General features: G+C 39.5%; 3 protein-coding genes across 11 annotated transcripts; 1 reads left to right on the forward strand and 2 right to left on the reverse strand.

Annotated features, from left to right (window-relative positions):
- Positions 1-8960: 8960 nt before the first annotated feature.
- On the reverse strand, positions 8961-33352 carry GPI (glucose-6-phosphate isomerase). The gene is made up of 18 exons (XM_075040037.1): positions 33113-33352; positions 27893-27983; positions 26941-27009; positions 23927-24046; positions 21783-21866; positions 21545-21691; positions 19708-19779; positions 18592-18636; positions 17704-17757; positions 16701-16761; positions 14958-15001; positions 14588-14740; positions 14103-14232; positions 13655-13731; positions 12363-12491; positions 11751-11826; positions 11606-11672; positions 8961-10046 (listed from the first exon to the last, which is right to left on the reverse strand). The coding sequence occupies exons 1-18, from the start codon at positions 33229-33231 to the stop codon at positions 9923-9925; spliced, it is 1662 nt and encodes a 553-aa protein (XP_074896138.1). The 5' UTR covers positions 33232-33352; the 3' UTR covers positions 8961-9922.
- A 22949-nt stretch (positions 33353-56301) lies between these two features.
- Positions 56302-118937, forward strand: GARRE1 (granule associated Rac and RHOG effector 1). Of its 9 annotated transcripts, none has more exons than XM_075040040.1 (16): positions 56303-56370; positions 85999-86204; positions 86822-88156; positions 90732-90872; positions 96595-96801; positions 99275-99415; positions 99701-99796; positions 99932-100093; positions 101061-101219; positions 105738-105835; positions 107356-107481; positions 107987-108978; positions 112267-112432; positions 113326-113460; positions 115558-115636; positions 116222-118937. In XM_075040040.1, exons 3-16 carry the CDS (start codon positions 87662-87664, stop codon positions 116540-116542), a joined length of 3318 nt encoding a protein of 1105 aa, XP_074896141.1. In that variant the 5' UTR covers positions 56303-56370; positions 85999-86204; positions 86822-87661; the 3' UTR covers positions 116543-118937. The 9 variants fall into 9 exon arrangements, with proteins under 9 accessions (XP_074896145.1, XP_074896141.1, XP_074896146.1 ...); XM_075040045.1 differs by lacking the exon at positions 85999-86204 and adding an exon at positions 62121-62277 and having other exon boundaries at positions 56356-56370; XM_075040041.1 differs by lacking the exon at positions 56303-56370 and adding an exon at positions 62145-62277.
- Positions 118938-119283: 346 nt separating this feature from the next.
- Positions 119284-121429, reverse strand: SS18L2 (SS18 like 2). The gene is made up of 3 exons (XM_075040048.1): positions 121292-121429; positions 121063-121139; positions 119284-120144 (listed from the first exon to the last, which is right to left on the reverse strand). The coding sequence occupies exons 1-3, from the start codon at positions 121358-121360 to the stop codon at positions 120057-120059; spliced, it is 234 nt and encodes a 77-aa protein (XP_074896149.1). The 5' UTR covers positions 121361-121429; the 3' UTR covers positions 119284-120056.
- Positions 121430-121896: the final 467 nt, after the last annotated feature.

Consider the following 121896-nt stretch of genomic DNA (forward strand, 5'->3'; position numbering starts at 1 on the left):
AACCTAAAGGGAAGAGAAAAGTCCAAAGTAAAGCATCTGGGACTAGACTGCAAAGCTATTTAGGTACCAGACTCCTGCTGATTTAGGAACCAACATACCTTGTAGACTAAAGCTGATTTATGATTCCCTCAGGGAATTCTGTGTTTCATCACTGAATTTTCTGTTACCATAACACTTTGTCAACATCCTCATTCCCCCCTTTGCACCTCTCTCTGAATTGTTAATCTTCACTCTGCAAAGTCCATTAAAGGACTCTCTTTTTCTTCCATTTCCTTTCATACTGTTTGACCGCTTTGAGTACCTTGAATTTCTGCTACATTCCAGTCCTATCAGACTCCTGCAATGCCTGTAGGTTTATGGTGTTGTACACATTAAAAGATTACACAAATTTAACTAAATCAATTTACAACTCCAGATTTTCCTATTTTGGATGTGGCCTATTTTTTCCTGCACTTCTATAATCCAGGAACCTCTGTCCAGCTAGACTCATTACTATCCTTCACAACTTCAGCAGGACTTAGCAACGTTTTTGTTCACTATTGAGATCTCCAAGATCCCTGTTTTTCTGCTACCCAATCACTACTCATTTTTCCAATCAGCATCTGCCCTTCTCCAATGACTGTATTTTATTGCAGAAGAACAGCTCCATGCAATATCTAAAATCTAGGTAAAATTCCAGTGTTTTAACTGGACAGATATATCTCAAATGAATGACCTGCCACTTCTAAATCTGAAAGCTTAGAAAAGCATATCTGGGCATATTCGCCAACTGAAGCCAAGTCTAGCAAGGGAGCCAACAGGGACTAAGTGGTTACAGAGGTGTATGTCTCCAGGAGATGTGCTGTTACAATGGCTACACAGAAGCACTGAGTATTCGGAGTCTTCAGTCTTTTTTCTGTCTGAATGCTGCACATTTCTGACTTGGAAGAGATTTTAATTAGAGCCTACCAATCATGAAAATTAACAGACTGGCAGCCCAGGAGGTTCCATGGAACATGACCAAATAGAGAAAATGAGACAATGTTCAAAATCAAACCAGGTTGTCTTCTTTCCATATGCCATTCTCAGTTGTTGGCTTAATAGCACTGCACCCCTAGGGTCATCTCTCCTGAAACTGAATCCTGACTGCATCATGAAGTGACCCTGACTGTATCCAGAACAGTAGCCCTTCATACAATCTGCTGTGTAGCTTTTAATCAGGAACCCTAGATAAGGCATGTGTACAAGCAGCAAACAACAGTACAGTATGTGAAGTTTTGGCTTAGAGCCATGTGCACCAGGAGAGAGCAGCTCTGCTCAGCCACAGCACAGGCAGTGAAAAAGAACGCTTTTCCTACTGGTGCATATTAGTCAAACCCAGTGCTGTTTCTAACATCCATTTGAGGTTCACAAACTTTCCTCAGTTTCCTAAATACAAACTAACCTCTCCCCATTTGTTTTACTTTGCCTCAATAAGTTTGGGTAACATTATTTTATGGAATACTTTCCTTTGGCTTTGTAGAGTGATCGCTCATTTACATAACTGTCTGCAAGACAAAAATAACAAAATACAATAAAAATACATTTCTCTAAGTATGATTATTACCTATATTGTCATAATATGCAAGGGGCTGAGCACAGCTCTTTCTGTTAAGGCCATACCTACACCTGCTATTTTGATTTAACATGACTGGATAAAAAAAAAAAGAATTATTGCTTGCACCATGTCCAATAACATACCTAACTATTGGAGTGCCATTCTGCATTAGGGCAGCAGAAACCCCAGTGCTGAAGGAGGAACTGCATGTGTACTTGTGTAGAGCAAAAAGCTAGTGCTACTAGCCCTTTTGTTGGTGGAACAATATAAGTATTGTTTCTTTGGGTCCAATCCTGCACACCTTTGCCTGAAAACATCCTTTCAGGCAGAGGAAGTTTCCTGCTGATGGAGACAAAGTCACACAAACCTCTCAAGTATTTGTTTTCTTCACCTGTGCAGATACATGGGGAGAACAAGGTCTGTGCAACTACAAAATCACCTATCATACAGTAAACAAATTGGCTTGTTTTCCTGTAACAGTCTTCAAATTAGCTTCCAGCTACATCAAGCAGAAGGGTGATTTATTATTAGAAGAAAGGGGTATTTTGTAAAGCACCTTACTTCTGATATACGTATGCCAGGATGCCAAAGACTACCATGCATCCACCACAATCTACATGCTGAAGATCGCAAGAAGGTCAGGGAGCCCATTCCAGGTAGTGCTGTCACTCTAATATCTGAGGGAAATAAATTCTACCCAATTAGCAGCTCTATACCAATAAAACTGCATCCATACTGAAGGGGATATATTAATTTCATTGTACTGGTCTAATTCCAGTGGTACAACCTGTGAGCTCCAGTATATATAAAGAAAACACACTTCCTCTTAAGACTGTGGGGTAAGAGTTAATTCCCTTAAAGTCAGTGAAACGACACTGGGGTTGCTTGAAGCCCAGTGCCTCTGATAACAAATATTCCTGTAGCTGAATCCTCTTGCAGGCCAATTAATTACCTCCATACCCCACTGGTGCGTTCCAAATTTTATTTTTATTTCAAAATCAAAGCTAAATAACTAGAAAAATCATGTGGCTGAGCCAAACTGTGACTTTATGGGTTTTAATTTTCGAGATTAAAGCAAAGTACAAAGACACACCCAGTCAGCAAAGTCTGGAGACAATAAGATGTAAAGCAATCCTCCTTCTGACCTCACATTAACACAGAAATCACCCTACAGCATGCAAGTGTCAGCCAACAACGGCACCTACTTATTTCCTGTCAGCTTGTCCCTTTGATCTAACCTGATCCTTCTTCACTTTATTAAAAACGTTCTAATCTTTTGTCTTTGATCTCCCTGTAGGATTCTTCAAAGAGCTTCAAATTAGCAAACATGCAAACAACAAAAAAATGTATTCTGTATCTGCAAGAAACAATGATGTGGGGAGCTGTTTCCTTCCTCAACACACAAGTTTAATGAGGGGCAGCATTTTAAAGCCAAAAGATGCCATAGTTATCTGTTGTTTATTGGCATTAGGGTGGATGACAGAGTCCAAGCTTTTTTACTGGGGGGTGGTTTGCTCTGAAGGTGTAACAAGGCAGCCCAGCAGGGGTAGCAAAAAAGCCATGTGCATACTTCATTCAGAATGCCAGATGAAAGGATTATGTCACATTCAAGAGCAACAAAGAGCTCTGTTTAAGTTTGTACCAGGCTGGAACTGTGGGGCAGCCGTTAAAGACCACCAAGGTTTTAAATAAAACCGGACACTTTTAAGTTTCCTCTAGTTTTCCTTGCGGTAAATCCACCCAATATGGAGAGAATGTCAGTATCTCCCAGGAGGAAGATCTCTGAGGCTTTAAAGAAGAAAACAAGTTTAATGTATTTTTATATATGTAAAACCCATATGTATATTTTAAATATATATCTATATATGCATTTTTTTTCTTATTAAAGGTACCACCAAATTCAAGGACATCATCATATTAATTTGCTCCAACTTAGGCTTATTTGATGGCAAAATGTTTTTAGCAAGGAAGAGCACTGCTTTAGGACCTCTTTTACCACATCAAATAGCTAGCATCATTCCTCTCCTATCACTTGCATTTAGCCCCAAAATAAAACTGGTGCTTTTTATGGTTGAATACTGCTCACCTCCGAAAAGTGTTATGAAGCCAGGTTAGAAAGACTCTATGGGCTACACTGTAAGTCCTTGCATGTGCACCTGCCTCAGCACAGAGACATGTTTTTAACTCTCACTCCATGGAGAAGTAGATCTGTAGTCAGGCTGAAACAGTTCAAAATACCTTTACCAAATAATCCAGGTCACCTGAATCCCCTCATGATTGCAGTTAGTAATCCAAGGCCCAGACCAATGTCTACTGGTGCCAATGAGACATTTTCACTGGTCCATGAAATTCTAGTTATGAATTGTGGGACAAGTCTTCTAAGTAAAATCTCAAGGAAATATAACTAAGCAGGATTTGACCCAAGCTGGTACACATGTACCTTGACCAGCAGTCCTTATACTGTACTCCATACTTCTAAGATTAGAATGGATGAAGTCCCCAGAGCCATTCTTTTTTCACTTCTTTGTCATCTTAAAATCTACTCTGATTACAGGTAGCAGTACATACCCTGAGAATTAAACGTGACTTAGGCAATAAATAGATCATTATAACTCTTCCAACTCAAAATGATGTAATTTATATTCAAAGGCTGTTGAAGATCAACACTGATGGGAGAACTCCAGTGAGGCTCCAGATGATGCCCTGTACTGTCTCTTGTAATACTGGTTTTCTCAAGTGTCTCAGGAAACACTGCTGCTAGAACACAGACTACCCAGCCACGAAGCTAAGCCAACAACCCTTTTGTTGTCTATGTTAACATCTATAATGGATTTGGGAGAATAAAGCAAACATTAAAAAGACCTATTGGATAATGTATCAAGACCCAAAACACAAAACTGCACAGATTTATCTATATAGTTAAAAATGGTATGGTTATAGACACATTTCTTGAAAAGCCTGGAGAGACAGTCCTAAAATAAGCAGCTCTGCTAACACAGCAAAGCACTTCAGTTAATCTAGGAGTCCCTGCATAAAATTTAAGAGTAAGTTAGACCAACTGTAAATTGAAATCTTTATGAAAAGACATATTCAAGGTTTGAACTTGTCAAACTCATTAACTCCTTAGACATTGGTTACCCATTTTACTGACTTATAAAGACAGAAGTGGTGTTTTTAATTAGTCCAAAACCACACAGGAATATTCAACAAAAAACTACCGGAATTGTTGCTCAAGTTTGGTTTTTTGTTTGTTTGTTTTTTTTAATAGTTCACTAGCATTCAAAATCTATCCAACAACACACAATATGCTATGCTTTTATCCTGTGTAAGCAAGAGGGATCTTTCTACCAGGTATTGTCCCTTGTGGCTGTTGTTAATGATGAAAGGCAGAGCTCAGCCTTTCTAGAACTTGCTGCGTACTTGAGAGTGCTCCAGATGCATGGTCCCAGGCCAACTTCTTAGCAGGCTTCTTGACATTGAGCTCTTGCCTCAGTTAAATCCAGTGTGCAGCCTGCTTCCAGACTCTGCAAGGATTGTCCATTCCCCAGCTCCTTTCATTTCTCACAGCCTGGGACACCCCCATTTAGCAGGGACTGAATGGACAGCCATACTGGGTGTCTTCTCTACACAGGACTCATTGGTTCGCCAAGTCTGGGCTCAAATTATTTCCTTAGAGGAGACATCACATAAATCTTAAAAAATACAGTTTAGAGAAATACTGAGAAATGTGTCTACTTGCGAAACCATCAAGTAAAATCCAGATACTGTGACTCAGACAACCTGACTACAAATACTTTTGAGAGTATACTTTTCGAAATTTCAAGTCTATTCAGCAAGTTTGGGAACTGTTGTTTTGTTTTATGAGAACCTCAGAATTTTCTACTTTTTTCTGTCAGAAAACTCAAAATGAGAAAGAATACAGAAAGGAAAAATTGAGGGCACAATAAAGTTATCTGGATATTACCAGCCCTCTAGAAATATTTAGCTCCGGGACTATTTTTTATCTGATCTATTTTGACAATCCCCACGTGCTACAAAACTAACAAAAACTTGAAAAGCCTCTCTCAAAGAGAGTAGAGCAATATAGTTACTAGCATTCAAGTTAGACTGAGACAGCAGCTAAAAAGTGTGCTCTTCTCTGCTGAATTTTGATTAATAATCCAAGTTGCTTAACACTTAACTCTGGAACCAAACTGCTTTCTATTTGTCACACTCTGTAGTCCCTAAAATACTGTTATTAACATAGCCTGCAAGTCAGTTCACTTTTATCTACGTAAGAGTTGACAAGATGCACACCCTGTCAATATCCTACTGAAGCTTCACAAAACCAGATTTGTGCAAAAAACTTTTATGCTCTAGACTTCATTACTCTATTGTACACTATACTTACCTGCTTAACTCTCCAAAATCCATTTCCTTTTCACAAAAAATAACAGCAGGAATTACTAAAACAGAATATTTTTAAGAACATCTAAATATAAGTACTTTGCCTGGAAGAATGTAAAGATAAAAATGAATGAATGAGGTAAAACTATCTTATTTTTACTTGACTGATCTATACAGACTCATGGCCTGGCTGCTTCAGCACCAGCACTGCAGATCTGTAGAAGTGCTTTTTGCTCCTCCAGAACAGCAACAGGTTCAACCGAAGCTCTTGGTGTAGCTTAGGAAATGTTACTAATATCCTCCTTCAAGCAGTCTAAGCTCAAACCATTACCATCATACATGCTGGATCATTTGGAAATTAGAACAACCCCGGCAAATCAGATCACTGTGAATTGGGCCAAAGGAGGATCGCTTATTATTATTGCTGCCAAATTCTCTTTAAACAAAAGACCCAGAAGATACCTTCACCACAATCGTAGCTCTCGGAGACAGTCTTTTATCTATTACAATGCAAACATATTTCTCCTTTAATCTCAAAGCCAGAGTCTATATTAAGTACATGTCCAGTAGGAATACAATATAGATTTAAAATAATTTTCTTTAAAAAAATATTAAGTTTTCTCTTGAATACAGTAATTACCTTAAGAACTCTTAAAATATAATCATAGATGAATTTTGACTTTGAAAAGTTATGATTATATAGTCAAATTAGTATTGCAAGTGTAAAGATAGTGTTTTATATACATACATCATCAACTACTTACGTTGACTGAAGCATCCCCACACTGTATTTCCTCAGAGGCCTTCAAGAGGAACATACGTCTTGTGGCTAATGCACTACGCTGAGGATCAGGGATCTTGTTCCAGCTCGTGGGTCCGACAAGTTTCTGCTTACTTTAGGCACGTTACTACCTTTCATTCTCTCTTGTAGCATGACAATACAGTTTCATCAGGGAGCTCGGCCATGCCCATTACATGCTCCCAATTAGAATTGACCAAGTTGGACCTTCTCATTGCTACAGCACTCTTTATGAAGAAACCTAGTTTGTTCTTGGAGGATATTATTATACTTGCTGGCTTGATGTTATATAGAAGGATTTAAACTGATTCACTGGAGCTCAAGTACCAAAAACCATGTCAAAAGCTTCCTGTAGTTTTTTTATTCAAACAGGATGCATGTCACAGCGGAAGGCAGGAACAGCAGTACCAGGCCAGCCCGAGGACCCAGCCAGGTCGCTGCCCCCCTCCAACGCGGCTGTGAGGACATACCCAGGGAAGAGAGACCTGGGCAGGCGGGTCATTATTTTCTTGGGGCTCAGCCTCCACCTCTTCTCACTGAGGGCGACTTCCTGAACCATGTGTGGTTTTTACGCCATCTCACCTTCAAGACGTAGTCAGCCCCCACACGTTATTTGTGACCTGACCCATTGTGCCCTCTTCAACTGCTGCAGGGGAAAAAAAAAAAAAAAAAAATCTTCTTTTGAACCTTCTTTCCTGCTTTTATCCTACGTTTGACTACAGCCACGAGCCGTTATGCCACAGAGCAGTCATTTTTACACTCTGTAAACTGTAGGAGAATAATTTCGGCATCCAGGTTGTTGAACCAGCAAGCTGCCGCTAACACGGCGCTTCACTTATTCCGGTAATTTCACTGTCAATTAACAAATAACGCCCACAGCCGAGGGGCAGCCCCGAGAGCTCCTACACGAAGGACAGGCTGGAGCGAGGCAGAACCTGTGAAGACGAAGCCCCGAGGGCACCTCAGGCGAGGCCTCGGCCCCCCCGCCGGGGGCGGGAACGGGCCGTTACCCGGCGGAAGCCCTCGGCGGGCAGGCAGGACGGGCACCGCACGCTGGCGCCGCCAGGGGGCGCCCCGCCCGCGCCGCTGCCGGCTGGCCGCCCGCCCGCGGGGTCGCGCGCAGCTGGGCGTTGCTCGGTCGCGAGGCGGGGCGCGGGGAGGGGCCGGGACACGCCCGCCGTGCGGCACCTGCCGGCCGGTGCGTACAATGAGCCTGGGACTCGCCCGAGCGCCTCGTCCGTACGCGCTAGGGGGGAACGCTTCTGGGAAGTGGAGAGCCAGACCCTCGGGCGCCTGGGGACCCTGGAGGGCAAACAGCCATCCACAGCCTGCCCACCCTGCTTTTCGCCTCCTCGGGGCAACGGCGAAACGCTTCTAGCATGAGTTGGTTTTTTTGTTTGTTTTTAAAAAAGCCTAAGGACTGGGTCTGACACCACCACTGCCAGAATACTGCTTCGTTACACAGAAACAGTATCTCGCTCTTTCTGCATTGCTGTCCTGCTTTGAGTTAAAGGGGGGTAGGCAAGAACACCTGATGTGTTATAATCAGGCATGGTAAATAATCTGTAAAACCTCCACAAGAAAAAAAACAAACCACCACCCATAGGTTTTGGAAACAATACCAAGGTTAGAGAATAACCAAGGAGTTACAGAATACATAAGGCTTACTTTCTTCTCCAAGAAAAGTTGCTGAGGTCTAATTCCCAAGAGAAGAATAGACAAAAGGTGAAACAATAGCACCGAGACAAAACAATAGACTTTACCATTCAAATGAGATAGGCATCTACACAAAGAACTCGCTGCACACCCACCTCTACAGAAAGAGGATGAAGCTGTGCTTTAGCACATGCTTTCACAGAGGAAGACAAAAGGTTTAAAGCCTCCTAAGAAAACATGATGCCTCCCCCTAGTGGGTTCTTTTTTTGTGACCATGTTTTACATGGAGAAATTGCTTTATAAAGCTGATTGAAACCAAAGCATTTAAGCACTACATATACACTTAGTCCGAGTTTAACAACTCAGATCCATGCAGCCAGATTGTCAAGCACTATGGCTTTGTTAGCATGCCACAGTGAGACCAAGTCTTTGATCCTGCCAATGAATCTGTGCAGAGACATGCATTAAGGGTTATAAGCTCAGCCTGTGTAGCCACAGTAACATTCGTCACAAGTCAAGGGTATGAGAAGCACAGTTAACATCTTATTTTTCTGTTCAATGCTTGTGTCTTACCTTTATTAAAGGTGTTACAGAACAATAGCCACAGCATGCCAGTTTGCTATCAGAGAGGGGTTAACAGAGGTAGAGAATGAAAGAGGATATAAGCAACTTGTTTACAAATAGTTAAGTTGTTCTCTATTCTTTGTTGTGGAAGTGATGCTGATTTAAGAAGAGTGAGAGAAACTGCCATTGGAGGATACCAAAAACACATTTGTTCAAGTGATCCCAAGCTTTTGCTTCACAAACTCTTGAAAACTGTTTGGAAAAAACTAAGATACCACTGTCACTCCAGGAACTTTCTTCCTTTTCAGATAGCTGTCCACAGAGGGCTTCCACAGCTTATAGAAAAAAAATCAGAAGATCTTTTACCAAACATTAGTAAGCTTTCCTTTTCACATTATCACTGGAAAAAAAAAAGTATCTGTATCTTGCCCAAATGCATCAAATTATGCAATCTGAACAATCTACAGCTATAGATTTGATTTTTTTTAACACATTCTAGTTTCCAGCTTACAGCAGAACCAGTCCAAAAAGACAGAAATTAGTTTACTTGGCTTCAGAGGACCTTACAGTCAGTGAGGCAAATGTAACTAGGCCTGCACTTCAAAGATACAGAGTGAAGAAGTTTTACTCATCCATCATACCTTTTATTTTCTAATATCAGTATGTGATCATCTTTAAGGAAGTTGAGGGATAAGAACTGAGGAACATACCAGCTGCACTTTACAGTTTAACAGCCACAAAAATAGAAAGCAACTATACAAACTTGGGTTTCACAAAACTAGTTTTCATTTTTAACACTTGACGCAACAAGATTAACTGCAACAAGTGAAGAAGCTACATCTGTAAAGTGCTATTTTTGTTAGAATTGGCTAAAAAAGCACAACTACAACAGATTTGGGTATTCGGTGGTTAGATTGTCGATGTCCTCCAAATCTTTCATTTCAGGCTCTGTGTTTTTTGATGAAACTGATGAGCCCATTTGTTGAGCTATCATGAGATGTCACTGGAGCATCTGACTCCAGTTCAGGCTCAATTTTCTTGGCAAGTTGCTTTCCAAGTTCAACTCTGCATTTATAAAAGCAGGAGAAGAAAAAAAGAAAAACAACATTAGTGCTAACAACTTAGAGTAATTACTATAAGCCATTGACATCAAAAATAGGTGCCAGTAAAAAGTAACTTGACAGTGAACATTATGATGAATGTTTTTCTCTTCACAAATTACTGACAAAGTTAATATTATTCAACTCAGTGCCATTCATGAACAACTGGAATTCGCATAGCTGCTTAGCTGAATAGACAGCTCTCAAATTACAGGATGTCTAAATAAAGTAAGTTTTGTTTTAAAAGTTATGCAGAGTCTTTTCCCCTTCAGTACTCATTTGTGTTATGCAGCCTGCCTCAATGCAGAATACATTCAACTTGCTACTGTTCACTGTTGAACATGTCATCACTCAGACGACTGATTTGTAGCACCAAGACAGTAAACAACAGCTGAGTTGCAGGCCTGGAAGCCTTCCCCAACACTACAGCATGCTATCCAGGAGTTACAGCCACACAGGGTAAGAACTTGGGATATTCCAACAGCTGCAAGAAACCAGGCTGGTTCTACAGCATCCCCACATTCCGTAGTTAGGTTTAGATGTCATTCTAGATTTTGATGTGTTGCAGTAAAAGCTGTACTTACTCCTAGCCCGCTCCTGATTTCAGAGTTTATAGCAGGTATCAGCTTTTATTAAACATTCTTCCATTTTGAGTTTCTACTACAATATTTTAGTTAAAGAACTTGCTGTGGTAGCATAGCTCTAAGAAAACACATACAAAGACCTATCCTTCAGCCTTTAAGGAGAGCTTAGTGTAAACTGCTATTCTAGGCCCGCAGAGCAAACTTGCTCTTCAAAATAGCCCCTCACAGTATAGGCAGGTTTCACCTGAAAAAAAAAAAATCTCTTATTCACCACTCTTTCTCCTGCATAAGGCTTCATACAGTATGTGGTACAGTTAATATTACTACAGATTAAAAAGAATCTTGATTACCTCCTGATTAAGTATTCCCTTTCTAAAAATTACAAACTCCTTGTAAAGCTGCTTTTCTCCACATGGAACTCTACAATGAACCTTGGTCACAGATGCAGCCTGCATTAGATCTAGGGCTCCTACATATGAAGACATCTGCCAAGAACGTTCTTGTATCTCCAGGAAAATTAAGAGGTGGTCAGTCTTTTGCTTCACATATGCCATTCAAACTGCCTACTAAATGTTTCTAGAGGTAAAATAATCCTCTTTTCCCTTCTATAAGGGAAATTTACCCCTCCTAATTCTCAGAGCAAGTGTTCAGCCTGCTTCACTATTTTACTTACTATTACTGCCTCTTTTCTGCATTCACAGTTTTTTTTTTAAATCAAACTAAAAGGTCCTTAGCTAAAGTTATATCTACAAACTCATTATGCATGGCTGAACAAGGATACGTGGTGACTTATCCCCAGAAAGTCTGTTTTCATTTGGATCTATCCTATAATAATTTGCTCCACGTATAACAATTTTTTCACTGTCTTTTCTCTACATCATGACAGATCAAGGAATACCACAGTCAGTAAGTATACAAGAAACAGATCAAGGACACTTACCCCCACTGGTCATAACTGTTAATATCCCAGACAATTCCTTGAACAAAGATCTTGTGCTCATACATGGCTATAAGCAGAAAAAAGATTTATCAACAAACTTAATCAGAAAGTCTTAATAAGCATTCACAGAGAACTATTTACTTACCAATGATGGCTCCCAGAGTGAATGGGTTGAGTTTTGTAAACATGATGGAATTGGTTGGTCGATTTCCCTCAAAGACCTTTCAAAACAAGAGTTACACTATCATCTAATATGTTGTAAAACTTACATCAGAAACTTGCAGTTTATATTTTCCTTATAGCTCACACTGGACTACTTGAATTAGCAGCAAATACAAAATCCTGAAAGCTTTAAAGGCTAACAACTTCAACCATAGAATTGTATAATTGTTATGTTTTATTACAAATACAATGGCAAAATGTTACCTCCAAGCACCATTACTGACTATCGGCTACAGGAAGAAAAAATCCAAGTCAGTATCCCAGGGGCAGTGATGAGATAGCTCATCTTTTCTGAAATGCCTCAAAAGGCTTCCAGATCAGCATGCTTTAGCAAGAGTGCCGTTCACAGACTGCTCCATGAGACCTGACAAAATAGAACCTGTAGCACAACCTTCACATCTGTCAAGACAATAGCACTTGACAGCCACCGGAGGGCACTGCCCCATTAGCAAACTCCATGGAGCAGCAGGCCAACACAATGCCCTCACCACCACAGCAGCTAGAGGAAAGCTGACAAGTGCCAAAGCCCCCTTACCTTATGGGGAAGGAGCTTCTCCAGAGCATCCCCACTCAGTCCTGCCGCTTGAAGTTCCTTACGGGCTTCATCAGCAGTCTTTCCTTTCATCAAGGCCTCAGTCTGAGCAAGGAAGTTGGCCAAAAGGATCTAGTAGGTAGAAATAAAAACATCAACTCAAACTACTGTCTCCTTTAGCTGGAATAGTGATAAGTAGTGCCTTAATCTAGACCGAGACCTAGCCTAGAGTTAGAACTCTTGTTTTTAACACTACAGCAATAAGATGTGCAGTAGTTTTAGCTGCATAATGCCTGATAATGCTTTTTATCTCAGAGTGCCAAGAGACTTGATTACTATTTTAATAGTGCATTTATCCAAAGACAACCAGGACTGTTTTGCAGAATCCTGCCCCTGCTGAAACTGACAGCAAGCCTATATACCAGTCCCTACCAATACAGTAGAAGTTTTTAGTTTCTTATTCCCTGCCTAATGTTAGCTTGCAAATTCATGTGTGGTTTTGTCCTACCCATTACACTGAAGATGAACTCTTACTATACCTGCAGTCAAATGAAACCTTTTCTCCCCTTTTGCAAAGTCATGTTCTAAAACTTTCACCTGTACTTGGTGTTACTTAAAAAATTACTATGACACAATTCAAATAGCACTTGCAATCTGAAATCACTACAAGACTGAAATGCAGTGAGGAAACATCCTTTTTCTGAAGTATGCAGTAAGCAGTAGACCTGTACATGTTTTCACCTATGGAACTTAAAAAATGGTTAGACACTGTTCACTGAAAATCCTTAGTTGGATGATATAGTAAAAGAAAAGTTGGAGTGGTTAAAAAACCTTCTATGTATAGAAGGCTATCACCCTAGCCATGCTAGTATACTCACTAAATTTTGTCCTAGAGTTTAAGGCTTGCAACAGCATCTCTGAGGAAGTTTTCATCAGCTCTGAGAACCTGCTTCTTCCTACTCTGCAAGAATTACACTCCTTACAATTCCTACAAGGAGTTTTCTCTCCAAATACTTAGTTGCTCAGTTCTTTCCAGCCTCAGTAGGCCAACAGAGCACATCGTTGATCTGTCTCAAGAACTGTGGCTGCAGTTTCTTCAAGAACAAAAATACTGCTGTATTACATATAATATGTAATTATGATTTAGATATTTTCAAACCTATTGTGACTGTTCACAGAGCCTATGTGTATAGTTTCAAAGGGACATATGGAAATCTCACATACTGCAATACTGAATAAGCTTCAACACCTTAAGCCACAAGAAAAGATGGGTGCCCTGACAGAGAACTTATTACCTTGTGATGCAAGCCATTTCTGACTGGATGCTGGGTCTGGACTGGGATCAGAAAGTCACAGGGAATCATGCGAGTTCCTGTAAGAAAAGCCACATTAGTAACCCTGCAACAGGAAAGTCTTAGAAAATCTTCAATTCTCACCCCATTTTCAGAGTTACTGGAAGACTCAGCCATTTTAAAAAGCTTTTAAAAAAAACCCTTTTTTTTAAACAACAGCAGGGGGAAGTGACAATACAGCTCAGTAGTTTCAGCTTTAGCTGACCTTCCTTACTGTAGAGTTAAAACCTGCATCTTGTAGCCTTCAAAAGCCACTAATTAAGAGTACCACAGCAGTGTGATGCTAGGCTACATAAGAGTCCTACCTCTAAACCAGTGTCAATTTTGCAGTCTCTTACAGCTTTGTAGCTATTCAAAATTTAATTCCAAAACAAGGTATTGAATAGTTTACCTTGATGAATAAGCTGGTAAAAAGCATGCTGCCCATTGGTGCCAGGCTCTCCCCACACAATAGGGCCAGTACTGTAGTCCACACGAGAGCCTTTCTTGGTAATGTATTTGCCATTAGATTCCATATCACCCTGAAAGAAGGGAAGGCAGTATCACCTTTCTTGCAGAACCACACAGTATCTGTAGAAGTTTCCATACATACTTCAACTATAATGAATGCTGCTCATTTATAGAAATTTCCTAAGTATCAGGGATATAGCTGCTTACTTTATGGACATCAAGATAATAGCAGTCTGAGAAAAAAAATCTCTAAATTAACTGAGCAAATAAGCTGGTATCAATCTTGGCACCAGTCTCTAGGCCCTTGATTACATGAATTTAAGTGATCACAATTTTAACCTAGAAACATGCATTCAGGTTCTAGAACCAGCACAGAAGCATTCTATATATTTGCTTCCTGAAACCTTTACTCTGTCTGAGCCTTACCTGCTGGAAATATGCAGCAAAGCGGTGCATGTATTGGTCATAGGGTAAAAGGGCATGGGTTTCACATCCATAGCAGTTTATATACCAGACCCCCAGCATAGCCAACAGAACAGGCATGTTCTTATCCAGTGGTGCAGTGTGGAAGTGATTATCCTATGTGACACAACAGAAAATAACACTTTTATTAAAGCAGTTGTCATCCTTCCCAACTCTTAAACTGTTTTTATTGTTGTTTTAATCCAGGGAGAGCTTCCCAAGCACAGTTATTTTCAAAATAGAGAGGACATGGGCAGCTGAACTTTAGAAACCAACCTGCCTTATCTAACAACTCTTAAGAGGAGCAAATCTGAAATAAGCATCCCACACTCACCATCCAGTGGGCTCCTGCAAGCAGACTCTCAAAGTTGTCAAAACCTGACAATGGAAAAAGTCAGTTTGTATTTACTATTAGCACTCAAACTTGATTTTTCTTGTAAAGACAATCATAAAACAGTTAAGATTCCATGTATGCAGCAAGGCTCCCAACTACTAATTGAGTTTAAAGTTGCACTTTGACTTCTGAAGTTTGCATCCCATAAGCCAGATATATTTAGTTATGATTAAAGCCTGGACTTCAGAGCAAGTCCAGCTTCATGAAACATACTTCAAAAACCTTTGCCTAAAATCCCCATTCAGGCAGAATGAGCAACCAGAAGGAAAACACAGGCATTAAAACCAGGCTCTGTATTAAAGGCTACATAGTTTTCAGCAAGTTTGAACGCTTAGTCACTTCACAGCCACAATGGGAGAGACATCCAAAAGACATCCAAAAAAACAGGACAAGGCTAGCACAGCAGGGATTTCTGTGTTGGTCTGAGAAGAAGCAACTGTAATAAGGTTTTCTCAAAGAAAAAGATTCCCCCCCTTCCCCTGTTGTCTTAACAATTCACCTGACTTTTCTTTGCTCTCTCATTAGGGTATTTAAATGACCATTCATTCTCACCGACTAGTTTAACACCATCCCTTCCTGCAAAGCCAGAAATCCTGATTCTTATATGGAAAAACAGAGGTGAAGTGTTTAGCAATCAAAGCAGCAGCTCTACTGACAGTCAGAAGCCAGCTCTGGGAGATGGAGGTAAGAGCAAGAAGTGTAGTTAGGCTGGCACGTCAGCAGTCAGCACCAAATCTGTCTGACAGCAGAGATGAACAGTTTATCACAGACAAAAAAGAGCCTGACTGAAGTTTATTTTGCTGTCCACATAGGTTTTTCTACACATGACAAGTCCTATTCATATTGTTCCAAAACCCACCAAAACTAATGTTTTTCTTCTAACCTCAGTCTAAGGGAATTCTAGCTTTTGTTTAGAAAAATAAATGACATGATGGTTTCAGACTTTAAATATCTGAAAGAAGCAATGAGGGAACAAATGCAAGGCTGCTGAACAGCCTGCTCACCAGGAAACAGCAGTTCTTAGAGTTCTTCCACATTAACTGTGGACTCTATCTGTATTTGAGATCTGCATCAGAAATGCCAATACTACTCTGTTACAATACAAGTAGGTGGGGATCAAGTTCAAGGGTCTAGTTTGCCCCACAGTCAACTGCAGACAGAAGCAGCACTCCTGTGTCATCAGGCCCTATAACATAGAAGAACAAATACTGGGGGACAAAAGGAAGTAATAGGAGAAGGAAATAGTTAACAACACTAAACAAAGCTTGCATGCAGAACTGCAGACATAGGATTTTGATGTTTAGGGCATATATACACACAGAAACTAAATACCCTACTTATAAATAGTTTAGGAATGTCAGTTGCAAGTTCTGATTTTCAACACTGACATGGATTTACATAAAACAGGCACTTTTGGCTACGCAAGTGACTAAAGAGATGCAATTTGACTATTTGTACCCAAGTATGGGTAATTTCCAAAACTGCATTTACAGTACTAAAATCTCAACATTTCTATTGCATTGCAGATTGTTTTTTAGCACAAACATCCAGCCAGAATAGGTTGGGTAAAATAATATTGCCCCAAATCTTATCCAAAATCCAGTATTGCTAATACATTCCATAGTTATGTTCCTGAAGCAAACAGACTAATTCTTGACATTGTTACATCATAGGAATACCTACCAATGTGCAGGGCAATGGAGAGACCAATGGCAGACCACAGAGAGTAGCGGCCACCAACCCACTGAAAACAAGAGATTGGTTTAGACAGAAGAGCAAGGATTTTAAATTTAAACTTATTCAAACTATTAGGAAATAGCAGCATGTGTTTAGACTATTTTCAGCAAAATCAATTCTTTCTGGTGATAATTCATTACACATTATATGGCATGGTCAACAACCTGCACTTTACAGGAGCCCCCTAACAAATCCTTAAGTATGCATTTTTTGAGACTTTAAAAGTTATCCTACTTGTCCAATTTATATAATATCTGTTGAAGTAGATCCCTTGATGATACCAGTTCACTTCCAAATACTAAATTTGCAGCTCGTATTAACTGCTTTCCTAGTATCACTCCTCTATAGGTAAAGCCTGCTTCAGCAAGATTATCACACTATCTAGGGAAAGGTTATGCTCTAGATACTTTCTAAACAGCAGCTTTAAAATCTAGTTTGTCAGGCGCATATTCAATGAGACCTAAGCCAACCCACTTCTGGTTAATTGTAAGGGCCAAGACTAAGGGCAATATACTTAAAATATGCATCTGCTACAAAATATCAAATTAGGCTCCCATTTCTGATGTTTGACCTTTACAGGCCTAGATTACATACAGTAGACCCCAACAGTCAAATGTCACAGCTTATAATAACTACTTACACAGAGGAATAAGCTAAGACTTGTATCTCCTGTTACCCAACAGCTGATTAGACAGCCAAGAAAATAGAAGGCTCCTCTTCAGACCTTTGACTGCAGGATTTTAATGGAATGGTCAAAAGAAGACTTTTGCTTGCCTGACATGTTCTCAGTTTGCCTTTATTTACGAGTTTTCAGATGTTTCAGTACAGAGAATACAACTACTATAATCTAGGTGTTTTGGCAGTTCCCTGACATCCAGTTAGCATTTTCTGAAGCCAGTTAGATTATTCTAAGTTAACATCTATCACATAACGCTAGACATTTACTTACATCCCAAAACTCAAACATGTTCTCTGGGTCAATTCCAAAGTCTTTAACTTTAGGCTAGAATAAAAAAAAGCACGTAAGAACAGCAGAAGTAAAACCAACATTGTTAAAAAGCTTTGTGTCTAGCAAATAAAAAACACAAGTTGGGTACCTATTAAATACACCATTCCTCAATTACATCCTCGATTTAGAGGATACATAGCATCCATCAGAAAAAAGCATACCTTCATTTCCAGAGATCACTATCACTATTCAGTAGTCTCAAATAAAAATCAATTACATATACTCATTTTCTGATCAATCTAAGTGGCAATATAGTTAGGAGTTGGACTGACATTCAATTTACATTTAACAGAACCAGAAAGGAAGAAAGGAACTTCACACCACAGTACCTGACACCCTCACAATTATTGCAGTTTTTTTCTAATTGCTATTGGTCTTTCTACTTCATGCTTTTGCATGAAACACCACATCAGGGTACATTATGCTCATCATATGCTACAGATCATTCACACAAACTACCTGCATCACTTCAGCACTTACTCAAGGAGTCTAGGAGAGTAGTATTTGTTTACATAACTGCATTCACACACACTTGAGCAATCACTGGTAACACTAATAACAGTACAGTCATTTCAAGTCTAAGAGATCTTCATTTCAGATTTAAAGCTCTAGCAGAAAAAGCACAAATCTAATGAAGGTCCAATCTTCATACAGTTCATTACTCTTGAAGTTTCAGTTATTTTCAGTAGGAAAAAAGCTTCCTTTCAAGAGGAAGGCTAACTATTAGTATTCAAGTAATGTCTTAAAAAATAGGCTTCCTTACTGGATTTTAAAATCAGGCCATCTTAAAAGTACATAGAAAAAATAGAATCAATTTGTTATACTTACACCATTGGTAGACAAGGCAACAAAATGCTTGGCCACAGCTGAAGGCTTAATAAAAATAAACAGATTGTTAGATCTAGAATGCTAATTACTTTGATTTCTGGTCATAAAGCTGATCTGTACCATTTACATTTAAACAAAATACTGTTGACTATCATCAGTTATTTTTGCATTACCAACTTGAAATCATCTTATTCACATTCAGTGTGGGATTTCACAGCATGTCTGTCTGAAGATACATTCTGGTAATATTCTCATGAAGCCCTTTGGAAGCAGTCACTACTTAGAACAGCACACTATTTCCTTAACAGTATGTTATAAGTTTGGAACATCACTACCAACACTCTGGAGCATAAAAAGTTGTTGTACCTGCAATACCCTTTTGACTATGGTCAAAAGATTGAGACAACTGGAACTACTGATAAGTCTCAAGCTCCAGATTTAGACTTTGGTCTTTCATTAAGTGTTCTGGTGAACAAAGATGAGTTGTCTGCAACAGTACTGTAATGAGGAATTTCAAAGCCCAGCTTTCAAACTCAATACAGCTACCCTTACTGGAACAGGTTAAAGACTATTTAATTACCTGAGCAGGCAGTATCTGTTTTTTTCTTTTAAAGGTTAGAAATAGGAGAGAATGAGCCAAATACAAGGTTTCTATTCATAGCACAGCCATCTGCCATAGATATGTCAGTATATCACTCCAACCATAACTTAATTCCTAGTTTTTAAAGGTTCGCCAAGAATTGGAAGGTAATGCCACAGACACCATATTCTTGGTTTTCCATATCAGTGGTTCCACAAAATTATTAGCCAGCTATAAGGCAAATGCTACACTCTATTACTTAACAGGCAGGATTTGGGGGAACAATGCATGACAATAATTTATAATGAAAAACTAGTGATTTTATCACTTTGATTGGACATTAACAGTCTGTCACTAACCATGAAGCACTGAAATGATGTATGTACGTATCAAATGATACATGTACAGCATTTGCTGAGCTATACAGCTTGTTTGGGCAGCTACTGGCTCTGCTCCAAAGCAACTGAATGACCAGGGAGAAACTGCACAACGAAAAGCTGTTGCATTCTGTTACATAACCTAAACATTAAACTTACATCATTAGCAGCATGTAAGAACCACTCTTTGGCCGTTTCTGCATTGGTGATAGTTTCTTGGGTGGTGAAAGTCTGCACATTGGAAAACAAGGAAGTATGAAAAACACTGTACTTAAAATTGAAACAAGTTCAGGCTGCTATAACATCATATGTTCCAGATAGTCAGAGTGATTCTAGATGTTGATAACAGACAACTGCTGACAGATTTCAGCAAAAAAGCAAGATTATCAATCCAGTAAAGACTAGTGTGGCTAGATTTACCTATCTACTTTCAAAGTAGCATACATCTGGAATTGGAATAATTATTACCCATTTCCTACCTTCCCTCCCCCAAACTGTTATGCAAACCCTTGAAACTAAACTTTTTTACTTTAGTCTTTAACTAAATACAAAGTTTTACCTTTCAACTAAAAAGGAACTAATTGAGCATCAAAACAGGATAACCTAGCTGGATTGTCCTCTTATTCTTCAATTCCTACTTTTTCATGAAGGAACACTCATTTCTGCTCAGACTCTTGCCATAATTTTTTTTTTGCTGATTAGAGGAAAACATTTTCCTGCTTCATGAAGTGTGCACAGAAGTTCAGTCATGCAGTCTTGCAAATATCTACAACCATTCTGATTTACTCAACCATCAAAATTTAGCTTTAAGGGTGAACACTAGATTCAAGCTACTCTCATCCATCTCCAGAAATATTTCATTATGAAACACAAGCCTGTTATGGAAAGCAAAAAAATGCCATTCATCCTCTTCCAAATATATCCAATTATCTAACTACAGCCTGGCAAACAGAAATTGAAGCGTTACTCTTTCAATCTGGCAGTCTTCTAAGCCTTTGAACCGTGATCCTTGAACTCAATTATTCAAAATGACCATTAGTATTACTTTGTGAAGTTTCCTTATTATTCCATAAGTTGTTGCTCAACTGCAGTATTGCCAAGATAATGAGCGCCACTGTAGAGCACAGCCAGCATTACACACATGTTCATTTGTTGCAGATTGTCTTCAACAGCAAAAAGGTTCTACTGTGCTTTACAAATGAAGGCAACCCAAGTTAGTTACATAACTACGAAGTTTGTCTTCATCAGTTTCCTCTGCTAAGACAGAAGCACTCCTCAAAGGAAGACTGCAGCCAGCAATCACATTTACAAAATAAGTTATTACCAAGGCAAGACTTAAAGGCAGCTATTAAGCCTGTATTCAGAAGTGTCATCTTATAAACTACCAGCAGACTATCCTTACCTCTTCGTAAGTAAAGAAGCTTAGTATTTATAAATGCTGAGGTCCTTGAGCACTACATTATTTTGGTGAAGATATTTTGTTACTACCCTAAACCAGAATACAGATTCCCAAATTACATGCAATTCATTAACACAAAACGTTAATGCAAAAAACAGAACACTTAACAAATAACACTGTACTTAAGATAGAGGACCAAAAGTAGTCTTAAATAAAAGGAATGAGACAAGAAGATCTTGAATTTCAAAGAATAACTACATAGGATCCCACATTCCACCCACAGAGAAGTACACTACTATAAACTTTCATGAATAAAGCTTAAACTTGCATTGACTAAGAAATACACCCTAGACAACAAAATTGCTCATGTGTCTTACTTGTTCAGGTTAAGCCACTTTCAGCACTTGAATTCTGGATCCCCAAATATTTCAGTAGCAACACAAGCTTGTACTGCAAGTTTAGGATGAATCACAATGGGCCTGTTTAGAAGTAGTCCACACTACAAGTCTCTGATCTAGACCTTCCTGTGGACAGATCTCTATTCTGACTTAATCCTTTACAGTTAAAGTCACATCCCAGTGCTAGTATTAGACATACCTTTGATGCAATGATGAAGAGTGTAGTGTCTGGTTTAAGCTCAGCCAGGGTTTTGGCTATATGAGTACCATCAATGTTGGATACAAACCAAACACGAGGGCCTCCCTTGGAATATGGTTTCAGGGCTTCAGTCACCATCAGAGGGCCCTGGATAGAAGCAACAACTAGTTTTTATCCTCACTGAAAGCATGTACACACACAAAAAGATGTGGAAGATGCACAGAAGTCAGGAGCTTACCAAGTCAGAGCCACCAATGCCAATATTGACCACATCAGTGATTGCCTTTCCAGTGTAGCCTTTCCATTCACCACTACGGACTCTCTGTGGCAATAAAAAAAAAAAAAAAAAGAGTTGCAATGACTATTTTATACTTATGCTAAAGTTAGTGATTCTAACACTGGAAATAGGCTGTGTTTTCAGGCATTGTAAAAAGTCTCCAAGGACAACTTTCAAGCTTCTAGACTTTAAAGCTTATACTCAAAGCTACCTTCTTAGCTAGACACTTGGGTTATGTCTAAGATGACACTTCATTAAGTGTTAGAAGTCTAATGCGCATATTTAAAAACACACTGCAAGATTAAACTCTCCTTCTGTGTGGACTGCTATAGCATTTACAAGTTTTGGCAAAGGCAAGAGAAATCAAGCTAAAAAGTGAAAAAACCTTGGGCATTAAACTATTTGTAACAAATATTTGAACCTGAAGGGGTTCTTTATGTGTCTTTAATTAGAAAGAACTTCGCTAACTAAACTAGAAGACATTAAAATATGAATAAAGCCATGGAGATTTATTGACAAACCAAATACTCAAAAAGCTTTCCTACTGCATGTAAGTTCTGCATTAAAATTTATTTCTTGGCTTCACCTTAACAGCATGTAGTACAGGTTTCTGCTCTATTCTTGCTGTTTGAACAGTTACTGAGAGTTCTGACAAACAAAAAAATTAGTCATTAAGTAATATCAAAACACCTATGCATTAAATCTGTCCTAATCACAAAAGGAATCTTTCTAGTATCTTGCATACTTCTACATACATTCCCCAACTCTAAAGCAATTGTTCTACAATGAATCAGCTGGTTATGCTGATAGTTGCTCTGCTACCCTACAGATGTTTAAGCTAAAGCTTTTTCCTTTTCCAAATGGAAAATCCATTTTTAGGCTATACCATTTCTGTAGCCTGTAGATGATGTTGCCATAGTTATAAAATCCCATCTGCCTAAGTCCACTGAAACAAGCATCTTTGTTAATCTTTCCAAAGGAACTGTTTAACATGATTTTTATTTTGCACAGAACATACATCTGCACGGAAAGTGATATTCACAGATTCTGATGATTGAAACTATCTAGCAATAAAGAGTGTGGCACCAGTAAAAACTCTTGTTTTACACTACCAAAATCTTAATCAGCTAAACACTCTACAGTGGGAAACAGACCATTGAATTTCTGTGGCCATTCAATTCTTACATTATGTGAAGAAACTACCAAACTCAGACCAATTAGTGTCAGTTATTGTGGTTTTGGCATTTATCCATTAGGAACTGGACATAATCCAGGCTCATTTTGTATAGGTTAACATGTACAAGTTGGCAGTGATACTGGCCGCTACCACCTGGATAAGACTCACAGTAGCAACCAAGCAGTTCCAGTTCCTCACAGACATCTTTAAAATGCACTAAAACTACTTGGTGAGCTTTTATTGATTAGTTTTATTGCACATAAATTTGACTTCGTTAGAGTGCTCTGTGAAACTCTTCAGAGCATTTCCTCAACTGATCTGAAAGATGCGTACATTTTAAAGATGCACAGAATCAAAGAACAATTAATGATATCTGAAGATAATGGTTAACTACTGTATTTAACTAGGGAACAAGTAACATTCATGCTGCTAAAGCTGCAAACATAATAGAATCATAAGGGAATCCGACCTAAAACCAGAAGGTTTTTAAGAAACTATTTAAGTAGAGCATAATCAAATTGCAAGTGAGCTGGGAGCTTCTACATCTCTCCTGATTTTACACAAATTTTAAGAGGCAGTTTCTACTTGGAGTCAAGTAGTTGAAAAATTAGCAAGAAATAAGGCAGTATTTGCATGGTACTTAATGATTTACAAGACTTCTGAAGTAAATGCATTAAAAGATTACTACTAAAAGAGCAAACTCTAGAGAGCCCATTAAAGAAAAACTCAACTGGGAACAGGAGAGAAAAGTGAACCATACTAAAACCAGCTCCAACTCCATGCTTGAGCCAGAACTATTATAAACCTCAAACAAGGGCACAATAATTCATGTCAACAAGCCTACAATCAACGCTTCACAACACACATGTAAGAACTTTGCTGGGTATAGAACAAATATATGAGAATAAGCTATGGTGGTACTTCATACCTGGCAGAAGTGTTTCATTTTGTCCAACACTTTGTTTACTTCTGGAACAACATCCTTCCCATCTACAAGTATTGGCACATTGGAACGATTTCTCAGAGCAATATGAAGCACAGCCCGGTTCTGAAACAAAAAGGGAAAAAAAATTGATGAAGCTATTTCCAAATTATACCCAGGGGCCTCAGGTGCCTCATCCAGAAGGTAGCACAATCTTCAGGGCTTAAAAATCCTTTACCTTAACTGGAATTAGTAGAGTAGTAGTTTGCATGTGTATGTGTATATACACATACTCATCACAAGCTATCTAAGTCACCCTCTCGCTTCACAGAATCAGTGCAAAGGTCTTATAAAAGCATATAATATAAATATACAATACAAATAGCTTATTTGTTTACTTTGAAAAGAAAGCTCAAAATGCCTCAAAAAGCATTTAATGATTGAGGTTCAGAGTTCAGCAATATTAAGTACTCAGTGATCTTCATTATTTTGGCATGCTTCAGGTATACAAGGATGAAGTTGTTTCCTATTAATGACGATACTGAAAGTCAATTATAACAAGCAGCCTAAGTTATTTTCTGGGATTTTCTCAATTATCCTGAGTAGTCCATTTCATATAGGAAGAGAAATACATATTTAAACATTTGACAAAAAAGGAATACAATAGCCACATTATTCTATCCACCGCCCACAGCTAAATGTTCCCTGAATAGTTGCACACCAGATATGTAGGTGGTAGTTGTGTTATGAGGAAAAAAATCTGTTAGCATGCACCATATTATATTAATTCTCCAGTTATACACAAGTCAAAGCACTGAAATCTGGCCTGTGATTTGTCTGTTCAGGAGCTTAACAGCTTTAAAAGCTAGAATGAAGGAGTTAGTCAATACTAATGAACAAATTAAAAAATTAGTCTGCTCTACCTCATTGTTCCTCACTACAATGAGAGGCATTGTGAGACAAAGACAACACAGACAATATGAGCTGCCAACTTATGATTTAAATACCAAATGCTAATTCAAATATCATTGAGTTTGTGGTTACTGACTTGGAATACGAAAAAGCTCTTTCAGTTGCTAATTATCAAAGTGTACCCACTTAAAGTTGGTGTGAACAGAGGCAATTTTTTTGCAACACTCAGCAACAGAATGGTATTATTTGGTAAATACTACTTACTATCAGGCTTGAAGGAAGCTTTGTCTTGATCAAGAGCAACAGTCATATTTGACCTGATGTCTACTGTTAAACAGAACTATTTCCTAAATATCAGGTGGGCTATGAAGACTGTCACCATGAGTGGTCAGATATGAGTTTCCTTGCAATGCACTGTCTTCATGCCATATCAAGCTGCAAGTTTTAACTCATCTGGGACAAACACCTGGCAATGACACACTTGGGTGCACTATAAAGAATTTCCACATAAGCACACACCACACAGCCAATGCCTGCAGCACCAAATACAGACAAGTCTTAAATACTTAAGACAAATAGCTTAAAATGTTCTAAATCAGAGCAAGAGTAGTGGACAAGTCAGTTCTTGCCATTAAGCAGTTCCCTTCTGTCTTATTGCTTTAGGTTTATCCAGTCATGCTGTTTGACAGCATCCTGTTTTTAAAGTCTCATGACAATTTCATATTGTCCACATGCTCATATTCCAGAGCCAAACCAACTTGATTTGATATTCATTACAAACAGAAAAAATTAAACAAACCAAATCTAATTCCAAGTCAACTTCTGACTGTAAACAAGAAACAGCCTGATAACAAAAAATGTTCCTAGACTCATCATGCAAGTAATTGTTACATAAAGTTGCCGTATCAAGACAGTAGCAGGATAGGGAGCTAGCAGCAGAAGCCAAACACATCACACTTTAATATTGTGTTCAAGTGTTTTCTGTGAAAATTGCCTCCTTCTGAGAAGGCTTCAGCTGCTATATTTGCTCTCATGTAGACAATGAAGAGTAGCTCCATAATATATGGTCAGAGATGTGCTAGCCCTGTAGTAATTTGTGTTACATGAGGCTAGTGAGAGGCAATATCTGAGAAAACAATCCTCCAGGTAGATTTGACTTATCACCCTGTTTTCCCACTTCCTTTTTTCACTAGCTAGACTTACATCTGTGAATTGAAGGCATTAATACAGAATGAAGAGGAACCATTTCTCCAGTGAAGCTTCATCTGTTTCTGTCTGTGCATTTTTACAAACATGTAGCATTCACAAACAATACAATGTCCAACTGCTGAGTTATTTTAAGCAAACAGCTTGTGCAACAGCTAAATCAGTCAATAATCAAGTCAAAGGAAAACCTGATTTCTGTGAATTTACCTCAGACATACTAAATAACTTTTAATAAATCACACTATACTGTTGAGTTTCCAGTTTTTGTCCTATTCTTAATTTCAGAAAAGGTACAGTTGATTTCCTGTATGTTTTAGTGAAGATTTAACCATAATTACAACCTTCAGATCTACCAAAAGAGGAAGTTACTTATCTTACTGAAATAGGTGGCTAATTTTCCACAATTGTTTATAGTCTCTACTGTTAAATGTACCTAAAGATAAGCAGCATCAATAAGGCAAAGTGGAAAGTATTACACAATCCTCACTGCAACTTTGCAGGCAGTTTACTAAGTTTTATGAACACTGTCATTAGACAACAGCATGTAAGGGATACCTGGAATGCAATACTCTGCTCAATGCCTTTTTCAAAATCTAACTCAGCTTCCTCTCTACAAAAGAGGGAAGAAATGACAAGAAAAAAATATACCACCAAAATCTCTAAAAAAATTAAGATGTATATTGAAGGGAGGATTGAATAGCTTTATTCACACACATTTTCTTTGGTCTGTCAGAGCTGTAAAAGTTTCTCATGTTCAGTAGTGCAGCAGACATTACAACCACTCAGCATTTCAGAGTAGCAATCAGACTAAGTTTTTTCAAGACCTCTTCCACAGATGCACAAACATCCATAATATATAGGCAGAACTGAGGGTGAAGAACCATGGACAGAAATAGCCTTACCTCAGTGAAGTTGATCTTCTCTCCACTGAACATGCGCTCTCTGGCACTTTCCACACCTCTTGACTTTGCCTGAGAAATGTAAAAATAGATTCCTCTTAAAAATAGTAGGAAGTCAACATGCACTACAAAGGTCCAGCTACGTTAAAGAGTGTGAACTTTTACCACACAAGACAGTGAAACAAAAATTATATTAAAAGACCCACTAGATGCTAGCTTAAAAACTGATTCTCTTATTTTAAAGCAAGTATTTTTTATACAGGCTGTTTATTTCCTTAAGCAGTTACACAGTAACATACGCTGAATGACCAAGATGCAATGAATCCATCTTAATTACTCAGTTTCATCTTGTCATACTGCTACAGGATTCATTAATGATTCTTTGTAACAGCTTAGAATTTTTTTTAAACTGAAGAGTAGCAAAAGTAATATTTGCTATGGCTATTTTTGCTAGTTCTTCCCTTTTAAAAAAAATCTTGTGTCCTATCTGGTCCAAGCCTTCGGCTGAACCAATAGTTAAGGAAGGATTGTAAATATGGACACAACTTCTTCCTTAAAATACATCCAACTGCAACTGAATCTCAAAACTAAGACTGCTTGACATGAAGCATTGTTTCTATTGCAGGTACAGAAGACATGGTGTTCTCTTACAACTTTATATGAATCTCTTATTTTACTGCAGACCTCAATAACAGTGCCATATGCCAGCTGGTCTGTTACACAGACAAAAATCTTTTCAGTGAGTGCATTGAAAAATGGCCTTGTACCTTGGAGCTAAAGGACAATGCAAGACTTTGAACAGTGCCAAGATTTGTAAACAGATGCCTTTTAACTTTGAAGGTCTCCCAAATTTGGAGCTAAATGTATATAAGCAATGCTAGAATAAACAGTTGCAGGTAAAAGTTAACCTCAAAAAAACTATTTGTTTTATTAATTCAACATTTTAAAGAGTTACCAGTTCCATCAGCATTTTCATCACTTCTTCTGTAACAAGGTTCTTCGAATAATCCAGTAAGATATCCCCATGGTCAGTATTCAGAGTCAAGCTGTCAAAACAGGTTGTTTAACTGCATATTCCTGAAGAGTGACTGTTTCAAGCAATACAGTAACACCTCTATAGATTACAAAATAAATGGAATCCTAATTATACTAAGTTAGTAAAGATGACCTGAGGAAGGGATTTGCCCCACAAGTTCATAAAATGACTAGTGTGTTTTTTTTGATTAAAGACCATGGTTTTCAACAAGCTGAAGTATAGTATCCACTTTCTGCTTGTGAAACTCCAAATACAATGAAGTATATTTAATGCACAGTTGGACGATCACATTTTGTTTTCACTGAGCCACTAGCATTCCCTAGCAATAATTAGCTTTTTCCTAATATATCATAGGTAAAAAGTTTACCACGTTCTTTTGCTGCTACAAAATTAAACTGTCTTTGTACAGGTCCTTTCCATAAACATAGTCATTCTTTTATGTGGAGACTTGAACAAGCCTGATTTAAAAATCTATGCAACTTAATGTACAGAAACATTCTGTCAACTACTAGGCAGAATTAAACCCCATCTGTGCATGGTGTAGTCTCACTGACTCACTGGAAGTCTCCAAATTATTTAACTAATCATCATCTGACATCTATAGCCTAACACTTCAAAATACAAGCACTTCTAGGTTTACATCTGAGATGAAACACAGAAATTGTAGTCCAATAGAAATCAAGTGAGCCTGTTGCTTTATACTAGCCTTGTATCTATGCAAGTTCTACAGTCCCTCCAGTCCTTTACAGAACAGTTTTCTAGCCATTTCTTCTTAGCACTAATTTACAGCCAAATATACACATTTACTCTAAACTGAAGAATCAAAGTTCTGTAAGTAATTCAGTAGGCCTTCTATAAAAGCACAGAAGGCCTTTTATATCTTACTCTCACTTTTGCTCCACATGCGCAAGCCACAGGAAATTGCATGCCTTTAAATTCTCAATGTTTCCACACTGTTCATTATCTCCCCTGCTTTTTTCTTTCCCAATACTTGAGCCCAGAAACATGCACTGTTATTTTAGTGACCACATATGCCAGAGACTTCACAGGGACAAACCATAGCATAATTCCTATTCCAAACAGATATAATATGACAGAGCAGGCAAGATTCTGCAAAGGAAGAATGGAGGTGAACTTGCAATAACAGTAATAATCAGCAAGGCCTATACATTTACATGGTTTCATCAACTTGAGGAAAAACACATGTCTTTTTTCTGTTCTTAAAATACAAGAGACACTAAATAAGAAAGCTGTCTTCAAGCACAATCTTAGAAGAGTGTTTCTTTTACAGGCAAGAACACAAGGCAAGTAAGGAAAAACAGTATCAATACTGTTAATCACTCTTCAGTGGGCTGTAAACAGTAATCCTGAAACCCTAACCATCCTGCCCAAGGGTACCTGGAATATGGCTAGCTAAGGGAAGGACTATTACCTCTCACCTACCAAATTTGCTCTCTATTGTTACAGTACAGACGAAAACCAAGAACAAATCCTGCAAGTCTTTACTTGAGATTTGATGCAATTTACAGACAGGTCTCAGATCTGAACGCATCTTACTTATGATACAGCAAGGCCATTAGTATACTAACACTTCTTCATTTTAGAGAAGTAGAAGTCAAAATTCTCATCTACAGTTTAATATAGACAGATAGTCTTCCCCAGTGTTCCACTGCATGAATGTGAAATCCTTACAATCTTTTCTTTATGTTTGCCTGACATATGCCTTACTTCTACAATTCGTTATTTTACTTATATGAATAAAAGTCAATCTCACTAGACATAGAAGACAGAGTACCCCATGAAATTCTGGCTGGATTCGAATCACTACTCATTTGAAGAAACCGCAGAAAGATGGCATCCCAAGACATTTCATGCAAAAAACAAAGCAATGGCTACCAGATTTAACTTCCCCCACACAAGGTGGAATACAGAGCATGCAATGTAATCTCATCTTAAACCCTTACACCAAGAGATCCATGCTTTATTTAAACAGGAGCCCCAAACCCTGCAGCTCAGTTGTATTCTGCTACACTACCCATTCTGCAATGCAGCAGCTAATGGTAGTGCTACCCAGGTGGAACAAGAGCCTTGTCACGTAAGCCACATCCACATTTAAGTGATGCAGCCCTTAATCAGAAGGTCACCTGCAGCACGTCAGAATTATTTTATCTCCCCTCTAAACACAAACTAAAGCTGTATGCAACCCCTAAATGCATTATTACACACAGATTCCCTGGTGGTATGTTTTCCATTTAGATTGGAGGCTCTTTCTGATCCTTCATAATGGACAAGCCAACTAGCAGGAGTGTAATACTAGTGCTTTATATCCTGCACTAGCTATTTGCATCAAGAGTACCTTAATCAGCATCCAGGTATCTATTATCTGCTGAGTTTTGATGGCTGCATCATATCAGTTCTAACTCCTTCAACACTAGTAGAGGTTTTTTAGTGAACCCACACCATTAAGACCCACTGTTCCTACCAGACCTTACATTTGGGTGGCAAAGCAAGCCAAAGATGTACCATACAGGTTTGACTACACTCCCAATCAGGAAAACAGGATATACAAATTTTAAGGAAGAAAAAAGGACAAAAGGAAGAAACGATCTTCTATCTATATATTCTGAAGGACACAATCAGCAAATGTAAGGTTCTTACAATAACAGTAAATAGATACTTATGCTCAGTAATAAAATATTCAGATTAAAAATTATTCACACCAGTCTGAAATTTCTCCAGAATCAGTATCAAGAAGCACGCTTACATGGGTACAAGTTTATCTCCCTTTCAGAAGGGAAAGAGAGTCATTGATTTAATGATAATACCTAGCAGAACCAAGTGAAATGCATTCATAAAGATTAATGTCACACAAGAAGAAAGGTGCAAACGACAGAGAGGACCTTGTGGCCAAACCTCCAGACCGCTTAGGCTTTCAGCAGATTTTAACTACCATCATCCTGCTGATGTGGCTCAAAGTGGCAATAAATGAGAAGTATACAAGCAGATCTGTCAAACTCAGGCTGTCAGTTCTGCAATTGTATTTTGCTATGAAAAAGTTCCGGTAGTCTAGAATGTGTTTATGAGGAAACAGGACTGAAATAATGAAAAGAAAGGATTAAGACAGATCAAGTAAACTTGAAACACTTCAACTATTTCCTATGCTTATGGGCAGCACAAAAGGACATCAAGTTGGGCAGCCATTTGAAACATATAACCTTGGTAAAGAATATTTCACAAAAAATCTGATAAACACATTCTAGGAGACACACTGACTACTTTCAGCATGGAGAAGACATGCTAGAAATGAGTATGTGTGCCTGAAACAACAGTTCTCAAATATCTTCTCCTTGGTTAACTGTACACAGTGACAGTCTAACACTCAAAAAAGTCTAAGTATATTACACATTCACAACAGCAATTAAATAGAGACTTTGAGACTGAGAGAGTATATTTTATGGGTAAAATAGCTTGGATAATGCTAAAGTGATAGCCAATGTGATTAAGATGCAGTGCTATCCCCAATAAGAAAACTTGCTTAAGCCATTCAGGAACAAACCTTATAAGAAACCTCTAGATTATACCTTTTGATCTATTTAGCTGGTTTGCTTCAGCTTTCCTTTGTTCCAAGGACATTACCAAATTTAGTCTCTGGGGATATACTGGACATAAGGAAAACTTGCAACCAGAACTAGCTCTATTAGAGAGGACCTAGTAGATTGATATAGGATAATATTAATGAAGTTCTTTAACAACATAAAAAGTCCTGTTAGAAGAGCCAGATGAAGTCAACACTCCAAAAATTTAACATACTTTTTCCAGCACCGCAAATGACACTTTAACTCTTGTATACTGATATGCAGGACTTCATATGCAATATTAATTACAATTTAAGAATTATCTAATGAGCTCAAAAGGAAAGAAAAGTCACTTTACCCAGGATGCTAATGAAAAGCTTGATACATGCAACAAGTCTTATCTCAACACTCAGAACAGAAGCTCACCATATCTCCATTACCCAGGCTCACTTAAAAACTCAAGTCAGGGATGCCTCTACATAGTATTAGACTTTTCAGATTGCTGGTGTAGTCCAACAATGTAACCACACACACGACTTATAAGCACAGTCTCCAGTGTACAAAAAACATCAGTCCCACTTTAGAGGATGAAACCGCTGAACGTTATCACACCGCTTGTGCTTCTTACTTCCTCCTCTAGCAAAAAATACGTTGCAATGCTCTTTCTGTAATGTGGCTAGCATGAGGCAAGGGAGGGCTAAACGCCCCTCCCTCCCCCACCGCAGGGCAGGGGTAGGCACCGCCGTACTACCGTCAGGTAGGGGCATACGGAAGGATGGCTCCTCGTGATCTTATCGCGGAGCTTATCATGACTAAGCACCCGGGTGCGAGAGACTGAGAGAAGACGGACCCACAATGCCGCTGTGCGAGCCGCAGCCCGGCGCTGTGCTTCCCGGCACGTACCCTGCTGCAAGGATGAGTCAAGGACAAGCACGCACGGCCGCCCTCCGCGGGGGCTGCCGCGGAGCGCCCCCCCCAGACCGGCACCTGCCCCCCGCGGCGCGGCGGGGCTCCCGCCCGCCCACGCCGCGCTCCCGGCAGGGCGCTGCAGGCCCGGGGCGCGTGTGCCCGGCCTGCCATCGGCCTCCGAGGCTTCGGCCGCCCTCCCGCGGCCCACCCCCTCCCCCGCACGCCGGCGGGAGCGGCGGCAAGCAGAGCAGCCGCGTGTGTGCGCGGTGCCGCCACCTCCTCGCCCCCCCCCCCCCCCCGGGCCGGGCCCCGCTCCCTTCCCGGAGCCGTAGGGGCAGCAGGGAGAGGAGTGGCGCGGGGCTCTGCCCGCCCCCGCGGGAAACGCGGCCCCCGCCAGGACTCAGCCGGGAGGGCGCATCCCTCCCGCCCGCGGCGAGGCCCCGGCTCTCCGGCAGCGCCCACCTGAGGGAGGGAGGGAAGGAAGGAGGGAGGAAGGGAGCCGGCCCTGCGCAGCCCCAGGCCTCGCACGCGGAAGCGCCCGGCGTGCCGGCAGCCCGGGGGCCCGGCCGACCGCGGCGGTCGCTGGAGAGGGCAGGGGCGGCTGACTGCCCCGCTCAGCCGCGGGGGAGGGCGGGCGGGGGCCGCCCAGCCTCACCTGAACTTCTGGAAGCGATCCTTGTCGGCTTCGAACAGCTGCCGCAGGACGAGCTTGGGGGAGTTGGCCTTGTGCCACTCCACCAGCTTCTTGAAATGCGGGTCGCTGGAGAGCGCCATGTTAGCGGCAAGGGAGGGCTGAGGCGGACACGGCTGGCGCACGGAAGCGGGCACGACGAACGGAGGTGCCGCCGCCGCCTCCGCTTTTATAGCGGCGAGCTCGGCCTCCTGCCGCCGGCCCCGCCCCGGCCCCGGCCCCCCTCCCCTCCTCTTCCCTTCCCTTCCTTTGGCGGGCTGCCCCGCCGGGTGGTGGGATTCCCTCAGCGCAGTGTCAGCGGGAAGGGAGGAGCGGTCAGCGCGCCTGCGGGTTCCTGTGAGGAGGGGGGAGGTGGCGGTGGGGTCAGGGCCGCTCGGCCGTGGCAGCTCGCCCGCGTTGGGGTCTGCAGCGTTCGCGAGGGCTGGGCGCCCCGCGGGGCGGGCAAGGGTAGCGGTCCCCGCGAAGGGGTCGCCGGCCCTCGGGGCTGCGCAGCGCACGCCGGTCGTAAATCCCGTGTTGAGGGGAGAGCGGTTTCCCCGCCGCGGGGCCCCTGTGCGAGGCGGCGGGCGCAGGGGACTGGCGGGAGCCGCCGCAGCCGTTCGGCGGACCCTGCCTCGCCGGCCGCCCTGCTTGCCCGCCCGCGGGCAGCCGCCGCCGTTGCGTCAGGGCCGCTGCTCGTGTAGGTGCCTAGGGAGCTGACCAGGTTAAAAATAATGCCTCTTCTCGGGGTTATTCTTATGCTGGGCCGGCCCCACGGCCTTGGTCCTGCGTGGCGCAGCCCAGCTGAGGGGTGCGAAGGGCGGGGGGAGCGCGGTGAGGGAAGCACGGCTGGCTGTGTGGTGCCGGCGGGAGGCCTCAGGGTAGGGGTGCTGCTCCGACCCCCAGCCTGGCATCAGGGCCACCCTGAAACCTGCGCTAGACCTCTAACCCCCCCCCCCCCAAAGGGGTGCCCACCCTTTTCGCCACCACCATCTACCCGCTGCTTCAGACGGCCCCCGCAGGCCGCGTTCAGCTGCTCTGGTTTGCGCGCTCAGAACCTCGGCGTCCCCCCCGGCCATTACGTAAGGAGCTTACAGGCCGGAGCAGCGGCGGTGGGGCTGGAGGCCGCGCTGCCCCGCCGGGACCGCTCCCGGGCAGTGGCGCGATCGCTCCGAAGGCAGGCCGGGGCAGGCAGGTGAGCAGCTGCACCACTCTTCAGGGAAAAAAAAAACAAACCAAAAAAAAGGCTGTTCTGGGCATAAAGCAGCATGTTGTTTAAACACGGGCACGTAAAGGAGTATGTCAAGTTCCAGAGGTTGCATTCTATGGCTTAGGGGAATAAATCCCCGTGAAGTCAGATTTTAAGCACCTAAGCCCCTTCATGGATCTGGGTCATAAAGTCAGAGTCACAGAGCATGAACTTGACTTGGATCACTAAAATCGCAGCCCGAGTCTTAAGCAGCAGAATCAGCATCTTCTCCTTGCTGCAAAACAAAAATACTTTCTTAATTGATCCTTAATTACATTAGCAAATGTGTACCTCTAGTGTAGTGATAACAGACTGTCTAAAAAAAGGCTTTCCTTACCTCACGCTTGCTTGTTTCTAAGGTTTACTTTTTCAGACTTAAAATAACTGTTTAATAGGCCAAAGCCTTTTTCTTCAGCAAAATAAATCTTAATCACTTGATATGTTTTCTTTTTTTTTTTTTTACATTTTTTGAGGCCACTCTCATCCCTGCCAATCATAGGTTTGGGCAATTTCTCCAAGGCAAAGCTGCTTCTCTCATGCTGCCTGAACCTACCTGACCATCCGTCAGTTCATGTCATTCCCTGCATACCTTCATGTAAGGACGAAAAATGAAATTACATGTAACAATTTGACTATGGAGTTGATTCCACAAAGAAGCACACAAGTGCCCAGTAAGTCTTTTAAGAAGCCACTTAGGTCATTGTGCGTGCTGCCATGTAAATTTTACACGTTTTCCTTCCTTTTCAAGGCCTTTAGGATAAAACCTTCAGTAATCCTAGACTCCGGTTCATAGTCACGCTGTAACCCAGGATGTAAAGTTCTTTGGCTTAATACCTGCTATTAGTCATAGCAAGAGAACAAATACCCTTTCAAAAATGTTAACCTTACTGATAGCATTTGATAGCCATGAAATGCTCCCGAGTCACCTGTCTGATTTTTCTCAAATCAGGACAAATGGGATATCATTAAAGTGGTCTTACCACATCCCTACCAAATCCAGGGATCCCGCACATACGTTTTTCCTGAGTTTCCGTCCTTCTATCAGCAGTAGTCATTGTTCTCAGAGCACCTTCACCTCTTTCTACTAATTAGTTTCAAACCAAAAGTCTGCCATTGTCGTGGTTTAACCCCAGCCAGCAACTAAGCACCACGCAGCCGCTCACTCATTTCCCCCCCCCCACCCAGTGGGATGGGGGAGAAAATCAGGAAAAGAAGTAAAACTCGTGGGTTAAGATAAGAACAGTTTAATAGAACAGAAAAGAAGAAACTAATAATGATAATGATAACACTAATAAAATGACAACAGCAATAATAAAAGGATTGGCATGTACAAATGATGCGCAGGGCAATTGCTCACCACCCGCCGACCGACACCCAGCCAGTCCCCGAGCGGCGAAAATCCCTGCCCCCCCCTTCCCAGTTCCTAAACTAGATGGGACGTCCCATGGTATGGAATACACCGTTGGCCAGTTTGGGTCAGGTGCCCTGGCTGGGCATGAGAAGCTGAAAAATCCTTGACTATAGTCTAAACACTACTGAGCAACAACTGAAAACATCAGTGTTATCAGCATTCTTCACATACTGAACTCAAAACATAGCACTGTACCAGCTACTAGGAAGACAGTTAATTCTATCCCAGCTGAAACCAGGACAGCCATGTATACAAATTTACATTCACTTCTCTTGCAGGTCCTCCCAGGTATCCTCTTGTTTTCATAAATGGTGATGATGTCTCAATTTTGCTTCTACTTTTCTGCTTTTATTATTTCAAAATTGGCAATTCCCATGTGCTGCTTTTCACTGTAAAACTTGGGCGATATCTGAGGTTTTACTCTCTTCATGTTCAGGATTTCACTGCCTCTTGTTACACGACCTGGTAAAATGTCTTTCGATGACTCCTTTCTTAATTCCTCATTCATTACTATAGTTCTGTTTTCTGGCCACCTCACTTTTGCATTTCCTTTCCAAACTGCCAAACCACAGTATAGCTCTGTAGCTTCTTACTGCTCTGATCATGTAGCAGTCGTGAATCTTGCAATGGTTCTTTCCCTTTTCATACAAAATTTGAATCGCCTGGCCTTACGCAGCACAAAAGCCCAACTGTACCTCAGTCCAAGTTTCAACACAGCTCTCTTCAATTTTGTTTCCCCTTCTCTGTCTTTTTTTATCATAGTCCTTGTGCTATTTGAATTGTCTCGAAATCCTCCAGATCTTAAACCTTGAAGATCTTCAAGTTTATCCAACCCAAACCCAAAGTCAGTAGGATTTTGTTGGCTTCACATCCCAAATCTACAAGCATTCTTCTCATACTTAATTATATCTGTGCAAGAATGTATAGGCTCAGGTAATCAATAAGATAATCAATAATGTATTAATTCTAGTTCACAGTACGGACAAACCATGACTGTAACATCACTGCCTTGCTACCAATTCCACTTTCTAAAACGTGGATTTTGTTACCCATAACTAATGTGCTTGCTGCTCACATACTGTAAATTTAATTTACTTTCTTTTGTAACGCTTTATTCTAAGATTTTGAGATGTCCTCTCTCATTTCATTAACCTTAAAGTTTATATATAAATTATCTGCCATGCATATTTTCTTTTCTTAGACCTCCTCCTTTGGTGCCAGCACTTTGTTACTTCCTCTCTTCTTTCCCTAGGATACAGGGTATACACACCTCAGAGAGTTCCAGAGTTCAAACTATTCCTGCAGCAGACTATGCAAATTTTGTGACATAAGAGAAAGATATCCAGGCCAAGGTCCTAATTCTAGTCTTTAAAGACCACAGGATAAGGTTTGTAGCTGTTCCAGGCGTTGCTTGTGTCTCCATAAGCTGACCACTACAGGGACAGTAAGGCCCTGCCTACATTGAAAAGACCAATTGATTTCATTGTAGAGGGTAGAAGGAGGATTTGGACTTGGGAGGTTCAGCAGTTGAAACAGCTGTTTCTTTGACAGCTGATAGCTGTCATACCAATTTCCATCAAGATTAATTTTAAGGCAGCTCTAATGTAGATGGAAGTGATAATGTAGAGTCAAGGCAGAACCTTAAACTACTGGAAGACAGATAGTGTGAACATAGTGGTGCTTCAGCTCTTGCAAAATAACCGGCTGAAATGCATTCCCATTCCAAAAAGGCCAAAGGCTATCATAGCGAGGGATGACACCCTTTGGGGCTGAGAAAGGGCATTTTAGTAAAAGATATTCTGTAATTGATGAAGATCAATTTTGTGACCGACAGGGTACAATGGTTGATTTACCATTTTACAAATGCCAGCCTCTATTAACAACAGCTGCACAATGACCTACTTATAAAAAAGACAAGTAAAAATTCCATTTTGGAAGACAGCTGCATAGAAATTAATATTTCTAAATGAATGTGGAGAGCCTAAATACTACTGCCTCAGGCACTTATGCCAGAAAGGTTAAGTGGCACGTTTAATAGATAATCTCTATGATTAATTTATCAGAAAGAACCAAGTGGCTAATTTCCCCTAATTGAAATTTTCTGGCATAATAAAAAATTTTCATATATAATTCTACTTCCATTTAAATCCATTGTACTAACTTATTTTATTATATGAAAGCAATCAAAACTACAGTCTTGAATCCTGCTTTTGTTTTCCACTAATGAAACAAAATACTTGAGCAGCCGCAGAGAAAGTAGTAGAATGGATTACTTCTGAGGACTGATAATAAGAAATGGGACCAGACTTTCAAATCCAGTCCCAGGTTTCAAATACACAAAAAGGAGCCAGATTTGCAGAGTGCTTCACAGCCATCAGCTTTTGGTTTTAGCAGTGGGAGAAACCCAAATGCACATGCACTACAGTGAATTGCGTGGAATAGGGCTCACTCAGATCTGCAAAGAAACGTACTTTTTATGAGATTGGAGCAGGCTTCAGGAAAAAAGCACATAGCAATCTGAAGTCAGGACTGACTGCGTCAATGTACTTACTAATTGTGAAATATTTGAGCTGATTGTCTATACCTGCATTTTTAGGTATTTCTAATAAATTTAAGTGCCCTAAATTTTTAAGAAAGGGATGGCTTGCAAGGAGAGGTAATCTTTTTACTCAGACTGTGACAGTCAGATACAAACTCTTCTTCAGATCTGGCACAGAGAGAGCAAACTTCATGCTAATGGTAGACAGGAAGAAATTGCTCTGAATTTAACTTTGCTACATAAATCAGTTAAACAATTTGAAGGAAAAAAAGGGTACCTGGCATCTGCAACAGTGGAGGAAACTTGCAAGGAGAGAGGTAATACCGGTCTTCTACAGAACAGAGAACAGCAGTTACCCATTTCCTTTGGCCATGAGGTAGTATGTGTGTGGAAAATGTCAATGTATTGTAAAATCAATGTCTCCATTATATCCATGTTTTTTCTGCCCTGTCATTTTTGTTCCTGGGCTTGTCTTTTCAGAATACTTTTTAACTCTTGATGGTCAGGACAGCAATCACGGGGTGGTGATTACTTTGTTTAAGGCTCCCACTGCTAATTCTTTCTATGTTTCATTGCTTGTCTATTGAAATTAATTTCTGTATGTAGTAATTGTTTGGTTGTAGCAATTGTATGGTTCATATAGTCCTCATAAGGACTTTTAGTTCATGAGCTAAAACAAAGTTTTGGAACGTGAATGTTTAGGAAACATGGATATTGATGGATCTTGTGCAGAGGTATCAGATCTTGAATCCACTGTACAGATGCTTGGCACTCCTGAAACTTGTTGCAGAGCATCTCAGCTTGGCAGTGCTGGAAAAGTGAACCTCTACATGGTTCTCTTGAGGGTTTCCTAATGAGTTGCTGGAACTGGAACTCCACACTCCTGATTCCAGGTCTTGTGGCATATCTTTTGTACTAAAAAGTATTACCGTTGATTAGATTCATGATATGCAAACACTTCTTGGCTAGAAAGTAGAACTGTGTTTTTAATATGCTTTTTATCTGTCACAGGTTTTACAGGTTTTAAAACTCACGCAGAGAAATTTTGCAGATTCCACTCCCTTCTCTTTCCCCCTCAGAGGGCTGGGGGGATTCTTAAATATTCCTGCTGCAGACCTGCCTGGTCTTCACAGACTTTGCCCCAAGTAGTACCTTCAGATGCGGAAGAGGGTCTGAACAATCTAGGCCAGAGCTGGGACCTAGAGGCCCCCCGTCCGGTCCAGCCAGTTCCTCAGCAATGCAGCAGTACACGGCAAATGCCCTGCCAAGGAAATACAGCCTCTCGGAAGCAGAAAATAGTAATAATCTACAGCAAGTCAGTGTGGCAGCTCATCGTCCAAGGCTTTGTAGCAGTTCTTCTGCAGTTTTGCTAAGCAATTACCAACAGATGGCAATACTGCACTGAGTATTCAGTGTCTGCATGTGGTCTTATGGACTTCCCTCTGTTCTTACCAGGGAATTGCAAAATGGTTACTACCTTGTTTTAAGATCCTTTCACAATGATGTCACATGAACATAACCATTCTGAAAAAAAACTATGAACATCACTTGTTTTGATGATTATATACAGGGGCAGTGCTTTTGAATGCCATCAGTGCTGGCCCATCTCTTTACCTAGTGAAGGTAATGGGAAATTCAGTAGTTTCACCGAGGGTTCTGTTAATAATCAACATTTTTGAAAGATGTCACCCTTAAAATACTAGAGATTTGTCCAAAGCACCAAATTAATTTTTTTTATACATTTAAAACTCAAGTTTCAAAAGTTTGGAATCACATTTTTTTTAATAAGGCATCTTTCTTCTTTTAAGAAATAATTAAGTGGGCCAAAACTGCTGTAACACAGGCATCCTAAGAACATAAATTGTACTATGGTGGGATAAAAATTTCTATGGTGCATAATGGAGATATTTTCTATAAGTTTCTTATTATTACAGATAGCTTTTCATCTATGAAAAAGGGAGCCAGAGTATAAATGAGCATTAAGCCACTGTATTTTAATTACTTGGCATTCTAAAATGGGTAATGACAATAAGAGTTTAAAACATGGGTAGGAAATGGGCTAACTTTCTCAGAGACACAAAAATTGTCAAACTACAGCTTTTTTATATTAAAATTATATTAGCAATTTTACTAAGTAAAATAATAGTTCTCTGTGATTTAATATATTTATTACTGATCTGGAAAGAAAGCAAAGATCTGAAAAGGGAGCAGTGAAATCTGTAGATGACAGATTATTTATATTAAGGTTAGAGAGGACTAGAAAGAACTTCAAAAGACCCAATTAGACAACATCACATGGGCAGACTGATGGCAAGCAGAACTCAAATTTGATAACTACAAAGTATTGTGCTATGGAAGGGAAGAAGAGGAGTTATTTATATGATTCACAGCATTCTAAAAAAGTGTATCAGCTTAGAAAACAGACTGAGGCCATGTTTAGCTGTGGTCAAAACAAGTAAACAAAATGTTGGGATGCATAAGAAAAGTGATAATAAGTTGAAGAATGTTAGAGGAATCAATATTGATATCTTCAGCTGTAAGAAAGTGTAATGATACGGGCTGCAAAGATCTCAATGAAGGATACTGCAGAACTAGATGAAATTAAAAGAAGGATGAGAAGAATGACCTGGGCCAGGGAAAAGGCAAACTGAAAGATGTTTGGTTTTTCAAACTGAAAGATGTTTGGTTTTTACCCTTAAAATGAATCAGGCCTGAAAGGGCTGTGATATAAAAAAAAAACAAAACCAAACACAAAAATTACAGATAAGTACAGAAAAGGTAGATATTGAACTTCAGTTCTTGCCATCCTGTAACAGGAAAACAAGAGGAAATTTGTTGTGAAATGCAAAAATAACAATAATAAAATAAGCATGTAATTATATTACAAAACTTATTGTTCAGGGAAATCACTGAGACCAACAATTTCATAAGATTCAAAAAGAGATTCAATGGTTAAATTATTACCAGTAATACATGAAAGTAGTGATTTCTTTGAGTAGAAAATTGTGGGAAGTATATGAAAATTCCATGCTTCAGGTTTTTTAACATTCAAAATAGTTTTAAGATTAAGTTGATATCTAATATGTACAGCAGATCATTCACTACCTATGGGTCTTCTACACCTTCCTCCAAATCATCTGTTGACGGCTTCTGTTGGAAACAAGACATTAGGCTAAATGTATATTAGCTGAACAATTCCTATACCCACACTGCACAAAATTTCTATTGTGAGTCGTATTCTGCAGTGATCATATTCTTTAATTATACTGAAATGACAAATAGATTTCAGCAACCCTGTGCAGAGATGCATTTCAATAGACTTAACAGTGGCTTCCGAATTTGCACTTTACTTACCCTAGTTATAGCAGGCAACTTTCTGGGGAAAAGAAAAAAAAAATAATTCGGTGATGCAAACCTTTACCTTCCTGCAGAACAGCCGACAGTGTCTCTGTTCTCTCCTTGAATATGCATCCGCTTCAAATCCTTAAGAACACTGCTTGGCTTCTTAGCTATCATATTTGGGCTCCCAAGTGTCCAATACAAAGCTTCAGGCTGCATTAACATCCTGCTTTGGGTACGACTGAAGTTGTTCACAGTCTCTCCCAAAATTGTTCCTGCTCCTTTCAGGCTAACTTGATGGAAGACCCATGGAGATCACTACTGCATAAGCAGCTAACATCTCTGTAAATACCTGATAGGGAATATACATGGAAGAGAACCCCAATCTCATCCTTTCTGAAGAACCTAGTATTTCCATGCTGCACTTATCAGCCCACAGAATGACTGCAATGCTAACACTTTACATGAATGGTAACTAGTTAATTAACATTTCTTAAAGTCCTGAAACCTCAGATTAATAGTGCTCTGGAGTATAAAGACATAATATTATTTCATTGAGCATTTGTCATTTAAAAAGCTCTATGCCTAAAGCTTTAATCAACTCTGTAAGATGAGAGCAATTTCCTTTTTGTCACATTTGGGTCTCTTGTCTCTGCTAAGATGCACGTGTAGTTAAACTATGTATTTCTTTGGAGAGGAGCACAGGTACTACTGCTTATATGATTGTGGAAGCCAAACCCAACAGTAGAATCCTACACTTAAGAGAGGTGTATAGTTTTTTTAAGAGTTATTTTTAGAAGATACGTTTTCCTGAATTTATAAATTGTGACACTGTATCACTTCTATTAGCACAGAAAAATTCTCCTCTTCAGTTAACTATTGTTTTGCTAAAGCTACCAAGTCACAGTGTCTCTAAAATGTCTTGGTTTTAACAAAGACTGCTATTTTTGGTTATATGAAACAATTACTGGCTACCAGATTTAAATCTGTTTTGGTAGCATAGGAATACATTCATCTTGGGTGCAATTCCTCTATATGCAATGGATTTTAACAAGGCAGGAAATTAATTTATAATTTATCATTATGTTATATCAAATACTACAGAAAGCAAGGGTATTCTTTTGAATAATGAGCAAAGAACTATGAATTTTCAGTAATGTACACTGCTACAGAAACCAGAGCTTTTAATAGTGGTCAAGAACACCTACTTGAGTAGTACAAAATCACTTCAGATATATATGTGACTTGAGTGTAAAATTTCATGGTGTATTGGCTTTGTGTGGCAAGGTTTTGGTAGCGGGGGCGTGGGGGTTGCAGGGGTGGCTTCTGTAAGAAGCTGCTGGAAGCTTCCCCTGTGTTCGAGAGAGCCCATACCAAATGGCTCTAAGATGGACCCGCCGCCGGCCAAGGCCGAGCCAATCAGCGATAGTGGTTAACACCTCTGTGATAACATTTTTAAGAAGGAAAAAAAGTTGTGGGCAGAACAGCAGCTGGAAAGAGGAGTGAGAACATGTAAGAGAAACAACCCTGCAGACACCAAGGTCAGTGAAGAAGGAGGGGAGGAGATGCTCCAGGCACTGGAGCAGAGATTCCCCTGCAGCCTGTGGGGAAGACTATGGTGAGGCAGGCTGTCCCCCTGCAGCCCAGGGAGGTCCACGGTGGAGCAGATCTCCACCTGCAGCCCGTGGAGGACCCCACGCTGGAGCAGGTGTGTGCCCGAAGGAGGCCGTGTCCCTGTGGGAAGCCCGCGGTGGAGCAGGCTCCTGGCAGGACCTGCGGATCTGTGGAGAGAGGAGCCCACGGAGCAGGTTTTCTGGCAGGACTTGTGACCCCGTGGGGGACCCACGCTGGAGCAGTGTGCTCCTGAAGGACTGCACGCCGTGGAAGGGACCCATGCTGGAGCAGTTTGTGAAGAACTGCAGCCCATGGGAAGGACCCACTTTGGAGAAGTTCATGGAGGACTGTCTCCTGTGGGAGGGACCCCACACTGGAGCAGGGGAAGAATGTGATGAGTCCTGCCCCTGAGGAGGATGAAGCGGCAGAAATAACGTGTGATGAACTGACCGTAAACCCCATCCCCGTCCCCCTGCGCCACCGGAGGGGATAGGTAGAGAATCTGGGAGTGAAGTTGTGCCCAGGAAGAAGGAAGGGGTGGAGGGAAGGTGTTCTGAGATTTGGTTTTATTTCTCATTACCCTACTCTGGTTGATTGGTAATAAATTGAGTTAATTTTTCCCAAGCTGAGTCTGTTTTGCCCGTGATGGTAATTGGTGAGTGATCTCTCCTGTCCTTATCTCGACCCACAAGCCCTTTGTTATATTTTTTCTCTCCCCTGTCCAGCTGAGGAGCAGGGAGTGATAGAATGGCTTTGGTGGGCACCTGGCATCCAGCCAGGGTCCACCCACCACATGTGGTCAATTGGCAATTGTGCCATAAACATTAATATAGGGACACAACTGAAAATGTTGTCCACAGTGACAGGCCCCATGCAATAGTTTTTTCAAGCTGCAGGTGACACTATGGAGCATCAGACTGCTTACTTGGACTCCAGCTTGGTGTCCGTGCAAAAATCTTTCTCTCTTGCAAAAGACCTCTGGCAAAAAAGATATTACACAGCAGAAGACTGTTATTCAAGCGTCATCATCTGGCTTAGCACATAGCATCAAGAACATTACTGCATGTACAGCGCAAGCAGCAGCGAACTCTGAGGCTGAGGGCATGGTGGGATTGCCCCTTTCAAAAGCAGCCGAGTTTTCTGCTTGATCAGAAAGACTGCATGATGATGGCCTGCAATCGTCCAGGTTCCAGTGGCTACACAAAAGCAGCTCTGACCACATGTATTCTTTTCATGTATTCTGGGAAGCCAACTGTATGCAGAAAAATCTGCTTTTTTTGTGTAATCAATACTGACAGGTAGATTTCTTCTGAAGTATTTTTAGACATTACATATAAACTTCACCCAGTCTCTTGAAATTCAGTGTTTCTTTCCCTTTACAAGCAGAGAAGCTGAAATAAGATTTTTACTCTGAAAAGTGACTGGAAGAACAGCAATGGTGCCTCCTCTGATTTTTATCTTTTATCAGTTTACAATTTCAATAAAGATCTATTTACTAGTTGTCACTTAATATTAAAAGTTACCATTGCTGACTTTAATATGAAAATTATGAGAGATTCAGGAAGCACAATTAATAACTCTGCTAATGATGCAATGGCCAAGAAGCTTACTCTTTCATAACTACTCTAGTGGTGTCACACTAATAAGACAAACCGGCAGGAAAAATACTTATCTAAAAAGAAAGCAAGCAGATTTTTTCTCATGTAGAAGGATAGCGAAGTTGTTAAATTATGTGTACTTTCTGACTTTACTTTATATTCATAGTAAAAGCACTTGCCAAGTTCACAGAGGAAATCATTGCACAAGCCTGGTTTACAGGTCTGTGATCAAGCCATCATTGTCTCTTGTTTTTGTAAGGTAAGCCAGTCAGTTAGGTAAAATATGGTTCCACTGAAAACAATGGGAAATTCATTTTGATGTTAGTGGAATTATGTCAGTTCCCATAACTATTACTTTTTCAGGTAATTGTTATATTTATTATACATTATATTAACATTAATTATTAATTATTATAATTATATGTAATTATAATTATATAAATATTACACATTGTACTTATTTTGCACGTATACTATACAATAGAGAGGAAAGGTCTTAAAACATACTATTTAGAGAAAATGCCATGTATTTCCAGATGGAAGGTACTTTTCACAATGGAAATGGTTTAATAAGTTACTTTGGTTTCTAGAAAAATACAGTTTTTGGAGTCATAGGGTCTGATCTACTCCTGTTAAGTTTAACACAAAGATTGCCGCTCATCTTAAAAGCAGTAGAACCAAGCTCTTGGAATATGTTCTTTAAAATATGCTTACTACTTTAAATGTTCATCATTGCTTCAGTGAACAGCGTACATGTCTGGGGATAGGTGTTTGCAGTATCAAATAGGAGGTGACCTTAACTGTTTTGGTCATGTGCATATTAATTCAAAGTTCTAGCAAATTCCCTATGTATGATTTTTCGATTGTAAGTCAAGTCCCTAATGGGAAACAAAGACAGCTTTGAAGTACCATTCACATGTAATTCTTGGCAGCTGACCCACTAAAGTAGAGTTTTGAGACTTGTGCTTTGCACTGCTATCATTTCTGCAACTAGTTTCCTTCCTCCCCTCTCAGTGGGGCTCCTGCTGGGAATGTAACACACATCAGTGGAGTAAGCAGTGATGTGCCAGTGTGCATCTGCTACAAACCAGCCTAAAAATAAAACCCAATTGGACAATGCCATTTGGTGTACAGCAGCACATAGTCTAGTAACGTAAACCAGGCTGTCAGCAAAGACAAATGATTGTTCAGCTACATGCCAAACAAATCTTGGGATCTTAAAAAAAAAACAGAAACAATCCTTTGATATTCATTTATAAACTTAATCTCTCAAGATTTATTATCATTGCAATTTAATGAATTTGCATCAGTGAAAGCATAAAGAGAATGTCTCATCAAAATTTACTATTAATATTTTAAGAAATCCGTCCATCTTGTAGCTTGTTTCAGTTCAAGGAAGTTCTCTGGTAATGTAGATTTTGTTTTAGAAAATGTCTACCCTTCAGGTTGACATTTTTTCCTGTGCATATTAGATGAGCCCAATTCTTTTGCCAGTATCTCTTTAAAATCCCAGTTCTGTAGACTGAATCTTTTCAAAAAGATCCACGTTAATGTTGTTCTTTCTACAGATTCTGTTTGAAATACCTGCCTGTATTTTTTTGCTTGTGTGTATTATCAGACTCCTTGAATTTAAAAGGGTATGGTCATACAGAGGGCACAAATTACTACAATGCAAATAATTGCAGGCTCTTAAATTACAGATACAACTTTGTACCTCATTCTTCATGCTACCATACAATTTGCAGGGGGGGAAACTCTCCAGATCTTTGCATTTTTGAGGTTTTCAAATTCCTGTTGAATTGGATTTTGAGGATATTTACAAATGTTATTCTTAATTCATAAATTGCCAACCTTGAAACAAATGCCCGCATTTATTTTATGTAAAATAGGAGTGCAATTAGACACAGAATGGAATCATACTAACTGCAGGTCCTGGGCCTTCAATGAGATCTATATGTAAACGGATCTCACTGCAAGATCAGCCCCATGATTTTTAAAATCATTAAGTAAAAACAGGACCAAAGCTAACAGGCTTTAAATATCTTTTGTTACTGCTACTATAGTTATGGCTCAAAATCCCCAAATTACATGTATACCATTGTACAGCTGGAGAAATGAGCTTTACAAAGATTTCTGCTTATATATTTTCAGAAAAATGATTACACACTCTTAAAAACATAGGGTATAAAACCACTACAGATTTAACTTCATTCTTATTATGTACTGTGCTGGTTTGCCAATTCTACATGCGCAAAAACCATGAGAGAGAGCGTCCCAAAGTATTATGAGCTTGATTTTCTCAGGAAACCACCATTCCTAGAATTATAGATGGAGCAAAACATGAAGTTGCATGGAACTTGCAATCAGAAGGCCAAAATTAGCAACTCTGAAGACTGTCAGTATGTTACTTAATCCATGAGGAGAAAAACACAACTCCTGTCAGGGACAAATGTGCCTAATCCCCAAATCCTACTTTTCTGAAACCACCACTGGGATCACCCTGCGTACATAGTCAAGAGTTTGTTAGTTGGCATAGGGGTCAAACACAGGTTTGTAGGCAATTGTTTCAGGAAATAGCAAATCATGCTATCTCAACAACTTTACAGATTATTTGTTCTCTAGAAACAATATTGAGTAGATTGGGGGATAGATGTGCATGTTGTACAGCTTAACTTAAGAGAACAGTAATAGAAGTTTTTTTCACTAGTTTTATGATTATTATCTGATACAGTCTCTATGAGAGGACAGAATTGTCTTCAAGTTTGTATGGAAGAGAAAGTATTTAGATCTGCATTGTGTCCCCAGCTCAGAATCCTATTTATAAGGCCTGATGCTACTGCAGTTTATTTACCATCTTCTTCTATTTGTAGCCTTTGGTACGGTAAAAACCAGAGATAAATATAGCAAAACAACTCTGTGTATTTTTATTATATCAATCTTTGTAAAAACAGGCAATTCATTTATTTCTCACAATATCTGTGGTAACAATTAAAGATAAGACAAATACGTGTGTGTACCTGTGCATGTACCTATGTGTTTCTTGGCATGTTTTAAGGTTGTCTTTGAGCTGGATAGAAAGTGATTACAGCTAGCATTAGTGAAATATAAAAAATGATGGGCTTATAAATCTATATTACCTTTATTTCATATTGAGGCAGCATGTATTTAGCTTGCTTAGAGGAAGCTAAGCATAAGCTACTTTATTGTGATAAATTCACAATAGGTTCCCTTACTAATTAGTTCCCTTACTAATTAGTTTTTTTATTTCCTATATGACTATGCATTTCAATCTCTTTTCTTCTCCTTTTTCTTTCATGCTAAATTGAACATCTGTCAACTACATCACCATGTCTGAAATATTCTCCCATTAAAAAGGAAAAAGAGTATACTCCATATCCTATTATTTATTGCCTTCTCATCTTCCCACTCTGGGAATTGCAAAGATCCTTGAGATGTATACATAGTGTGTTGACACTCAATACCACTATCAAAGCTTATCTTTGAAAGATCTATATCATATAATTTCCTCACTCTAACTCTTGGAATTCCAAAAGAAAAGTAACATATGCAAAATCCAACAACAGAAAACAACTGATGTATAGAATTTGTATGGCCTACAGATTGCTTTACTAGTCCCTTATCTTTTAGTAACTGTTGGCTTGATATTGTGCCTAAAAGGATCTGGCTTGATATTGTGCCTAAAAGGATCTGAAGTATGCATATTTGGGTTACAGTATCTTGATTCATCAGTGTGAAATGAAAAAAATGCACTTGTATGTACTGTTTATCTGCTTTTTTGAATTATTTAGCAGTGCACACACAAAGCTGAAAATCTTTCTTCCCCTCAAACCTCAGTTGTCCATTGCTACCACAGGGCTGTTGTCTCATGGTCCCTCATGCTGACAGATACGACAACTCACACAAGAGTTGCATAATGAGTATGTGCAGTTCTTGTGGGACTGATGTTTTGTTTCCTGCCTCTCACACCAGCGAGAACTGTGATCTGATAGTCTGATACAGTGGTAGCTTTTTATACCTCCTTTTACAATAGTGCCATTGATTAGATGTTATGCAAAAGAGCTGGGAACCACAACTATCCATTTCAACAAAGCTACACACAACTTGGATTAATGACAGATGAATCGGGACCTTTGGAGCCAAATGACAATAGAGAGGTTTGCATGTGCCTCTTGAAACAAGGCAGACATAGCAATTGAGATAGAGGATGCAGAGAGCACCTTTAACTAGCCCACTCGTACATAAAGGGCATCGATCTGCCTTAGATGCCCTGGTGCATTTGGAAGATGGTGAAGGATATAAAATTATTGTGGGATGCCAGAGAAGTAATTTCTGATAGCCCTTAAACTTCAGGCAAATTAATACCCAACTGAGGAATTTTTGGGCTGTGAAAAAGACAACAGTAGACTGAACCACAAATGCTGTGAGACCTGCTCCTGCATCCTTGCCCTGCATTCAGCAGTGCAGGATATTTGCATCTAATAACACAGCCAGTTGTGCACCATTTTGGCTGAGGAAGTTTAAAAAGCAAGCAAACAAACAAACAATCACTGGGCACTGTATCATCAGCTTTAGTTTAACGATGAGGAGAGTGAGCTCATCCTGTTCAAACCTGTCAGATTTGTCAAGGAGAACAAGGCCCAGGTAGTGGACTACAATGCAAGCAAACCCTCTACACTCTTGGCAGCAGTTACAGGGAAAGTACGAAAGCACTAGAAGCTGACTAAACAAATCAAGAACCTGAAACCAGCCACTGAGGTAAGCTACGTTGGCTTTCCTGTTGGAGCCAGCGGAAAATGGAACCCAGCCAATCAAGCATTGCTAGCTGCACTGGTCCCTTGGAAAACAGACGAGACTGGGTTGCCAAGTTTTAGTAGATAAGTCCCACTCTTCTCTGTCAACATCCTGAATGTCTTCTCAAGCATAGGACTAACAGGTGACCAAAGCTCTATCCTGGCCAAAGACTAGCTCATAGGCATCTCGCATTTCATGATGTCACCGGGAGACCTGGACTAGTTTGGATAGGACACCCAAAGAGGCTCTGTACTGAGGGGTTTAGCAAGAGTCATTGATGAAGGAAGCTTTGTCAGTCTCGTATTTTGTTGTTCCTGAGAAATGCCTTCCTGTAAGTGGATTACTTAAATCCCAATCCCAGTCAGGGCCTTTGAGTATTTCTGTAATTAATGAAGAAATTCTAGAGAAAAGACTAGTTCATTCACGTGTCATGCCTGCATCATCAGATCACAGCTTTACCTACTATACTTTTCTGTATGTTATCAAGTAATTTAGCAAAGTTTCAACCATGAGATATTGGCTTACATGTTTCTCTGCTATCCTTCTGTTTGACCTACTTTCATAATTCCATGTTCTCAATTACAAAATTACTCCTTATTTGGCAGTTTTCCACAATACAAAATAATCTGTATAGGCAAAAGGTAATAACAGTACCACTAAGGCAGTTGAAATTAAATTGCCTTTGTTACAGTGCCCTAACAAAAACTAAGGCAGTGCAATAGCATTCGGTCCCCTGTACAGTCCACCTGCAACAATCCTCTGTTGCAGGAACTACCACATGGAAATTCTTTAACACTACCATTTAGGCTTCTTTCTAGGCGACTTTAAATATTTTTATATATATATTTATAAACATATATAATTATTTGTGTATTTATATAAACATAAGTTAAAACAAATAATCTAAAATTCACCATTCATATGGTAGCATGTTTAGTATAGACTATTAAAATAAGAATTATATGTCCAATATAAGACACTTACTAAAAAAGTCAAGTTCTGTTATCTGAAACATACATAACACCTTATTGCAATCAGTTGTACAAGGTAACAAAACATAATTTGGCAGGTAGCCTCTAATTTCAAACATTTAGTAGAAAGGATACTATTTTTCTATACCTGTTTATAAATTTTCTAGAATTAATTCTAAATTTTGTTTTGCCACTTCTTAAGTAGTGTGTGGACTCTATTATATTAGAAGCCCTAAATGCACTTTTAGTAAGTTGGGTCAATTACATAGAATTACATTTTACTCTTAGTTACAACTTTACAATGGAATATACTTAAATGCCATATTCACTTCTAAGTAAAAAAAAAATTAAAAAATCGGTCTAGTTCTCATTCACACATTTACAGCGTATCTCTTTTATAACGATCTTCTAAGATCTAGTATTATAAAAGGTCAACAACAGTTCTTCCTGTCTCACAAATATTCTCTCAACACTTCCATATTTGCTGCATACTTTGAACAGTTCTAAGCCAACTGCTAATGTCTAACTAATAATGAATTAATAATCATGTGCTACTCATCAGAATAAAATTTTTAAATATAAAAAACTGCTCCAGTATTTAGATGGCCATGCAAACTATTTTACCACAGCTGGCTGAGAAGTACATTTTTGTGGTTTTGCAAGCTGATTCCTTCTTGTGAAAGTTTTCAAGAAAACAAGCAAAATGAGATCCCAGACATCTGAATCACCAGACGTTAAAAAAAAATTATACATATGTTTAAGTAGTTGACTTCCTAAAGCAAAAATATGACAAGCCAATGACCATTTTGTGCATGCAGTTGGGAGTGCTCCATTCCTGTGCCCACCTAGCTGGTTACAACAGGCAAAGAATTTATTTCAGAGTCTAGTCCTCCATTTCAGCACAACTGGAAGGCAGTTTTTTAAGCAGAATAACAATTTAAAAACAAACACATCTTCTCCTTCATCTCTGGACTAGGGACACTGACCTTCGAAATATCTGAAATTCTTCCACTGCCTGTAAACAAAAATGGACTGCAGGCAGTCATGATCATATGTCACTCTTACAAAACATTCTTACTTGTTGGCTACTTTTTGGAAAGGTTATTTGCTGTCAATCAAGTGACAAGTTCTGCTTATAATAATGGTGATGACATCAGACCTGTAGAAGAGAAGATTAGTATGGGGAGTCTAAATATATAAACTAGAAGGTCATGGGACACATCCAACGTCGATTGAAGTCAACGGCCTCCATTCACTTCAACCAAAACTGGACTGATGCACATAGGATTAAGAGATTTATATATACATATATATTTATTTTCCCTATAGCCAGTATCATTGGCTTGCAGCCTAGGATTTTTTAAGGTGACCTGAATCTTTGGTTTGTCTGACAAGAAAAGGTGATTGTCCCTATTTTTATTTTTAGGTGGCCATATATAGACAGTTATGTTCACTCTTTCCAAAGTGGGACTTGCCCTGTGGAGGCAACGGGCAAGAATTTTTCCAAACAGCAGGCTGGGGGCTCTAGCCACGCATTTCTTTTGCCATTTGGTAGTGTTTACAAAGAAGCTGGGCAAGAGGCCAATTCTCATTTTAAGCCTCAGGTTGGACACAATGGTCTGTCAATGTACTGAGGGGTATAAAGCGTAGGTCAGCAGTTTTCCTGTCAGGCAGCAAATAACTAAATTTCACTTGTCTGAAATAGGATTTTAGTTGTCCGGGGCTGCAGGACAAAAGGACTGTTCTCACTCTGACAGCTGGAATGGATGATTTGTGAAACGTATTTTTAGAAGTCTTATTTGCCTACGTGTATGCCTGCATTGTCAAACATTCAGACAGCAAGAGCGAGTTAGGCTATGAGCCACGAGGACTGTGACATACTCTAAAAACTGTATAATGTATCTATCTAAACTTGCATTTTCATTACTTCTCACCCTCCAACTGGAAATATACAGTGCAAACATTAATGCAACACTACTGCTGTTCTTCCTGTACTTCAAAATACTATCACTACAGCATTCACAGTAATTAGTAACCACAATGGGAAAATCACTGCTGATACAATAGGACATTAGTGATCAAGTCTGTTTTCCAAAATATCCCTGTTTTTCCCCACATTTCCTTTTCCTAAACATATCTCTATCTGATTAACAGAAACAACAACCTCTTGTAAATTAGCTTTTTCCTTTAACAAGACAACACACTCTTGAGGGATTTTATTACTAACATTCATCCTCCTAATCTTATCCCACACCTTGCTGATATGCATATCCTTATTAACATTTGCACATGGCTATTGTGCCAGTGCTGCTTTTTTTCCGAGGTAATGATTTCTTCCTCCTACAGCCCATGACATCAAGTTGCACTCACAATACATTTCAAAGCTGGTTTCCTCTCTCTCTAAACAACATTGTTACATTTTTTTGTTTAAACAGTGCACTGATTTCCTTCCCTTCCTAATCAGTGGGGGTCTTGGAAAGCACTTTTCACATATACGTAACGTCAATAGGAAAATCATAAATATAACTGAATACATCTACTCTATACTGATTTACATATGACTTACTACCATCTTACTTACTTACATAACCATACTACCATCTTTCAAAATATTTAGAATTCATAAAATAAAAAAATAGAATATTCAGTATAAATATAGCATTATAAGCATTCAGGAAAATAATTTTAATGTACAATGTCACAACAGATATCTACACTACACATTTTCTAGTCCTTAAGAGTTTCCTCTTTATTCTGCACTGTTTATTATGCACTTCTGCTGAACTGAATGTTTTCATACTCTGTTCATATTAAGAAGTGTGAACTTCCTATTTATTTTTCAGTCTGTCTTAAATTCCTACCATCTGGTGAAGACATATTAGCTTTAAGGCTAGGATTTTTACCAGTCTTCTGTACCTTTATGCTCTTATCTATAAACTTCATCTGTAACAAATTTCAAATGAAATGTCTGATCTTTAGAGACAGTTATGTGTTAAAAGTTGTTATACAGCACTGTAAAAAAATTATAATAATATGTAAATAAATCCAACAAGTCAAGATAAAAAATAAGGTTATTGTGTGTAACCCCACTGTTAGTGTTGACAGAACCAAATTCTGCACAGATCCACTGAATGCAATTAAATCACTAGTCTAAGAAAATACAGAGCAGATCTGGACACCTCCTGATAGTGTGAAAGAACATGTTCATGCACTGTATTGAACTGTAGGACTAGGTCTATAGAACAAATTTCTGCCTGTGAATACAGTATGCTTTAGTCAGCATGGCTTATGTAATTTTGGGATCTATTGGAACAACTGCATGTTGGTAAAACACATAGCACTATTAGAAAAAGTTCTGGTGGATGGCCATCAGCTAGTGCAGTATAATTTGCAAGCTATTCATCAGAGCAGGAGATTATTGTGATCTTGTAAGCACTGTATCATGCTATTCATATGCCCAAGAACTGCAAGGTACGTGGCTTGGAGAGCAGAAGGGTTTCTGGAAAGGAGAACAGTTTGCAGGTGGAAAATGTCAATAGCTCACCAGGGATTCTAGATTTCTTTTTCGACAGGCCTGGACAGGACATGCAACAAGACTCAAGTGTGAGTAGTAATGTTTGCCTTAGTAACTCCTGATGGTTTGCTTCTTCCTACAACAGTCCCCGGCACTGCTTTGCGCTGCTTATGTGACACAACCTCAGCACAAGAGCAACACTTGAGCTCCTGGAGACCTGCGTGCAGCTAAAAAGCTCCAGACTGGCCACCCTGCTTCCCAAGGATAGGAAATATAAGTATCCCTAAAAATACATGTCTGTTTGTGTGTGTCAATTTCTCTCTCTCTTCATTCCTTAAAAACCCCCTAAACAACACAAAACAAACAAAAAAAGGAGGCATTTTGTGGGCTTTTTTGGTTTACTTTTAAGGTGTAGCCTCAGTATCTGGCCTGGGAGGAAGGAAAATCCATCCCAGTATTTTCTTTTCTCTTTCCCTTCCTCTTCAGCTCCTTTGAACTTCCTTTACACTCAGTTTTTCTACTTCATACCTATGCTTCCTTCCAACAAAAAACTTGTTGAAACCTCATCAGAGTCTTTTTTATCTTTTTAAAAATGTTTCATCTATCATTTAGTTAAAAGTGAAAAAAAAAAGAAAAAGAAAAAAGGTACTTTCTTTATTGCACTCTTCCAGTACAAAGAATACTCCGACACCCCTCTCCCTTGAAGGAGCCAACAATATGACAGCCTTCTGTTCCCTTGTGCGCTTTCCAAGTATTTCCCAGGTATCTCTTAATTTGAGGACTAAATCTACTAGGAAGAGACATGCTTAGTAGACATGCAAGAATCAGAAAAGTTCGGAGGGAACACACTGATGAGAAGCCCAGTCTGCCAGCAACCATCTGTTACAGAGAAGGAAACAAAGCCACAGATTGCTCCTAGGCAGCTCCCCACAGACACTACTTGAGGACTATTTCTAGCTTGTGGCTAGAAGGTGTCCAATAAATTGACAATTTCACTTCTTCCCACAGCGTTTTCTGATTAGCAGCACTGGAACTGGTGGAAATTACTGTTATTTTCACTTTATTAGTATCATATCCAAGTGTGTGGGTTTGGTTTTTCTGAGGGGGGAATTAGAGCCAGATGATTGGATGCTTAACCCTGTAGACAAAATTTTTGCTTACATATATTCCAACAATTTTTAACTACTCTCCTACTATTACACGTTACCTCATTTTCTACCTTCTACCAGACATTTCTGTATGTTACTAAATGCTTGTTCCATTTAAAATGTAAGATTCTAAATAAGCCTTGGAAATAAAAAATAATCACTTTCTACCAAGAAAGACAGGATTAACAGAAGACTATTTCTACGGAAATAGGATTTGAAAATGCATCGTACCGCACAGCAAACTTTTCTGTATAAAATCTGCATTAAGCCTGAGAAATAATAACAAACCAGTTTAAACTCACACAGCAAAGCCATCATAGACCAGGCCTGTTTCTGAACAATTCCTAAAGCTGCTAGCACCACGGCAATTATGTCCAAGGGATCAATTCGAGATAATTTTTGTGCAATTTACCTAATTCCTAAATAAATCCATTTAACAGCAGTGTTGAATTCTGCAGTTTCTCCAGCCAGCGCCTTTGAACGGAAGAGGAATACAGTACTTTGTAGGTGCCACTGGCCATCTCCGTCACAAATTGCTCTACTGAGGAAGGACCCTGCGCCTGACCACAAAACAACAGAACGGGACACCTCATTATTTTAAGCACGTATGCGATATTCACTGATTATTTCCCCGCCCTTCTCCCCTTCTCTTCTGCCTGGCCGTCCCTCACCCTCGTTCTGCCGCACGCCTCACAGCCGGGCCCTGTCCTGGGCGGTCCCTGTCACCCCCTCACCGGGACAACCCCGCCGCCCCCCCGCCTCATCTCGTCTCACCTCACCCCCCCGCGCTCCCCAGGGGACCCCCGGTGCCGCCGCCGCCGCTGCCCGCCCCTTCCTCCTCCTCCTCCTCCTCCCCATGGCCCGCCGCCCCCTGCCCTTCCCTCACCCCTCAGCCGGCGGCCGCCCTCTCCCGCCTTCCCCTTCCCGCTGTCACTCGCGGCTCCGCCCGCCCCCTCGCCCGGCCCCTCCCCGGCGCCCGGCGGAGGAGCCGCCGTTTCCGGAGTACACAGAGCGGGGCTGGCCGTGCGGCGGGGGCTGTCGCGGGCAGGTGAGTGAGCGCCGCGGCCGAGCCCCGGCTCCCGCCGGCCGGCCTGCCCCCGGGCCCCTCGGCGAGGGCTGTCCCCAGCCGCTGCCCGCGGCCGGCCGGCACCGGCCACGCAGCCCGCCCGGCGGGGCCCTGGCGGTACGAGGCACCGGGCTGGCATGGACGGCGTTACCGCCGCTCCTCCCTCCCCGGGCGCCGGGGAGGCGGGGGGGAGGTGGGGGGAACGGACGGGGCGCGGAGGAGGGCGGCCAGCGCCCTGCGGCCGCTCGGGGGAGCCCCCTGGGCCGCGGCGGGGGGCGCCGGCAGGGGCTGGGGCCGGGGAGGAGCCCCGGCCGGGGGGAGGGCGGCGGCGGCGGTGCCCCGGGGCGCGGCCCAGGGGTTGTCGCCGCGCTCCCGCGGCGGGGCCGGGCTGGCCGTGTGGCGGCGGGGGCAGCCTCGGCGGGGCCGCGGGCGCGCAGCCCGGGGCGGTGGCGAGGCTGCGGCCGCCTGCCCCCCGCCCGCCGCCACCCCCCTTCCCGCCGCCGTGACCAGTGTGCGGGCAGCCCGGGGAGCGCGGCGGGGGCCGGGACTGCGCCTGCGGGAATTCCTGCGCACCTTCCTGCTAAATAGTGACCCGCGGCCGCCCGGGGCGCCAGCCTGCCCGGCCCGGCGGCGAGACCCCGCCGCGGGGGCCTCGCCTCAGGGCGGCGCGGCGCTGCCCCGGCCCGGCCCGGCCGGGCGCCGCCAGCTCCCGGCGGTGAGGCGGCCCCGCTGGCCGTGGGGGGCCTCCCGGGCGGTGCCGGTGGGACCTGCCCCTCGGGAGGGTTGTAACGTCGGCCTCCCGAGAGCACAGCTCGTCGCGGTGCCCGCGGTGGGTTTTCTTCGCCCCGGCCCGAAGGCCTGCGGGCAGGAGTGTCTCCGTCTTGGCGGCCGCTGCAGTGGGCTGTGCTTGTACGGATTTTTCACCTGATGCTATAACTGAAAGTGCTGTTCGTTGTTATCCAGCCGTACGTTTAGTATGTGGTATGCATATGGCAGCTGCGAGCAGAAGAAGATAACTCATTTAGGGCTGTACCTTAAAACTTTACTGATACTCCTTTGCTTCTCCCTGCTTGAGGGGTTTTATCATTCGAATGGAGAGGAAATGGTGCAGGTATATATTTGTCAGGTGTACGTTGGCTTAGAAATTTGGAAGAAGTTGAAAGATCTTGTTTGTTTGTTTTATGTGAGATTATAAACCTTGTTACAGGTGTAAATCAGCCATTATTATTGTCGTTATGGGTTTTATAGAGGAACAGATGTCTGGGTGTCTTGTAGAGTGGTGTACATCAGTTGTGTGTAGCCACAATAAACTGCTTGGCTTTTCAGAGTCGGTCAGCCTGCGGCTCAAGAGGCACACACAGCTGGCAAAAGGCTGAGGCTTGGTTCCCAAAATGGCACTGCACCTTGTAACCGCCGGTGTGGCTGTTGGGTAATCTCAAATCTAGAGGTTGGGGAATTGGTTGCTGTGGATTTTAAGGCTATTGTTCCTTGACGTTTGTGTGTTCTCAGCCTGGTGCTGTCTTGCAAAGGGGCAGTGGTGCTCTTGAGGAACTGTTGTTTTCTGTGGGTGACTGAAGCTCCTGCGGTATGCTCCCCTCACCTCTCTGAGGTACGTGGTACCTGTCGTGTAGCTCCCAGCCACACGAAGGTTTTGGTATGCAGCTCATGGGATCAGGAGTGTTGGCCGATCCGATCCTGGTATGTACACAGGTGCTATTTGTGTATCATGGGTATCAACATGATTTTGCACTTGGCTGGAGCCTTCTACTAGGCAACATTTCTACAGAAGATAAACTGGACCCTTCTTCTGTAAAGAATTGCGATTGTTCCAAGTTCAAGACTTGCACAAGGTTTTATTTTCTTCCTTTTTCTGTTCTGTACTTTCCCTCCTAGAAGGAAGGACTTTCTAAGCATTTAATCTATGGTTGTGAAGAAGGTGTGTTTCAGGTCAACGTACGTGATTCTGGTGCTTGCTGGAACCTTTGGGGTGTGAGGAACTGGGCTGGAAGCAGTACAGAGCCACTGCTTCCCATGCATCTTCCCATGCAACTGCTTCCTAGGTCAGCGTAAGGCATAAATCCTTCTGCTGGTGTTTCTCATTCTGAATCAGGAGTTACTCAGGGGTGTTAGGAATCTAGAAATAATGCATACAAGGAATCTATTTCTAGTTGAAAGTCTCTGCTGAGACTCTGAAATTCGATTAACAATAATCCTTCATACAAAGTAATATGAAAATACCTGCTACAAATGTTTAAGAGAAGTCTAGGTTTCTTCCACGTCTTGGGCATCAACTTGTATTTGATCAATTGAATCTTATTTTTGTGTTGTTTTTTTTTTTTTCCTGCTGTCTCCAACCTGAGAGCTTTTTTCCCCCACTTCTTCCCACTATTTATTACTTTTCAACACCTCTTTTTCCGCAGCATACAAATGATGGCCAGTTTTCCTTTGCAGCAAAGCAACTGGTTTTGCTGTCCTATAAGTAAGCTTCCTGTTATACCCTGAATTGGCTGTAGTTTTAAGTGCTGCCACTTGCCTCTTGTTACTCAAAACAGGATTGTGTCAAGAGATATTGTGCTGCTGCTTTTGTTTATATGGTAGTACTGTAATAGGAAAAGACTTGTTCTTCGTACAATGAATGCTGGTACACCAGAAATCCTGCTAATGATAGTGATTAATGGGTGCTGCTCAAAATAGCTATCACTGCTGATATGACTAATTGTGCCATATGAAAAGAGCTCCTTTATTCCCAGTAATCTCAAGGTGTTTCTACAGTTTTAGAGGAATGCCTGATCTGTGCAGACAGATAAATGCACAGTGAAATGTGGACTTGCAGTGAAGTATGGCAATTCTTTAAGAGCTTGCCGCTGCATTGCAAAACCACTTGGGGCTGAAAATGAAGAATATCTTCTTGTGGTTACTGTAGGTAGATAGAATATTATTACTGGAATTGGATGTTAGCCAGAGCAACACCCTACGTGTTGCAAACAATGCCAGGGTATTGTTACTAGCTATAGAAGGGGTTTTATATCATACGTGAAAGATGACATTTCCAGCAGCATGGGTAACCTCATCACAAAACATTGTGCTGGGGCTGGTTCAGAGGGGAACTGGCTCTGCTAGGCTTGACAAAACCTACCTTATAATCGCACCGGTCCTCGTGGAGCTTGGTGATGTGTCTGGATTAGTGTTTCTTAACCTTTGTGGGCCTTTGGGTAACAACAATTTATTAGTTACGTGGCACAGGCAATCTTGTGCTCTCCAGGCAGTATCGTGTTCTGGGTTCTTTTTAGATTTTGTACATATTGTGGCTGAAAGCAATGCTGGAAGCTTATATAGGGACTGCAGATCTGAACCATAGAAGGTGCTGTTTCTTGATATCTGTAAAATCTGAAGTTCTGCCTGGTAGGATGAAAAAATATTTTGAAAGTTAAGTAGAATTTGTTAAAGATGGGTTCCAAACTCAGTAGTAGTTGTGTTTTGTTGTGCCTCTGGCTTTATGTGGGTTTCTTCTCTTCTGCTGTTTGTGTACCTCAAGATAATTGAGGGGTTTAGGTGTTCATCCCTTCTGCCCCCGAAGAAACTGTTAAGGTGTGTTTGCAGACTATGAGGGATTAATTTCACAAATACTGCTTTGCAGGTTAATTGCTGATTTGGTCTGATATGATCCCAGTCTTCTAGTGTTCTGTGAATAAACCATTTTGGTCCAGTTCTTGAATTTTGCCAAAACAGTAATTAAAAAAAGAAAACAATAATAATTTTTTTCTATGAAACTTCAAAAATGACATTGGTGTTAATGAGGTGTGTTTCACTTTGGTCTAATGTGACAAGACAAATTCTTTTGAGAGCTGTGGTCTTGAAATATCAATCTTGTCTTACTCTGCTGTAATTAATAGAAGATGAGTGTGTTGATTACTTACGATAAGTTTGGGGGGATTGGTCTGTGTGGTTCTATTAAGGTCATGAACTTTGCATGAGGCAAACTGACTTCCAGGGACCTGTGTTGAAGCAGCCTTGGAGTACAAGAGAAAGGGGTGTGTGTGTCTGGGAAACAGCAGAATAGAGGGTCTATAAATGCTGGTTAAGCTGTGAAGAATGAAAGAAAAGGGCTGAAAAGGGGAATGTGAAGTACTCCAGGTGTGGCTGGGGGAGTTCTGAGATGTCTGTGAGTGAGGATCAGTATGGGTGTATCTGAGGTGGGAATAACTGAGGCTCTGTGAGGCTTTCAGGCATATTCAAGAGCCCTTATAGCAAGTCAGACATTTTTCCAGCCGTGGTATTGCATACCATCAGCGGTACATTGGCTTCAGTCTAACGATAACATACGGCAGATTATCGGGGCAAGCACCTATTACAACTTTTTATTAAAACAATTTAAGTTTGAAGTGGGATATTCTAGGGCCTTTCTTTGAAGAAATATTTTCAGGAAGGAAATAAATACGCTCCCTTCTAAGGAAAGCTGTCGTAGGAGACCATGGTAGCACTAGTAGACAGAATTTTTGCTCTATTAGCTAAAAAGCAAAACAAAAACTTTAAAAAGTTTTTTGCTGTAAAGTAGCTGTCTGTGTTTTATTTAAAAATAAATTTTACCATGTGTATTTTCACTCTTAGGGTCACATAAGAGAAAAATAATTCCTGAAGAAACATCTTTACAATACCTTCTAAATTGTGACCAATTCCTGCTTATGTTTTTAGTAAAATTGTCTCCTTGAAATGACTGATGCATATTTTCTGTTTTAGGCTGGCTAGATTTTCATTGTCTTGCAACATAGCTGTATTCCTTCTTTGTGGTCTTTTGTTTCTTGCTTTTCTAACAGTTCTCTGCTTTTTCAAGTGGTTAGGGTTTTTTTGGTGAATGTGACTCTTTTTGTTTTATCTAGTCATGTTTCAGTGGGGTACTTGTCAGATGCTAATGTTTTCTAGTAGGTGTTTCTATACAGTAGCATTGCAAAAGACAGATTATTTGGAAAATTTCAACAGGAAGATCCCCTACCACCTTGTCAGCTACCCCTTCTCAGGTTTGAATATTCTATCTGTGTTGTTTCCTGACACTACATGTGTGTTGGTTAGGGAGTTACAAGGGAACGTGTCAACTGGTTGTTTAATAACAGTATTTTAGGTGTGATTCTTGTTTAGCTGCGCACTCAAAGTTGACATTTAAATGGTACTGTCCAATTACAGAAAATTCCTCACAGGCTCTGTGCAGTATACTCTGCAATCTGGGAATGGAACAAAACTCCTCAACTTAAACAGTTTCTGGATATAAGGGAAAGCTTGTTTCCCTTGGTAGAAATAATAATATTTAATTTTGATTCTTTAGTGCTTTATTCTAACACACCGTATTTTGGGAACTTTGAAGCAGTGTATGAAATGTGTTATAGAGGAGAGGGTAGGAGAAGAGTAGGAAGAAAGGACTGTGATGGACCTTTTTCTTCACTTCTCCACAGACATCCATAGTGTGATTCATTTGTGTGAGAGTTATCTAGCAGTGAAATACATCTTTAATCCTGTCAGTAACAGTGTTTTTAGTTTCCCAAGTAGATTACCTCACTGTGAGAACTTGGTATGTTTGTGAGTTTCTGGATGGTATTGGGAATTCCTCTGGATTTACTGGGGTAAAATTAGATCCTTTGAAGCATGTCCATATGGTCTGTCTGATACCAGGATATTCAGAGCAATGTTCCTAGGTATTTTTTTTTGTTTATGAAAGTTGAACTTCCTGCTCTTCTGTACAGATTACAGAACTTGACTGATTGTGCCTTAGAAGAACAGTTTGAGTCCAAGTACAAGAGCTTCCCCAGAGAAAGATAAAGCACCTGAATGTCTACAGCTCACATTCCAGAAAATTCTGGACATCTTTTCAGTGTTGCTTCCTAAGAGTCTGAGTACAAGGTAATGTTTTTAAAAGTTCCTTAAAAATACTTGAAGCTGGCAGTCTCACCCTGAAGAAGCTAGAGATTCTTTTTATCTGGCCCAGCATACAACAGAAATGCTGAAAACCAGTGAAAGCTGTAGTGACTAGAAAGGACAGGCACAGAAAAACTCTTCTTGTTGTTGAAAGACTTTTCTTGTGTCTACATCCTCACAGCTTGAGTAGAAGACTGAGTATCACAGGGGAAAGATCGCTTCGGGTAAATGTAATTCTATGCCAGACTCCAAAAAATTTGGGGAACATAATCTCTTTCTGTTGGGTACTTAAGAATTTTTCTCGGAATGCTATTTGCAAGTCTTGCACCGGATGGTATTATGTAGAGGGAGGAAGGGGCTACCTAAAAATTTCATTCTTCCAGAACTCTTATGTTCTTCTGCATGCATCTTGCAGGGTAGCTTCAATGTAGAATGAGTTTGTCATCTCCAAATGCTCAAAAGAAACCACATTTGTCAAATGAAGGTAAAAATGACTGCAGGTTTTCATAATTTGCTAAGCGCACCAGTGTTTAGTAAAAGATGGAAAGATCCTGAAGATAGGAGATTTTTTTTTTTGGCAGGAGGGAAGAATAGCAGTATTGCCTGCTGTTGAGAGGTCTGCCATTCTTTGTCCAAGTAGGAGTTGAAGGCTGGGTGGTGTAGAATAGTATTAACTAAAACTATGCAAATATGTTAGAGGATCCAACTTCATCAGTGCATGTTTCATAGCTCCAGAATAAACTTTATTTAGCCTCTTACCAAAGACGTCGTTAGATATTTGTGTTTTTTTGGCTGAGCAACACAGCTTGCAAATATTTAAATAAGGTAATAAGATATACCCTTTTTCTTACATGAGATGAGCATTTACAAGCAGATGATGTAATCAAGAACTATAATATGGTGCTGAAAAAAAGGTCTATTGCTAAATATGCATGTATCACTTTGAAAAGGTAAAACCATTTATTAAATAAAAAGCAAAAGAGAATGAAAAAATATGTGAGATTTGGTAGTGATTGGAATTTTGTTTTACTGAGTTCGCTTCAGAGTAATGCAAATGAAGTCATCAGGACTGCCAGTTGCCACTGTTGTCGGCAGGAAAGCAGAGGTTTGAGTGGATACTTGTACGTTCTTCACCTACAGAGAACAAACTGGGTGTACTTTACTAACTCATAGTGGAGTACAAATACACTGTCTTTCTACCAGTGTTATGATGCAAGCAAGGTTAAGGTTTTGGTGGTATTATAATTTGCACTCCTGTTTCAGTTATCTTTGAAGAGAAGTTGCTGATGTTTATGTACAGAAGAGCAGGGAAGGTTAGCTAAAAATAAAGTTTCCTAAATTAATGCAAGTGGACTTTTAATTTTGTGGCATATTTTTCTTAAGAGACTTCCATGCTGATGAAAACTGTATGGGGTGCTGGAAGGAAATGCCAGTTACTAGAAAAAACCCCTGGAAAAAAAGAGCATGTCTACTGTTATTGGGAATATGCTTTGTTCTGTATTAAAACATTGGAAGAGTCCTTACTCAAAGAACTTCCAGTCTTTCTGGCTGTCTTGTGTTGCTTTCAGGAAGAGGATGAAAACTTTCTCTCAAGCAATCCTATTAGATCTCATAATAAACTTCTTTGTCTAAACATTGCAATAATTTCCAGGGCAACAGATTGTGATGTCAAATTCAGCACTTTGACCTCATTTCAAGTCCAAAGAGAAGTGAGTATTGTAAAGTTTTTTAGACAAGTTATTACAAAGTAATATAAAATTTGACCATGAATTTAACATAGGTTTGTTCACAAGTTCTTCTTAGCAAAGGTATTCTACAGATCCAAGTTATCAACCCTAATTTAGATGTTCTCTTTCATATAATATTTGGTCTTAAAACTGACATAGTAATTTGGGTCATGGGACAGCATATGGTCTAGTTTGGCTGTCTTTGGTCAAGTGCAGTTATTGCTTTATCTGTGTGGAAAAGTGGTACATCTGACGTGTGCTATTTTGAAATTAATCTGTTGCTTGGTTTTGTGGTTAGAAAAGATCCTGGTCTGGTTAAGTGAAATCTATTGCTCTGCAGATGTTGCTGGACATGAAATCTGTTGAAAACCACTAATGATACATTTTTTGTTTTTATATAGGAATGCTACATTTTTGTGGTGATAGATTGGTATGATAGAGTAAATCTGCAGTTGACACACAAGATTTAGGGAAATGTTTTTTTTTTTGAAAAATGCATTTTCTTCCTTTGAAGACACAGCAGGAAAAGAGTTTTTCTTTTTTCTGTTTTAGTTTCTGGAACAGTTGGGTTTTAGGAGGCTTGATTAGGATTGTCTGATACAGTCAGACAAATTAATAACAGACCATGATTTGCCTCTTAATGATGTTTCCCCTGAGCATGTGTTAAAAAATTCTAGCTCTTCTCTCACTCTGCCTTCTCCTTCTGTATCACGGTGACCATGAGGGCTGCAGAGGTCCCTTTCGAATCATAGATGCTGTCTTTCAAGCATCAGGAGGTGTTTTTATCACTGAATCCCTAACGCTTTTGCAGGTCAGGTGTCAGAGAGTTACTACTCCAAAACCTTTCATGGTGTCTGATTCTGGATGCTTTTCTGAAGAGTATGCTTTAATCAGACATGTTGTTGGACTGAATACTGGGTGTGTGAATTGCTGTGGCTTGCAGATATCCGAGTTCATGGTTGAATAGCTCCTCTGGATTTAAAGGTACAATATATTAAGTTTAATTTGTTCTTAAAAAGCTGCACAGAGTTTGTTGCTTATGCAATACATTGAGGTGTTTTTTTTCCTGACAATTTAGTGTGTTTTTTAAACTAAACTTCTCAAGTCAGTTCCTGAGGAAATATCTATAGATTAGCATGTTGCTGTTGGTCTCTTCAGAATCGTCTGTCCTTGCTCTGTTATTCATTGTTCTGTGTTTTAATGTGTAATTCTCCATCCCTTGCACTTTGGGGGACTATTGATGGAAAATGGCTGTCTAGACTCTGCCTTCTCTTGTGTTTCAACACCTTTTGCTATGTGTTTGTTCCACTTGAAAGGCCTTCATGGCCCTCAACTTTGTGCATTGTGATAGATGGAGAAGACGACTGCTAATATGACTGATAAAATTTGACTTGACATTAAGCTGTGGTTTGTTTGTTCTTTTTCCTGAGACATTCACATTTTTATGGGCTTTTTCAGCTTCACGGTGCAGTCAGTGGATGCTTTTCTCTGATACAGTATGTTGTTACTGATCTTTTAAGTTGCATCCTGAAACAGGAGAAAATTATGTATTTCAGTCAGTGACTTTCTGCTAAAAAGTTGTATTTGTATTTTGTTCTGAAATTATTTTAGCACAGATGAGGCAGTTTCTTTTCAAAAATTCTTGTGGTTTCAGGGAAATAATATATTGTGTCTTCCTTGCATATGCTATTTGATATATTCTATTCTGGAGCATGAGTTGCTCATCTCTGCTGTGTTGGTGGTTTTTCACTGCACATTAAATCATATATCAAGAAAAACAAGGGTAAGTATAGTTTATGAATTTTTCTACACTGCATAATTATGCTCCATTTCCTTTTAACTTAAGGTTTTGTAAGTGATACAGTCCTCATAATTACAAGCGTAGATAGGAAGGTATGCTGTATTTTGATCCAGTTGTTCAGTATGTTGAGGAATAAATTATAATATGAATGCAGGGCATCTTGCATGCTATGTCTATGCTAAATATTTTTCTCTACTATGAATCCTAATGTGAGCAAAGTTAAACTGGTGTAATTTGGAACAGTAGACTTGGAGCAAATATTATGCAACTAGGTATGCGTGAATATTGATTATAGTGCTTGGTAGCATGTGAAAAACCTGATCGCGCCTCAAAGCACTGTTGACTTAGTGGACTACTTATCCCTTACTTAGCTGTGTCTAAAGGTTCGTGTTGTGAGGGGTTTCTTTTCTTCTTTTATATCACACCATTGACTTAAGACCTATAGTTCATTGGCTTTCACTTACCTTACACTATCACAGGCAGATAGCATTTTGGCCGAAAGGTGGTGTTGTGAGGGTCAGTACTCCAGCTGAAATAGTCCAAACCTGGTCATGTCAGAAGACCCACTTAATATATTCTGAAAAAAGCAGGGAATAGTAATTGCAACTGTAGAATATCTGTGAGAGGGAAGCATTTGACAAGTTGACTTACATATACCAGTATGTGTCCTCAAATGCAAGATACCCTTGTCTTAGAACCGTTGTGTATTCCAGCACTGATAAGACCTTCTGTATCTTTTAGGTAAGAACCAACATTTTAAGAAGTTGATGTGAAGGGAAGAATTATTTTTTGTTTTCTCTGATGAAATTATTTTTTTCTAAAACTGCTACTTAGTTTCTTCCATATGGCAGGTATTGCCTCAGCTTGGACTGGTGGTAAGCTGTAGGTTGTGTGGCAGGTACTTGTGGCTTACTCGTGCTTACACTGGAATGCATCTCCTGCTTGCTTCTTTTCCTGTTTGTTTTCTTTTCTCTGTTCAAAGGTTTTGGTTTCTTGTTAAATACGTTCATATTGAAGACTATGGTAAGAAAGATAGCAAAGCAACTTCACATAGGCATAAACTCAATGAGTAATCATTGAGATTACTCAATGTAATATTTTAGAATTAACAAATAATTAGGTAAAAACCTTTCTGTTCGTTTACAAGTAACAAGCTTAAATCTGACACAAAAGGAGATAAGATACTCAGATTTTTACAGCATTGGCATATAGTAAAAACTTAGATGCCACAAGATTTTTTTCACTGACCTTTTTTCTTGAGTGGTTATCTTCTAGGAACTTACTACTACAGATTGCTTAATATAACATTGAAATTGTTTTCATTAGTAGTGATTTAAGTACTACTTCTGACCAATAAAAATCCACTGTCCTGTCCAAAATATGGACAAATGTCAGTGTGAATGGAGTCTATGTGTTTCAATTTCAGAGGCAAAGAAATGCCAGCATAATCACCTGAAACATGTGAAGAGCAGTTCATGGAAGAATTTACTATTCCAGGCAGAGAATAATACGTTAGCTGTAAGAGGAGATAAGACTCCATTTTACAAGTGGCTATACTGTTTAAAATCATTTGCTGATAAGCATACAGCAACTCAAAAAGCAGCAGAATGCCTTACTAATAGCATTTGGGAGCCCTAAAATATAGTTTAATCTCAATTTTGAATATCATTATATTGATACACTGTAAAGAAAACTGTCAATTTCTTGCCAAGCCCACAATCATCTAATTTTCTTATGCTGCTGAATTGTCTCTCTCCTTTTCTTTTCTCACTGTGATTATTTTTCCCCCTACTTTTACTGCTTTTCCCCCTACTTTTACTGCTTTTCCCCCTACTTTTACTGCTTTTCCCCCTACTTTTACTGCTTTTCCCCCTACTTTTACTGCTTTTCCCCCTACTTTTACTGCTTTTCCCCCTACTTTTACTGCTTTTCCCCCTACTTTTACTGCTTTTCCCCCTACTTTTACTGCTTTTCCCCCTACTTTTACTGCTTTTCCCCCTACTTTTACTGCTTTTCCCCCTACTTTTACTGCTTTTCCCCCTACTTTTACTGCTTTTCCCCCTACTTTTACTGCTTTTCCCCGCTTTTCACTTTAATTCATATTTAAAACTCTCCTGTTTATATGTATTACACAGCAAGGATTGGAATGTTAGCCGAAAGATGGGAAGAGGAATCTGCCATGCTGGAAATGTGAAAGATTTCCTGTTGTTCTAAACTGAGTTTGGTGTAAGTGTTAGTGTCTGTGCAGCTGAAGCACTGTTTAAACTCTCCTGCTGCACAGCAATACATGAGTAGTAGTTGAGGATAAAAATCCCTTGGTATAGCAAATAATACTCTGGTTGTGGTTAGTCCTAGTTCTGACTGTAGCACACATTGTTCCTAACAAAATGATAAATGTAAAAAGTGGTCTGGTCTGCTCCAGCTGCATAGTGTTACTGGACACTTTGAAGGAAGGTAATTATTTCTAGAATGGAAATTTTAATAAAATGACTCATTGAAATTAAAATCCCTGAATAAAAGAGAACATATATCATGTAATAGGCATATAACAAGTATTGTTAGGTGTATGCAGGAAATATGTATTTTATATTGTGGATAAACCCAAATACATAAATACCTTGATGTGTAGTAAGGATGTATCTATAATACTGTGTGTTTTAAGCTTGCTGGAGTGAATCTAAAAGTAGGAAAAAGAAATTGAAAATAGGACCAATGTTCTTGAACTGAAAGTAAGAAAGTAAGATATATTTTTAGTGTTCAAAAATGGCAGGTGACTACAGACTTGGTATTATAATAGCTTTTTTGAAAAGAAGATGCAAAAAATGAATGTAGTATGCCTGTATTTATTCATTGTACTATTCCCTGAGAGATTTCTACAGATACATATCGTAGGCTTATGCAGAATATAGAAGTTGTAATTGCCTGAAAGAATAAGTCTAGAAATAGAGCAAGATCCTTACAGAGCCTTGGAAGGAAGGAGTATTTCCTACTGTAGCAGTAGGAAAACAGTTTTCTAGTTTTATTTTTCTATGTAATGCTTTGGAGAACAGGAATGGATGGAAATCCTTCCTGCAAAAGCATGTTAGCTGTTTTGTTTGATTGTGCAGTAGTGATTTGCAGTTTTTGCTGCCATCAGTAATTCAGGAGCAGGGCACACACAAGTTCAGGTTTTTGTCAGAGCTTGCCTAATGGGGAAAAAACGTGGAAGAAGATGTATTATCTGTAAATGGAGAATATAGTAAAGAACTGTAGTGGAAGTTTGAGCCTTAGATCTTAGGGTCTAGCAGCAGGGTTCTCTCCAAACAGTTAATTGTTCTGTGGGTGTCTATTACTATGTCATTTATCTTAAAGCAGATGTAAGGTGAACTTTTTGCCTAAGTAATAATTTTGCTTACCTTCTCCTGAGACATGTGTGGATGGAGTTGTTTCCATAATATTGATTATGGAGTAGTAGTGGGCATTGAGTTTTGTCCAAAATCAGTCTGGCTGAGCCATAGCCACTATGTGACGGTTCCACTGGGGTTGGAAGAACTCGGAAGTGGTGAATATGTAGGAATGTCTTAGATGAGATCAGTGTTCAAACAGAAGATCCCTGGCTGTGGTTCTTGAGAGGTGTTGATGACAGCAGTGTCTGGCTTCTTGTGGGAAGGTGGGTTTCATAGCAGGCTACAGGCTCCCCAAGCTAGCTCCATGTGGGCTGGATCAGATGTATTGTGGAAGTTCATGATAGGTAGCAGAGAGTCAGAAGGCACATGTTGTCTATTTTGGCCACTAATTTTATCTTAAATATGATGTTTACTAGATCATGTTAATATTCTTGTAGATCATGTTAATGTACTTAATATTTAAAATTGAATTGTCCAATTAATTTTGAAAAATTAATTTAATAACTGTATTGTTAAATACCAAACAAAACAATCAGCCATTATGATGATCAATGTTCGTTTCTTTAAGCTTCAGTGCTGACGGCAGTAGTAACAGTATTGCTGTTAGCACTATGATGACTTCACCTAATGATGCTGGTGGGCTGTAAGCGGAAGGCTTTATTTTTCAGAAATCCTTCTCAGATTTCCTTTCAGAAACTTTAAAAAAATCCCTACATTTTCAGTGAGCTTAAATGTTTTTTCAGATGCTCATGGAGTAATTTGAATGTTTCATATAAACTATTCTATGTAAAAAGGGTTGTTTTGACTTAGCAGAATGTTTAGTGCATGCTTTATCCAGAATTAAGGCATGAATTATCGTGCATCTCCAGGCTGCATCAGTGATTGTACTCCAGGAGCCCTTTCCCAATGAAGTGAGGATTTTAAAATGGTGTCAAGTATGGATTTACTTTGGTACCTACTTGGTTTTCATTCTTTATGACTAGTGAAGAATGTTAATAAATGCAATAAACCCACCTATACTGTGTTCCCACAAGCTTATGAAAGATGGGAGTGGAAACAGTTTGGAAAAAGTAAAGACCTTCTTAATACTGTCGTCAGTGAGGACTTTAGAACAAGTTCTCCTGTAACTTCCTTACTAAAAGCAGAGACTGTGGGAAAACATTTTTAAAATTATATTTACATCAACAAGCAATATTACATTAGTTTTTTAATTCTGTATTTTATGGGGACCACAGTAATAAAATGCTTAATGAATTTAATATTTTGAAATAGTTGGGTTGTTGGACAGTGGTGGTGTGATACTCTTTTTCCACTTGAATAACTGTATCCTTTTGAAAACATACTTGCAAATATTTTCCTAGTGCTATGATAAATTTTTGTGGCTGTCATTCATTGACATGAGAATCTCAGTGAGGTTAAGATGTGTCTAGTCCTCATTTTGGGGTGGGGTGGAGAAGCTTTTAAACATTGACCCTTAAGACTCAATGAAGTTACCATTCAAAATATGTTTTTATAGCATCCTTTTTTTGCTGAGGGAAAGGCAGTCCTGACTTGCAATTATCATTTATGTTGACAAGGTAATTTTATTTATTTTTTTTAAAGTACAGAAAGAAAGTATTGTGAACTCCCCCAGTAGCCACCTAGGAATCAATCTCATGTCAGGCTACTTCTGATTGCACTGCTCCTGTTATCTTGCTAACTTTTGCTTCATAGTATAAATTGATCTGATAAGTATGTTGATCAGAACTCTTGACTTCACAATTTCTGTATTTATTGTTTTCCAGTCCATTTCAAAATCCAGCTCTGCTACCTTAAAAAATTCTCACACTTGTTTTTCTCTAGCCTGATTTATGTTCACTCATCTGCTTTTATTCCTAGAGGCTGTCCTCCCACTTGCACTATTCAATTTCTGTGGAACTACCAATAAATTCAAACGATGCCCTGCTGAGAATAGGATGGAAGCTGAAGGAGTGGGAGAGAGAAAGTAGAACAAACTAATGGTATTTACTAGAACTGCCTGTGCAGACCAATGCAAAACAAACCGTATTTATTGTAAAACATGTTGATAAGATACATATAAATTTAACAAAACACATCATAATACTTCATGTCTTAGTACAAGGATTATTCCTTCTTTCCTAATTTTGCTTGTGTGGTCAAGTTGTCCCATAACTGATTATGTCTCAAATAGAATTCAGAAAGTAATTTTGTGAATTACTAGGGGCAATTTCTTTGCTATTAGCATCCTAGGCTGACTAATTTTCTGTTTAATCAACAGAAAGTCATATCAATACAGTTGGCCTTGTTTTGAAAGGCTAGCTGCTAGCTTGGTATAAGCATTATAAATATTTTGTTATGTGGGTACATGGAATTAACTTTTTTTTTTAACTTTCACTATGTGTAAGTGAAGGTATTCACTAATGCACAGTGACCAAATCAGTTAATCTCTACAGGGTGAGCCAGCTGAACAGTAACAGACGTTCCCTCCATGCTCCGTGGGGATGTGTTTTCTGTGACTGAAATAGCTTATTTTGGGGTAGGCAGAAGAGCGTTAGCATGTGGCTGATGAAAACGCAGATGTGTACTTGTAACTCTCTGCAGCTCTGAGAGGGCATGGCTGTGTCAGACTGCAACCTCCAGGCTTGGGATGCATCCTGGAAACTTCTTGTTTTTCAGCACTTTGGAGACAGAAAAATATTTTTTCGTTCTTCAGAGAGCTGTTCTGTATCAAAGTGCTTTTGTGGGAGAATTTGTGCATGGAGGAACATTTTGCCCTAGCAACTGTACAAATTGGATATAATTGATAAAAATATGAAGGAGGCTAATTAATTAAAAGTATACATTTTGACCACTGCCATTATGGCCTATGTGGACATCTGATCCAGTAGGCTATTTTTATTTTAATTTTTTTTGTGTAAGAAATATTACAGAATTGATGGCAAACAAACTACACACTTCGTTGTTGCAAGAAACCAAGCAAGTTTAAGCAGAGTCCTTCTCATAAATAGGTGGTGTCAGATGAGAAGACTTCCTTTGTAATAAACCACTGTAATTTGTAAGACTTCAGCTTAATGTCCACAGATATTCTCCAAGTATCAATAATAGCTGGAAGTTAATGCTTTGCTTTGCAAACTGCCCTGAAGTGCAGATCTGTTCTATTTTAAGGTCTTTATCGAAACCTAACAAATAAAGCTGTTTCATTGCAGTGGAGTACTGACAGTGGTATTGAAAACCTCTTTTTCAGAGAAGGCTTTTAAACCTATATTGCGTAAATACTCTATGTTTCTAATGCTCTAAAAAGTAATGTAAAATTGTCCTCAACAATAAAAGTATGGTTATAAATCCTGACATACTCTGTACGCTATCCTGAGTATAGGAAGCAGAGTCTGTGACATGGAGGATATTTAATTTAAAAAATTGGGATAAGGGTCGTGAATTGTATGCTAGAAATAGAAAATAAGATTAGAGGTTATGTTTCAGGCATGGAGCTGTCTCTGGGGGGGGAACAGAACAAGGTTACTTCAAGGTTTGGAGCCTGGTTGGGGGATGGGGAGAAGGGAGGAAATCCAACAGTGGCTAAAAATGGTGCCTGGGGGTTTTGTAGTAATATATAAAGTAGAAATTGCCAGGCATCGCCTTGACGCTTAGTGTTGTGTATTGTAGCCTTTTCCTTACCATCGCTTGCTGGTGCCAGATTAGTCATGGGCAGTGCTTGGTACCAGTGGGGTGGTTCTGGCTGTCAGCGTGCCCTCTGCACAAACAGTCCTGGTGGCAAAAAGGTTGCTTTTTCTAAATCTAATACGTAGGAAATAGGTTTGAAGGGGGTCTGGCCAGATCTGTAATAAATGCATCAGCTGGTATTGAAACATTGCTTAAATGTATTTGGCATCTTTGCAGTGTCTTATGGCTGGCAGAGCTTTACTGTGTTGCAATTTCTGCAGCAGAAAGCCCTTTGTCAACATAAGTTACTGGGAAGGAGTGTCAGCATGGCTTAAATCGTCTAAACAGCGTTTAATGTAAGCCATGTCTTTCGTGTTGATAATAATTTGTAAGTATAATTGACACATCAGAAGACACCACTTAAAATTATAAATGTTTCTTTCCAGTCTTCATTTGTGAACAAAATTCAGCTCTGTTAATGAATATTGGGAGATAACAGTGCATGTACTTTATTAGGCATGAAGTTAGGGTCTTCCACTGATGCATGTGTGTGATATCTTGGAGCTTCAGGGGAGAAGACACATGCGAGTTTTCCGAAACATCTAAAATAACAAAAGTTTAAGCTTAGGTCTTTGGGTTTGCTTATGGATGTTTGATTTATACTGAATAGATCAATCGCATCATGGTAATTTGTTTTATGGATTAAAACTTTACATCTGTTTTGCTTTCAAGATGTATTATACCAGCATAAATATCCCATTGTATCCTCTGCAGGGCAAAATATTTCTTGCACAACTCAGTGCAGAAATTTTGGCACATAACCTGGTGACAGATCGTGCCTATGACTGAGGGCTTAGTTGTTTATATAAAACTGTCAGTACTTCTACTTTCAGGACATGGTAAGGTGGTCTGACTGTACTTTATGTTGTAAGCTAGGATTGATAATTATTTAACACTTGATAATTTTATTGGGAAATACTTGGAGAGCTCTTTGGGGAATAATTTATAACCTAAGAACAATGCATTTTTTAAAAGGAAAAATCACATTACATCAGTCAAATCACATCAGTATTTATCTGAACATCAGTTTGACTGTTGTATGCCTTTCCATGCCATATACTTAATGTAGCAGCTTAAAGCCGGAAGCTAGAAAAGCGATGCGTGCTGCTGAGACGTGCCGGCAGAATTCCATGTATGCATTTGTTAGCAAGTAGCTCTTGTGTGAAGTTATTTATATTCCTTGGTAGCGTCTACACTAGATATAAAAAATGAGATTTATTTTTCAAGCGTATAAATTTATTTGTATTGAAAGAAACTAAACTTCATTATTAAGAGTTAACTCTGTTTTTAAAGAAGCAGGAAAACAATAGTCTGTTAAAATATTAAAATATTTTTAGCTTTTCTTAATAAAAAGAAAATAACTTTAAGCAAGCTAGTCTTAGTCCTAGGAAGAACATAAAAAAATCCCAAACCCAAGTAACTAATTGCTTGTAAAACCGGAAATTTCTTATATCTGTGTCATGGTAAGGAGTGGATGGAGAAGACCTAGTATTGCTCTAGCATTCCTCAGCCTTCAGTCTGCAGCTTTTTGATTTTAAGTTGACCTGTGGCCTATTTTGGCATTTATATTGTGTGGATAAAAGGCAACAAATTATTCTGTGGACTGAAATAGAAAGCAGGATTACTGAAGCAGCTAATAGAAGGCACTAGATGCTGCAGTCTCAAAGATGCAAGCTGTTGCCATTGTGGTGAAGGTGGGGTGATACTTGCTGGAACACAGGGGCTTGTTGAAAAAGGGCAAGAGGAGAATCCTTTTGTCTCTGGCGCTTAACTTCTGTTTAAGCCAGTTGTTAATGGCATTTGCAGAAGATTGAGCAACTCGGGGGCAGGATTTTTTTTAGTTGTCTGCTGTGTAAAGCAGGCAGAACAACTAGGTAAGTGCTAAGCTTTGGGTGTTCTTAAGGTGGAAAGGTTATAGTTGGCAAAATTTGGCTATATTTTTCCCTTTTGATTTTGTATTAGAGATTATAAACTGGAAGTATGCTACACTTGATTTTACAACCAATCATGTTTTGACCCCAACTATGCAGGATGAGTTAGTGCTATTTTAAAAATCTCATCTATATTTAATTAAGACTTATAAATTCTGGTCTTAATGAGGAGGGGAACGCTATGCCCATGACACAGAAGCAGCTTTTTTGATTAGAAAAAAATGAGGGAAGGTTATGAAGTATGCATGCTACCGTTTCTACTTTTTTAGTCTTTATGATCTCAAATTACTTGTCACCTCTGTTCCTTCATCAGCTACAGGAATTAGTTGCACATAATCTAATATATTAAAACCCATAGATTTGTTAGAAATAAAGCATTTTGACAGTTCCAGAAGTCTCCTGTTACAAAGATTAGTTCAAGAATGATTTGTAGAATTAAGGTTAAAAACTATTCAACTACTACTATTTATGTAATAGCTATTTACAGTAGTATTATATGATGTTTTTGGACTATTATGTACACACTAGTGTTTGGTTTTGTTATAGGAGGGAGACTGTTACTCACACTGGATTGCTCTGGTTTATTCATATCCTGTGACAGTGAATCAGATATTGCTGTCTATATACAGACTGAATTGCCAGCCAACTTTGGGCCCAAATATGGTAAACATAATTATGCTCATTTGCTGTAAAAATACATTCTCCTTAGTTTAGCATTTTCATGATTACAGTTTTCTGATAATTCCATAATTTACAACATGAGAGGGATATGAAAAGCCTAATCATCATGTCCCTCGCTTCAGTATAGAATATAGTTTGTTTTGCTGGGCAAAACTCCAGCTGTTCAGTGATGAATCTGCTGCTACTCAAATACAGTAAGCCCATAAAGCATTTGGAAAGTCTGTTCTCAGGACGCAGGAGTTGTGGTACGGAGGCATGAATCTCTGTATTAGCTAGACGACAAAAAAGCTCGTGGCTGCAATTGTCATGAGACAGTAAGTGTACATGCTGATGTCAGTTTTTCTGATATGTACTCCTGTTTCCTGTTTTTGGAAATGAAATTTTCATCTTTTCAGAATACTTAATACTTTTTTAAGTAGGAGACTTTTAATGAATGAGTTGGGGGAGAAGGTAGACATTAAGATAGATAAAGCTTCTACCATGTACTGAAGAGAATGAATATTAGTAAATATTGGGTTAGGTTTTAATTTTGGTCACAAAGAAATAGTATGGCAATATTTAATATTAAGTAGTGAATAGTTTACATGTGGAAATACGTGCTAATAGTAGCAACTTTATATGAGTGGGTTAGGATTAGTATATTTAATGCAACTAAGAAAACACATTTGCAGGGCTTTTCTTTCTCTTTTTTGATGAAGTCTAGTATCAAGAGAATGTTGTAGACATGTTCTGTGGCAAGTGTTGAGAATTCAGAAGCAGCACAGTAATTTGGGAAAGGAAAGCTTGCTGGTGTTGAGTTACTCCAAATGTTTTGAAAGCTTTCATCATCCTTGCTGCAAACAGGAAAAAAAAAAAATCACACAAAGGCTTTACAGGATTTTCTGTACATAGTCTGTCTTAAGTTTCTAGTACTCAAAACTTCCTTCTTCGTAGAAGAGCTTTAAATGTGTAGATGATCTCTAATTTTCATTGCCTTGAAATACTACTTTTGTCTAACACTACTAAAATAATTAAAATGTGTACTGAAGTTCCTCTGAGTTTGGGTTTTCTTTTTAAAGTTGCATAGCATCACAATCTCAGATAAAACAGTCTAGAAATTTGGTTCAAGGGTATTTATTTCAGTGGAAAAATTCAAATGTGTATATGCTAATAAGTGTGAGTACTGTGGCATTTATGAAATGTAGTATCTATGTTTGCAAGAGCAGCAAGATGGCTGGAAGCCTTGTCTAAAAGTTAACAGCTGATTTATCGATGAGGAGATGCTTCTGTTTCCAGTGCAGTTGTAAACAGTATTTCATTGTGATACACTGCTTTTGCTGATCACAAAGTTGGAGTGAATAAGAAGGTAAAAGTGGCCACGCTGATTTAGATTTCAAAATTGATCCAATTCAACCTTCTTTATCTCATGGAAGTTATAAATGGATACCTAAGGAAAGGCAAGAACAGGGTGAATTTGTGGGCTGCGCTCATTTAAAACTCTGTCTTCAATTATTTGCTGCATATAGGATTTCCTAAGCCTGTGGTCAGTCTGTTTAGTCAGTCAAATGAATCTCTCTGGAAGAAGGAGTGATAAGGAGACCAGAACTGCACGTTAAATTTGAAGTGTGGGTAGACCATGGATTTATGCAGTGGCATAATTATGTTTCCGGCTTTCCCAATTTCCCTTCCGAATTCCTTTGCTAATAATTTGTAATGTAAGATTTAATATTCTGACTCTACCGTTCAGTATCAGGCTGACCTTTTTAGCAAAAACATTTGTAACACCGAGATCATCTTCCTAAGTGATACAGATCAGGCCAGACCTCATAATTTTGTATGTGAGGCTAGGATTGTTTTTCCCATGTATGAGTTGGTAAATTTATCCATAATGAATCTAGTCCCTTATTTTAAGCCCTCAGTCCTGTGAAGTTATGCCATTCTTTGTGTGTGTGTGTGTATATATATACACACATATATAGGAGTGCATTAGTATGTCATGCCTAAATGCTGTAGTATTTGACTTGGCCTTTTACTCCCACTTGTCTTTCCAAGTGATTTTTTTGGGGCAATGAAAACTTCTGAGGAAGAACCTCACTTTTGAAAGAAGACCTATTGAAGGTAGCGTTTATAGAATGTCTTTCAATTATTTCTCTAAGTACTTTGCCAAAGGGTGGGAATTATTCCCATTTTTCTAGGTGCAGAAGCACCTAGTATGCAGTATTGGGTCCATGGACAAATCATTTTAAGCCAGTGGGAATAAAGCTCTACGTAGAGCACTCTGCTTGATTTCTGGATCTACACTGACTCAGCAGTAACTAAGCTCTTCAAGGTGATTTCATAAACCTCTAACAAATGTTAGTAGAAATTTTTAGTGTGAATTTTACAATGTGTATTGAAAACTCTTCATCCCAGTGAATGATTCTGAAAATACATATGGCATTTTCTTACACTGGAAAGCTGCAATTCGTGATTTAACAAGGTACTTTATGTGAGAGATACCACTAACTTTACTGGAACTAAGCCTATGCTTAAGTCCATATCTGAAGTGAGCCCAAAGATTAAACTGCTTCCAGGTTTAAGATGTCTACTATGAGTTTATAGGGTTGTAGGGTTTTTTTGTTGCTGTTTTTTTTTTTTTTGCTGGTCTTTGTTGTATTGTGTTCCCCCCCCCCCCCCCCCCCCCATGTGAAAGCTGGTCTTTTGCAGAAACATGGGAAATCATGATTTTTGTGGTTATCATTACAGAACTGAGAAACAGTTATATTTTGTTTTCTTAATGCTTGTTTTCTCTGTTAAGTTTTAACAAGGAAATACTATCCTAGACTCTTCATGCTTACTGTATTTAGAAGTGAAACTGTAATCAGGAGTGACAGGGCGAAGAATAATAGTCTAACATAGTGGCTTCTGCTGTAGCTTAGAAAGACTTTAAGTGCATATATGATGTGGTGGGTAGGTGTGCAAGGAAAGACTTGGGAGGGGATGGGAAGGAGGGAATTATCTCAAATGACCATAACTGGACCATGATGCACAAGGCTGACCAAGTAATATTCCTGTTCCACATATGCTTTAATTGAATGTTTCTCTAGTTCAGCCTTTTCTTCCTGTCTTCCCTTCCCTTCAGCAGGAAGGGAAATCTGTGGCTGAAAAACACTATAGGAATAAATGTTGACAATTTCTAGACAAGTCTTGAGAATAAGTTAGCTCTCCATCCCTTCCTTGAAACCATGGCCTTCAGTTCTTCACTCTGTTTTGACGAGAAGTGTATTTTTTTCTGATGGCTGGCTGCAGGCGGGTGGCTTTCAGTGTGAACAGGTGTCTCTTCCCAAGCAGTACCACAGGTAGCGGCCAGCATCAAAGAACTCTGTAGGCGATTTATTCCAGGAGGTAGAGCTGTGCCTTTTCTACAGAAAGTTTGTGCTGTTCGTGCCTGCTCTCACGGTGGTCCCATGAGCCTTTTCTTCATCTTAGCATGTTTTATAGCTCTGATGAGAAAGCAAGAGAGTGTGCTGGTGGTGGCTGATGGTAAGTGCACTCTTTTGGGAGATGAGAGATGGAGTCTTGAGTCTCTCCCGCCTGCCAGTCACACTGCATGAGAATTTCTCATGCTGTGTGCAAATGCTTTGTTAGGCTATTGTATCAAAAGAGTGGACATTATTTTCTTTTCCTTCTATTCTGCACCCACAGTTCTCTTTGAAATGGGAACTGGTCCTGCTTTCAAAATAGGTAACATAAGCACCTATTGCTGAGGGAGGATTGAAACTGTGATCCTGATCTGACACAGGCATCTATTTTTGACATGCAGGGAAGCACCCTAGTCTGAAAGGTCTGGTTTAACACATTCCTTTCACCAGCTTTTCCTTTTGCTGTCATATCTTATTGCTGAGACTTGAGTTAGTGCTATTCGGTGTGTTACATGTTTTGCTTCAAACAAAATGAAAGGAGTCTTCTGACGCACTGTAGGCTCTGCCTTGGAAAAATCAGCTCAGTATACTGACAACTCTGAATCTGATTCAGAGATACGTACCTTCCATGTGTATTTTATAGGGAGTGTAGATATACAATTCACGGCTATGGATTCTTTTCTGAAGGGTTAAGGGTTGAAAGTGAGGTGGTGTAGTGCTGAGTAGCCAAGACCCTCAGTCCTTACCTAGCTCCAGAAATTTGGTGTTCTTCAGCCTTTTCCAGTTCTCTGTTTCCGAGTGGTTTTCAAGACGGAGTCTTTGGTAGTTTATTTTTTGGGGCAGGGCATGGGGGTGTTTTTGTCTTTGCTTGTCATTTAGGGCATCTAGCATAGATGTGCCTCTAGAGGATTTTGCAGTGTAAGTGCAAAAGACACAAATAGGCACAAGTAAGTTAATAGCTTTGTTTTAAGGAGGGTCATTTTGAAGGGAAAAAAGCTCTAGCCAAAGACCTGATAAATTAGTTCAGAGACTATCTATAAATATTAGTTAAATGTTTCATCAGTGAAATTGGTCTTTGAGTTAATAAAACCAAGTTGCTGGAGTCTTCCACTTAGGTTTAACAAATCTCCATGCTTCTGTTTGTAATGGCTTTACTAGTAAATGAGATCAGTTTCTGTATTAGTAAGTTGGTCTGTTTAGGTATGTATACATTTAAACAGAATGCTCAAGTTGCTGATTCCAGTTAAACTACTCTAACTATGTAGTCCCTTTAGAGTATGTCCTGTGAGCTGTGCTCCCCAACTGGTGGGAGGGAAGACACTGATTTGGTTTTAACACCCGTCCAACTCTGGAGTAGCTAGGAGAGCAGGCCAGAGCATCTGGCAAGTCGGTATTAGGAAGGGGAGACCCTGGAAGGAGGATGTTTCCAGCAGGAGCTTCGTGGGTTCACTAAGGATTGGCTTGCCTACTTTTTTTGTTTTGTTTTGTTTTGTTTTTTTCCTCCAACTGTTCTGGGCAAGCAGCCAAAAAGGAATCCCAATAAGCAATTCATGAGCTAACAAGAACTAAAATGATATTGGTATAATAGGCTGTTTCTCTTTCTCTTCCCCTTTCTCCCCCTGTCCTGCTTTAATAGGAGATTTTTTACAACTTGGATGACGCCACCACCACCCCACCCCCCGAAACCGTACAGGAGGTGCCCGGGTCTCGTGGCTGCAGCCCACCCCATTAGAAAGGCTGTCAGCCTTGAAAAGTGAGGTTGGTTTTCCTTTCTGGCTTTGTAGCCTAAGTATGGGCATCTGACCAAAAGCAATTGGGGTTTGGTGATATGTATTGCCTGCCAATAGGCTGAGCTACCAGGATGTGCATCCTCTGCCTGCTGGCGCTCGTGGGCTGCTGGGGTTTTTGTCGTGTGCCTGCATCCTGACAGCTGTGTGGAGCGAGTCCTGAGAAACTGTAAGCCTCATTTGCCCTGATGGTGAAGATAATGATATTTGTCAACCCCTATAAAAGTATTTGCATGCTTTAAGTATTTGTGATGTGTTGGTATGAAATTACAGGTGCAAAATAACTTAGTTGATGTCAGAGATTAATGCATATTTTCTGCCAGTCAGCATTACTTGGAGATGGCTGTTCTTGTCGACTGAAAAGTTTAATTTTCAAAACATAATTTCAGCTCTTGCATTATTTGGAAAAGTTTTATGTCCAAAACAGTATTTAAAAATGAAAGCAAATTTAAAAAGCACCCACACTTACTTCTATGCTTTTTCTTTTTATGGTTGTATTGAACATATTCTATCATTGTCAAGAAACTCCTGTATATTCTCAAGTGGTCGTCCTTATGGCAATTTTAACATTAATAGGTGTGGCTTATTAATTGAGAGTGTTGGAGTTGTTCTAGTTCAAGCAAGAATTTAATTTCTCAGGTTATGAGATTTGTTACTGAATTTCTAATATTCTTTGTTTCATCTCTGGTATGTGGATTCCAGTTTTGAACAGATGTGGTTTGTACATGCTAAACATACTCTACAGCTGTAGATGTAATCTATCTTTAGTTTAGGATAGTGTAAAATGAATCAACTCCCAGTTAAAATCTGTAAAATACTGTATTGATGTCTGTCTTAACACCCCCCCCCCCCCCCCCAAGTAGTTGGGATTACTTGACTGTTTTTCTTAACCTGTTTCTTTACGAGGATCCTGTAAAGTTTATTCAGAGGGAATAGTTTAATAGTTTCCACCATCTATTTTAGTTAACTCATATTCTTACCTACAATTAGTAGCCTATCTAAAAGGAGAAGCAAGAAATAACCTCTTATAGCGCACACAGCCTGCGGCTCTTCCCTCCAGATGAAGATTTGGTATTGTTCATTTGTGCCTTGAGCGTACTGGTACAGTCTACTTTACAAGGCCCCTACCTGGGACTAACTTTCCATTTCTCCTGTTTAACTACTGTGTCTTTACTTTCATGTAGACTACTGGTTTGAAACCTTCTTAGAGTTGGGCATCTCAGTGCTGCCTTTTCCAGAATCCCCTGCTGTCTCTTCTGTCCTTGCTGTTGTCTCCTTGCCTTCGCCCTTGCCAGCGTGGTGCTCAAGGTGAGCAAAGCAGCAGAGCCTGTCTTGTGTTACGCTGCACGCTCAGCTTTGGGTCTGAGCTGGGTAGCCCTTCCTAGCTGGTGGTCCTTGCTTTGGGCCACTGCGGTTTTGTGGCCAGGACACTTGTAGTTGCGTTGTGAGGTGCTGATACACGAATTGATGTTGCTTGGACCTCGGCTGTTACCTTTTTTAGTTCTGAGCCAGCTAGTGGTGGGGACAGTGGAGGACTGGTCTTCAGGGAATAGCGGATGGGCTTGTCCTACTGTTCTGCTCCCAGTTTGCTATTCCAACGTTGAAGGCCATTTGGGATATTTTTATTTTCTTAAGGTATCCACGTTTGGACTTTGCGCAGCCTAGCCGGGCAGGTGATGGATCTGATGTACACAGTAGTGACGGCAGAACTTGAAGGTGGAATGCTGCCTTCCATAGAGGAGTAACTTTTGTATTCGCGTAAGATTTGTGTAATTAATGTGAGAGGGAATTGGTGTGTTCTCAACTGGAGGCCCTTGGCTCTAGCAGCTTGCTGACCTTTTGGCCTTGCAGTAGGCTTTGTTTGTTCAGGCTTTTCCCTGTTAAGCAATCTGGCTGTTCTGGGTTGTTTCTTTTGGAGTTACTTTTTTGGGCGACATTAGTTGAATTTAGTTGCTTTCATGTTTGATTGCTTTATATGAATGGTGTTTGCCACGTTAAGTTCATCCTGAGATTTGGAATCTGTATCTCATAAAATTAAAACCAATGTATGATATCTGGAAGTTACTTTCAAAAAATTTAGCGCAGGTATTTTTGATCATCTTACTCATGTTATTGCATGTTCACTGAAAGGACAACAGAATTCATAAAGAACATCTTGGCAAGCAGTTTTTAAAATTGAGATCAGAACCCTTTTTAAAGAATGATGAATGATTTTTTTGATCAAAAAATTTCTAACTAGTATGGCCTGCAAAAAACATTCATGTAAGATGGTAAATGAAGTTGGCTGAAAGGAAGTTGACTGTGGGTAATTGTGTAACTAAACTAACTAGTGATAGACTTGTACATTTTACTCGCTACTTCCTCTGCTCGATTTCCTGTGTTGATTAAGGGAAAAGGTTGCCTCCTCTTCTAGCAAGGTAATCCCAAACAGGATGTATGGAGGATTAGACCCCTTGTTGCTGGTCCAAAACAGAAACTGGGAGGTGCCAAATTCCATTTTTCTGAAAGTCTTCCGGGTTAATTTGTGTGTCTTGCAATCAGTGAAGTTGGAGAAAATACTTCTGATTTTCTGGGAAGTATCTAAGCAAAAAATTTTGGATGTTACATTTAAAAAAAGAGTAGTGAACTCGATTTGCATATGCACTCATTTTCATGCAATTTCTGTTTCCTCTATGCAAATGTGGCCATTTTTAGAGCAACTCATGCAGATGTCTGCTTGATTCTCTATGGAAGTTCAAACTAGTAGCAGTTCCTTAACCATAGCATTAACTTCTTAAAGTGAGAACATAAACAATGTGGTGAGCTTTTTTGGTAGCATTTTACAGCTTTCAACAGCATAGTGTTCAGTATGGAGCTTGCTTTTATACTGTAAATTAGTTCTATTGATAATGTTTAATAGTATATGAACAACACTATTTTGGTCTTGCTTACATAAAGGGAGGAACAAATTTTCTTTATTTGTGGCATGCTAACTTTTTTGATAAGTTTCTACACTTGATTTCTGTGAATACTTCTGTTTTCTGCAAAATGAAATACAAACCTAAGGCTTACATTTTGGACTGATAACATGCTGTTCTTGTATCACTAGAATGAAACACTTGGATTTTTTTTTTCTTTTTCCTAATATGGCAAGAGTTAGATTGGCATGAAGTTCATACAGTTACAATATGGAGCCCCCACTTTTAGTCCATGCACCTAGAGCAGCGGAGGAACCGTAGCATTGGGGAAGGGAGGGGAGAGCATGGGAACATTCTCTGCTTCACTTTTTCAGGAAAAGACGCAAAAGGAAGACTGTTTATTGTGTACATAGCATCTTGGAGATATTGTTATAGAAAGTGCAAGACGTGTAGCATTACCCACATGCCTAGTGTTGAAAATTGTAGTTTTCCTCTCTCTAAATAAATCTCTCTATAGATGCTGAAGATACAAGCTGTCCTCTTTAAGCTTTTGTGTTGATTTTATTACAAGGGAATATTGAAGCTGAATTTAGTAAGTACCTGCAGGTTTCACTATGAAGTTGTCTAGAAGTAAAACACAATGATTTATCATGTTTGTTTATAGCTGTAGAAAATATGAAAATACCTTTTTTTTTCTATTCATTACATTTATGTTATTTAGGATGTAGCAGCTTTATGTATTGGCTAAATATCAGACCATTTCAAATGATCAGTGTCTTAGTTTGATCCTGAAAGGCTCAGTGTGTAGTCAGAACCACCAAATTGTAATGCATTTCTAATATGCTTGTCTAATTCAGTGCTGTATAGCTTGAAACCCCCTTCTTTTTAGCTTTTTCTACTTTTGGCACTAATTAACATTTAGATATTTCATGATCATTTCTTAAGTTCCTCTGCAATGTGAAATTCATGTCTACTTAGGGAAAATAATCACCAATTTACTTATACAATGCATATAAATTAACCAACTCTTTTGTTCCATCTACATTTTTATGCAATCAAAAAAACCAATTTAATCATGCTTTCTACTGTAAGGCACCATAGCTTGTAAAGCAAGGAGAAAAATATTTTCAGCTATGCATATGATATCAAGACCTTCTAGAAAATTCAGTTTTTAATGGGTTTATTGCATTTTGACTCATTCAGTGTGAATATTGAGAGAAGTATAAAGTAGTTAGCAAAGAAAGTAATCAGAGTGCTTTAATAAGGGATGCTGACATGCATATGGGAATTTTTGCTGTGTTTTATCTGTTTATCATGTTTTAAAAAGTGGGAATACAAGAGAATATTTGCTCTAGATCTCAGAAGCAGAACCATCTGCAGCAACAACTTCCTGAAAAACTTGTGTGTCTGTTGTTTTAGTGGGTGTGAGACTATCTGGCTCTATATGGTGTTTTGTCCTGCTATGTCTTGCCTGCTTCTTTATCTGGGATTTTTGTACCATGCATGTGTGTCAAAACACATTATGTGGATGAATTGGTACCTTGTTTCTTCAAGGAACAGGTGGAAATAAGAAATTTTGACTGAAGATAAAATCTTTATTCCCCAGCCATTTTGACAATATTAATACATGTTTCATATCTCAAATATAATAGCAAAAGGAACATTTTGTTGTTGAATTAAAGGGCTCCTTCCTGTTATATCTGCATTATTCTTTTAAGTGCTCAGGGAAGAAACGCTGTAATGAATTACTGTTTGATATTAGCCTTGTACGTCACAATTGCTGCAGTAAGGAAAAGAATGTCCTTATTTGATCAAATCAAGTTATGTGTATGTGTAGGGGAGGGAGAGAGTGGCCTAATGTGTAACTAATAGCTAGGACTAGATAAACTGACAGAACAAATTGTATTTCTCTGCATTATACTTTACTTCTGATAATGTCCCGACATTGTTAATCAGTGTCTTTTGTGGTCTCAAGAAATAGAACGTTACTCTCTCAAAGCAAGGAACACTGTAGAAAGTTACCTGTTCAGGACACTAGTATGGGATTTCCCACCCTAACCTGGCTGGTGGGATAAGAGGTAATTAGGTCAAGGCAGTTCTGACTCCGGCACAGAAGAAAGGAAGATGATTGAGGTGGGATTAATTAACAAGCTATAAATTCATAGTGCATAAAAATAATTTAAAATCTCATCACACACGTGTATATATGTATATGTGTGTGTTTATATAAAATGTGTATATAAAGATATGTAAATGAGCTTCTAGGATAACTGTGACCATTGTATGGATATATGACTCCAACCTGTAAACATCATTGTGATATGCCATGCCCTGTCCAGTTCAGAGCTGTGTGTGGCTAAGGGTAAGGGCTTAAACATCTTTATGCCCTTTTCCAGGAGCTCCAGTTCCTCCAGCCTGGCCTTGAAGGTCTCCTGCTGCAAACTGACCCTTTCTCACTACGCAGGCTCTCTTCACCTTCACTTTGTTCACCTTCCTACAAATGCCTTCAAGAAAGCACTCTTGGCTCTCCAGCTGCACTACAGTTTGCTAGCAGGAGCAGGGCAGTACTAGAAGCTGTTTTTCCTCCCCACTTTCGTATCTGGTGAGAGTGTTATTTAGGCCAGTCTGTTAGGCAATTTTGCCTCATGTAATACCTTACATATGATAGATGCTGTCCATCATCCTAAAATGGGATGTGTATTTTGTATTTTTCAGCTAATCTCAGTTAGGATGTAGACAGATTGTCTGCTGTTGCACTGAAAAAAAATTAAGGACCTGTATCTGTTGATTTAGTAAATTATTAAAATGAATGGGAGTCTCAGATTTCTGCAATAAATTATGGTGCATGAAAAAAAGGTTTCATTGACTTAATTTTTAAATTATTTAAAAAGGGTGAGGTTAGAAAATGTGATTAACTCCCCCTGAGCTCTGCATTAATAGCCTTCCACTGCGTAAGGGTTGCACAGGGGATTAACTATAGTCTTAAGTTTGACAGTCTAGGATGGGAGAATTAATAAAATATTCAGCAGTGTTGAGTTTAGGAAAAGGATGACACCAACTTGTAACTGCCTTTTAAGCTGTTAGTGCAACTCTCCCTTCCTTTTGGTCTTGCATAGTGTTGACAATGTGCGCTTAGAGAAGTATACCAGGATGCTGCAGGAGTTATTAAACCTTCTCATTGTTCCATAAAATTTTAAACTTTTTTTTTTCCCTTCACAGGAAATGACCTAGAGGCCTTACAAATACATTTGTGCATTTTTGTTCCGAGTCTACAATTGAGGGCAAATGCAATCTGGAAGCACCACTGCTTAATGTTACAACGGAAACAACTACCTCAACAAACAAGGAAAGGGGAAGAAGGCTTGCAATAATAAACACTCTAATTTTTAATAGCTTATACTTGCAAAGTCTTCTGTAAACAGAGTCCAGATTTTTTTTTTCCCTCCAGTATTAAGAAGAGACGCTACAAATAAACTAATTTGGCAGACTGGATCTGTCAAGACATTTAAGATATTTGGTCTGCTGACGTAAGGATTCGCTTTTTCAAGGAAGCAGCCTCTGCACTGCTTTTATAATCGCTGTTGATCAGTGGTTTGCTCCACTTTTCCTGATATTACTAATGGGAAAATTGTATTAAGGTATTGCTTCTAAAACTATTATTTGCATTGACAAAAATAACTTTTGTGGACTTAACAGCAAGTGACAATAAAATGCTCATGAAGGAATCGTAGGTGATAACTTCTCTGCTCCAGCATTGCTTTTCTGTGTGCAGAGTGGAATACCAAACGAGACAGAGCATTATTAAGATACTTGGGCTTGTTTTTTGAGTACAGCTTATAACTGCAGCAGGGCTGCACTGAACACTTAAAATACGAAGTCAGCAAATCTGCTGCCTTTCTCACTGCTGATACAGATTATACAGACGCTTGCCTTTTTGAAATGCCTTTTGTGAAACCTATGTACACAGTCCTCCACTGTTACTGTACATAACTCTATATTTGAGGAAGGAATTTGACAAGTGATTGTTAATTCAAGAAATCTTTGGACAAGCACTCACTTATGTATTGCTGTAGTGCACAAGAAAGCAAAATGGACTATAAGCGGCGCTTTTTGCTTGGCGGGTCCAAGCAAAAAGTGCAGCAACACCAGCAGTATCAAATGCCTGAGCTAGGCAGGACCCTGAGCGCACCGCTGGCATCTACAACCCCAGCATCCCCTTTGGTCTCCTCAGCTGCTGCGGGCAGCTGCAACCACCCTGTGTCCCATACTACTCCGATCGCAGACATCCAGCAGGGAATCTCCAAGTATCTGGATGCACTCAACGTGTTTTGCCGTACAAGCACTTTCCTTACAGACCTTTTCAGCAGTGTATTTAGGAACTCACACTATTCTAAGGCAGCTATGCAACTGAAAGACGTGCAGGAACATGTCATGGAAGCAGCGAGTCGACTCACAGCAGCAATAAAACCAGAAATAGCAAAAATGCTGATGGAACTGAGTGCAGGAGCTGCAAACTTTAAAGATCAAAAAGAGTTCAGCCTACAAGACATTGAGGTAAGTTACCTTGGGGGATACTGTTTTGCATGTGGATTTGTATCATTCCTTCTTAATTGGACTTCTCTTCAAAATGACTTCTACATCGCAAGTTCTCTCTGCCTTGCTTTCTGTTTGTGGGGGACGCTGGTAAAAAGATAAACTCTTCTATTCTGTTGTTTTTCTTCTTGAAAGTATTAAGTCATTTGCAGTGCCTGACTTCCAACTGTGTTGAATTAGGTATTTAGTGGGTATTTATGTGCAAGAACTTCATGATAAGAAGATATCAGGAAATAAGAAAGATGAGTTATAATTAAATTGTACTACCTGTATAATTCTAAATGGTAATCTTCTATATGATTTAAACTTATAACCAGCAATCGAACAACCCTTTTCTTAGGGGAAACCATGCTTTGTTTAATAATAATGATGATGATGATGAAGAAAACCAAAAAAGCCCCAACACCCTGTCCCTCCAAACCAACTAAATTAAAGTTTTGAATGGTTTTTCCTTAGTATTATCCATCCTGAGGGGAAACCTGAACACTTGTGAGTGGCATATTGTCATCAGTGTTTGTGTAAAACTGCATGAGTTGACTGATGATCAAAATTTGTGTAAAATAATGTTTTATCAATCTTCAGAACATTTTTGTCATTGTGAGCTGTTGCGCTTGAAGGAAAATACCATGCTAGCCCGAGAGATTTGTGCTGTAAAACTTTGTCATGACTTTGCTGTAATTTCCATATGCTGGCAGCAAGTGTCCAACAGGTGCCCAATTCTGCCCAACAGTCAGAATTCAGAGGTTCTGAAGTTGAGAGGATCCCCTGCTCTCATCATGCCTGGCTGGATATTTCTAGGTATTTCTCCTGTAGTGAATATCTTAATTATGTACCAGGCAGTGTTAAGTGATAGTCACATACAAATCCCTGGTGTTTTAAGTAGTTCTTCGTGTTTTGACATATTTCTTTACAGCAGTCTTTGCAAAGTTTTTCCTACAGAATTCCATCCCGAGTGGAAAACTTATTTTTGAGTTCTCTTATTTTTGATTTAGATTTTGGGTAACTTTGTAAGGATTAATGTTATACACACATGCTTATCAAGCATTATGTGCTTTCTGTAAATGCACAACTTATGGATGAAGTAAAGTAGAATGCTATTTGTAGTACATAATTGTAGTGAGAAATATGACTGACAGTTTTCAGTGTTGTATACTTAGTATAGAATGAAGTAAGATTAGCTATGTATTATAAATGTCTTCTGTAGACTGGTATTTTTGGAAGCAGTCTAATAACATCACTATGTTTAGCTAAGGCTGTAGGAAGAAATATCTTTTTTTTAAATTTTATTTTTAATTTAGGTATCAATGTGAGTTTATGTAATTAAAGACCTTGATAATACCTGTGCTGAAAGGCTTCTTTTAATTAAAAAAAGCAAAAACATATGAAGGACTGCCTGTCTTCCAGGTTTTTTTTCGTGGACTTTGAAACTGTCTTGCCAAATGTTGGCAACTGTCTGTATACTGCTTTTATAACCTAGTCAAGCAATTCTAGGTGCTAATTCATACCCTGTGCCACACGCTGTGTGGGGAGAGTGCTTCTTCAGCACTGAGTGGAGTTCATGAGCAAAAGCAAAGCATTGTTTGCATAAGTTGGCTGCACATCCTGCCAGCTTAAAGCAAAGGTAGAGAAACTTGCTTTGGTCCCTGCTTTACCTGTATAGAGCTAACCCTTGTTTCTGAGCTCCACATGCATCTGCAGTTCTCTCTTCACGAGGCAGCTTTATGGTAGGAACAAATGTGAAGAGAACGCAGGCAAAACAGCTGGATTGCTTGGTTTTCTATTTAGGTATATCTTGCGGAAATTGACCCCTCGTCATCATACTTTTATTATACCTTTTCTTAAATAAAACTGCCTCTTGCACATAGCTTTAAAAAATGTCAGTATGCAAGATTTATGGGAACTTTTGTGTAATAAGTATTGCATTCTGCTTTTGCTTAAGAACCAGAAAAATTTAAGGATTTGACACTGACTCACAGGTTGATTTTTAAGTCAGCCAGGAAACATGGTTTAGGTGACTTAAGTATATGGGCAAGCTAGTTGGATGGTTGTGCCCACGAAGCAGTTATCTGTTGCTCACTGTCAAAATGTACCTTGGCAGAGGTCAGTATAGAGAATACATTTAAGTTTGTAGGTGACTTGAAAGTATGTGATACAAGTGTGCTGGAAGATGTGCTGAATTAAAAATAATCTTGAATTGAACAAACGATTTTTCCAGTTGGGATGGAATTCAGAGGGGAAAACTGAATGTTACAATATTTAAATAGAAATTTTCAGCCTCACAAGTGGAGCCCACCGGGCAGCAGTTTTGAAGAACAGTTCTAGGGCTTACAGTAGTCGTATGTTGAGTAGGAGTCAGTGTTGTGCAGGTCTGAATAATAAATCAATGTTGTTGTTATTGTGCAAAGAGGCTGTTGCCTTGTATTTAACACGACTATAACCTACAAGAACCATGAAATAAGCATTCAACATTCTTCACTTTGGTTATTATGGCCTTAAACACAATAGTACACCCATGCATCACTGCTGTTGCACTTAGAGAAATAGTGAGCAACTGGAGAGACACCAGAGGAAAGTAGCAAGAGTAATCAGACACCCAGGAAATAGGACTTCCGAGGACAAATTGAAAAGACTGGCTCTACAGAAGAGAAGACAAAGAAGGAAAATGAAAATTGTTCAGGTATGTAAGAAGCTGCCAGACAACGTGGCAGTGTTCTGTTGTTCATGTCCACGTAAGGTGGAGCAAGAAGTAATGAACTTAAATTTCAGGAGGAAGGATTCATATTAGACGTTGTGGAAATACTTTGTAATGTTAGTGAAGCACTGACGTGGATTGCTCCAAAGGGTAGGGAGCCTCCATCATGAGGAACTTATAGAACAGGTTAAACCTGCGTCTAGCAAAACTGACCCAGGTGAAACTACTCCTTGCTTGGGACAGTAGGATGACCTTTTGAGAGCCTCTCCGACTCTGCTTTTCTGTGATTTGAAGACTGAGCTATTTATGCTGAAATGTAAGTTAAAAAAAAAAAAAAAGTGTGATTTGGGGTTTTTTTTTTTCTGCGATCTATAGAAAAGTTAACATTTTGTAAAACTACCAGCAGGATTAAAAAACTCACAATAGAAGCAGAAAAATATAAAGGGCTTGCCTGACTTCATCAGAGTTCACTGACCAGGGGAAATGAGGGGAAAAGAGTGCAAGAGGCAGTGTAATTGTTTCCTTGAAAAATACAAGGGGGGAAATACAGTAATATTTGAATTTTTCAGCTTCTCTAGTAGGTGACTGAAAGAACTTATAACTTTGAGAGAGAATTGAGAGATGGTCAAATGCCTGAGTGGCAGCTCAGCAACATCCTATGAAGAGGTACTACAGAGCCTCTTATTTGAGGGATGAAGTCTGGTATTAACAGAAGCAGTGGGAGGTGAGTTGTAATTCATGTTGGGGTGGGAGGAGAGAACCCCAAATTCATAAGAAGGACATGAATGAGGCTTTTTCTATGCATGAGCCCAGCTAAGGAAAATGTACTTTTCCTAAGTCATTCTCAACAAAGGCTGTATGTTTTGAGGAAGAATAAGAAGTATAAGCAAAGCAGGTTTGGCTGTAGAAAATTAGCAGAAAGCTATAGTTCTTCTGAGGTACCACACGTTTTTATCTAGTGCAGCAGGCTCGAGCCCCCAGGGAAGGCAATATCAAGAAAACTTCAAGTTCTGATGAACATATGCTGATTTGGATTTGGACTAAAAAAAGGTTGTGCAACCTGGACTGTAGCAGCAGTGGGTGAGGGTTTTAATTTATTTATTGTATTTTAGCAGAACAGAGCTTGCTAGTTCAGAGCTGTCTGCCAGGATGTGTAAGAAGGTGACTTCTCTTGATCAAAGTCTTGGTGACAGATGGAGTTTCCTAAGGTTTCTTACTTTCAGAAGTGCAAATGCTGATTTTTATTTTCTGCCTTTCCGTTTCCCCTTTCAAAAAAACTGAATTCTCAGGTGTTTTGTGCCTGTATGGGTGAGGAACAGCTTGGAAATCAGGGGGAACGAGAGTGTGTTTTATGTTAAGTTTTCCAGATCTGTTAAAGTTTTGTAAGCTGGAAGAATGCAGTAAAACTGCACTTCTGTTAATAGAAGCATTAAAGGAAGTCCGGGGGGGGACATGGGGAATTAAAACTAGAAGAAATTTGTAAATTTCCTCATCTTTTGTGAAGCTTTGCAGCAGCCTCAGTACTGCAAAATACAAAGAATGAATCTTGTTTTAGTTACATGGAGCTTGTGTATTGTCTTAAAGACAGAGATGTACATGTTGCCTTCCTAAACAAAAGGGAGGCATGAATGGGCACAGGATACTTAGTTGGATGCTCTGTTTTGTATTAAATGGAGATAATTTTTGGCTTGTGTGTGTATAAAATAACTGAAGATTTTTGAACAAGAAGCTTGTGGGACAAAAATGTCTGAGTAAATAGAAAATGTAGGCTTTCCTTAGCAAATATTATAAACCCCAATTTAAATATTTTTTAAAATTATTATCTTTCCTATGATTTGCAGGGTTTGGCTTCAGACTTTTCTGAGTTGAGGAACTGTTAGTAGCAAAAAGCTGCTTCAAATCAGTAGAAAATGCTATGCCTTGCTGGAATGCCATTGTACTCTTGTCTTGGTCTATAATCTCATGGTCTGCTCTCAGATCTGCTAGCATTGTCTTTAGAAATATTTTGTATTACGTGTTAGTTGCTGCTTTTTATTTTTAAAATGCTTAACACTTAAATGCTTCTTTGCTAAATTATAGTTAGCATTTTAGTAGCTGTCAATATCAGATTATCACTACTGGGCTTTTAGGTTGACTGTTAGCAGAAATGAGTCTGTTAGGTTGCCCGTGTCTCTTAATACTGTAGATGTAAAGGTGCAACTTCTGCTGGAATCTAGTTTATCTTGTAGGTAACTCTTTTTCAATGAGCAGGATCATGTCTTCCCTTGGAGGTGTTTTGGTCATGAGATCACTCTTCCAAACTGCAGGGCATTGCTATGTAGTAAAAATGAATAATATTCTGCCCACTTTCGGTAATATGTGGGAAAGGGTGTTATCTCATAATCTGGTACGCCACTTTGAGTCATACCTCATTGTTAACTTCATTATATTGCTATTTTAATCTGGTATCTTCAGTGGGTAGACAGGTTATACACAGGGCTTATTGTTACCAAAGCTATTAAGAACTCTGTTAAGGGAAATGGGGTAGTAGGAAACCACTGAATAAGCGTGTTGCGGTGTTTTGGTTTTTTTGAGTGTTTTGTTTGCTTAGGTAAATAGCCAAAAAGAAAAAAAAAAAGGGGGGGGGGGAGGGAAAGAAATTCTACTACATAAAATGGTACTTGGAACTGCAGGTCAGTATTTGTATCATGTTTGGAAGACTGACACTGGTTATCTGCTGACTTTATTAGTGGTAGTGTTCTGTTTTAAAGAATCTGTTGTATAAGATTTGCTTGCCAGGGAATTTGCATGGCATCACTGTTTAGCAATGAAATCTGGCAATTTCATGTGTGCACTTTGTCCAGCAAAATATTCCAAAGTTGATTGTGTGCCCCCATTAGGAGGATAATACGGGACAGAGTAACCTAGCACTGTACCTGCACCCGATGCTCCTGTTTGTATGTAACCAGTCTGATTAAACTCATCACCTGTTTGAGACAAGGAAGTCTAAAGTGAGACCTCCCCCAAAAGTCCCATTGCTTCCACATGCCTAAAGAGGAAGAGAGATTCCTTTAGGTAAGGTTATTCAGCTGCTGAGCTGGATAGTTGTCCTACTGGGTAACAGGTTAGGAAAGTCAAGGTGCTAGAGCTGTATTTCTTGGGATGAAAAGTTTGCAAGCTGAAGACCTCATTGTATATGCAATATAAATGATTCTAAAAAATGGTTTAAGAAAACACCACCACTACCAAGAAAAACTTACTAGTTGACACCAGTGATGATTCAAGTTCATCTTTGATTACTTCATAGTCTCTAGGCTTTAGTTTGTTCTTATTACGGTCTAAAGCAGGGGAGTCAAACACTTCTGCATGGGAAAGCAGGGAAAAATAAACTCAAAAAAGAGATGGTGGTGTCTCCAACTGTGAAAAAAACGCATCCATATGCTAATATTGTTCTGCAGATTTCACAACAGAGATTTAGTATATATTGCTTTACACAGTTTAACTGCTGGCCAACACTGGCTGTATTTGTTAAACTGGTGGTGGCTATACTGCTTTCCCACAGTTAAGACAGAGTTTCAGCTCTTCAGAAGAAAATCCTCAAGAAGTCAACTTTAAAGCAAAGTGAGCTTGGCATCTGCATTGAGTGTTTAACAGTGCAAAAATCCTCCACCTCTTGGATTTTATTTAAGCAGTTAAAACCATCCTTACCCATTTCTGAGGAAGACTGAAATAGATTACTTTTTTAAACAAAACAGAAGTTCAGTAAAGCAGATGTTACTATTTATCTTTACTGTTTAACATTGTAAATTATACTAGGAATGTTGTGTGCTGCCACTTAAAAACTAAATCATTTGTTTATTTTGAGCATTATTCCCAGGCAGGGGAAACTTCAACCTCTGTACCTTAAATATTCTTTGAAACTTAATCGGCTTGAAATTCCTAATGAGTCCTAGTTTCTTCTTCCCCTGAGAACTGCATTCTTCATACACAGAAGTATTCAGATCACCAGTTGCCTTTTCTTGCAATTTTCTTATAAATTTTTCTAATCTTGTAGCCAGGAAAGTTGGAGTTTTATTCATTTTATCATTTGCTGGCTGCTTTTTTTTAATAAGGCAAACTCCACTTTCAGAGGTCAGTCAAAGTACCAAAAATGTTTAATTTTATGTCTTGTACAAAGAAGGGAAGTGATTGAACCAGAATGGAATGTCAAAAGGAGTCCGGATGCAATGGAAAAAAGCATTGCCACCACTGGTTCTTCTGAAGTAGATAGTTAATGCATATAACTGTTCGCGTGACTCCACAGTCTTGCCAGTAAGATCATTGTGTCTGAATATTTTTATTCCAGAAGAATGTAGCTGAAAATGAGCCAGATGATTTATTTGCTGCAAGGCATAATGGCTTTGTGCATTATCTGTGTATTTTATGAATTATTCCTAAAATGGAATTAAAGTTGAGTCTTTTTTAATAAATCAAAGTCAAATATACATTTTAAATCACTTTGTGTGACAATCTCCATAGAAGAAACAAAACACTTTGAATAGCTCTTAAATACTTTCTACAGTATTTTGGAAAATACTTGCTTCTCTGCCGTGTTCTGGTTATGCTTTGTTGTAAGCTTTTGTCCACTTAGGAGAGCGTGGCCCTGAAGGTAGACAGAGCACTCCTGTTCATGCTGCTTTGCTCTCCAGGTTGTCCTTCTGGATGGTTGCACTCCTGTCTGTTCTTCCACATGTGGTGGCTGCGCAGAAGTACTCAGTTTGTGTGACCTGTTTTCTTTTGCTTGTAGTAACTGAGGCATGTGTCTGTCTTTCGTTATAATTCTCATTAGCATGCATATGAGAAGCGGAGATAAATGGGGGATGGAAATGTGCAGGTGACGGAGGTCCAGGACGTGGAGCTGGGCTCCGGCTGGTGGAGGTGGGCACTCCTTCCCTGGCACAACGCTGGTGCTGCCCTCAGCCCAGTGAGTACTGGGAGAGACTGGCAGCCCTTTGCTTCCCTGCCTTTCCTCGGATTTTCTGAGTATTACATGACCCATTTCAGTGAAATGTTCTGAAGAGAAGATTTGTGCCAGCGTTAGCAGTTCATGTCAGACAATGCAAGTGACAGGGCTGCAACTTTATGCGTGCATTCTGCAGTCACTATTATATTCTAAAAATGGCACTGCGTTGCCGCTGTATTATGTGGCAAAATGTTCTGATGCTTATTACAGGTTATTGCTCTGCTTGGAAGATAAACTGCTGGATTAAGATTTTCTGATTTTTTTTTTTTTAATGATAACACTTTAAAATTATTCAGTTTTGTTTGTTTTGGGGTTTTTATCATATATTCAGCTAGGTCTATGTGCAAGTGGGTTTTGCTGTTGACTTTGTCCTTGTGATAATATGCTAGTCCCATTTTTGTATTGTGTCATGTGCTTGATATTGCTAAGTAACTTGACAAGCTTTTCATTCTTCAGATTAACCATAACTTGAGTGCAGAAGTAAAAATTACATGGAATCAGTCTGATCTCCCCTTAATTCATAGAAACCAATGCTCACTCACTGTTTACCTTATTGTAAGTAAAAGGTTAAATATTATGTGTTACTTATGATCTGAAGCATTCTTTTAATAAAAAAAGAACCGAGTTTAACTTGGTTCCTTACCCAATCACTGAACAAAAAGGAAGAAGGGAAACTTCTGTGACAGCTTCGATTTGCTTGAAACTGGCTTGTTTCTTCTCCCGCAGGTACTTGGGCGATGTTTCTTGACGGTGATGCAGGTCCACTTTCAGTTCCTGTCACAAGCTTTGCAGAAGGTCCAGCCAGTGGCACACTCTTGCTTTGCTGAAGCTGTAGCTCAGGAGAGAAAGAACGTTAGTGGGTCTGGAGCCTCAAACTTAAGCCCCACAAATGAGCTAGAAGATGCAGTAAGATCATGGAGAGGAGCAGCAGAGGTATGGAGGTCTTGCTGTAGTGACATTATATTTAGTGAAATGACAGCAATGTTTAGTGAAACCTCAATTGAGGCTGGATGCCCTAATAAAGGAAGAAAATCTCTGATTTTAAAGACATGCTACATTTGAAGGTGGGAACATGATGCAGTTAGTTTCAGATGCTTGTTTTACCTATATGGTGATTATACTATCTTTGCCCTGTGTAAAGTTTTCTTTGTGATACGATTGTACCTAAGGAGTGCACAAACAGTGGAAACAGCTTTTTGTTACTAGTAATGAATTAACAATGTTCAAATGTGGTTTGGCAGACAGAGCGAATTTAAAAAAACAAGACCGAAAACAACCAAAAATCAAAGCCAACATACAAGTCGTTGTTCAAAATCATAGTAAAATCTTGATGGAAAAATAATTTAGATAATTCTAAATTTTGAGTATGCATTCTGTTTTATACTTTAAAATTTTTATGGTAACTTTTAACACTTTTGCCTTCGTGATATTAAGTTTGATGTTCCTTGATCCATTAATTGTTGGAATGTTAATTGTATTACTTTAAATGTACCATTCCCTGGACTTGTGTTTTCACAAACACTTGCCATCTGTGGAATCCTTACTTTTCCTGCCGAAAAAGAAGTACTTTACAAAGCAAAATAGTTTCATGAGCTTTTTTGCTTTCCGTTGCACTGTTTAAGTCTGCAGACTGATAGATCAAAATGGATTCAGACATTAAGCGCATGGTTTCCTTAAATTCAAGTAACTTGGAGCATGTGCTTTTGAAGTCTAATTCGGCGTCCCACACAGGCATATTAATCATCTTTGCTGGAAATCTTGTCAAGGTTTCCATTTATTAACTAACATTTGGAAGGTATATGCAAGCAAATTACCTTTAGAGCTATGAATGCAGTGGGATTATCTGTTATTTTTACCGCAGCATAGATTTACTTCACTGAATAAAATAGGGATTTGGGAGAGCTTTAGGTGTATTACAGATAATCATAACAGGTCTAATCCTGGTATAGCTTTACTCCTTTTGCATAAAACCAGTTAATTTTATGTTTAATATACTTAGTTCCTTAAAACCGTGTTACAATTTCTAGAAATGCCCTACAGTTGCTATCAAGTTTGTTTAAAATGTAGTTAAAATTAAACTTGGGTTTGCAGAATCTGGGACCTTAACTTTCTTTTCTGCCTCCTTAACAGCCCACTTGAGCTATTTCTGTTAATAAGACCTTTATTTCGAAATAGAGTTTAGTACAAGTATTACACTAATCAAATCTTTTATTAAACATAAGTGGGGAGAAGAGAAAAATACAGATTGTCCCTAGTTCCAGAATAACAATAGAAGGAACTTCTCAATTTTTACGATTGACTAAAATAGCTAATCTGAAGTACTTGTGTGGGGTTTTAGGGCAGTGTAAGAAAAATCTGTGCTCTGTAAATAAATAAAATCTCTTTCTCTTATAATTGTAGGTAGACTAATATACATGTCATTTTGATAGAAGGGAGATTTGAAATACTGAAATCTTTCCAAATTTTTACTTTGTGGAGTGGAAGGCAATCTGTTATTTCCATATAAAATCAGCTTCTTTGGCAGGAGAATACACTGCTGTTTCAGAATAAAGTTTAAGATGATACTCTATCAGTAGCTCAAAACTATGTTTCCTTTTTAAGATTCTCACTTGGAAAATGCTGTAATTTTGTATGTGTCAATGAGGTGAGCACTACGTATGTCCATTGGCTGTAGTACCAAAAATCCCCAGTTTGGACGTCCTGCTTTAGAGTAAGACTCATCCTAGACTGAAGAATAAGCCATATCTGAGGCCTTAAATGCAGTTGAGAGTAGGTTTCTATTTGTTTCACCCTGCTCAGTAGTGTAATATTTTACAGTTAAAGTTAGATATTTGGCTTTTCATATTTCTTATTTTTCAGAATCGTACTATGTAAAGCTATTCTCTTGCCATGCTGAGCTGATCTTGCAGTCTGGTGTGGCTCTTCTCAAATTGCACTACAGTAATCATCCTTAGTTTTATAAAATATATCTTCTTATGTACACAGGAGTGTTTGTATACATGATTAAATGTGTATACTGGTTCTGTGGCAAGTAATACCCTTTATGTTGAAGTTTTAAGTTCCTCCTCTGGTAACCAGAGTCATCATGTGGCCTGTGTAACAGGATCCTTAGTCCTGGGAGGGAGCTGAAATAGTAACAGCAAACAATGTTGAATTAAGTTGCTAGCCAACACCTATATGCCATACAAATTATGTGAGATTTGTACTTTCAAAGCAGCGGTAGAGGTTTAATAAGTTATAATAAATCATCTCCTCCTGATCCTTTCCACCAGGTGCTGCTTCTCATCTCTTTTATAATGTTTTAAAATCTGTGGGTTTTTTTTCTTTCTCTTTTTTAAAATTTAATTAAGCTTGACCTGGTTTAATGCTGAACCTCTTTACGCTGGATTTTTATTTTACTTTACAGGCCACATCTCGACTGCGAGAAAGAGGCTGTGATGGATGTTTGGCAGGAATTGAAGTTCAGCAACTTTTCTGCTCACAGAGTGTGGCAATCCCTGAACATCAGCTCAAAGAGCTAAACATGAAAATTGACAGTGCTTTGCAGGTGAGTTTTTAAACTTGCTGCTTTCATGTGCATTGTAGTACAGTCAGGGGGCAAAGGAATGAAATAGGGAAGGAGTATATTACTGGAGAAATATGTACCACAGGTAGCCACGAGGTATTTGAGAATTACAGTATTGGAATCTTGCGTGATAAATGTGTGTATGCCATAGAACTGAGTAGGGTAAATCCATGTAACAATTCTTATGTATGTGTCCAGACACAATGACTGCATGCTTGCTTACTTGCTGATACGCCTGTTCTATCTCAACTTTTTCTTCAATGTCAGGCTTACAAAGTGGCTTTGGAGAGTTTAGGCCATTGTGAATACGCAATGAAGGCTGGCTTCCACTTGAACCCGAAAGCTATTGAAGCAAGTCTTCAGGTAGGGTCTGCTAAACCTGCTCTCTTTCATCACTCCTCACCTTGAAAATAACTATTTTAAAAAAACCATTGGACTTGTATTAGGATTTTCTAATGTCTTCATTTCTTCTAATTGATCTGTTCTTTTATATTTAAGGGCTGTTGCAGTGAAGCTGAAGCCCAGCAAACAGGAAGGAGACAGACTCCACCTCAGCCAATTCAGTGTGAACTGCCCACTGTACCTGTTCAGATAGGATCGCATTTTCTGAAAGGAATATCCTTTAATGAGTCTGCAGCAGAAAACCTGAAGCTGAAGACGGTAATAACTCTGAATCTAACCACAGGAGTGAAGAGAGAAAGAAAAAAAAAAAGGAAAAAAAGAGTAGAACTCCTTAAAATTCAGAGACCAACTGCAGTAGAAGTTCAGTGCCAAACTTGTATTTAAAAGTGCATATTTTTAGCCTGACTTCCTGTGGAAACAAGATGTTGATAACATTGTAGGTCCACGCCTGCTTCTGGTAATGTTTTAACCACCTGGTCAAATTCAGTCGAATCTGAGAGAAGCATAGAAGTCTAGGAGGTAATGAAGCTTTTATGAACTTTTTGAAAATAGGTGGGTTAAGTATCAAGAAGTACAGAGGAAAGTGAGCCCTTACACGTGCCCCAACCAGGTGATGCACTTCAGAGCTTTTATCTTCTTAGGTGCCAAAATAAGTCTGGCCCAACCTAGTGCTGAAAGGAGGTACTTGAAAAAAATATTTTGTAACAGAGGTCCTTTTAATGTCTTCTTACAAACTCTAATAATTTTTAAAAAAAAATAATTTAAAACTGTGGAGGCATTAATTGTGTTTTCAGTATAAAGCAATGGAAAAGATGTCCATTCAGAAGTAATTCAGGCAATTTTAATCAGCATTTTCACTTTTTTTTTTGTAGATAAGCCCAGTTCCTTGCTCCTGAAAGAGTTGAAACAATCCACAGCTCAAAATGCTGCTTTTTTATTGTCTTTGCAGTGCTTCTTGTAGTGTTGATTAAACCATTTTGCAAGAATATAAGCAAAAATACTGTTTATGATTTTGGAGGAGTATTTTGGTCCAAATAGCAGAGACTGTCTTCTATATTTCTGTTCTGTAGTTGAGCTCTTCTAGTTATAGAAGACTGTTCAGAGGTAACACACATTATAGTTATTTGAAATATGTGTAGAAGAATACATATGGAAGCATTGGTGCTATCATTTCTGAATCACATGTTTAGTATGACAAAGTTTTTATGATTTCCCCCCCCCACAGCACACAATGCTGCAGTTGATTAAGGAAGCTGGATGCCATAATGGACTTACACCACGGGATGACTCTCCTGTTACTGAAGTACTAAATCAGGTTTGCCCTTCCACTTGGCGAGGAGCCTGCAAAACTGCTGTACAATTGTTATTTGGCCAAGCTGGACTGGTAAGTGACTATGAATAGGCTTAGCAAAAAAAGGGCTACTTAAACATCCTGAAGAGAAACTAGATATTTTAAAGGGTTTGGAAATTAATTTCCAGTGTCTTACTTTGTGTTTCTCCATTTTTAATGCTGCAGCTAACTTGATTTATGAAAAAAATGTATCCTCGTAGAATGCAAGTTTGTAGATGGTATCTGTAGTTGATAGGAACAGGAGAACGTACTGTGTACTTCATATTCTCCATTATTAGAGAGAGCACAAGAAATGAAACTTCTAATTCATAGTGAAATAGATTTTCAAATCTGTAGATGACCATGTTAAAAAGAAACACCCTTTCCCCCCTTCCTTCTCTCAGATGAGCTTTAAAAACTACCATTTTTTCATTTCCTCTCTGCTTTGAATGGAAGCTGGGTTTCCTGCCCAATGTAAACCAGGAAGTCCTCTGCACCAAGTGATGCTGCCTGACATCTCCAACAGGACAGAGCAGTTAAATACCTTGCTGTAGACATATGTGTTCATTAGAAACAAACCCCATGGATTTTACAGTATCTAAACAATTGCTAAAAATAGATGCTTTGGAACATACTCTGATAAGAAAATGCATTTGTGCTTCCATAATGAATTACTGCTATCTCTTCATTTAATAAAGTGTTCATTCATGACACAGGTTTTTTGGACTACTGTGAGTTGTCATTTGACTGGACAAATAAAATGGGGGGAAGACTGCAATAGGATAGGAAGGAAATGCAAGCATAAAGGTACACTGTAGCCTATGATCGTTTCTGTCAAGTATTTTCATCATCTTTAACCTACAGTGAGTTGATTCATATACTGATTCTTTGTTCAAGGTGGTGGCAGGCCATCAGGACTCTCTAACTGTAACTTCTGATGAAAGGATTCATATTGCTACATACTTTGTAAATACCACATTTTTTTCAAACAAATCACACGTCTGATGAAGTGACTTAGACCTTCTGTCCTAGTTCATTAAACCATATGTTTTTTGGTACTGTTACTAGGTTCTCCAGTAATGGAGAATGATAAAATGTAAATAATAAATTTGTCAGATATTTCTACTTTAGCATTCCTTTGATACTAGTTATTAGATATTCCCTTAATATTAAATATCTGTTAGAGAAGTAGGTTCAAATCATACTGGAATTCAACTGACTGTTCATGTAAAGGCGGCCTAAAATCAAAGGGACAGACCATCAGTATTATAATAGCAGCGCACCTGCTATCAGTCCTTACTTCACTGTGATACAGGGGTTTAAGGATAGGAGATGGTAGTGCATTAACCACTTTTTAGGAGGAAATTTTACAGGGAGGCATAAGAAGGTGGTATCTTTGCAGGGAGAGAAAGTCAACTGTGGAATAGTAGGATTGATCAGATTTCTACTTAGGTGTTTTCAAGGAAAATATGTATTAAATATTAATAAATACAAGAAGAACTAGAAAAAAGGATATGGTTAAGTGGGATTGTGTCTTCACCTGCCATAGTTCATGGTAGGATGCTGGGAGTCAGCAGCAAGGTATGAGAAATGAGGCCAAGAAAGAAACTGTTTCTCAGCAGCCCTATGGGAGTGTGCTGTAACTCACGATAAGTTCTTGGCTCCTGAGTGTCTAGATGAGGAATGCCTTGGAGGATGCTGCACCTCCCACTATTTCCTTTCCAGGGGATTTTAGGGTTGTGCACACCCAAGTCCTGCCCTGATGAGATTTGGGGAGTGGCCGGAGGCATATTTGGACTCGAGATTCTGGAAATCTGGTGTCCCCAAGTCTAGACATAACTCGTTAGACCTGCTGGTAATTAAAGCGCTGATACTCTTCAGGTTTATCATAACATTTGGAGAGTTGTCAGAATAAAACTTACTTAGACATTCTCCCAAATGACAGTGCTGATATAAGGAATATTACTTGTGTTGAATCATGAATGTCTCCAAAGATTTTTGCATGAACCTCAGGTTCTGAAGGTAGCAGGTTTCTGTCTTCAAAGACACGGTAATGAGGTATACACATGACAAAATACTTGCAAGCCTTCTCTCTTTCGTTCATTCTCACTTTGATTTGTTGCAGTTTGGAAGGGTGTGAGGGTTGAGGTTTTTCTCTATAAACTATGTGCTATAATTTTTTTACAGGATTCAATTATGCTTGTATGTAGCCTCATGCAATGATGAGAAATTGTAATTTGCTTCTTTAAAGCATTCTTTGGGTGGAGATGAGAGAGGAAACACCTGTAAAACAAGAACAATAGATGTCTGATGCACAGGAAGCTATCCTCTAAGCACCCACCAGGCGGGGAGGGAGAATGTGTTTATTTTAAGTTTATTTTGTGTAGAACTCAGACAAATGAATCATGGGACAATATTACATAGTCTTTGGTTTACTGCTTTAGAAACTAAGCTGTCTGCATTAGTTCAGAGTTGTGTGTAAATTTGTCATTTAAATGCCAAATTTAAAAAAGAACATTACTTGACAGTCTCGCTATCTTTAGCCTGTCTTGCCACGTGCCTTTTAAGAAGAAACTCATTAGGAGTGGAAAGTACAATGAGATGTGACTTAGTTTGCTTGGTTATTTTTAGGCTTCAGTTCTTCTAACATAAGAAATAATTTTTAAAAGTGCGGTTTTTCACTTTTTACCTTAGCATATATATGTAAAGAATTGTATTCTCAGATTTGGGTCAGCTGAAGAAATCTCCATCTTTGAGTAAAAGTAATGTGTATTAAAATGGTTGAATTCAGAGGATGAGTGGAAATAAAACTTTGAACTGGCCTTGCGCAAAGTTATGAACAGAATGTTTAACTGAGTCTCTAGTCATCCTTTTTTGTGCTAGTAGATCTTTCTGTAGCAAAAAACCCAACATGCATTGCAGAAGCACTAAATCTCCTAGTAATGTTTAAATCCCAGATGTCGTAACTCTGACCAAATGTTGACAAATGTAAAACTTTAAAAAGGGAAGAAAGGAAGATAAGGGGGTGTGGGGGTGGAACACCCCCAACAAAGCCCAGACCATGAGCACTACCATGCACCACTGCCAGAAGCTGATCTAGGTCTGCACAAATCAGAATTTTAGTTCTGACTTGCAGGTCTGAGATGCAGACAGTGTTTTTCTTGGGAGTTGAAAAAAAAATCCCTCCTAAGTTCATCTCTCCTTATCCCAATTATAATTGCAGTATAGCTGAATCGCAGATTACCAAATTACAAAAAATTAAAATGGTACAAATACAAGGAAAAAAGTAATGGAGTTGCCCTGCTATTAAATGAGGTATTTTCATGAGTGGATAATAGCATAGCATTTTGTCACTGGGCTTAGACATATTTTACAAGTTTGAGTAAACTTGGGCAAATGCTTAAAGTCAACTGGGGGAAGACTAAGGCCTTATGCTAAAATATCTAAAAGGTGGGAAATAATTGTGTTCAAATGTCATCAGATGGTTTTGTTACAGGAAGAGGGAGAAGAGACTCTCAGCATTATTCATATTTCGCATTTCTTCATAACCAGTAGTAGATAACCAGTTAGAAGTAGAACCAGTGTAGGATGATTGCAAAAAAGCCAGTAATATCCCTTGAGGCTTATTTACACCAGAGGACTTTTGCCATTTCAAGGGTAAATGGTACAGCTAATCTGCTAGTCACTGAAGCAAGAACTGCTGACTGCTGCCAAAAAGCTGCTGGTTCAGCATGACCAAAATAGGAAATTATGGAAATGATCAAAAAGGCCAACCCATGCAGACTGGACAACATCAGAAAGCATGAACCAAATATGGAACTTACTATCACTGGTATTACAAGTTTAAATGAAGCTGAAGTGAATCCATTCTTTCTCAATTCCATAAAAAGAAAGGTTCATGACAGAAGGTTAATTTTGAAGACTTTCATCTTCCATATATCTTCATGATGCCTTACAGAAGGCTCAGAATTCAGCAAATTGAATCACTTTTCTTCCCTTTATATAATAGGGAATTAATAATAGTGCAGTTCCATTAGGTAGAATAGAGAAATGTTGGTGTTGGATTTTATAGCCTTAAAAGGAAGGGGTGTGTGTTCAGAATTGTGAGCTATGTGAAGAGTTGCAGATTAAATACTACTTGTCTGTATCATACCATGCACTGCAGTTAAATTATTTAAAGTATTTTGATAAATAGGTGTTTGGGTGCTATTAAAGTAGTAATAGTGCCAAACCTCCCAAGTGTTTGACTGTTATACGAACCCATTGATAATTACCAGCTGTTAGATAAAGCAGTTGGTAACTACATAGTGATGCTTAACTACAGTATGTAATTGAGAAGAAGTAAGTCCTTGAAATATAGGTTACTGTATCAAACTAATTTTATGTTTTCCTTTTTTTAGATATTTAAATAGAAATCAACTTATAATGATTTTGTGAGTTGATCTGGTTTTATCTGGTTAATTCCTGTAGTGTAGCAGGAAGGTGAGACTTGCATCTTAACCACAAGGGTGATAAAATAACTAGAACTAATTCTTAAAATCATTTCCCTTTTATTTTCATTTTATTTGCTAGGTCGTTGTGGACACCGCACAGATTGAAAATAAAGAAGCCTATGCTCCTCAGATAAGTTTAGAAGGATCCAGAATTGTGGTGCAAGTTCCATCAACTTGGTAAATAAAAATTCTGCATTGCAGATAATACTAATAGCTATGACTGAAATATATAGGGAAAAATATCGCAGTACAAATGGAAGAGAGAATACTACACAATTATGGTATATCTGCCTTAAGTTCCTTTATCTGGAACTGTTTGAATACCACTGTTTCTGACAGACTGACAGTTGTACTTCAGCTGTCTTTGCACTAGTGCTGCCTCTGGAGGCAATGGAAGAGAGGCAGTAGTGGGGCACTAAAACATACTTCTAAAGAAAAAGCTTGATGATGAAAGAGAAGGTTTAAAAAAAATATATAAAATAAATCCAATAGCATTCCTGTTACGCTCCTCCCTGGCAGGTCCTCACAGCTGTTACTCAGGAGAGCCAGGAATTAGGTGAGATTAATATGAGAGCTTTCGCTCTTTCTTCACTGGGCTGTTCTTTAAGTGCTGCCATGAACCGCAGAACTCAGTGGTCCATGAGATGCTATTCCTACCAGTTTAGTTGACTGCCTAGGAAAGAATGGCAGGATTAGTCTGCAGTTTAGGTGAGGATTTCTTCCCTTTTGAAACAATAATTTGGAATTAGACCACTTCCTTTCTCTCTTACTTCGGAGTACTCGGCGTTACGAATTTCAGTACAACACAGTTTATTCATCTGAATCCTTAGTGAGATAGCCTGTTACTAATGGTACCAATGGTATGTCCAGAAGCACGAGTCAACTGATAGTCTGTTTACCCAAACACATCTTTAATCCCTCTATAGATTATGAACTGGCACTTCTCTGTTCTCTTTATGTAAATTGCTCTATTATGAAAGAACTAAAGTAATGCAGAGTGCTTTGAGCCAGGCTTTGTGTGCTCTGGAAGAGCTCCGCCTGCTGACACATAGTCAGAGTGCCTCTTTACTCATCTCTGCTGGAGGGGCTCATTAAGTACTGACACATGTGCTAGTATCTAGATTTAGGTTACGCTGATTTCACCTCAAATTCAGTCCTAATTCTGTGCCACTAATGAGGAAAATCCACTAATCCTGCACCTTCACAGCTCACTAAAATCTTCCCCAGACTGTTGGATATGCTGAATCATTTTCCACATGGAGTCTGTCAGGCTGGGGGTTCTTAGTGTTGGACTCCAGAGTGCACCCATGTGCTAGTGTCTTCTGTCAGGTTTGTTGAGTGCTCTTGCCATTTTCCAGAAATGGGCTTTGTGTATTCATTGTTTCTTACCTTTGTGCCTAAATTATGCCTGCTCAGCTAAAGAGCCAATCATTAATCATGGTTTTAAAAGAAATTATATAACTCTTAATGTTATAGTTAGATTAGCTGTATATTCAACAGTAAAAAGAAACTGGGGCTGCAGGTGTAGCCTTTAGGAACCCTCAGGCATTCATACATTGTGCTGCCTTTACTAGTTGCACCTCTGTAGGAGCAGAAGTAGTGCATCAATTGGCCCTTTATTATCTGACTAGTATGGTGAAATTGTTTAATGTAAAAAGGAAAAATTTTGATTTTTAAGTTAAACTTAATGATTACAGGTGTCTGAAAGAAGATCCAGCAACAATGTCTTTGCTACAGAGGAGTCTGGATCCAGAGAAGACTTTGGGACTAGTAGATGTGCTCTATACTGCTGTGTTTGACATACACAGGTGGAAGGAAGGAAGGTACATCTCCTCTTGAGCCTCATGCTCTACTTCCCTAGCTTAAACAAAGCCATCATTGTTGAAAGATCTGTACTGAGGAATTCGATAGTACCGGTTCATCAGAAGGGGGAAGCAGTAGTCAAACTGGGAGCAAAAAACTGGTAATCCACATGGGTACCTTGTGGGTATGTACAGAGATACAGCACTCTTTCAAAAAACAAACCAGCAGCTTATCCATGTGCACAAAAGTATTTGTTTCTCTCTTACAGAAATACTTGATTTATATTAAATTAGTCTCCATTTAGGTCTTGAAGTACAATTAAAATTTCTTAAGGAATGGAAAGTAGTTAATGCTATTGCAAATACTAGTAATAGTTTGCATTGTTACCATAAGAAGTAGCTGATGAACTTGGCAATCTTTGGTTGTGTTTCTTCTACTAGCTGTTACCCAAATACACATTTTCCTGCAAAGTACCAGGTCAGCTATGTATTAGGTGGTTTGATATACGTGTTTTTGTTGATGCAGGGAGCAAGCTTTGCCTTGTATTCAGATCCAGTTACAGCGTGAAATCTCAGACTTTGGGAATCAAGTTGACATGCCATCCGGAAATGGAAGCAAGTCTTCAGGTGGTCTACAAAAGACGTTCTCAAAACTGACTTCACGGTTTACAAAAAAAACTTCCTGCACCAGTACAAGTAATACTGGAAGTTATTCAATCCCCAATACACCTTCCAAAAATGTCTTCATAAGTTCCAACTCAGAGGAGAAAGCTAAAATGCCCACTAACATAGATGCGCGGTTACAAAGCATTTTGAACATTGGTAATTTTCCTAGGACTGCAGATCCACTGCAGTCAATTCAGAGCACAAACAATCAGCTAGTGAATGGGTTTCTAGTTGAAAGACGGGACAACTTCTTCAAACCGGATGACAGCAAGGATGACAAAGGTATGAATTTACCAACTGACCAAGAAATGCAGGATGTTATAGATTTCTTGTCTGGTTTTAACATGGGCAAATCCCAGCAGACTTCTCCGATGGTGAAAAGGAGGAACTCTGTTGCATCCTCGACAGCAACAGAGCAAAAATCAGGAACAGTACAACAGCAACCGCAATCTGTCTCTCTTACACCACTGCATCCCTCTCAGCAGGGCTTGTCACAGCAACAACAGTCACAAAAGCAACAGCAGCAGCAAATGCAGTATTACCAACACTTGCTTCAACCTATTGGACCACAGCAACGTGTACCTGCCAAATGGCTGACTAACTCTTCACAGCAGCCAGCCCAAGCTGTTGGAGCTGGATTGTCTCATTTAAACCAGTGGAACAATCCTGGTTTTTCCGATTTAAGCTCTGATTTGTACAGCTTGGGTCTTGTGAGCAGCTATATGGACAATATGATGTCAGAGATGTTAGGACAGAAACCACAAGGACCTAGGAACAACACATGGCCAAATCGTGACCAAACTGATGGAGTGTTTGGGATGTTGGGAGAAATCCTGCCTTTTGACCCTGCAGGTGTGTGTCTTTTCCTTTATTATGTTTTTTATAAGGGTCCTTTTACAAAGAATACTGTTAAATATTGCTAGTAATAACTAATTTCCTGCTGCTATCCACCAGATGCTAGGGTGCTTACAAAGGCAAGCAGGTATTTATATGTATGCCTGTTTTCTTTTTTAACAGAAGGTGAACTGAAGTACAAGCAACTTTCATTAATAAATAAGAATGGGAATTAATTCCTTGTTTCTTGTCCCAGTTGTAGTTCTGAACTTTCCTGTATGGACCACATCAAAGTACTGAAAGAGACTCACAGATTATGTTCCTCCTATTGTTAACATGTAAAATTGTTTAAAACCAAACTCTTGAATTTATGTATTTTACCTCTCCCCAAAATGATCCTTCCTGCTCTTTACCAGTCTCGCAGTCTGGAGATGCAGCCGGACTGCATCTTTCCCATATCCCTGCATTTTTCCTCCATTACTGTGCAATTCCATGGGAGTCATACTGGTTCCTGTTCTACAGCTGTTACTGCAGTGAAAAGCTTGGATGCTCAAGGATTAGAGACTAAAGAGCAAGTGCCATGTGGTTTGCCAGATGTGTTTGAACCACCAATAAATGTTAAATGTAGAGGGATTATTGTTAAAGATGAAGTGAGATAAAATTTTATAGCCATAAGCAAATAGCTAAAGACTATGAAATTGACTGTAGAGTCTAAGAGGAGATTAATGAATTCTTCTGATAGCAGTACTAAGAACAACTTACAAATCTATTCTCTTGTAAATATAGTTTCTGTTGGCCTGGAACATAGCTACAGAAACTTTGTAGTAGGCATTTATGGAAACTGCCTGGAGGGAGGCAGCACTAGAACTAACAGGAAAACCTTTTATCAGACCATGAATCTGTTTCCCGCACTCATTTGCACGTGTGTGTGTGTGTATGTGTTAGGACTGTGTAGGCATCTCAAACCAGCTCATTTGACTCATAATTTTGATAGTTGTCAACTTAGTTGATAAATTAGTGGCAAAAATAGGCATCATAGTTATGTTATCAAAAGCTTCTTAACAATGGTAAGTCTGAATTACCATCATCTTATTTAAACATACTTATGGTATATACTTAAGGATTATCACAGCCTTTAAGGAAGGATAAAATGATTTTCTGCAAGCACCAAATACATATATGTGTCAGGAAAAAAATGCGTGTATATACAACAGAGTGGCATTGTTAGCATTTTGAATCCTTCTGTAGTATTTTCCTTCCGAGCTACATAAAGCTACTTGTTTTGTTCCATTTGATATGAATATCAAGGACTTTGAAAGCAGTACTCTGAAAAAGTGACTTACTCAGTATTTTCCATAGATCTGAGGTTTAAAAAAACAAAACCAAACACACACACACCCCCCCTTCAGTCAAATAATTTTTTCCATTGGAAAGATAACGTTTCTTCATATAACTTGTTGGCTTGAGCTGTGATGCAGGAATTTTCAATTTAGCTCTAGTTAGCATAGTACAGGAAGCTTTAAACACGAAACACTCTTTCATTTCCAGACTTTCTTAGGAATTTGTACATTTGTCATATGAAACAAATGGCATTACTTTTTTGATAAATATTTTTAGAGCCTGAAAATGATGTCTCCTTTCAGATGCAAATCTGCTAATTAAAAATTTATAAAATTGATGGCTTTTCATGTCAAAGGCTTAACTAGCTATCAAAAATGTATTTTGCAGTACTTCTATCATCTGTAAGAACTTGATGAAGGAATGTTGCAGTAAGAACTAGTAGAAGGAACGTTGATACCTCCAGGTCTTTTGAATTACTTTCACAGATGTGAAAAAAATGAACTAAAAAACATATCTGATAAAAAGCTGTTTAGCTGATATGTTTTTATTGAGGTAAAAATTAACACAAGTTGCTATTTTGAATATAACAGTAATTTAACACTTAATGCTATCCACAGGAAAAAAAACCTGGATGACCTTCAGAATCTATCTAGAATCTGTCCTTAGATCTGAGGATCTGTCTAGCTTCCAGCCTCATCTTAAATTGACATAAAGATATTTCTCAAAGAGAACAAGTATTGTGGGAATGTTTTGTTTGTATACAGCTGTCAGATAGCTCTGTCCCTTGCTTATATAACAAAGGATGTATAGAAACAAAATTATTTTCTTCCTTGTTTTAATTTCCATCCAACAAAACATTGTGAAGCTCTTTTCTGAATGTGCCAGATGAAAACAAGGAAACTTTTCTTCTAAATTCTGAATTGAATTTAGGGAAGCCATCACATGAAAGACTGACTTCTGCTTTCTGAGCTGTGCATGCTTGTTGGATGTTCTTCAGTCTTCGCTCTTAATTTAAAACTGTGACCAGCAGCTCTGTACTTCCTGCTGCAATTACCATGCATGTAGTCTAGACATTTTCCATTAATCCAGTTGGATTGCAAAGATTTCCCTCAGGAAAAAGAAAGAAAAAAAAAAAAGGCAGAAACAGAAGCTGTGGAAACTCAATTACACTGACTTATAACAGCATTGTTTTTAATACATGGATTGTTTGGTCTGATCAATTGAGCATTTAAAACATTTTTGGACTTTTAGGATTAAGGCTTTTGCTATGTCTGCTCAAGATCATGCTTATCACGTATCAGATCATTTATCAAATGCTTGGGACATATAGCACTTTAATAATGGAAGAATTTTTAAGAATTACTGCTTTTTTCTGTAAATATCAATCTTATTCTGAAATATTTTGCAGGTCAGGATCAGAATGTTTTCGAAATTGTTGTCTAGTCTTTGTAGGAAGTAGGTAATATCTGGGCTGTATGTTCTAATATGATCAATCTGAAATTCTGATTTCTTGAAGTAAGCAGGATCACAACATAGCTGGAAATCATGTTGCAATCTGGAATCAACTACAGTAATTGGTATGTTCTTTTTCTCTGAGCTTGGATAAATGTACAGGCTTTAATTCCATCAGTGTCTGCTGATGGGATATTGGATCTTTCAGTGTGTAGACAATCATAGTGGCAAGTACCATTTCCCTGATCAAATGCAAGGGGCAGGTGTACTTCCATGTGAGAATTATTATCCACCATGTATGGACGGTGCATATCTACTTTTTAAAAACATGTCCTATTCAGTGTTCTTCGCTGCTCCATGAAGAGGTATCAACTATTGTCTGGCATTTATTATCAGTGAGAGAATTACTGGCTGTTGTGGGGTAGGGTCAAGCCTAAAAGATTAAAAGAGGGGGATAAGTGCAGTAGAAATAGCTGAATGTCAGCAACTGACTTCTTGGTTTCTTTTATTCAGTTGGTTCAGATCCAGAATTTGCCCGCTATGTTGCTGGGGTCAACCAGGCTATGCAACAAAAAAGGCAAGCACAGCATGTCCGTCGTCCAAGCAACACACGTAGCAACTGGCCTCTTCCTGATGATCCTCATAAAACCTGGCCCTTTCCTGAGTATTTCACAGAAGGGTAAGAGATTGGACAGGCTACATACTTTTATTATATATGAGTCTATTTTACACTCAAACTTGGCAGAATGTGGGAATACTGCGTGTTTTTTCCAGTTGCTGCTGCATCTGTGAAAGCTGCACTTCATTATGTCAAGAGTGAGAAATCTGAGCCCTTCCTGCTTTGCTGATACCGAAGCACCGACATTTGTTTGATGTCTTTCTTTACAGTGGAATGTCTACCGACTTTGACTCAAACAGAGGAAATAAGGAATTTATAGCACAGATTCATTCAGAATAGTTTTCTTTAAGTTATTTTGAAAACCTTTAAGACCTAGTTTTGATGAAAAGTGATGCTATCAAGGTTGCAGTGCCTGACTGAATTCAGCTTTCCAGATTTTAGCCGTTTAATCTTGCTACTATAAGGCAGGTACCTTACAGCAAGTATGTTAGTCGTTCTTAATTTCTTCCAAATCATAATTACGTATTATGGCAGAAGTGTTTCAAGATTCTCTGTCCATTTGTCCATCATTTAATAGCTGTGACTCTCAAGCTAGCTTAAAACCAGTAGGACAAGTATGTGTTCTAGCTCAGTTTTGCAATGAAAAAGTCAAGTGCTTAGTGAGTCCAAACCCAAGGATCACTTGTTTCTCCTTCCCGACCAAGAAAGGCACTTTTGATTTATATAATTATTTTAGTAAAATATATATAAAGTGACTGTAATGGACAAAGCAGTTGATGTGATGACTCAGAAGTAAATAAGTATTTGTATTACTGCTACATCTTACAAAGTATTGAAATTTCTTTGTTGTCTTAGGTATCACCTGTGACAAAGATTCAGCATACCTAACTAGGGTGTACAGTCTGGACCAGGCACTATAAATACAAGGACTAATACAACTTTTTGTCTTACAGTGATGTGACAAATAGCTGGTCTGGTACTCAAGGAGACTCTGCCAGCTCAAGTGATGAGACCTCCTCAGCTAATGGAGACAGTTTGTTCTCCATGTTCTCAGGGCCAGACCTTGTTGCTGCTGTAAAGCAGAGAAGGTGAGCAAAATGAACAGAAATACATACCACTTCATAAGATTTTTCTTTTTTCTGATAATTTCATTTGAGTAGCCACACAAAGTAAATTCCTGCTAATTAGACAAAGTTAAACAAATGTCAGCTTGCATACTACACTGATGATACAGATCAGTGTATAGAGTATCTGACTTCAATGCTAGGGATTCCCAATTTGAGTTATATTAGTAGCTGTCTCCTCTGTGCAAATAGCTAGTTGTTAGCTGAAATTCAGTATGTCTAGAAAAGATCTGATGCTTTCCCTCTTCCAAGATGACCTATTTCGGATGTCATTTCTTTCTAAACTAGTGAGGCATTAGAGATCATCTTTGAATTGGGTTTTCTAAACTGTGTACTTCACTGCAGCTTTGTCATGCCCATAATGTACATTTTGATGCCAGCAAGTTCTTATTTCCTGGCTTCTACTGCAACTTTGTGGCACTCAGGAAATACTGCTGATAATGTTGTGTAGACTTTTGTCTCACCTTGCCTACCACTGCTGTTTTAGTAGTCATAAATACGTGTCTATTTAGTCCTTCATTTCTGACAATATGAAGAGGAGCCTTAAATGCATTCATAAATAAGTTAGTACCTTAAAAACGAAGACAGGATCTTCAGCTATGAACAATCCACTTAAAAGTAGTAGTATGAATTACAACAATTGCTTTCTGCTTTTCTAAAGGGCTAGAAGCTGGGTATCTTTGGAACCTCGGTGATTCCATAGTAGAGGGTAGTTAAGACAATAATAAAAAGCACAAGATGAAGCATGAATACTAACCCAATTCCAGCCTGGGATCATTCTCTCAAACTATTTTTCATGAGCTAGTTTGGTGGCCAAATATTCTATATTTGTTTAGGTCACAGGAATTTAAAATAATGAGACTAAGGCAAGCAGGTTGAAAGGAATTGACCAAAAGAGGAGCTGTCTTCTGAACCTTTACACTTAACCAAGACTTTATACAGAGGGGACAGGAACTGAGCTTCAATAAACGCTAAATTGAAATTATGGAAGAGAGCTATCTAATAAGCAGTCACAAAAAAAGTAGTAATTATTAGTGTTTTTAAAAAAGAAGCAGGGAAGGAAAACAAAATAAGCCTATAACGGGTGAATTGAATTAATCTGCCAAGCCACCAGCTATGTAGAGATTGATCATGGAGCAAGAAGAACAAAAGCCTGTGCTTTATGTAATGCTCTGAAGAGCATAAGAAAGTTTCCAAAGAGTGTGCTTCATTAAATAAAAACTTAAGCTGAAGTAACAGTACTACTGTCTTGTTACTTTTAGGAAGAAAAACATTCTACAAGCGAGGGCCAGACAAAATACCATAGCTAAAACTATACAGTAAGAGAAGGCAAAAAGGTTGAGCATTCTAAAGCTGACCTGCAAAGGACTGCTTACCTATGGAGGCCTCATGATTGGAGCATGGTGATTTTTTTGATTTTTTTTTTTTTAAACAAAGGGTGAAAGGATAAAAGATTCTGCTTTAATCTAACCCCCCCCCCCCCCAACCCCCCAAGGTAAAAATCTTTCAGAATGCACAGGGTCAAAGACTTCTATTTGATATTAGGTATTAGGTTACAAATTTAAACCAAAGGTATAACACTTTTCCTCAGTAAAGTCACCATGCTTCAGCAGATGTTTCGCTGGCTCAACTGTTTCTTTTGTCTTGTCTGTAAAGTTATTGCAGAAAAGATACTTTTAAAAAAAAAACCAACAAAACAAACGAGAGCAGATAACAGAAGAAAAAAAGGCAATTTCTGGCAGACTTCTTCAAAGTGGGCAGAAGACTAGCCCATCTTCCTTTCACCTCTACAAAAATGCGTGCATGTTGCTGAAGCTGTAGCTCAAAAAATGATGGCACTGTCAAGCCTCTGACAGTATTCAGTAATGAATTTCTTTCTGCATTGCTGCTTTTACCTCTACTGAGCAAAAATACGTGAAACAAGATGAAGCGTTAGTACACATTCTAGGCTGTCAAGTACGACAGACTGAAACTACAAAATGGTATATGCCAGTGGCAGATTAATGTGGGTGAGTCATTTTAAAAAAATTTTAAAAAGTAAATTTTACCTCTTTTGGGCAGAAAACACAGTAGTGGCGAACAGGAACCTAGTACGTTACCATCACCACCTCTTCTTTCTGCAGCAGATGACCGTAATCAGGTAAGCTGAAAATAGCTTTGCTTAGTCATTTTTCCTGTTTGCATTTTGGGGTGGTTCACACTAGGAAAACAACTAGAATAGTATCTGTATCTTCAGATTGCTTACCTCAGCTAAAACCCAAACCATTTGCATTCAGGTAGTACTAGATGCTTTTATCAAAGTCGCCACGTTTAAATATTAACATTGGAAATCACTTTATCTTTTTCCCTTGTAGAAGAAATTATCACAAAACCAAAGATTTCAAGCTAAGAGGCAACACAGTCAATTTTAATTGTCTGTGCAGACAAAACTAAAGTATCCACCAGATTTATTACCTGTCTTGCTAGAAATTTTGACTTAGAGCGGGGCTGCTATGTGTCAAACAAATGTGCTGAAATAAATACAAATGTTTTTCAATAAGCAAGTGTTTTAAGAATTGAGAGAGCTAGATATATACATCAATTCTGCTTTCAAACATAAACTCATCTTCTGAAGATGTCTTAAGGAGGGGATAAGGTGCTAAGTATTGTCTCAAAAAAGAAGTGTTTTGGTATTAAAACAAACAAAAAACCCTACCCCAAAACCAACTAATTTTTGTTTCCTCAGGACAATAAAACCAAAACCTGGCCTCCAAAGGCACCCTGGCAGCATACGTCCTCTGTCACGAACACGCTACCCAGTCAGAGTACATCTTTGTATCCTATGAGCAGCCCTGTCAGCCAGTGGAGCGACACAATGCAGATCCTCCAGTCCCCCATGTGGGCAGCAGCCAACGACTGTGCTTCAGCAGCAGGAATTTCCTCTAACTTTGCCTACGCGCAGCAGCAGCAATCACAACAGGCCTCCCAGCACAAACAGATGAATAAGGGCTTTAAATCTTTCCCAGTAAAGCACGAACGCAGACCATCTTACCTGCATCAGTACTAATCGCTTTTCATATTGGAAAATACAGCACAGGGCCGAACATAAATTACATATACTTTGTTTCACAATTGTGTATTGGCTATGTCCTGTTTATCTCATTAAATATGGAATTGAGGGGATTTGGGTGAGATAGACAAACTCTTGAATTCTGATTTACAGTGCTGAGCAAATATGGCCAATATGTTTGTTTGATGTACATGAAACAGCCCAAAACTGTGATGTAGAAATGCTTTTAAAAATGTGTATATTGCCTTTACTTTCAAAACCTTTTTTTTTAGAAGAACTGCTGAAGGACTACCATACAAGAAACACTGTATTTTATAGCTATTTTTCATATAGATTTATAGTTAAAACATCTTACTGAAACACATTGAATATGTTGAAGCAAATATATAGTGGTCACTTTGCTCAACACTGTTTGTGTTTAAATTTATAACAGACAAGCTGTAAAGTCTTTGTATTCTCCATAAATGGCCTGTGGGCAGCTTCTTTTTAAATGAAGTGCAGCAGCAGCTTTTCATGTGCCACACAAGTGAGTTCATTATGAAACTGCTGCAGAAACAGTTGCGAAATTGAGTTTTGTGGTAGTTTCCTTACTCTAAGTAAAGAACAGCAGAACCACTCAACCTTGTGTCACAAATGTTACCTGAGCTGCTTAAAGTAGATGGCATCTGTGTGGATAATATGACACTGGTTTTCAAATAAATACACCATTTCTTACTGCTTCATTTGGCCAAAGGCATTATCCACACAGTGCTCCTTAAGTGTGTGAAAGTATAGCCTAAAAGACTACTTGCATATATTTAAAGTCTTATTTCAGATGCTACAGTTGATTAAAAATTGTGAGCTGGCTCAGAAGATACTAAACTGAAATGTGGGGTAGCAGTTAGTTAAAAGAACATTATTTTTTTTAAAAGGATAAAGTAATTATTTGCAGTCAATATGTGCCATTAAGTGAACCTGTGGAATTAGGAATAATCTTCCAACCAAAGTGGATCCGGGAGAGTGATTGGTGCTTAAAAATTGAAGAACAATGGTAAATATATGTATAGCTATCCCACTGTATATTAATTGAGATTACAGAAGATTCTTTATATAGTTAGAGCTTATTTAAATTTTCATATTTCATCTTTGAAAGAGTCTAAAAACCACAATATTTTCTGGTATAAGAGTTTTGACAGTATTAATCTTATTTTTGTATTTTTCTTAAGTCATATCATTCTAATATGTTAACTACTAGTAAAATGGGTTATTAGTTCTAACTACATAATTTTTCAATGAAGATAAAGCACATTTGTTGTTTTTGTTTTTACAAACTAAGTACATCTATATCTAAAGATACCAAAAAATAAATACATTATATATATATATAAATAAAAAATATACACAACACTAAAACTATTAAACATTTGGGTATTTAAAACCCATCCACCTTTTTTGTTTGTATGGTGACGGGCCATATTTGCAGGCCCAGATTGTTACCTTTTGTGCTGTTTGAGGATGCCAATGTTGCCTGTATTTATGATATTGTCACCATGTTTTCTGAAACTTCATACTTACCATGTTTACAGAGATTTGTTTGCTGTACATAGACTTTTTACAGTAATGTGCTTTGCACAATCAGTGTGGCTTCTGTCTGTAAATTGTTAATGGTCTGTACTACTATAATTTTGAAAACCCTCTGCTGAAAATGTTGGTGGTTATTTAACTTGATGAATGGTTTTGAGTTTCCTAAATCTTGTCATTTAGATCTAATATTAAATCCTAAATTTGGTTGTACTTACTGGTTATTCATACTAAGACCAACATAGAAGTAAATGAAAACACTTAATTTTGAACTTTTTCTAACAAGTGCCAAAATTATTGCTATAGTTTTTGCAGTTAATTCATAATTACAAATGCTGGCAAGTTTCTGGACCTACATAAGTGAATTGCGAAATCAAAGAAAGTTTGTCTGCATTTTGACCACGTAGGTGCTACTCTGTCCTTTGCTTCCGATTGTTCTGAACACTGGTAATTTTAAGAATTGTTGCACTTGGCAAATGAGTCTTGCCATTAAACTTCACTTACACTGCCAAGTGCAAGGGTTTGGTGCTTAGTTAACTTACCCTTATTGCAGTGCTTCTTGTGAATAGCTAATGCTTCTGAACTGGAACTGTACATTTTGTATTTTAAAGCTTCTGTAAAATTAAACTATTTGCTTTATTAAAGATATACATTTAATAGGTCATACCTGTTTAAAATATGCACCTTGCTGAAAATGAGCAGCACCTTAACCTGTAACTTTGGTTTGTAAACAAAGATCTTATTTCATTAACATGGGATTATTTAACAGTTTGAAAATTGTCAACTGCCTAATTACTGACTCATCATATAAAAATGAACTTTATGCACTGTACAGTTTGAAGCATTTTTAAGGCTACTCTTTCAAGTAGATTGTACTGGAGAACATGATACAGAAGATGCCTTAGCCGTGTCTTTGAACCAGTAGTTCATTGCTAACATTGCCAATGCCAAGTTACTTCAATTTTTAGCAATCACAGAGTAAATAATGTTGATGGTAGTGAGCAAAAAGTAAACTCTACCCCCCGACAGAACTATTATCAAGGCTGTTAGTTTAGCTTACATTAATCATGCCACTGAAATGCACTATCTATTTGAGGTGTGCAAATAAACTGCTCTTTCTGGACAAGAGTACACAAGCATACAGCTGACCATAAATGCTGACAAATACCCAGGAAGCATATGAATCCATTTTGTTTATGCAAGAATTTACTTGTTTACAGAGGCTGCAGTACAGAGCATTTCAAGCAAAAAGGAAAAGTCTTGACACAACTAGGGCAAACGCACAGCCTTTTTTCACTGAAATAAAGGCTCGATTTCTCCCTTGCACTTAATTGCTCTAAGTTATGCAACAGTCCCATCATTCCTAGACAAGTTAGCATGGCTATTTCACTAAACCACTGAGCTGCTCCTTCGTTAACATGTTACGTTAATCCAGAATATATTATAATTTACAAAGAACATCTTTAGTTTATTAAGCACAATTCCTATGATACAAGATACAAAACAGTCTACTGCTTATACATATGGCAACGTACAACTGACTTTTTGTCATTTTGGAGGTAGAAGTTACCTAGCTAAATGGTTACCCTATTACTATACAACCTTAGTCATGAAACAGTCTCTGCCTCAGTGAGACTGTGGGAGTCCTCTGAAGGCATCTCTAGTAGTGCTATCCTGACAACCAGGCTATCTTCAGAAGTATAATACCTGGAGTTTTTTTAGAGGGGAAAAAGGGAGTGTGAAAATTATCACCCTAAAGTTCTGCTTACAGTAATGAGGAAAAAGCTAGCCTACTAATACATCAAAAACTACATTCACGGTTTTAACATAAGAGCACGGATGACTTTTTACCTGCCTTTCAAGACCGCACCTCAGCTCTCAAAGTGGGACTCTAACCTAAGCATTTCTACAGATTCTTAAAGCATCACTGCTTGTGTCCGGGTACGCGCAGTCAGTCTACAGTCTTCTGTGTGCTGGGTGGTGTCGCATCAGCAATTGTAGCTAAATAAATGAGGTTTCTGTGCAGGATATGCTGGTACCTATGAGAGAAAGAAACATAGTATCTGGGAGAGGTGTTCTTTTCTAGCAAGCTGTCCACACTTTAATAGTTGTTTTTGTAATCCGATCAAGATTTGCTGTTAGGGAAAGAAACAGCAAACTATGAAAATCATCATCATCATAAAAAAACAGGGCAAACGCCTCCATATCCTGTTCTTGTTCTAAAGCCCAGTATACTGCACTGAACTGCACTCTAACCCAAGTATGTGCTCCTAACTAACCTTGACAGTAAACACGCACATGAAGATCTTTGTACGATCAATACCGAAGAGACGCAGAACTGTGAGCGACCAGCCCAGGGGCAAGAGACGACAAAGCTCCCCTCTTGGGCTGGCCTGAACGTACGGCCAGAACGCGCCCAGGCTCAGCAACCGCCGTCGGCCTGTCTGTCTGTCATTCCGCTCCTCTGCGAGCGTGAGAAAGAGCCTAGCGGCGGCAGGGCCCCAGCTGACCGCCCGCACTCTTCGGAAATGCCGCTCGGCGTTTCACACACGTTGCGGGGGCGGGGGGGGAAGGGGAGAAGAAGAAAAGCCCGCTCAACAACAGAGCTGGTTTTCATATTAGCACAGAACAAAAACCTTGACAAAAAGGAGCAGGCGTCAGATTTATCCTACTCGGTGGCATTTTTGCTGTACAGGTCCGTGCAGATAGTTTTTGGGAAGGCTCTGCGGAAGTACAGCCGCATTTTCTTCTTAACGGCAGGAAAGCTCCGGCGAGCAGGAGCCGCGTCTTTCACTCCTTCGGACTCCGGGGACTCTGAAGCTGTGGGGGCTGCCCCGGAGGCGGCAGAGCGAGACGAGGCCAGGCAGGGCTCGGGGCTCGGAGCCCGCCTGCCCCTCCCGCTGCCCCTCCCGCTGCCCGGCGCGCCCCGGCGCCCGCCCCCGCGGCGGCTCACTTACTGCACGCAGTCGGTGGCCCGGCCCTTGCTCTGGTACTCCACGATGCACCGGATCAGCTGGTCGTTCTCCTCCAGCAACTAGGGCACAGGAGCGCGCCGTCACCGCCCGCCTCACGACCGCCGCCAGCCGCTACCGCCCCCCGCCGAGGCCGAGGCCGCGGCCGCGCCGGACAGGGCCGGCTCTACCTCAGCCGAGCCGGAAGGGCCCGTGCCGCCACGGCCGCGCTCACCCGCTGCAGCGTCTCCTGGTTCACCTCCGCCTTCCCGCGCAGCCGCTCCGGCACGAACGCCACCGACATACCGCCGCCGCCGCCCCGCGCGCAAAGGCTGAGGGGAAGCGGAGGCCCCGCCCCCCGCAGGCTCCCATTAGCTCCCAGGGGCCGCTCGCGCGCGCCCCACCCCCGTGAAGGGCCGCCGCGCGCCTCGGCACGTCCGTCGCGGAAGGCGGGGGGGGAGGGGTGGGGCCGGGCCCGTCACCGCCGCGGCGGGGAGAAGGCTCCGCCCGCAGCGCTCCCGCCCCGCAGGACGCGGGTGTTTTCCCCACGCAAAACACGTCCCCGGGAGGCAGAGAGAACCTCCCCCGCCCCGCCCCGCCCCCGCCCGCGGACGGGAGCAGAGGGCGCGACCGCAGCGGGCCGCCTCCGCCTCTTCGGCAGGAAAGGGACCGCACCGCCGACCCCCCGCCCCGAGCAGCCCCTCCGAAATAACCTCCGAGAGAGCGGTTTTATTGAACAGTTTATTCTGGTTTAAAATAAAAAAAAAAAAGAGAAACCCTCACTTCCGCGGAGCACGGTACAGCGACGGCACGCCGCCCCACCTGCCCCCCCGGCCCCCG

The sequence above is a fragment of the Buteo buteo genome, chromosome 11 (genome assembly GCF_964188355.1).
Source record: "Buteo buteo chromosome 11, bButBut1.hap1.1, whole genome shotgun sequence".
NCBI classification, from domain to species: domain Eukaryota; kingdom Metazoa; phylum Chordata; class Aves; order Accipitriformes; family Accipitridae; genus Buteo; species Buteo buteo.

Excerpts from the sequence above, each read along its gene's own strand:
- GPI (XM_075040037.1), bottom strand. The coding sequence starts at position 33,231 with ATGGCGCTCTCCAGCGACCCGCATTTCAAGAAGCTGGTGGAGTGGCAC. Across the intron at positions 27,984-33,112 it reads GATCGCTTCCAGAAGTTCAG|CTTGACTCTGAATACTGACC; the intron begins GTGAGGCTGGGC and ends CTGTTTTGACAG. Across the intron at positions 13,732-14,102 it reads TTACCAGCTTATTCATCAAG|GAACTCGCATGATTCCCTGT; the intron begins GTAAACTATTCA and ends CTTTTCTTACAG.
- GARRE1 (XM_075040044.1), top strand. The coding sequence starts at position 87,662 with ATGTATTGCTGTAGTGCACAAGAAAGCAAAATGGACTATAAGCGGCGC. Across the intron at positions 105,836-107,355 it reads GTGCAAGTTCCATCAACTTG|GTGTCTGAAAGAAGATCCAG; the intron begins GTAAATAAAAAT and ends TAATGATTACAG. Across the intron at positions 113,461-115,557 it reads GCTGCTGTAAAGCAGAGAAG|AAAACACAGTAGTGGCGAAC; the intron begins GTGAGCAAAATG and ends TCTTTTGGGCAG.
- SS18L2 (XM_075040048.1), bottom strand. The coding sequence starts at position 121,360 with ATGTCGGTGGCGTTCGTGCCGGAGCGGCTGCGCGGGAAGGCGGAGGTG. Across the intron at positions 121,140-121,291 it reads ACCAGGAGACGCTGCAGCGG|TTGCTGGAGGAGAACGACCA; the intron begins GTGAGCGCGGCC and ends CCTGTGCCCTAG. Across the intron at positions 120,145-121,062 it reads CGGGCCACCGACTGCGTGCA|GTACCAGCATATCCTGCACA; the intron begins GTAAGTGAGCCG and ends TTTCTCTCATAG.